The following is a 144,179-nucleotide window of genomic DNA, read 5'->3' on the forward strand; positions in this document are numbered from 1 at the left end:
ATACCGACCGAGTTATAGGCAAAACTTGGCGCAAAAATGAGGAAAATTTTACATTTTCTCAAACAGGGTATGGAACTTGGTTCCTCGAATAACTTCTGGCACAGACATCTGAGGGCATGGCCGTCCAAGAAGAAAATGTAGCCATTGATACCATCTATCGACCACAGTTTAAAGATTGGCGATCCGTTGGATACCGACCGAGTTATAGGCAAAATTTGAAGCAAAAATGAGCCTTATGAAATTTTCAAATTTTTATAATTGTGCAATTTTTTTTCTAATTTTTTTACCTTTTTTTAATTTAAAACATTATTTGAGCGAAAAGAAACTTATTGCAACCAATTGGCATTAAAATAAATCAATTTAAATTTTTTTGCAAAATTTCTCAAAAAAATGGCAAGGGGTACCCCTTATGAAATTTTCGAGTTGAAATTTTTTTAAATTTTTTTTTTCGATTTTTTATTATTTTTTTCATTTAAAGCGTTATTTGAGTGAAAAGAAACACATTGCAACAAATTTGCATGAAAATATATCACATTTATAAATTTTTCCAAATTGCTGAAAAATGAGGAAAATTTTACATTTTCTCAAACAGGGTAAGGAACTTGGTTCCTCGAATAACTTCTGCCACAGACATCTGAGGGCATGGCCGTCCAGGTAGAAAATGTAGCCATTGGTGCCGTCTATTGACCACAGGTTAAAGTTTGGCGATCCGTGGGATACCGACCGAGTTATAGGCAAAACTTGGCGCAAAAATGAGGAAAATTTTACATTTTCTCAAACAGGGTAAGGAACTTGGTTCCTCGAATAACTTCTGGCACAGACATCTGAGGGCATGGCCGTCCAAGAAGAAAATGTAGCCATTGATGCCATCTATCGACCACAGTTTAAAGATTGGCGATCCGTTGGATACCGACCGAGTTATATGCAAAATTTGAAGCCAAAATGAGCCTTATGAAATTTTCAAATTTTTATAATTGTGCAATTTTTTTCTAATTTTTTACCTTTTTTTAATTAAAAACATTATTCGAGTGAAAAGAAACTTATTGCAACCAATTGGCATTAAAATAAATCAATTTAAATTGTTTTGCAAAATTTCTCAAAAAAATGGCAAGGGGTACCCCTTATGAAATTTTCGAGTTGAAATTTTTTTAAATTTTTTTTTCGATTTTTTATTATTTTTTTCATTTAAAGCATTATTTGAGTGAAAAGAAACACATTGCAACAAATTTGCATGAAAATATATCACATTTATAAATTTTGCTAAATTGCTGAAAATGAGGAAAATTTTACATTTTCTCAAACAGGGTAAGGAACTTGGTTCCTCGAATAACTTCTGACACAGACATCTGAGGGCATGGCCGTCCAAGAAGAAAATGTAGCCATTGATGCCATCTATCGACCACAGTTTAAAGATTGGCGATCCGTTGGATACCGACCGAGTTATAGGCAAAATTTTATTGCAAAAATTAGCCTTATGAAATTTTCAAATTTTTATAATTGTGCAATTTTTTTCTAATTTTTTTACCTTTTTTTAATTTAAAACATTATTTGAGCGAAAAGAAACTTATTGCAACCAATTGGCATTAAAATAAATCAATTAAAATTTTTTTGCAAAATTTCTCAAAAAAATGGCAAGGGGTACCCCTTATGAAATTTTCGAGTTGAAATTTTTTTAAATTTTTTTTTTTCGATTTTTTATTATTTTTTTCATTTAAAGCATTATTTGAGTGAAAAGAAACACATTGCAACAAATTTGCATGAAAATATATCACATTTATAAATTTTGCTAAATTGCTGAAAATGAGGAAAATTTTACATTTTCTCAAACAGGGTAAGGAACTTGGTTCCTCGAATAACTTCTGACACAGACATCTGAGGGCATGGCCGTCCAAGAAGAAAATGTAGCCATTGATGCCATCTATCGACCACAGTTTAAAGATTGGCGATCCGTTGGATACCGACCGAGTTATAGGCAAAATTTGGTGCAAAAATTAGCCTTATGAAATTTTCAAATTTTTATAATTGTGCAATTTTTTTCTATTTTTTTTACCTTTTTTTAATTTAAAACATTATTTGAGCGAAAAGAAACTTATTGCAACCAATTGGCATTAAAATAAATCAATTTAAATTTTTTTGCAAAATTTCTCAAAAAAATGGCAAGGGGTACCCCTTATGAAATTTTCGAGTTGAAATTTTTTTAAAATTTTTTTTTCGATTTTTTATTATTTTTTTCATTTAAAGCGTTATTTGAGTGAAAAGTAACACATTGCAACAAATTTGCATGAAAATATATCACATTAATAAATTTTGCTAAATTGCTGAAAAATGAGGAAAATTTTACATTTTCTCAAACAGGGTAAGGAACTTGGTTCCTCGAATAACTTCTGCCACAGACATCTGAATTTTCAAATTTTTATAATTGTGCAATTTTTTTCTATTTTTTTTACCTTTTTTTAATTTAAAACATTATTTGAGCGAAAAGAAACTTATTGCAACCAATTGGCATTAAAATAAATCAATTTAAATTTTTTTGCAAAATTTCTCAAAAAAATGGCAAGGGGTACCCCTTATGAAATTTTCGAGTTGAAATTTTTTTAAAATTTTTTTTTCGATTTTTTATTATTTTTTTCATTTAAAGCGTTATTTGAGTGAAAAGTAACACATTGCAACAAATTTGCATGAAAATATATCACATTAATAAATTTTGCTAAATTGCTGAAAAATGAGGAAAATTTTACATTTTCTCAAACAGGGTAAGGAACTTGGTTCCTCGAATAACTTCTGCCACAGACATCTGAGGGCATGGCCGTCCAAGAAGAAAATGTAGCCATTGATGCCACCTATCGACCACAGGTTAAAGATTGGCGATCCGTGGGATACCGACCGAGTTATAGGCAAAACTTGGCGCAAATATGAGGAAAATTTTACATTTTACAAAAGGGTAAGGAACTTGGTTCCTCGAATAACTTCTGACACAGACATCTGAGGGCATGGCCGTCCAAGAAGAAAATGTAGCCATTGATGCCACCTATCGACCACAGGTTAAAGTTTGGCGATCCGTTGGATACCGACCGAGTTATAGGCAAAATTTTTTGCAAAAATGAGCCTTATGAAATTTTAAAATTTTTATAATTGTGCAATTTTTTTCTAATTTTTTACCTTCTTTTAATTTAAAACATTATTTGAGTGAAAAGAAACTTATTGCAACCAATTGGCATTAAAATAAATCAATTTAAATTTTTTTGCAAAATTTCTCAAAAAAATGGCAAGGGGTACCCCTTATGAAATTTTCGAGTTGAAATTTTTTTAATTTTTTTTTTCGATTTTTTATTATTTTTTTCATTTAAAGCGTTATTTGAGTGAAAAGAAACACATTGCAACAAATTTGCATGAAAATATATCACATTTATAAATTTTGCTAAATTGCTGAAAAATGAGGAAAATTTTACATTTTCTCAAACAGGGTAAGGAACTTGGTTCCTCGAATAACTTCTACCACAGACATCTGAGGGCATGGCCGTCCAGGTAGAAAATGTAGCCATTGATGCCGTCTATCGACCACAGGTTAAAGTTTGGCGATCCGTGGTATACCGACCGAGTTATAGGCAAAACTTGGCGCAAAAATGAGGAAAATTTTACATTTTCTCAAACAGGGTATGGAACTTGGTTCCTCGAATAACTTCTGGCACAGACATCTGAGGGCATGGCCGTCCAAGAAGAAAATGTAGCCATTGATGCCATCTATCGACCACAGTTTAAAGATTGGCGATCCGTTGGATACCGACCGAGTTATAGGCAAAATTTGGTGCAAAAATGAGCCTTATGAAATTTTCAAATTTTTATAATTGTGCAATTTTTTTCTAATTTTTTTACCTTTTTTTAATTTAAAACATTATTTGAGCAAAAAGAAACTTATTGCAACCAATTGGCATTAAAATAAATCAATTTAAATTTTTTTGCAAAATTTCTCAAAAAAATGGCAAGGGGTACCCCTTATGAAATTTTCGAGTTGAAATTTTTTTTAAATTTTTTTTTCGATTTTTTATTATTTTTTTCATTTAAAGCATTATTTGAGTGAAAAGAAACACATTGCAACAAATTTGCATGAAAATATATCACATTTATAAATTTTGCTAAATTGCTGAAAAATGAGGAAAATTTTACATTTTCTCAAACAGGGTAAGGAACTTGGTTCCTCGAATAACTTCTGCCACAGACATCTGAGGGCATGGCCGTCCAGGTAGAAAATGTAGCCATTGGTGCCGTCTATTGACCACAGGTTAAAGTTTGGCGATCCGTGGGATACCGACCGAGTTATAGGCAAAACTTGGCGCAAAAATGAGGAAAATTTTACATTTTCTCAAACAGGGTATGGAACTTGGTTCCTCGAATAACTTCTGGCACAGACATCTGAGGGCATGGCCGTCCAAGAAGAAAATGTAGCCATTGATGCCATCTATCGACCACAGTTTAAAGATTGGCGATCCGTTGGATACCGACCGAGTTATAGGCAAAATTTGGTGCAAAAATGAGCCTTATGAAATTTTCAAATTTTTATAATTGTGCAATTTTTTTCTAATTTTTTTACCTTTTTTTAATTTAAAACATTATTTGAGCGAAAAGAAACTTATTGCAACCAATTGGCATTAAAATAAATCAATTTAATTTTTTTTGCAAAATTTCTCAAAAAAATGGCAAGGGGTACCCCTTATGAAATTTTCGAGTTGAAATTTTTTTAATTTTTTTTTTCGATTTTTTATTATTTTTTTCATTTAAAGCGTTATTTGAGTGAAAAGAAACACATTGCAACAAATTTGCATGAAAATATATCACATTTATAAATTTTGCTAAATTGCTGAAAAATGAGGAAAATTTTACATTTTCTCAAACAGGGTAAGGAACTTGGTTCCTCGAATAACTTCTGCCACAGACATCTGAGGGCATGGCCGTCCAAGAAGAAAATGTAGCCATTGATGCCACCTATCGACCACAGGTTAAAGATTGGCGATCCGTGGGATACCGACCGAGTTATAGGCAAAACTTGGCGCAAATATGAGGAAAATTTTACATTTTCTCAAACAGGGTATGGAACTTGGTTCCTCGAATAACTTCTGGCACAGACATCTGAGGGCATGGCCGTCCAAGAAGAAAATGTAGCCATTGATGCCATCTATCGACCACAGTTTAAAGATTGGCGATCCGTTGGATACCGACCGAGTTATAGGCAAAATTTTTTGCAAAAATTAGCCTTATGAAATTTTCAAATTTTTATAATTGTGCAATTTTTTTCTAATTTTTTTACCTTTTTTTAATTTAAAACATTATTTGAGCGAAAAGAAACTTATTGCAACCAATTGGCATTAAAATAAATCAATTTAAATTTTTTTTGCAAAATTTCTCAAAAAAATGGCAAGGGGTACCCCTTATGAAATTTTCGAGTTGAAATTTTTTTAAATTTTTTTTTTCGATTTTTTATTATTTTTTTCATTTAAAGCATTATTTGAGTGAAAAGAAACACATTGCAACAAATTTGCATGAAAATATATCACATTTATAAATTTTGCTAAATTGCTGAAAAATGAGGAAAATTTTACATTTTCTCAAACAGGGTAAGGAACTTGGTTCCTCGAATAACTTCTGCCACAGACATCTGAGGGCATGGCCGTCCAAGAAGAAAATGTAGCCATTGATGCCACCTATCGACCACAGGTTAAAGATTGGCGATCCGTGGGATACCGACCGAGTTATAGGCAAAACTTGGTGCAAAAATGAGGAAAATTTTACATTTTCTCAAACAGGGTAAGGAACTTGGTTCCTCGAATAACTTCTGGCACAGACATCTGAGGGCATGGCCGTCCAAGAAGAAAATGTAGCCATTGATGCCACCTATCGACCACAGGTTAAAGTTTGGCGATCCGTGGGATACCGACCGAGTTATAGGCAAAACTTGGCGCAAAAATGAGGAAAATTTTACATTTTTTCAAACAGGGTATGGAACTTGGTTCCTCGAATAACTTCTGGCACAGACATCTGAGGGCATGGCCGTCCAAGAAGAAAATGTAGCCATTGATGCCATCTATCGACCACAGTTTAAAGATTGGCGATCCGTTGGATACCGACCGAGTTATAGGCAAAATTTGGTGCAAAAATGAGCCTTATGAAATTTTCAAATTTTTATAATTGTGCAATTTTTTTCTAATTTTTTTACCTTTTTTTAATTTAAAACATTATTTGAGCGAAAAGAAACTTATTGCAACCAATTGGCATTAAAATAAATCAATTAAAATTTTTTTGCAAAATTTCTCAAAAAAATGGCAAGGGGTACCCCTTATGAAATTTTCGAGTTGAAATTTTTTTTAAATTTTTTTTTCGATTTTTTATTATTTTTTTCATTTAAAGCATTATTTGAGTGAAAAGAAACACATTGCAACAAATTTGCATGAAAATATATCACATTTATAAATTTTGCTAAATTGCTGAAAATGAGGAAAATTTTACATTTTCTCAAACAGGGTAAGGAACTTGGTTCCTCGAATAACTTCTGGCACAGACATCTGAGGGCATGGCCGTCCAAGAAGAAAATGTAGCCATTGATGACACCTATCGACCACAGGTTAAAGTTTGGCGATCCGTTGGATACCGACCGAGTTATAGGCAAAATTTGGTGCAAAAATTAGCCTAATGAAATTTTCAAATTTTTATAATTGTGCAATTTTTTTCTAATTTTTTACCTTTTTTTAATTTAAAACATTATTTGAGTGAAAAGAAACTTATTGCAACCAATTGGCATTAAAATAAATCAATTTAAATTTTTTTTGCAAAATTTCTCAAAAAAATGGCAAGGGGTACCCCTTATGAAATTTTCGAGTTGAAATTTTTTTAAATTTTTTTTTTCGATTTTTTATTATTTTTTTCATTTAAAGCATTATTTGAGTGAAAAGAAACACATTGCAAAAAATTTGCATGAAAATATATCATATTTATAAATTTTGCTAAATTGCTGAAAAATGAGGAAAATTTTACATTTTCTCAAACAGGGTAAGGAACTTGGTTCCTCGAATAACTTCGGCCACAGACATCTGAGGGCATGGCCGTCCAAGAAGAAAATGTAGCCATTGATGCCACCTATTGACCACAGGTTAAAGTTTGGCGATCCGTGGGATACCGACCGAGTTATAGGCAAAACTTGGCGCAAAAATGAGGAAAATTTTACATTTTCTCAAACAGGGTATGGAACTTGGTTCCTCGAATAACTTCTGGCACAGACATCTGAGGGCATGGCCGTCCAAGAAGAAAATGTAGCCATTGATGCCATCTATCGACCACAGTTTAAAGATTGGCGATCCGTTGGATACCGACCGAGTTATATGCAAAATTTGGTGCAAAAATGAGCCTTATGAAATTTTAAAATTTTTATAATTGTGCAATTTTTTTCTAATTTTTTTACCTTTTTTTAATTTAAAACATTATTTGAGCAAAAAGAAACTTATTGCAACCAATTGGCATTAAAATAAATCAATTTAAATTTTTTTGCAAAATTTCTCAAAAAAATGGCAAGGGGTACCCCTTATGAAATTTTCGAGTTGAAATTTTTTTAAAATTTTTTTTTCGATTTTTTATTATTTTTTTCATTTAAAGCATTATTTGAGTGAAAAGAAACACATTGCAAAAAATTTGCATGAAAATATATCACATTTATAAATTTTGCTAAATTGCTGAAAAATGAGGAAAATTTTACATTTTCTCAAACAGGGTAAGGAACTTGGTTCCTCGAATAACTTCTGCCACAGACATCTGAGGGCATGGCCGTCCAGGTAGAAAATGTAGCCATTGGTGCCGTCTATTGACCACAGGTTAAAGTTTGGCGATCCGTGGGATACCGACCGAGTTATAGGCAAAACTTGGCGCAAAAATGAGGAAAATTTTACATTTTCTCAAACAGGGTAAGGAACTTGGTTCCTCGAATAACTTCTGGCACAGACATCTGAGGGCATGGCCGTCCAAGAAGAAAATGTAGCCATTGATGCCATCTATCGACCACAGTTTAAAGATTGGCGATCCGTTGGATACCGACCGAGTTATATGCAAAATTTGAAGCCAAAATGAGCCTTATGAAATTTTCAAATTTTTATAATTGTGCAATTTTTTTCTAATTTTTTACCTTTTTTTAATTAAAAACATTATTCGAGTGAAAAGAAACTTATTGCAACCAATTGGCATTAAAATAAATCAATTTAAATTGTTTTGCAAAATTTCTCAAAAAAATGGCAAGTGGTACCCCTTATGAAATTTTCGAGTTGAAATTTTTTTAAATTTTTTTTTCGATTTTTTATTATTTTTTTCATTTAAAGCATTATTTGAGTGAAAAGAAACACATTGCAACAAATTTGCATGAAAATATATCACATTTATAAATTTTGCTAAATTGCTGAAAATGAGGAAAATTTTACATTTTCTCAAACAGGGTAAGGAACTTGGTTCCTCGAATAACTTCTGACACAGACATCTGAGGGCATGGCCGTCCAAGAAGAAAATGTAGCCATTGATGCCATCTATCGACCACAGTTTAAAGATTGGCGATCCGTTGGATACCGACCGAGTTATAGGCAAAATTTGGTGCAAAAATTAGCCTTATGAAATTTTCAAATTTTTATAATTGTGCAATTTTTTTCTATTTTTTTTACCTTTTTTTAATTTAAAACATTATTTGAGCGAAAAGAAACTTATTGCAACCAATTGGCATTAAAATAAATCAATTTAAATTTTTTTGCAAAATTTCTCAAAAAAATGGCAAGGGGTACCCCTTATGAAATTTTCGAGTTGAATTTTTTTTAAATTTTTTTTTTCGATTTTTTATTATTTTTTTCATTTAAAGCGTTATTTGAGTGAAAAGAAACACATTGCAACAAATTTGCATGAAAATATATCACATTTATAAATTTTGCTAAATTGCTGAAAAATGAGGAAAATTTTACATTTTCTCAAACAGGGTAAGGAACTTGGTTCCTCGAATAACTTCTGACACAGACATCTGAGGGCATGGCCGTCCAAGAAGAAAATGTAGCCATTGATGCCATCTATCGACCACAGTTTAAAGATTGGCGATCCGTTGGATACCGACCGAGTTATAGGCAAAATTTGGTGCAAAAATTAGCCTTATGAAATTTTCAAATTTTTATAATTGTGCAATTTTTATCTAATTTATTTACCTTTTTTTAATTTAAAACATTATTTGAGCGAAAAGAAACTTATTGCAACCAATTGGCATTAAAATAAATCAATTAAAATTTTTTTGCAAAATTTCTCAAAAAAATGGCAAGGGGTACCCCTTATGAAATTTTCGAGTTGAAATTTTTTTAAATTTTTTTTTTTCGATTTTTTATTATTTTTTTTAATTTAAAGCATTATTTGAGTGAAAAGAAACACATTGCAACAAATTTGCATGAAAATATATCACATTTATAAATTTTGCTAAATTGCTGAAAATGAGGAAAATTTTACATTTTCTCAAACAGGGTAAGGAACTTGGTTCCTCGAATAACTTCTGACACAGACATCTGAGGGCATGGCCGTCCAAGAAGAAAATGTAGCCATTGATGCCACCTATCGACCACAGGTTAAAGTTTGGCGATCCGTTGGATACCGACCGAGTTATAGGCAAAATTTTTTGCAAAAATGAGCCTTATGAAATTTTAAAATTTTTATAATTGTGCAATTTTTTTCTAATTTTTTACCTTTTTTTAATTTAAAACATTATTTGAGTGAAAAGAAACTTATTGCAACCAATTGGCATTAAAATAAATCAATTTAAATTTTTTTGCAAAATTTCTCAAAAAAATGGCAAGGGGTACCCCTTATGAAATTTTCGAGTTGAAATTTTTTTAATTTTTTTTTTCGATTTTTTATTATTTTTTTCATTTAAAGCGTTATTTGAGTGAAAAGAAACACATTGCAACAAATTTGCATGAAAATATATCACATTTATAAATTTTGCTAAATTGCTGAAAAATGAGGAAAATTTTACATTTTCTCAAACAGGGTAAGGAACTTGGTTCCTCGAATAACTTCTACCACAGACATCTGAGGGCATGGCCGTCCAGGTAGAAAATGTAGCCATTGGTGCCGTCTATCGACCACAGGTTAAAGTTTGGCGATCCGTGGTATACCGACCGAGTTATAGGCAAAACTTGGCGCAAAAATGAGGAAAATTTTACATTTTCTCAAACAGGGTATGGAACTTGGTTCCTCGAATAACTTCTGGCACAGACATCTGAGGGCATGGCCGTCCAAGAAGAAAATGTAGCCATTGATGCCATCTATCGACCACAGTTTAAAGATTGGCGATCCGTTGGATACCGACCGAGTTATAGGCAAAATTTGGTGCAAAAATGAGCCTTATGAAATTTTCAAATTTTTATAATTGTGCAATTTTTTTCTAATTTTTTTACCTTTTTTTAATTTAAAACATTATTTGAGCAAAAAGAAACTTATTGCAACCAATTGGCATTAAAATAAATCAATTTAAATTTTTTTGCAAAATTTCTCAAAAAAATGGCAAGGGGTACCCCTTATGAAATTTTCGAGTTGAAATTTTTTTTAAATTTTTTTTTCGATTTTTTATTATTTTTTTCATTTAAAGCATTATTTGAGTGAAAAGAAACACATTGCAACAAATTTGCATGAAAATATATCACATTTATAAATTTTGCTAAATTGCTGAAAAATGAGGAAAATTTTACATTTTCTCAAACAGGGTAAGGAACTTGGTTCCTCGAATAACTTCTGCCACAGACATCTGAGGGCATGGCCGTCCAGGTAGAAAATGTAGCCATTGGTGCCGTCTATTGACCACAGGTTAAAGTTTGGCGATCCGTGGGATACCGACCGAGTTATAGGCAAAACTTGGCGCAAAAATGAGGAAAATTTTACATTTTCTCAAACAGGGTATGGAACTTGGTTCCTCGAATAACTTCTGGCACAGACATCTGAGGGCATGGCCGTCCAAGAAGAAAATGTAGCCATTGATGCCATCTATCGACCACAGTTTAAAGATTGGCGATCCGTTGGATACCGACCGAGTTATAGGCAAAATTTGGTGCAAAAATGAGCCTTATGAAATTTTCAAATTTTTATAATTGTGCAATTTTTTTTCTAATTTTTTTACCTTTTTTTAATTTAAAACATTATTTGAGCGAAAAGAAACTTATTGCAACCAATTGGCATTAAAATAAATCAATTTAATTTTTTTTGCAAAATTTCTCAAAAAAATGGCAAGGGGTACCCCTTATGAAATTTTCGAGTTGAAATTTTTTTAAATTTTTTTTTTCGATTTTTTATTATTTTTTTCATTTAAAGCGTTATTTGAGTGAAAAGAAACACATTGCAACAAATTTGCATGAAAATATATCACATTTATAAATTTTGCTAAATTGCTGAAAAATGAGGAAAATTTTACATTTTCTCAAACAGGGTAAGGAACTTGGTTCCTCGAATAACTTCTACCACAGACATCTGAGGGCATGGCCGTCCAGGTAGAAAATGTAGCCATTGGTGCCGTCTATCGACCACAGGTTAAAGTTTGGCGATCCGTGGTATACCGACCGAGTTATAGGCAAAACTTGGCGCAAAAATGAGGAAAATTTTACATTTTCTCAAACAGGGTATGGAACTTGGTTCCTCGAATAACTTCTGGCACAGACATCTGAGGGCATGGCCGTCCAAGAAGAAAATGTAGCCATTGATGCCATCTATCGACCACAGTTTAAAGATTGGCGATCCGTTGGATACCGACCGAGTTATAGGCAAAATTTGGTGCAAAAATGAGCCTTATGAAATTTTCAAATTTTTATAATTGTGCAATTTTTTTCTAATTTTTTTACCTTTTTTTAATTTAAAACATTATTTGAGCAAAAAGAAACTTATTGCAACCAATTGGCATTAAAATAAATCAATTTAAATTTTTTTGCAAAATTTCTCAAAAAAATGGCAAGGGGTACCCCTTATGAAATTTTCGAGTTGAAATTTTTTTTAAATTTTTTTTTCGATTTTTTATTATTTTTTTCATTTAAAGCATTATTTGAGTGAAAAGAAACACATTGCAACAAATTTGCATGAAAATATATCACATTTATAAATTTTGCTAAATTGCTGAAAAATGAGGAAAATTTTACATTTTCTCAAACAGGGTAAGGAACTTGGTTCCTCGAATAACTTCTGCCACAGACATCTGAGGGCATGGCCGTCCAGGTAGAAAATGTAGCCATTGGTGCCGTCTATTGACCACAGGTTAAAGTTTGGCGATCCGTGGGATACCGACCGAGTTATAGGCAAAACTTGGCGCAAAAATGAGGAAAATTTTACATTTTCTCAAACAGGGTATGGAACTTGGTTCCTCGAATAACTTCTGGCACAGACATCTGAGGGCATGGCCGTCCAAGAAGAAAATGTAGCCATTGATGCCATCTATCGACCACAGTTTAAAGATTGGCGATCCGTTGGATACCGACCGAGTTATAGGCAAAATTTGGTGCAAAAATGAGCCTTATGAAATTTTCAAATTTTTATAATTGTGCAATTTTTTTCTAATTTTTTTACCTTTTTTTAATTTAAAACATTATTTGAGCGAAAAGAAACTTATTGCAACCAATTGGCATTAAAATAAATCAATTTAATTTTTTTTGCAAAATTTCTCAAAAAAATGGCAAGGGGTACCCCTTATGAAATTTTCGAGTTGAAATTTTTTTAAATTTTTTTTTTCGATTTTTTATTATTTTTTTCATTTAAAGCGTTATTTGAGTGAAAAGAAACACATTGCAACAAATTTGCATGAAAATATATCACATTTATAAATTTTGCTAAATTGCTGAAAAATGAGGAAAATTTTACATTTTCTCAAACAGGGTAAGGAACTTGGTTCCTCGAATAACTTCTGCCACAGACATCTGAGGGCATGGCCGTCCAGGTAGAAAATGTAGCCATTGATGCCACCTATCGACCACAGGTTAAAGATTGGCGATCCGTGGGATACCGACCGAGTTATAGGCAAAACTTGGCGCAAATATGAGGAAAATTTTACATTTTCTCAAACAGGGTATGGAACTTGGTTCCTCGAATAACTTCTGGCACAGACATCTGAGGGCATGGCCGTCCAAGAAGAAAATGTAGCCATTGATGCCATCTATCGACCACAGTTTAAAGATTGGCGATCCGTTGGATACCGACCGAGTTATAGGCAAAATTTTTTGCAAAAATTAGCCTTATGAAATTTTCAAATTTTTATAATTGTGCAATTTTTTTCTAATTTTTTTACCTTTTTTTAATTTAAAACATTATTTGAGCGAAAAGAAACTTATTGCAACCAATTGGCATTAAAATAAATCAATTTAAATTTTTTTTGCAAAATTTCTCAAAAAAATGGCAAGGGGTACCCCTTATGAAATTTTCGAGTTGAAATTTTTTTAAATTTTTTTTTTCGATTTTTTATTATTTTTTTCATTTAAAGCATTATTTGAGTGAAAAGAAACACATTGCAAAAAATTTGCATGAAAATATATCACATTTATAAATTTTGCTAAATTGCTGAAAAATGAGGAAAATTTTACATTTTCTCAAACAGGGTAAGGAACTTGGTTCCTCGAATAACTTCTGCCACAGACATCTGAGGGCATGGCCGTCCAAGAAGAAAATGTAGCCATTGATGCCACCTATCGACCACAGGTTAAAGATTGGCGATCCGTGGGATACCGACCGAGTTATAGGCAAAACTTGGTGCAAAAATGAGGAAAATTTTACATTTTCTCAAACAGGGTAAGGAACTTGGTTCCTCGAATAACTTCTGGCACAGACATCTGAGGGCATGGCCGTCCAAGAAGAAAATGTAGCCATTGATGCCACCTATCGACCACAGGTTAAAGTTTGGCGATCCGTGGGATACCGACCGAGTTATAGGCAAAACTTGGCGCAAAAATGAGGAAAATTTTACATTTTTTCAAACAGGGTATGGAACTTGGTTCCTCGAATAACTTCTGGCACAGACATCTGAGGGCATGGCCGTCCAAGAAGAAAATGTAGCCATTGATGCCATCTATCGACCACAGTTTAAAGATTGGCGATCCGTTGGATACCGACCGAGTTATAGGCAAAATTTGGTGCAAAAATGAGCCTTATGAAATTTTCAAATTTTTATAATTGTGCAATTTTTTTCTAATTTTTTTACCTTTTTTTAATTTAAAACATTATTTGAGCGAAAAGAAACTTATTGCAACCAATTGGCATTAAAATAAATCAATTTAAATTTTTTTGCAAAATTTCTCAAAAAAATGGCAAGGGGTACCCCTTATGAAATTTTCGAGTTGAAATTTTTTTTAAATTTTTTTTTCGATTTTTTATTATTTTTTTCATTTAAAGCATTATTTGAGTGAAAAGAAACACATTGCAACAAATTTGCATGAAAATATATCACATTTATAAATTTTGCTAAATTGCTGAAAATGAGGAAAATTTTACATTTTCTCAAACAGGGTAAGGAACTTGGTTCCTCGAATAACTTCTGGCACAGACATCTGAGGGCATGGCCGTCCAAGAAGAAAATGTAGCCATTGATGACACCTATCGACCACAGGTTAAAGTTTGGCGATCCGTTGGATACCGACCGAGTTATAGGCAAAATTTGGTGCAAAAATGAGCCTTATGAAATTTTAAAATTTTTATAATTGTGCAATTTTTTTCTAATTTTTTACCTTTTTTTAATTTAAAACATTATTTGAGTGAAAAGAAACTTATTGCAACCAATTGGCATTAAAATAAATCAATTTAAATTTTTTTTGCAAAATTTCTCAAAAAAATGGCAAGGGGTACCCCTTATGAAATTTTCGAGTTGAAATTTTTTTAAATTTTTTTTTCGATTTTTTATTATTTTTTTCATTGAAAGCATTATTTGAGTGAAAAGAAACACATTGCAAAAAATTTGCATGAAAATATATCATATTTATAAATTTTGCTAAATTGCTGAAAAATGAGGAAAATTTTACATTTTCTCAAACAGGGTAAGGAACTTGGTTCCTCGAATAACTTCGGCCACAGACATCTGAGGGCATGGCCGTCCAAGAAGAAAATGTAGCCATTGATGCCACCTATCGACCACAGGTTAAAGTTTGGCGATCCGTGGGATACCGACCGAGTTATAGGCAAAACTTGGCGCAAAAATGAGGAAAATTTTACATTTTCTCAAACAGGGTATGGAACTTGGTTCCTCGAATAACTTCTGGCACAGACATCTGAGGGCATGGCCGTCCAAGAAGAAAATGTAGCCATTGATGCCATCTATCGACCACAGTTTAAAGATTGGCGATCCGTTGGATACCGACCGAGTTATATGCAAAATTTGGTGCAAAAATGAGCCTTATGAAATTTTCAAATTTTTATAATTGTGCAATTTTTTTCTAATTTTTTTACCTTTTTTTAATTTAAAACATTATTTGAGCGAAAAGAAGCTTATTGCAACCAATTGGCATTAAAATAAATCAATTTAATTTTTTTTGCAAAATTTCTCAAAAAAATGGCAAGGGGTACCCCTTATGAAATTTTCGAGTTGAAATTTTTTTAAATTTTTTTTTTCGATTTTTTATTATTTTTTTCATTTAAAGCATTATTTGAGTGAAAAGAAACACATTGCAAAAAATTTGCATGAAAATATATCACATTTATAAATTTTGCTAAATTGCTGAAAAATGAGGAAAATTTTACATTTTCTCAAACAGGGTAAGGAACTTGGTTCCTCGAATAACTTCTGCCACAGACATCTGAGGGCATGGCCGTCCAAGAAGAAATTGTAGCCATTGATGCCACCTATCGACCACAGGTTAAAGTTTGGCGATCCGTGGGATACCGACCGAGTTATAGGCAAAATTTGGTGCAAAAATGAGCCTTATGAAATTTTCAAATTTTTATAATTGTGCAATTTTTTTCTAATTTATTTACCTTTTTATAATTTAAAACATTATTTGAGTGAAAAGAAACTTATTGCAACCAATTGGCATTAAAATAAATCAATTTAAATTTTTTTGCAAAATTTCTCAAAAAATGGCAAGGGGTAAGCCTTATGAAACTTTCGAGTTGAAAATTTTTTTAAATTTTTTTTTGATTTTTTATTATTTTCTTCATTTAAAGCATTTTTTGAGTGAAAAGAAACATATTGCAACAATTTCGCTTGAAAATAAAACAATTTTTTAAATTTTGCTTATTTGCTCAGAAAAATTGTAAGGGGTAAGCCTTATGAAATTTTCGAGTTGAATTTTTTTTATTTTTTTTTTTGATTTTTTATTCTTTTTTTAATTTAAAGCATTATTTGAGCGAAAAGACGCTTTTCAACCAATTCGCATTAAAATAAATCAATTTATAAACTTTTGCTAAAATTCTCAAAAAATTAAAATAAATCAAATGGTTGGCTAACAATTTGAAGAAAAGATCAGATAATGTACTCGAACGATGTTTTAAGTAGTTACTGTACTTTATTTTATAAAAAAAATGGTCAACAATGTGTGCCTTTAACCATCGATAGCTATATTGACGATCGATATTGATATTGACAGGAATTGCAACACTCCTGGCTGTTTAAATGCTATCAGACAGGTCGTACACGATTGTGAAATTGGGAAAGCAAAAATAGACATCGAAAGAATAAGTGTTGGTCCTCTGCATAGAAGCACGAAAACTGGTTCCTCGAACAGCTTTGGTAGAGGATGGGTGTAAATTCCATTACGCAATAGCCACTTGAACACCGTTGCAATCCGCATCCGACCAAAACATGGTTGAGATGGTTGAAACGGTTCATCGATTTGCATACACGATGCGCAAGTTTAATTTGTTGTAAAACTGTACACTCGGCTTGCACAGAACCGAAGGATGTGCTGGCCCGCGTAAGTGCATCGGATGCGTCAGCAAAGAGCAGCAAAATGAAAACAAAATTCCCCCTGATCGTACAAATTCCTTGAATAGTTCATTAATGCGTTGATTAGCTCATGGAAGGCTTCAATCTGTGTTGTTTTGATGCAGCCATTTGAATCGCTGAGCACGGATACAATCGGCCGCTTCAGGGTGGGCCCGTTCGAGTGCACTGCGGTCGTCAAAGGGTGCGCGAACCAAACCGTGTGACATCGAACCGCTCGTGTTGCCTGATAAGCCTTTGCCGCGAAAGGAAGGCCAAGTTCGCGGAAGGTAAGCTGATTTGTTTACGCGAACTCGCCGGAGTGCACAATAGGGTCAGGCCATTTTGTTGACTTTGTGGCATCGGGTATGCGCGGGCTTGTCCTAGGCGGAAGGCGGAGGACGCAGGGAAAGGGGAAATGGTAAGCACTAGACAAAATGTCGCCGTAAAATTGCCTGATGTATTGCCGTCATCCCAACCAGGCTGTATTAAATCGCTTTCTCACTCGCACAACCAAACGCAAAATCGAGCGTGTGCGAAACAGACACAGGCTTTTAAAATAATCTTCGCTTTCGCATGCGCTCTTGTGCGCGCACGCGTGTGTGTGTGTTATGGCCGTTGTCGTCAGCATCATCGGCAATCAATTTATTTACCAATTAACAGCATTCGAACGGTTCTGCAGAATACACTTTGAATTCGAAATGAGCACCGACGACGGGAATCTTCCTTCACTGATCGATGTCACGCGGCGTGGATGATCGATCCACCAAGGCTGGTTTGTTGACGGGGAGTAATATTTTTTCCGTACTTACCGAATAAGCGGATTAATCGTTGAAGAAGAAATCTGAGCTTTTTGTCCATACTTGAGCGTATTGTTCAATCATTTTACTATACTGTCATTGGTTTAGTAAGTCATATGTCAAATCACCGTTGAAACTGTCATCCTTGTGCCCGGATAATCCGAAACAGGATTAAATGGCACTCGAATAATCGGTATTCCGAAACCCATTCTATTAAAATGTATTCAATTAAAAATTGAAGTTTTTATTCAAAACAATGATTATAAAACATTTCCCTCCAAACAAGGAAAAGACAAACAAGGCACAAGCTAGTACAAGCGATAAACGGCATGCAGAACAGGTTTAACATCGCAACCAGCATCCCGATAGGTGACTCCTCCCGGTCTGGTTCGTTCCCGCGCACGGGCACGGATGAGATTTGTCTCGAAATTCGCCAAACAAACGATTCAACCTGTCGCTCGATCAAGCAAGCGAACAGCGTGAGACGAGAGGAAGCATTTGAATTGTAAATAAAAACCGATATGTTTGTTTTCTAATTTAAACGACAACGTGAAAATCCGTTGCCTTCCGTACCGGACGGTTTGGAGACCGTTTCCGAGATGCCTTTCGCGCCAGTCACCATCGGTTCGGAAAGGAATGCGCAAAGCTAACGCTTGCTAGTCCATCGTCCGAAATGGGAAGGCGCGTTCGGGGTAGACAAAACTGCGCTATTTGCGTCCATTCCACGAGTGGTCGCACGATGAACGGCGATTTGCAAAGCGGTGCAAATGTGCCACGGATGATGATGATCACAACATAGAAATAAAATAAAAATACTTACAACACTTCCCTCTCTGACCCACTCCACCCCACCCCACGAGGGTGACTCCTTTTGGTCAAACGGAATGGTTAGAAGTTTACCCACGGTTCAACCAAACCGAACCAACTAACCAACCAAACACACAAACTCTGTAACGCAAATGTATCCAACATTTGAAGCACAAGAACACTTTTGCGCTAGGGTCGCACTGGTCGATCATGGCCAGCGGTAGGGAAGGAGGACGGTTTTGAAATGCGCGCCTGATTGAAGATTTATTGAAAATGCTAATTTTGCACTTAAAACTAACGATCGAGGGAGAAATGATTTGCTGTTGCTTGTTAAAATCTAACATTTTAATGGGTGATTGTATAAGATATGTAAATATTGTCTTGTTCATTTGCCGAACATAGCGGGCTGGACCAAGGGGTGTTTCGCACAGTTGTTGTTCGCTCGACGCATCGCCAGACAACGTGGAGACCCCGTGAGCGTGTGTGTGCGCGCGCGCTCGCGCTCGCTCGCCCTCGCACCGTGTGTTGGTAGGCGGCGCACAGTTAACCGTCCGCGGCGGGATTCCTTTCCTCGCGGGATTAGGCGGCTGGACGTTGAAGGTTTCGCGCATTCGTATGGTACAGGTGTGCAGATTTTGTGCGACTCAATTTTCACCCTGCTCCGTTTGGGTTCGCAACCGGAGTTTGATCGGAATCGGTGCGAGATATAGGGTGACGATAGAATCGCAAGTAGATAAATGTTCGATATTTGCCTTTCTGATGTAGCGCTAACATGATGCACCTTTTTCTCTGGCGTTGATCCAACACACAACCGACGTGATTGGAATTGGTTAGCGGTGGCCCGAATGAAATTGGATCTGCTACAGATGGACTTTAGATGGAATCAAACTGCCCTACAAAAAGTGTTTGGGAGCTATAAATCCGTAACAATATAATAACGGAACGGAAATGCAAGAAGAATTTAAACCCTGAATAAATATTAAAATTATTTCTCTTCCATTCCTGACCAGAGCAATCGTTTAGAAGGTTTTCTAAGTAGTACAAGAACTCTGCTTGGAAGTAATAACTTTGACGGTCTTTCACAAGCCAAGGGAAAAGTTAAATGTTAATAGCATGGAATGGTTAATGTAAACAAATTTATTTATTTATTTCAATTGTTTATAAGTAGATATTGGTATAAGAAAATTTCGCGTTAAGAGCGAAGGACATTTTATCCTGTTATAATTATGTTAGTTTATTTTTAAATATTTATATAATTGACAACACAAAACATAAATTACCAACGACCACCCCTGTTTGTAATGCAAATTGCATACTTCAGCATATTTCATATCGATTCCATAACTGCGAGTTGCAACGATGAAAAACATCGAATAGCATTGCAGTTACGCCGGATGGTATGCTATTTGTGCTACATCACTTTGAGAATTTATGGTTGCTCCTAAATGTATGCTTATTGGATGACACACTAAAAACATAGAAAACATAGAAATCATAGAAAGAACATGTTGAATCTTTGTGTTGCGCCTAAACAGTATGCAATTCATATACAAAACCAAAGCATGAAAGTATGCAATTTGCTGTTCGTATTACAAGTTGCTCTTGAATGTTCTATCTCCTTTTTGGGTAGTTTCTCTTTCTCTTTCGCACTTTTCGCCCCGACTTATGTTTTCGTCAAAATGATCGCACATAAAAAATTAAAATGTTTCGTTAAATTGAGGTTTACGTTCTTAAATTAAAAAAAACTCAAATAAATGGGTTAACAAAAGTGTAAATGAAATAAAGAAAAGAAATTTTACAATTTTGTTTTTTGTCTGGTTATGTCATTTTAATAAAATTACATGATATTCATAAATTATAAGTATGATATTACTACAAACATTTGCTTATCATTTACCGATTTAATGGCAAACGAATCTCTGTTACCCAGTCAAAGCATTCATACGATCAAAGTGCATCATAGCGCAGTCGCTCGTCGATCGTCGTATGCAAATTTCGCTTAATTTGATTTCATTGTAAATGGCTACTAAATCAACGGTCAGCCAACATTCCGGATGATACACCGGGCGACGCACTCAAAGTTCGTAAATTAATGAATTTTTAATAAGTTAATTTTTGCTTCCGATACACCCAAAAAGCAACCCCAACCCCGTTCGCGTACGAAAGCGCGTTGGCATGAAGCATCGTTTCTACTTACGCCTTACGATGACGCGCTCAACGCGAAAGCATCCCGTGCGCCGCCGAACGGATGGCAATAAATTAAAAATTAAATTACATTTTAATAAAAAATAAATTTACAAAATTCACAGCCCACTTGTCCCGGTCAGCCCAATCGGGAGCGAGTGCAAAGTGCTGGAATGTTTAACGGCTGATGACGGAGTGGAAAAGGCCTTTGCTTTGATTGATCGCTTGCGTAACTCGGTGCACATTTTACGCATGTGGTGTTTGTGTTGTAGATTGTTGTCCAAAGTTCAGCAAAGCTGTATTAAAATGCGATTATAATAAACAATTTTAAAATGAAATATACATCATGTGTTCCGTTTGGCATTATCTGTGTATTATTGTGGGGGGTTTTTTCCTACAAAACGTTTATTGGAACTAATGCGAAAATTACCAATCATAATCAGATACATTGTAGACACTGAAACTTGATAACGATCAACAAGCTTCCGATCGTATGTGCTTTTTGATTAGATACCGATTAGACCTTCTAATACACACGATAGCCTGTAATTAATCCTTGCGGCTGCCATCGGCAAGGATTAAAGCCAAAAACTTTCAGCATGATCGACGAATCAAGCAGGCGCACACGATGCCTTTTATCCTTCCGTTGCTTTCGGGCAGGATCGATCGAATGTGCGGCACCGTGAGCAGCAAGGAAGACACCAATTGGCGCGGTATCGAATAGCTTGTTATTATCCTAACTGTAACTAATGGCAAATGTCCTGTAACGGACGCGACCACTTGGCACGGGTGCAGTCAAACAAACGGTAATTTATGGCGCGTATTTCTTCGCTGCGTTTGCTCAGGTGCAATCGAACCGATCGCAGCAGGACAAACGAATCAACGAGCTGATAGGGTTCAGTTCAGTGATAGAAGCACCCTATTGTTTGTTTGCCGCTTTTTACGTGCGCTAACAATCGATAAATTGAGAAAATGTTTTATGTACGACCTTTAGACAAGAATAGCGATCTTTCGATGCACGTGAAAAAAGTTATGTCTTTTCGAACTTACATCTCGAAATATCATCTAATACGTTGTTTTTATAGTGCTCGCATTGTTCTACCATCTGGAAACCCTGCAACTTGTTAAATGAATTAAAATCAAGAGACTTAAATGATCGCACAGGACAGTAACGTAACAGAACTTTATTAAAATAAGTAAAAGATTTATACAAAAAAGTAATATTAAATAGAATCTTTATTTAAAAACAACATGAATTTGGACATGTATAGCAATGGAAAATATAAAAACCAAACTAACCATCTTACGGTGGCTGCCATCGACGCAACTAACGCACCATGTCGTTGCGCGTACATATAAAACTCAAAACAGTCGCTTCATCCGCCTGAGCGAACAGGGGCGTACGAAAGTATTAAAATAAAGGGTTCAATTTACCAATTTAATTCAACACCTTACACCGGTTTCGCACAATCCGCGATGTAACGTGCGCTTTTTCTGTGTAACAATTCTTTTGCGTTGCAGTGTTTTACGCAGCACCGACACGTGCCAGCTGCAGCCGGCGTACAGTGAACAACAGTTACGAAAGGTTGTTTTTTTCGGTGTGTGTTTGTATACTGTGGTAGTTTAATTTGAACAATGTAGAACATCTGTTTACCTTTAGTTTAAACGTTTTGCGACGTATCAAAAAGGACTTTATTCGTACCGAATCGTTCAGATGGAAATGGTGTAATTGAATTGAAGGGAGTGATCGTTTTATTTTTGTTGACTCCACGAGTGAACATAATTTACTACGAAACAAAAAATTTACTTCTTTCTTTACTAAAACAAAAATACAAAATAAAAAAAAAATTCCCCAATTCTGTAGATCGATGATACAGTAAGGTGACTAATTGTGTAGCATTATTTGACACATCAAAAATCACTTAACGCTTCACAAACGCTTCAAGCAATTCGAGACGACGGTGCGAGCATGCATCCTCATTCTTCTCGCCGCATTCGAGGAGGGTTACAAAAATCAATCATTATCATTATGCTGCATCAGCAAGAACCTTATGGCTGTGGGGCATATTGTGACAAACTTCCGAACATCGGTTCGGTGCGCATGTTGTTTGAGGTTCCAAACAACCGTACCTTTACCTTTTTTTTGCGGAGTACTGATGTAGTATGCAAATTGCGGCACATTCGTTTCTGTATCGTGTGTTATTTTGATAGCGTTTTTTTTCTTCTCCTTTTCCATGTTGTAATGGTATGTAAATCTATAGTATGTTTTCTGCTTTTCTCGCTTAGTTGACAAGCTGCTCGAGTCTGTTACGGTGTGAAGCATTAAGTGTATGCAATTTATTACGTGCTTATGATAGGTTGTGAGATTATTATAATTTTATTTTTGAATGTGTGAGCTCTTACAAACAATACATGTAAAAGAAAAATTCTTATCTGTGTTACAAAAAAAAAACAGGAACAAAATTTCCCATAAGAAATGTATTTAATTTGTTAAGCAATAAAAAAAATACTGAAACCCACAATTACATACCGCTTTGCAGTTTAAATTGATACGCAAAAGTACAGGATGTATTAGGCTGTTTGATCGAACCCACCTCTTCCGTACGATCGTACCATGAGCAACGGAAATAATTTAAGATTATTTAATTTGTTTACTTTGTATCCTGACGCCATACAGCCCGAGGGCGCTGTATGTCCCGTGCATACCAAGCATAAAACCACGTTTAACTTCAGCGTCCTACCGAATCAACGTTTGGAATGGTTATCCGTGTGTGTATGTGTTTTTTTTTATCTTTTGTTCGCTTCCATCGTATGTGATTCAAAAAACCGATTCACAACCGTACAGACTGTTCTTACAGGCTCCGCACATTTATATATGTAGTCCGCGGGAGTCATTGTGAGCAGTAAAAATGGCCAAATCGTAACCTCAAGCCTAACGAGCCGAGAACGAGAAGGAAAGGGAATAACTCTCAATCCCATTTTCACTGCCCCATTCTATCCCCATTCGGTTCGACCATCGTTCATCGAAACGAAATGTACCTTAAAAAACCTCCGAGGACGGAATGTGCGTCCTCGTTTTACTACCGACAATTGCCCGTTGACGATCCATAACGATAACATATTGAACATGAATAAATTTGAAAAACAAACAAAAATCATTCGCGGTTGGCTGATTATTTACTGCCAGCACACACAGCGCTCCCATCGTCCCGTCATCCGCCGACCAGAATTGGTCAATTGTATGCACATTGCACCCGCACTTCGCCCATATCCCATGTTGTATGGGCGTTGTGGCGTTCAAGGCGTCGTAAAATCGCTGCTTCCCTACTACCACTACAACAAAGCTGCAGCTGCCGGTGTACGATCGTGCGCATGAGGTGAGCATTTTCCAAGCCCGGATCGTTCTCCTTGCAGCGAAGCAGACGGCTGACGCCTTCGGGATGCTGTCCGGGCTTGTGTTGCACGAGCGAAACGAGGCATCGGAACCGAAGGCCTTTTGACTGCGAAACCATTGCAGCCCCCGGAGGGAATGCTGCGCCACCCTTCAGGGACACCCTTTTCCCCTTTCCAGTAGAGAGCCCGAAGAGACGCGCGCAGTGTGTGAATAATAAATGATCGTAAAAGTGAAATATGCGTTATTGCAAATTGGATTTTCTGTTCCTCTTTGTAAACAAATTAATGAATATTTTTTTTATTGATTATATTTTGCATATTTTCGTGCAAAAACCAATATGCAGACCGGGTGCGCTATGGCTAAGAAGGGGGTTGGAGGCAGGTGTAGTAATCGTACAGTGGAGCGAAGTGAATTAGTGGTAAAATGAACGCACGCGGACAGACAAATTTCGGTGCGTGGAAATGGGCAATTTGAATTGAAATGAAATCGTTTCTGTGTTTTGAGGTGATCGGAAATGCGTAAACCTACAATTGATGGTTCATGTGTTTGGTGAACCGGAATGTTTATATCCGAGAGCAAAAGCATATGTTTAAAGTACTTTTTAAATAAACTGTCTTATGTAGAATACTAATCAGAAGATTTGAAGATAAAGGATCTATTTATTATTTTAACCACCACCCAGAATAGGTAAGACCGAAAAAAAAGTTTAATACAAGTCTTAATACCCAAAGATAAAGCCAGCAGAAAATGAAAATAAACTGTAAAGTGTTAAGCATTTTGATTTAATTTCCGTTGTAGTAAATTCTATTGCATTGTGTACTATCAGCTGTCAAATAAACGTCATTGTGTGATACTAACTGTCACTTTTTCACTATGTAACTGTCATTTTATTTTTGCACAACTAGAAGTTTGTCGAATTTTGACTTAGATTGACGAATAAACTTTAAACATTCCGATACATCTAAGGTAAGCAAAACAGGGCTCTGTGTTGTAAAAGTGTTCTTAAATCGAGCTCTTTTATTTTATTATTACGGCCGAAATGTATACGATCATTCGTTACGCTGATACTAACAAGAGCAGACATTACAACTTCGTTCAAAAAGGGTAACATTTTGTTTTTTTTTTTTGGAAACCACAACTACAGTGTGTGCAAAAACGCAATTTCACTCTCAATCAATCATTCGTCATCAGGCCGTGGCGCGTTTTGGGACGTGTTTTATTATTTTTTCCCTCCCGTCCGTGTGTTGAGTAGTCCTTACCTTTTTTTTCTTCTTCTCAACGTATTGATGCACTTTCGAGCAGACATTGGCAGCATAACGAAACAAATAAAATTAAGCAAACTTAAAAAAAACACTTACACACCGGACCGGATTCCATCGCTGCAATTGCAACGTTTCGTCATGCTTCAAGGTGCACCATTTCGAAACGAAACCTCCACAACCGTTGCACCGTGCTGATGAATATTGCTATTTCATTCCGCGCTGCGGTAGGCAATTTAGAATGTAATAAATTGAAGTTCATTTATAACCGCGTCCGATAAATGCCATTGCCGTGCCGTAAGCCACCATCGACCGCCGCCGTACACGCATCCGATCGCATCCAATGCACCGTGGAGATGGACGGGACGAAATTCGTCAAACAGTCGACTTCCTTATCTCGCAACACGGGTGTCTGTCACGGGTGGAAAGATGGCTCCCCGGGCGTGGGGTCGGGATGGGAAGCCCAGGGAGCCACAGGACACCGATAACTCTCCCCAAAATGGGGATTAGCCGCGAATCCCCTCGCGCCCAAGGCTCGAACAGATCACGCTTCCTTTCTCACAAAGCTTCAATCATTATCGGCTGCTAAATTCAATTTGTTAGCATTGCAGTTGATGGGTCGTTTGGACCGTGCGCGTACGAGTGCAGAATGCATTCGTTTGCAACCCCAATTCCGCTCCACTGACCTTCCTTTCCAGACGATCGTACGAAAACCGTAGGAATTCCCATATTTCTTAGGGTCCAGCCGAGCCGTTTTAGCTTGATTGCCGGTAATGGATTTCTGTACCTGGTGCAGCAGTTGAGACAGTGTCCGCGTGTGTGTGTGTGTGTGGATCGTGAAATTAAGCGAACGAAATAAAACACACAACATCGGGCCACGGATCAGGATCGGGTGCAATCGTGACGATTCATGTGGCGCATGCCGGGAACACGCAGGGTACGCGAGAAACGAAACAAAAAGTACCGACACACTAACATGGCCGAAAGGATGCCAACTTTTACGAGGATTGCATCGATAAATTTCCATACCAAATGAAACATGTTTGCTTTGTGTGGAAGGCATATTTTCTCGGTTTTATAGTTTTAGTGTGGTCCGTTTGTCATATTTTGAGCACCCCTCTTCGGGAATTTTCCAACTGCAGGCAGGGAAAAATGTACTTTTTTTACGATTCCCCCCATAATGGATGTTTAACGATGACGAGCGTTCGCTGGAGTGTTTTCGGGACGTCCCATTAAACAGCCATAAGGAACACGGGCTGCATCGGCGAGAGGAGAGCGATATGCGAGCGTTAATTACTGAAGCATCTTAGGGGTCAGACACTGTGATGAGTGGCTAACGTGGTTCCCTATATGTGTTTTTGATGTGTTTCTTGTTCCTGTTAACATTCATGCATTCAAACATTCGAATGGCAGGTGATCTATCGGTTGCACGAATCGACCAAAACGAACCATTTCCAAGTTGCTCACTGTGGAAATAGTACTCTCCAGTAAATCTAGTAGATGTGAGCCTTAAAAAAGGCATTCATGCATTCATCATATAGTTTATTATTTATGTAGTAAATAGTGGTGAGTTTCGCGGTAAATTAAAAAAAGCATATTCTTGATACTTCGAGCTCTAGTAATGAATATTTTTCTGCGCTAATGCAATTCAATGTTTACTCACATAGCGATCAAAAAATTTGCAAAATAAAATTTAAACCATTAAAAAACAAAAATTACTCCCAGTAATTCCTCACACAGGGTGGTGAATCAGGACGGACACAGGAAATGCATTTGTTCAATATTTTACAAAAATGAAAAGATTTGTTCAGCTTTCAAAATAAGTTCTCAACCCCTGTAAACATTAACATGGATATGAAATGGAAAAAAGGATTTGCTTCAGGTTGAAACTAAACACCCATCAATAGAAAAACATAAATTAGCAAATTAAAAAAGGCTAAGTATAGTGAAGTAAGGTGTATGAATTATAACAATTCTTTTTTATGTCAAATATTAGATTTTGCCTGCCGATGTTGGTTCTTTTACTAATTAAATATATTTTTATTGCAAAAATATTGTACAATAAATTTAAAAAAATTCCTCACCATGCCATCCGGTTGCGCTAATTAATGATGATCACATATCTCACCGTTTCGCTCGACTCGTACCGCCCAAGAATTAATTCGTTTAAATTTCGTGAACAAACACCCGGAAATAATACCGATCATAAATCGTACCACAAAACGATAGATCTGCGTTTCGTTGTTTGTTTTTGGCCGTATATGGGCTGATCGATAAAATTTACATCACTATGGTTAAAAACTTAGAGCACAGCAAAACCGACCGTTCGTTACCGTTTTCTGCTCGCGGACCGAACTAAACCATCCCCAAAAATGCCATAAATCCTTACAATTGTGATCGGAAAGGTGATCGATCGTACGGTCCGTGCTAACCGAACATGGTCGAATGCTCCATTTGCTCCGAACAACATGGAAATCGAGCTAAGCATCCCGCTGTGATAAGTGCGTGTCATCTTGCCAGTACGGATGATATTATGGCATATCCAGCACCACCGGCGAGCTAGTTCCTTATGCGCTTCCAATAAAAACAAAACTCTTCCCAAAAGTTGTAACACGGTCTGAGTCAGTCCGTATTACCGAAATGTCGCTTTTTCGGTAACACCGTCGGATGACATTCCACACCTCATTTAACACCCAACTAGAGTCTATTAAAAGTCATCGGTAAGACGATTTACTATTATTGATGGCTTTCTGTGATCTTCTTCCAGATTAGGTAGGTGACGGAAAGGAGCATCACCCTTCCGACCCTTACTACCCTCTCCCTGCTTTGTGCTTCATCATAATCTGCAGCCGGTGTTCGTCGCTTGCTCGAGCATCGATGTCACCCGGGGTTCGCGCGTTTAGAATGGGACAGTTTTTTTGATTGTATAATTTTATGAACTTTGTAGGATAATCTCGACTCGTTTCACCCCCCCACTTTCTAGCCGCTGAAGTGGATCCACTGAAGCGCGGTTGAAATAAATCCTGTCCATACCGCGAACCGACCATATCGGAAGGAATAACTAACGAAAGGCAGGCAGCAGTCACTCTCGATTAATAAGCTTTTTGTGTGAACGGACGAGTTTGGCTCATGGTTCGTTCGCCTTGTGTAAAACCCCACGCTATGATTGAATTAAATACCGCTGTTGACGAATAAAATGTGTCCTGGCGGGGTTTTCGCTTCTCGCGCTCCTTTGCTTGCTTTACATCTTCGGTGTTTCCTAGCTCTCCCCCGTCACAACAATAGGAGAGCGGCACCCTGGTCAACTCACCTTAACCCACGGTCGGTCCCATACGCCCATAACGACTCCATCTCGTCTCGTCATTATTCGTATAATAATTTTTGTGTCTATCTAATTTCCTAAAATACCATAAATTATACTTTTATTATTTAATTTTATGTTCCGTTTCATAAAAAGTAAATAAATTTTTATTTTATTAGCTCTCACGGCTACAAATGATCGGGCTCGGGGGCTGCGGCCGCCCTGACCGTAGTCGTCAGGAAGGGATCCTGATCGGCGATGACTTCGGCGACGGGTTTTTTTTGGAACGAGATTTGTTTTTTCTCTCCTGTTTCTGGTATACTTGTTCTTCGAAGTTCGAACCACAACCATGCTCTAGTGTTACGGGATCGTCTTGCCGCGTCGTTTGAACCTTTCTCCGACGCACCGCACGGGGTCCACCATTTAATCGCGCAATCTAATTTGATCCCAACGAACGGCCGAACGGCTTTATGATTGTTCGTTTCCGTCCTTCTCTATCGCTCTGGGTTTTGCGCTATGGACACAATTCGGTGCTGCTCCGTTCGGTGACGCGCGCGCCTAGAGGTTGAGTTTGTCAAAACACGTGAAAACAAATGTGTAGCATGGGCATGGGTACGGCGGGATGCGCCCCCGGGGGCCGAGTGTGTGGCGTTTTATTAAAACATAAATTTTCATTAGATTGTTTCTAAGCGAAAGGTGAAAAATGGTTAATATGAAATTAGTGCGCACTGTTAATTTTAATGTTCGCTACGTGCAAGCGGTCTCGAGGGGGGCCTTCGGGAAAGGATGTTGGACTGATTGCAAGGACTGTAATAAAATTAAATTATTTTTTGAAACCTTTTTTTTAAGCGAATCGTGGACGAAAAGATGTATTGTGAGGGCCGTTTGCTAATTTCATCCGCACCGATCAATGTGATCGTAAATTATGATCATTCTTGTGAAGCAGTTCAGTTCGAAGAATTGTCTGAAAACAAATTAAAATATAGTTTAAATATAATTTCTCAATGAGTCGTTTTTCGCTCGAAAGTCATTTATCAATGGTTCGGGAAAAACACAAAGATCAATCATCGTAGCGTCCTAATTGTTCAAATTTATTATTTCAACAAATATTTTGAACCTCATTTTCCCATGATGGATGGTTTTTGTTTTTGGGGGGGTGCAAGAATTTCGAAGCGCCAGCAACCCGAAAGGTACCCGAAACTTAGTACACACTTCAGCTCATCAACCGATCAACCACGCGAAAGGAATGAAGCGCATGAATGTTGGAAAACTAAGATAACGATTAATGCCTAAAGTATGCTAGTGAACGAACGCTTCTCACGTGTAGATACGTGACGTGTGAACAGCTTTTTGGTGGTCCGAATGCTATCCAGCATCAGCATACGGATGTAGTTCAATTCATTAGCGATGATTATGGTGACTGTCCATAGGAAAGGGAAGATCATTAATTACGGTTCTAGGTGGAGCTGAGACATTCCAAAGTCGCTAACTCACCTCAGTCAAACTTCTACATTGAAACACTTTGTAAGAGACCTCAACGTCCAACTCAACTTCTTCATGTGCGATTGCGCGAAATGAGTTTGTTAAAAGTACATTAACCATTATCAGGGAATAATCAAATTGGATTGAAACTGGTTTTTCGATAGCGTAACGACCCCATTCGGTATCCTTTCATCCAGCAGCATTAGCTTCGAAGATGGCAGAGCTCAGTGTGGAGGCAATTTAATAACTTTAATGAAATTAAATCCACCGCCTGCCGGGCGTACGAGCTAAGCACCATTCTTGCAGTTAAAAATCGATAATAACTCGCAAACAAATCCACATCCACTTTCCGGCATCCGAAACGAAAAAACTTTTATCGACAGCACAATAACGACTTTGTAAGCTTTTTGATTGTTTGTGTGGTTTGATGCGCGCAGCTAGTTTTCCCTTAGTCGCGTCGAAAAGTTTGCCCGCATGCGTTTGCGCTCGTAAAAATCGTCCAATTCAGTCCCGTCCATGCCGTTCCAGCCCTGTTCTAAATCTTTTCCATTTGGATGCTGTTATTTTTTTTTCTTTTAATCATATTTCCATATTTTCCCGCTCGATCGAAACGGGTAAGTTTTAATATGTGCTTTTATGAAGCATTAAAGCAAATCCTTCGCGTTGGGTGTGCGCGGTGATTTAAGGAGGGAATAAAAGATCCAAGAGTTGTTTACTCTCCACGATTTTTTTTCTTCCTTTTCCTCACCGGTTTTCTGTTTCCCCTTTGCCCCTGTTCCCGGTGCGTGAGAGAGTCGAATGCGTGAATTCCAAGGACAAACCACTCGGCAACGTTTGACGGTTTGATGATCGGTCCGACGAATGGGTATGGTCGTATGCTAAGTATGGCCGAATCATCCCAAATGCTTCCATCACCGGTGCGGTAAAGTGGGAAACGCAGTGAAAGAAATTAAAACAAAATTAAACGTATTTTTCTTAATATGCTTGCCATAAACCCGTATTTAAAGAGTGTGATTTACGGCAACGCTCAGCAGGAACACTTCCGTCGTTGCGGTTGAGCTGGATTTCGCTTGGAAATTGGTCCTGATGGGGGTTTGTTGCTGGCATGACGCAAACAAGAGCGAAGTGCCACGGTGTTGCCACGAAAACGTTCTCGGCGATCTGTGGTTGCCGTCCAAATCAAAGTTTTTTTTTTCAATTCTTGTAACTCAAAGTGTTTAGGAAGATCTGGAATCTTTCCCATTTTCAGGAGTTTTTGCAATGTGAAAACTATTCTCCTGAAAGACTTCTCGATCAACAATCCGAAAGCTCTGCACCACATAACATAACTTGAAATAAGCTCAGAATTTATCACTGAAACTCGAAAACCCTCTCATTTAATGCAAGTTGCAAAAAAGTGAATTTAAGTGTTTTGAGTTCAAGTAACCATTTTACAGTGGTTAAGGGATCAATGAAATCCATTCAGAACGCTTTAAGGAATTTTCCATATAAATAAAATGCTAGATTAAAATAAAAATAACAAAATAGTTACTTCATTTATGGAAAGAATGCGTTTAAAATAGAAAATAATATTCCCCAATAGACCATCGTTATCGTCCAATCCTACCTGACCTACATCGAAACACTTTTAAAACACATTCGCCACCATCACCGAGTGGGAAAACTGAAAACCAACTGAATGGAAGTGTTACGGCCAGCATCGGTTCAACATGCCAAAGCTAATGTGCACCACCGTCCCCTAACGAAGTATGCTGGAACATTTGTTTATAATTAATTTTTTGACAGCTCCATGAGCTCCAATGTTTCGGAACACCACCACGACCCTGGGAGGGGGAGGAGGAGGAAAGCAACATTCTTCGGACCAACCGTTGTGCTTGTTATGCTTCTTGAAACATGGCCGCACGGTCGTACTTCCCCCCGTCCCCCTTCCCATCTGAAGCTCGTTGAAAGTTCAGCACAGCTTCTGCTGGCTTCCGCTACGCCTTGTTAAAGAAAACATATAAATCCTCAAGAAACGCCTCAATCTTTGCGTCTCCTTTCGGGCCATGTTTCTCTCGTTCGGTCTTTACTTACCGAAGGCATGTTGCGGTCAGGCGTGAGCAAAAAAAGTCGTGAGGTAGATGTCGACGGTTTTTAATTGATTTTAATGATAATTGTCTGAAATCTCAACAGTAAAGCTTTACCCTTTCGTTCGTTGCTTCTCCTCTTCTCGATCTGCCTTTTACAGTGGCCACTTTATGCTACGCTCTATACCTTACCCGTTGTGCCACGAGTGTCAAGAAGGGGTTGTGTTGTGTGTGTTTATGATTTATGAATCGAAAATGATTCCATCAGTTTCATTCGATTCATCACTCCCAAACAGACTGGTGGTGCTATGCTAGCTGAGCGTTGTTTTTTCTGTAAATCAATGACACAATGTTGCACACCATTCAGCGCCTAGTCGGTCGGTTAGGTGAGGTCCTAAGGTCAAGACACCTCAGTTTGCCATAAACCGGGGAAAAATGTTTCATGTACGAAATGTTTAATACAGCGATTCAGTAAACTGCACACAACTAAAAAACTAGCTCGAAAACCCCCGATCCGACCCAACCAACATAAAGGGGCGGGCAGCATTAATTATGACGGTGGAAAATGGCAATCATGCATTATTGTTTTTGAAAAGTCACCCACCCACCGAACTAACGAAAACGGTGAAGGAAGCGCGATAGGACGTCATCAAGAAAAGCTTCCTTGCGTTTGAGGAATGGATCGTGAAAAAATTCAATTACGGCTCACCCTTTACGAACCGGCCAAATTTCGGGAAGCTGAACATCGGGCGGGTCCGGTGCCTCACCGGCGGGCTAGCCGATGGGTTTCTTAACGTATACAGCGCAATATTTCTTTTTAATTGAATAACGTCCCCATTTTTCTTGAAATCCCTCACCAACGAGCACACCCGTTGGATTGGTTGTAGTTCCGTTTTTTTTGTTCTTCCTTCAACGCGCAAATGTAATATTATGGACAAGCGGGCACGAAAGTGTCAGCACCTCATCGACGCACTCAAATTTGACACGAACTCAAAAGCGTACAGAAATTCAATTAAAATCCTGCCCCTCGTGGCGATGGCCGCCGGAGCCGTTTTGCTTGTTTAATTTACTGTTAATGGTCAGCATTAATCAACATGTGGATTGTGGAGCCAGCAGAACGACCATCAGCGGAGTGCAATGGTCATCGCCATCACTATATTTAGAAAACTGATTTTAACTAGTTTAAAATTAATCAAAACACATTGTCATCATTGTCCAAAGGGAAATGCAAGATCGTTGTACATTTGTGGTCATTAAATAGTTTATTTTTTTCAGCAATCAAAAACAACTTACTGTCCTACTACTGTCAACCAGGCGCGTGACATTTCACTCTATGTACATTTTTTTTTAAACGAAAGTAGTATAATAATCATTGCATTATTGTGCGTTTTTTGCGCACGCATTTCAAACCGGCTACAATAACGGCTATTATGATATTAATTCTAAAACTGGTACAAGTTTCTATGTTCTCTGTGTTGCTATTCTATTGCTTCTGTTTTTGCTAATGTGATACATTTGCTGTATGCATTATTTACAAGACCTCAATATAAGACGTTTTATACAGGGAAGGGCAGCACCTGCTTTAAATTTATATCTATTTTCTTAAATTAACCTTCTTTTAGTTAAGTACAAAAAAAAATTAAGCATTGCCACTTACAGGGTTTGTCGCACCTTTAAGGGGTTTTTGTTCAATTCGATAAGGAAGGAAGTAAAGTTTCTTTAAACCAATTTTATGTTAAGGCCAATTTGTTTTGCATAATTTTCTTCGCAACAATTTCAAACCTTCCTGAAACGAATTCACGGTGATTTATGCGATTCTTTCGAAAACAATAATTTATATCGTAACTTATCATCATTCTGTGTGCGTGTGTTTTTTTCTGGATCCTCATTTGAGCGCTTTTCTCCATTCATTAATCCTTTTGATTCTTAAGAAACTCAACACTAATCTCCCAATCCTCCCAAAAATTTGGTTGTTTAGAATGAAATGAAAATTAACTCAACATCACTATCACCTTCCCGGTACGGCTTCGCTTGATCGTTTTCTCTCTCCCTTTCTTTTTCGCTCCGATCGTAGCGTGTGCAGCTTGCTTCCGGGACGTGCATCAATGCGGAAAACCAGAAGCTACATTTCCCGAGGGGAGGTTGAATTTATTTTTGCTCCGGTTTTGCACACACACAAAAAAGAACCCCGCTGCCGCTGGCCACACAGTCTCGCATGGTGATAATGGTTATAATCACCACGTTGCGAATGAAAAATACGTCGCCATCACCAAAGCGCCCGAGTTCCGAGGATGTATAATGATGATTTTGCATCAAGGTAACTCGTTTCGGCACAAGGTGACGATCGGTGTGTAGAGATGGAGCCGGCAATGGGGGCAGAGTTTAGAATTTCATTCATTCACATTTTGATACGTGACGTGTCTGGATGACGTTTCATCGAAATCAAACGTTTGAGGGGGGAATTTCTGGTTGTTTTTTTGTTTTCGTCGAAGATTATTTTCGTGTGTCCTACGTGTGTTGAAGGGGACCCAGGCAGCATCGTGTTTTTTGTTGTGTAATTTGTGGCAATTTGCGGGTTTCGACGGATCAAAAAGTGACCACTGCTTGACGTTTGTCACGCTAGCCACGATGGCACGCACACAGTTGGAAACAGAAGCCCGAATATATCCCCCGGCGGCTACCACAGTGTCGGGTACAAGGAAGGAATGTGGCGAGTAATTATAGGAGTGTCTTACGAGAAATCTTGCCTTTGAACGGGACAATTCGTCAGACATGAGACGCGGGATCGAATCGGGATTGTTTGATTGCCGGATCGGTGTTACGGGTGTTTGTGGCGAAGACTTAATTTATCATGCTGACCGATGTGCGTGTTGCTCGAAACAGACTAATTTGATTAATTGAGTGTCCTAATGAACCAGAATGAACTCCAAAGCTTTGGAGATTAAGAATGGAGATGAATCTCTTGCTTATTCTATCGCGTACAATGTCTCTTTGTTCGCTTCCAATTCGTTTTGGCAATACCGTCGCATAAATACAAAATAATTAGTTGATCTTTGTGCACAACGATCTCGAACGATCATCATTGGAGCGGAAGGTAGAGGCCGGATGGTACTGCTTCGTCTAAAGAGTATATGAGCTATCTGGCTGGCTTCGTGGTGGGATATGTGGCCTTGGTTCCTTAGCTTAAGATATCACTATGCCCGTTCTGGCGTAACATTTCCAATCGCAGCTCATGCTCACGTGCCTTCAGCCTCAGTGCAGCGATGGACGAGCTGCGGCGATCGGCCTGCGGTGGAGACGCGGAACCCGATGGTGGTGGATGCTGTGGCGGCGGTTGTAATGCGGCCTGAGGAACTGGCATAACGGGTGGCAACGCGGTCGGCGAGATGGGTGGCGATGCCGGCGAGGTTGGAACGGGACCGGATGGAATGTTCGGTGGCCCAGGCGCCATATAATCCACCCCGGACGGCGGTGGCTTCGATGACGGTGGCATCGAAGGTGGTGCACGCTGGGCTGCCGAAATGTTTGCCAACAGCGTCTGGAAGGAGGCGGTCGGTGTATAGAGCGTACCGACACCCGGCGGTAACAACGGTGGCGGTGGCGCTCTGCAAAATTCGTCAACGAAGGAAGAGAACGGTGAGACACTTATTAGGGGCGAGAGAAAAATAGAATCAACATTCGGCAGTCATAATGGTCGGTGACGGACGGGACGTAGCCCGGCCGGGAGATACTTACCGGTGGAACTGGTTGAAGTAAGCCGAGGGTAACACGTGGCTAGCGCCAAGCGATGGATAACGGAACGCGGCTAAGCTGGCCGCATCGAACGGTTTGCGCAGGTTGAATCCAAGATGGCTGAACGGGTTGGGTGGTAGGGATGGTGAGACGACCGTTGCCGACGGGACTTGGGCCGCACCGGACAGGTACGGATTGTACGGATGTCCCTGCGGTCCGACCTTTTCCTGTTTGCGCCATTTCGCCCTTCGGTTCTGGAACCAAACCTGCCGTGGAGAAGCGATAAAAGAAAAACAAGCGAAGGGAAGCGGAAGCGGTTAAAACATGAGGCAAAATTGAATTACGGAAAATTACTACTCTTCCACGGTGCACGTTCTGGGCATGCAGTGAAAAGAGCGTACGCAATTTAAGTAGGAAATCGTGCGAAACAATCGCGCTCATACACAAAACCCGAATGCGGATGCGTCCGCCATGGTTGCGGACGGTCTCTTGCTCCAAAATCCCACAACTCCGGGCCGCCATTATAGAATTATCGTACAAACACTCGACAATCGCGCACCGGCGCAGAGACACGAATTCGATGTACGGCGTAACCGAAAAAATGCCCCTCGCCGAACGACAGACAACATTTAGCGTGATGATAATTTAATAAAACTTCAGCAATACCCGTAGATACCCGATGAAATGGGGGATGATGTCTCAGCCAATGGCCTCGAACGCAAACGTGCCCGTCCGTACTTTTCAATTACTTTAATGTCGTTCTCGGAATCGAAATTGGGATTCTCGACCCATTCTCTTCCCATGGGTCGTCGATGTATGGTGCGTCAAATTTTGGATTCGTTCGCCGTTGAGGGAATTCATAATTTTGCGTCCGGAAAGTCATTTCGGGCTGGCGTTCGAGGATGCAGCGAAGGAACAGAGCAATGATCATATGCTTCGTCTTACGTGCACGCGATGATTATTTGATGATGGATATGAAGGGAGGAAGAGGGCCAACTAACAAGTGGTAGGAGGTATTCGTGATATTAAAAATGTCCTTCAGATTTGGACAGGAAATAAGAGTTTAAGAATGGATTTAAGTTTCAAAACATAAAGCTCCTAAAATGGCTCATATCTTTTTTATGATAATTAATTCGGGAGGTCCTCAAAACCAATCTCCAATTTCCAGTGGAACTCTAACAATCTATAGTTGCTTCTTTAGGTTCTCCCAACTTTGGGGGATGTTGTATATTAAACTCTCTCAATTAAGGTGAAACTATGCAGTCCTTTAAAGTAGCAGAGAGATTGATGGAGATCACTATCGCCGGTGTGCTTCGAAGATCTTTCACTATCCTTCGTTTAGCATAAACTCAACTAACGGCAACCATGAACGAAACGTTCCATCATCTTCCCGTACCGAGTGACTAGCATTTACTACTTTGTTGAGACCCTCTTTAAGAATCATTAAACAGCGATAAAACCCTTAGCATAAGTGTCTCCCACCATCGGGAGCGCGACCGGCTCGTTACCAGCAAATGACTCAAGGCGATGGCTCTTCTCGGTAAGAGGTCATATCTTGCCGCTCGTTGCACGGGTAATTGACGTACCTTAGCACCAGTGCCTTCGGGGCTGGCAGCTGATTGGTGCAATTAACACTGCTGCCCACCCTCCAGAAGGAGTCCCGCCTTCACCTCCAACCGAAGGGCCACTCCAACCATTCCCAAAGTCTGAGAAAACCAATCGTCAGCGCGTGTCCGAACACCGTACGAAGTTCGGAACGATGCAGATTTCAATTCCCAACTTTTGCCCAAACACTTCAATCTGGGTTCCCCGCTCGGACAACCAACGCTTTAGGCTTTGGGCGAGGGAGTATCCAATTTACCACATCCTGATTTATGGTCCGTAAACACTTAAAACCAATATTATCATTATTGAATTCGCATTCAAAGAGTGTGCTGCGAAACCATTCCACAGCGCAGGAAGTGGAAAAATATATGCTCAGTTTTATGTAAACACTCTCGCAGCGGGCGATTGCCTCGCTTGTTGCACTGTGAGTTGCAAGTGGCAATGGTGATGATGGCGTTGGTTTTCTCACCGCGCTGTTTGCGAGTACCCGCAGAACAATGGCGACCGTTGGACGATGTCGATGAAGTTTTATTGTTATGCACGCAAGCGTGGGCAGTCGAGAACTCCGAAACTGACCATCGTTACAATTTGCAAACGAACGATCGAAAGAAATCGCTTGTTTATGACTTCTTTTTGATGCACTTGGGTTGCGAGTACTGTGCGTTAACAGCTACGAGATAATTTGCCTCATGAAACAACTGCAAACTGTAATGAGAAGGTGACACAAGTGCGTACACAAGCTCATTTGCACGGGAAATGAATGGTTTCTTCCTTTGGGAGTGTCATTACCTGGAGAAACAACCTTTTGGCAGCGGTGGTGTGAAGAGAATGTTCCAGCAGCTGTTGCATCTGGTCCGATGTCATTGGCGATTTACAAATCAATTAATATTGCATATGCGAGCCTGCGCATTACTTCGGTTTCACAGCTTTTCGGACGGTTCCCTAGATAAGCATCTAAACGTGCATTCGGGCCGGCTGATTAGCGGGTGATACTGGGAATTTCGAAAACCCGACTTCGAACCATGCCGCTTCCCAAAAGCGCTGACTCGTTAGCAATAATTTTGTGTCTCGTTTTCGGAGGTCCCGGCGGTTTCGGGTCTCCGCAAACGTGACCTGCATCAGCGGCATACAAACACACACGCACACAGAGACACTCAAAATGAACGCCAAGACGAGAACGGCGATGGTAGTGCAACAGGTGATTAGCGGATCCGTGGACATCGTTAGCCCGGTCTGTACGTCCACACGGAAAGGAAACGAAACGGACCCAAAACCATCCTGTGGGCAACGGCCTCCCGGGGTGAATTAGATTAACAAAAGCACCATGCTGCGCTCAAAACACATAATTTTTATCTTCCCGTTTTTAACCGATCTCCCCTACCCTCGTACCGATCGTACCCAACGCCGGACGATTTCGATTTCATCCTTCGCTTGGTGTTGCGTACCGCAGTCATACATACAAAAACGCATGGATCGATTCCTTGTTTTTGCGCCTGTGACGAAGATTCGGATCAATCGATATTACTCCATGATACGGGGATGTGTGAAGTGACATGGGAAAAAGGAGGAGGGTAAACGAAGAGAACCAACAACAAAACCAAACCAAGAAACTCGCTTCTCATAAATACATAATCGAAACTAATTCTCGCTCTATTCTTCCCCATTGTTTATGACGCGCGGCGCATCCGCCACGGGAATGATATTCGGCATCCTTTTGTCTTTGGCCAGGCTGCTGCCCACGGCGGGATCGGTTTACATAAAGCGACCGTCCTTTCTCGCGGAGAAAGAAAAACCAATTACACCCCGGGAACGCACTGGAACGCAAAAGACCCGCCGGAGCAAGAATGTTAAGACGCTTTTGGGTAATATATATTTTTTTTTGTTTGGTTTTCGCTACGCATGCTTAAAGTAATTCGCTGGATTGAATTTAAATTATTGATCATCTTAGAGCGTTACGTTTGCTGCCGCTGGAGCCACACTAATCGGGTTGTAAAGTGCGCCATTTTAGAGGGCAAGGGCGCCTATTAGCGATGGTTTTGTTTGCTCTCGGGTGGACGTTCGATCCGGTTGGTAGAGGTAATTTGTCATCGAAATTGAATTTTGATCAACGTTTCAATGAAGCAAAGATGAGAATTTGATTATCTAAAGAAATTAGTGCTTGATGCCATTCGTTAAAAAAACAACTACAGTTTGAAAAGTTTCGGGAAAAAACATCATCCCAAGAGTGATATCTTGAGTCAAGAATGACAAAGAACAACACGGTAACTGTATGTTATTTTTATCAGCATTTCATCAAGCGTCAGCCTCAATCCATCAATCATTCAACCAACCAGAAGTGACTTTCCTCCCAAGCCACAGATTGGTATAGAAAAGGGATAAGATCTTACTTCCAATCAAAAGCTGCACTGGGCAGTATTTGGTTGATTCGTTTATTTAACTAAATACGTATCTGTCAGCGCCACTCACCATTGAGTCGTTTGCAGCACGAAGTTCGAACGGTCAAATGTTTACGACGAGTAAATGATATAAATTTGATTAGAACCTCCATCCGGGTGGTCTACGTATGGGAACAGGCTGGTCCATAGGGAACGAATACTTCGCACACACTCCTACACACCTTCTACCCGCTGATTAGCAACGCTTTTCACGATGGTTTTTGTTTTCTTTCCTTTCCCCGATTACGATCGTGATCGCGAGTCCGCTGAAGCGATGTTTTGTACGAGCGATATCTTCCAATCCGGCGTCTGCCTGCGTGAATTGATAGACCAACTGAGCTGTGAGGGTTCAGTTTCAGTAACTCGTTTATGTCACTGTCTATCGCACCCATGTGCATCGTGGAGAGTGTTTCCACGAGCGTGTATTCCAAAAAGGGTCAAGGGAAAGATCTCAAATCTCACCACCAACTCCTGCTGCGAACACTTCCACATACGTACGAAAAACTCCACGCTCAACATTTCCCTGTTCCCGAGGATCGTGGCTTTCGCTGTCAGGTCGAGGCCTTCCGTCCGACAAGAGACGATTAATATCATGAGCAAACATTAAGCGCTTGTAATGGAACCATTAACGCGATCTCGTTCGAACGTTTGCCAACCCGTCCCGGGGTCGTGAGAAGTCGTCCAACAAAAAAACCCGCGAAACAGCTAATGAAGGCTGAATGCAAAAACGGGCACGATGTGTGGTTCTGCACGTGCTGTCAAAACGTTTTCCCAATCTAAAGTGCGAAGCTGTCACGTTTGGCAATTGAACGACTTCGGGATATACATCGCAGAAGAGATTAAGGCTTTGCTTGATCAGAAGAACGAACTAGTTCGAAGTGGATTGTTTAATATTTCAAAATCTAAACATGTTTCAACCAAAATTGGACGAACTTTATTCCAAGCTTTACCAAAAAACGAATTCCACCTCAATACCAGGGATCACTTCACATATCATTTTCCGCGTGAAGAGATCCCAATCGGGGAAGACAAATATAGCTTTACGCCATCAAGAAGATCGCCCCCTCTGCCAGACATATAATTTAGTATTATTAGATTAGACCGTAATTAATGAGTGATAATGTTACCACCTACGTGATTTCCGGTCGGGCGTGGAGGAGTTTCGTCTGCACTCGAGTTCGAACCCGCGGGCGATGGGTTATAGTGAGCAGTAATTAGCAGGAAGCTGATGCTGTGGGATTTGGCTATGGGGAGAGGTTAACCGTCTCGTCTCAATATGATGTTGAGCTTGAGGAAAGGAATACGAAGTTATAGAAACAACTTAACCAAACACCATCATCAACAAGGTTTGCAGAAGTAGGTCTACTTTGTTCGATAGCAAGCAAGCTCAAATTGTGTTGTAATTTGTTTAAATCTTATTTGAATGATTTTAAGTAATTAATATAAAGTTCTTTATACGAAGACACTTGATCCTTGCACATTCAACTTAATCTAGATGATTGAAGCATAATCTCATACGATCAGACAGGATACTGTCCTGCAGATCAAAACAAATTGTTTCACCCATAAAAACCCCGCACCAATACCGACCGTGTCGACATTTACCGTGGTAGCGGCAAAGTGGCTCGTGTCACCGATAAACGTGTTTAGTGTCATCTTATCGAACATCCAAATCTTGTCGTGTGGTTCGTAGAATCTCGGCAAAGCCCAGTGCTGCTGCCGGCTGGCGCCTTTTGAAAGAAATCCGTCCTTCTTTTGCCCGAAAAGCAAAACACCACCGGCCGCGATCTGTTCGGATTCTGTCCGTTTCCGTTTTGATTCCATCTTTACCGCTCGATCGTCTGTGTCTGACTGTTCGTCTGACACCGCTATCCACCTGTCCCTAGTGGCATTGGTTGGTGCGTTCTGTTTCTGACATTGCCGACGATGTTCCGGAACTTGTAACGCTCGATCTGATTGCTTTCGTGCCCGGCTCGACCTGCGTTGCCGACGGTATGCGCGGCGACCATGTCAGAACCGTGGGATTTTATGTCGCAACTTGTGACGATCGTGTCGGGTGCAGTGTCGTAATGAGCCGATGGAACGAGTGGATATTTGTTCATTGTGACCATCGTCGACAGATTCATCTCTGATCGAGGGTCAACTGGAATTGGATGATGATTATGTTTGTAAGGGATGATTGTTTAGTTTTGAGCTGTGGATGATCTGGCGCATCCTAACAATCGTTGGAACTCTACATTTTATGGGATCTTCTTGCAACTTGAAGAACCTTTCTTTTTCATATCTTCCTTTAATTATAATGAATTTCACTGTGGAAACTAATGTGTAAACAGTTCCATGTAAACAACATCAAATAGCATCATTTCTAGTTAAAAGAAACAATCCTTATCCAAACAACGAATTCGCAAAATCAAACTCGCTAAAGAGGCCTCACATTCCAGAGCTATCTTAAATACTCTGACGCCGTGCTCTGTCTGTCTGGGGCCCAAAAACATCGATGGAACAGAAGTAGTTACGAAAAACCGAAGAATTTTTATCTACTCGCTATAAATCCCTACAGCCAGAAGCTTCCTCATTCACCGTTCGTTCGTTGCCGCTTTGCTGGAGAAATAATTAAATTTTCAGTTTTGATAAATGTTTCTTCCCAAATCGCAGCTCCCAGACTTGCGGATTACTTACTACGAGGGGTTTTTGGTTTTGTTTTGTCGCGATCGAATACTTTTAAGGTGAATGCGGAACGCACTGGAGCATCCTGAAGTGTTCAAATTGTCCAACCAACCAAAAGTCCAATTCTTATTCTACATGCAATTGGAACATGCAAAGCAAAGAGTAAAGAAAAAAAAAACATCCTCCATTGGAAAGCTTCACTGGTGGGTTCTGACAGCTGATATGCAGTTGATATGGCGTCGGAAGGCGTCGATAGAAGCGTCCACCAAAAACGTTGAAGAATCGCAGGCTCGGCGCGGCGCGAGGGTCGTCAGGCGACGGTTTGCGCCGAGGGAACAGATTATCGTTAATTAAATATGCAAATATTTGACCCTCGCAAGATTAAATTAAGAGCATCGTTTGCTCTTCACCGTCCCCGCACGCTGTTCGCTTTTTTTTTTGGGTAGTGGCCGGTGCCGACCGAGCGAAAGGAAGAACGACACGCCACAAACGAGACGAGACGAGACAAAACAGAAATAAACCGAAAGCAGAAAAAAAAACAGGCTAAAACCACAATGCCGCCGCCAATTTTGATTGTGCGCGCTCTCGCAGTGGACCACACCACCATCATCATCATCACCCTCGGTCCAATCGATTAGGACGGAAATTTATATGAACGACGGTAATTAAACTGTCAAAATAATTTAGAAAATTAATCAAAAAAACTGAAACGAAAAATTAGGTCTTGGACAATGCCGCCGCCCGGCAGCAGCTGAGTGGTGGTATGGTAGGTACGGTACAGGCCTTGTTATACTCCTGGTGAGACCCCCAAAAATGAAGGAATGTGGACCAGCAGCAGCAACAACGACAAAAAATGGTCACAATAATTTGCTCACGCCATAGTAGTTCGCTAACCAGCGTACAAACACACTCAAGGTATTTTTGTTTTTTTGGTTGTTTTTTATACCAAAGTGAGAGTAGAAAAACTGAGAAAACATAAAATATAAATTATATTTTTCACGAGCAAAATCAAGAACGGGCGGGCAAAGGTAATGGAAATGGTCGGGAACGGATCATTTATATTCTGCCGGGGTGTTAACCGGCCGAATATGGAGCTATATTATGGTCCAGGGCGCTTGGCAGGAATTTTCATTTAAATCGAAACAAACCAAAACAACAAAAATAAGCACACACATATCGAGCTACACTCAATAAAAAAGAAAGAAATGAACGTCATTCAGCTGGTTAGTATCGATACAGCAAAAAAGACACATCTAAACGAATAGCCTTAAATCCTATTACGTGCTAAGAGGAACCTTTATGAAAACCCGATGCCGGCTGGGCGAATGAATTACAGTGACAAATGAGAGATTAACGAGTGGTTTCCTGTGTCACGTTGAAAGGTTACGTTAGCCGCTGCGGCCACATGATGTGATGCGTTTTGCCGTTTGGTATTTGCTCATCAGATGGCTTAAAAAAAGGTGATGAAGTGAGAAGCTTTCTACTGCCCTTTTTGCTAGCTATTAAGAAGGTATTGCTGAGGTATTATACGAAACGGGAGATTTTAAGACAAAAAAATTGAGCTATTAATTAAGACTAGCTGGTTTGCGGCTTAGCCGAGGCATGTAATTCTTAAAAAACGAAACACCGACAACAGATGAGTTTCAGAAACTAATACCAGTGACCAGTTTTCGCGATCTTCGCACTTCTAGTAGGAAACCCTTTGTGTGCCAACGCACAAATTCTGCACATGTGGCACATGCCCAGGTAGGAAGGGACAATACTAAAGGGTCACAACTTCCGGTCCCCTTTCGTGAAACACAAAGAAAGTCAAAGGTGCTGCACATTCCGTTATCTTGCATGTTTGACTGTTTCTGCTACAAAAGAACGAATGCGCAAAGCGCAACAGAAACGCTATTATTAACAGCAGCCCCGAGTTTGGAGGAAATTTGCATCCAGAAATCGAATCAATCAAATGTTCTGCATCATTTATTGGCTTAATGTGATATGATCATTGCTGCGCCCATGCGTAGCCAAACCGTTTCTCGCTCTCTGTCTCATTCTCGTTCTCGTCCCCAAATCGATCGCTGGACGAATGCAGAGTTACACAATTTGCTTACTGGCCCCCAAAAAGTAGTTCCATTGTGAACGTGCGTTTCGCACGATGGAATTGTTACTTTCGCGCAGGACTGTTTTTTTTTGTTTTGCGTGAGCAAAAAAGGAAAAGAAAGATGCGGTTTGTGTTGTTGGGAGAAAATCAAAATTTAATTAAACTCTCCTAAAGCTTGTACATGCTGGTGTCCTTCAATTAAACTCATTAGCAGAATACAAGAGTGAATGGTGAATGGTACATTTGGTATGGAACGAGAAAAGCCCCCATTTCTGTTGGATGGTTTTGAAAAATAAACCCAACATTTATGTTTCGATGTGTAAAACAACGAAATAAAAAACAACAACGAATTGGAAGCGAGTGCATGAATTACAGATTGTTTTGCGGGATTGTGTTCCCATATTGTGTGATGGGCAGTTATGGGCAGCCATTTATGATGAAACTGTTTGATTTCTTGCAAAGTTATCATTTCCAATTCGATCAATAATTGAACGATTCCCCATTCCGAGGTTTTGTGATTTTTTTTTCTTCTCTCTCTCTCTCACTGCACTAGAGATGGCCGATGGCCCCTATGTTATTTCTGCCGGATAAATGAAACGTTTAGATGCGGTCCGAACGCATTCTAAGGGCCACTCAATGGATGCACACGTTGGATCAGACGCTCGTTTTTTGGCCCGAAAGCAAACGTATCCAAATTAAAGATAAACATTAACATATCGGCCCAATCACACTCTCTAGCCCAATTTAGCGTTTCCCTGATCTTCACCTAAACCGGTGTACGCAACGATCGTTAAATGATTGTGTATGATTATATGCAATAAAATTAATTAGCAAACTACGATGAATCAAACGGGGTGGCGATAAAGGTGCGGAATTGCAGGAAAACCCTTAAATGTAAGGGTTGGACTCAGCTCTCTCTCTTTCTCTTAAGATATCGGTAGGTATTTTATGCAAATATCCTGAGCGTACAGGATGTTTGGACCAGGATGGGAACAGTGGGAAAATGCAGGAGGAAAACATCCCTCCACCCCTTCCGGTCCGGTTTTCCATCGCGTCCTCATTCGTGTTCTGCGAAACCGACGATTGCAATGATATGCCTTCGGGATAAATTCGTGAGACCCGCTAATAACGATCTCGCAACGATCGCTCACTTTTGCTCTCTTTTAGCATTTGTTTTGTTTTTTTTTTGCTATGATTCTTTTCTTCTTCCACTGTTTTCCTGACCAAGAAATAAGGATAAGCGGAAGGACAAGTAGCAACTACTGCTTTTCGGAGATTCGCAACCAGAAACACCTCATCTAAGCGCAACCTCATCCATGCCACCAGCAATGAATTGCATCCCATGTCCGCCCAATAACAGAGATTTGTCTAATAGAAAAATCGTGATTATCCACGTAACGGGCTGTAAATTATGCTCCGGTATTAATGCCGCCGGGTCGGAGGTGGCCGCGTAATGGATAAATCGTGAAATTGATAGCCCGCGAGCAGGTGATGAGTGGGTAGAAGAAGCGATTGTGAAAATTTCACAGCACACCTAATGGATAACAATAAAATGGACCCATTTCGCTCACCGTTTGGCACGAAAACAATCATCAAAATGTCGGAAAATTTGCAGTTTGCAAGTGTGGATAAGAGTGGACCAACCAAAATGGTAGTTTAGTGGGGGGTTTTTCTTTCCTTCTTTGTTTGTTTGCCCACTGTACTAATGTCCTGGTTGGGAGTGAGCTCACGAACTGCTGGAACCCCGTTTGGATGCCTCCCCTCAATTGTATTATGTGTTTATCTTCCAAAATGGCCCATTGGATGGTTTTTATGTTTCGTTTTTTGTTACTAAATGAACCTTAATTTGAGTTTCACGTCAAGCACCTCAAGCACTACACCAAGGGTCATAAACTGCGCCCGTAGGATCTCAAAGGGGTTTTTTTTCTTTTTGTTCTTCTGTTCAGAGCATTTCCTTTTATCCTGTATCCCTTTTAGAATGACCGCTCAATAACCCTGGTAGATTAGCTAATTATCCTTAATTTCGAATGGCCTCGTTTAGGTGACTACGCATGCACCTTAATGTGACGTTACCTCATTCGCAGAAGGGCCCCGTTTGTACGCACATATATCTATTTGCATAAATTAGAGGGCTGCGGCGATAAAAAAAGGAAACTAAAATTCAATTATGCCATTTACGCGCACTAGGATATCGTGGCCGGTCGGTGAAGCTTTTTGGATCGCCACCCATGGTGGTGTAAGGTGTAAAATCATCGTCATAAAAAACAACTAATTAAAGCAATAAATTTCCGGCCCGCTCTGACCGTTTGCTTGTAGCCATTGCTTATCCTCCTCTCTGTCTCTTTCCCTTCCCACTTCCCTTTTTCTCTCGCTCGCTCACCTGTGTTGAGTGAATAGAGTTCAAACAAAAATATCACTCACCGGTCCGGACTTACCCGATAGACCATTTAGACGACAGTAGATCCATTAAACATTCTTCCCCAATGCATGCGATCCGTAGGCAAAATGGTTGCCCAAGCCTTGGTGCAGCACACTCACACTAAGGCCAAACAAATCGTCCACCAAGCAGAGTAACGGGCTAGTAAGGGCTAGCCGTAATCGTAGGTGACATTGCTTCAATTTAGTTCGTAATTAAATCTATCTAAATTTATCGCCTACCCAACCGGGGCACTCCCACCCCCCCGGGGGGCAGGTTGGCGTAGTCCGGTTTTTGTTCCGGCACCACACAGACACAGAGGGCTAACAATTATGGAGCTTGCTTTTTCTTGGGCCTTCTTTGCCCCTAGCTCATTTACTTGGCTTCCCTTATTCCTTGGGCATGTTTAAGATTCATTTCCTTCACTTTATATACAAACACACAGCGAGTACATACCCAACCTAACAGTGTTGTTGGCCAACATACGACAAATTAGCTTGCTCACGAACACTACGACCCCGCACGAGCACGAGGTGCTGCATGTATTCATTTTTATGCGTGATTCAACATCGTGTCTTATACCTATTGCTCCCATTCTGGTGCCCCATAACATGGTTGTGTATGCATAAAAGATAAACGATTTCGCCAACCACTCCTTCCCCCCTCAAAATCCCATTCCTTGGAAACCGGAATAAAGCCACACCAGACTAGACTGCTCTCCAATCCAATGGTGCGGCTGTGTTGTGGTTGTGGTGTATGAAATTTGTGTCGATGTTTTCTTGGGCCCGTTTATGTAGCGTACCCGCTGTGTCCTACTGAATTCCCATGTTCACTCCACCCATCGCACGACGCCGGCACTCGGGAGGGGAAAATTCATCGCCCAGTACATGCATCCACTTCCATCGTACGGTATGGGTTTTGTATGGTTGGCTTTCTGGTTCCCTTCGGTCCTACGATCATCAGGTGGGGATTTCAACGGATCTCTCTATGTATGTGGCAAAACACGATCGAACGCAAACATGCATACCGCATGCATGCCAAGCACCAACCAGCAGCATAATAAATATGCTAATGAACGTGTTTATGCGCCGAAGCATGTGGGATGCACCGTGGGAGAAGGGATGTGAATACGTGATCGACGATAATCTGTTTGTTTAACTAACCGGCCATTGGATTTTTCCATCGTGTCGTACTGAGCGAATCAATAGCATTTCAACATGAACGGGACAGCAAGGAGCGCGATTACTTGCTTTCCTTGTCGTCGTCAGCGTGAGGTTTCCGTTGTTCCTTGAGGTAAGAGTATTTGTATTATGTTGAAAAAAAACAGCTCCTTTTCTTCGTATATTAGCTCTGAATATAACCTTCTCTGATCCTTGGTTTCACTTTTAAAGTTTAAGAAATATCAGGATAAAATATTAAACATTCTTAAGCTTTTAATAAATTAGTTCTAATATATAGTCAACCCCAAGCAGTCAACCCCACTATCATATTTTTTATTATATTTATTTATTTTTTTTTTTTTTTGCTCGGTTAGAACGGCCTGGCCGTATCAAGACTTATTTCACCACGTAGCAGGATAGTCAGTCCATGCTACGGGGAGACGGTCCGGATGGGATTTGAACCCGGTCCCTGCCGTGTGGACGGGCGCCGTTTTTCACATGCACCACCGGGCCGCCCCAAAAGTGTGTCTAGGTAATATCAAAGGGGCTTTTGACGGCCTCTAGGACATAACTTCTATTTTATTATATTTATATTTCAATATTATTTTACGAGACACCATTGGCTACCGCAAAGTCGGTAGTATTCAATTTAATAGCTTGTTGTTAGTTTGTCTGTGATAGTTCAGACAATTTTTCAAACAAACCCTAAAATCACAACTTCTTGTGGAAAGCGCTCCGCTAATCACTGAAGCTAATTACTTCATCACACCGTATCGGATATAACTAAATTGAATTTCCAAACTACATACGCTCCAATTTCGCACACATACAATCCCACAAAACTCTTCCCTTAAAAAAAGAAAACAAAAAGTTACGGAGAGTGTGCAAACGTTCCCGAACGCGAACTAATTTAATTTGCTTCCCTTTTAACAACCAATTGGTAGAAAAGTTGTACTAATGACGTTGCGTGATATGTTTGCCGTGCTGCCTTCCAGAGCAGCCAACGAATGTCATTGGCGAATAAGATGCCAGGAGGCAAACAGCGAGTAAAATATATCGCCCACTTCCTCCTAGATTTAGTTTGTTTTAAGTTTGTTTTGCATCAACACAACAACTGAACGAAAAAAAAGCGCACGAACTGTTAGGAAAGCTGCCACATCGAAAGGGTTGGAACCGTAAATGAGGGTAGAGTGATGTTCCCAAGTTTTTCGCTGGACGCTTGCGTTCGTGCGCCGTTTCCTGTTTTCCAGTGCGCTAGCCAACTTCCTAGAACGTGCGCAGTCAAACGCGATGGTAGACATCATTATGACTCACCTGTATTCGGGCCTCGGTCAGTCCTATTTTCATCGCTAGCTCTTCTCTGGAAGAATGGAAGAAAAGAAGAAAAAAACGGAATTAAAAATAATATAAAACTTTTCAAGTAAATAAACGTTTCTAAAAAGGGCGTTCAGATGCAAGAAACATATGAAGTAATTTTTAAACGCTTTTGACGATATAGAGAAGTCACTCCCCTTAGTGTTGCTACAAACTATCGTTATCATTTCTTGCAATTAAAAAAAAACATTTATGTCCTTTTTTTCTTACCGCAACTATTGAGAATGCGTGAGCATGGTTTGAGCACTCATTTAGCTGCAGTGCAAAACAGAACAACGAACGCAGGCCAACGAAAAAAAAACACTGCGATCTCGGAAGTCCCCACAAATGGGTGCAAAAATTGCCGCGATGATCGATAAGCGATGTGAGTAATTAAATTTTAATCAATATGCAAATTGTATTATGTTTTATGCTAATGCATCTCCCCCCCCGGTCACACTGTATCCTTTAGCGTTCTTGCGCCATCGCTGGTAACTGCAGTTTTATTTGTCGTGTGGTGTTCATTCCTTTCGTGGTCGTAGATGTGGTGGCACGAACCAAATAAAGCGACAAATAACGTTTAACCTCCTTCTCGATCCGTTTTCCCTCTGGAGGGATCTGTTAAGGGATTCCCGGGGCGTTTCCCGGTGACATTGTGATGCCGGACCTGAGGCGGATGATTATCGATAAGCCCATGTTTATTTATTGTGTTAGCGACCTTTTACGACAGAACTGATGGTGGAAAAGCTCGGCAAATGGAAACACACAGCTCAAAATGCCCGTCCGTCAGCCGTGTCGTCAAGCGTTATGATTAATTATGAATACAACTGCCACGAGGTCGGCTAATGAGTGTGCGTTTGCAAAACAAACACAAACTCAATTCCAGCACGCAAAAGTACCGGTGAACGTTTCTACTGTGATGCAATTTGTATTTCTCTTTTGTAAAAGTAGCATTTCAAAATATTGGTACGTTGTTTTATAGCAAAATAATATTGCGAGATCAATTGAAGCGCATTCATTTAAAATGCCTTCAGTGAATGCAATGAATTGTGATGACTTGGCATCATCAGAATAAACGTCATTATTGCATCAAACTGATAATTGATGTCAAAATGTCAAACCCCTTGTTTATGATAGTGGTCAATTAGTTCGTTCCTTTTTACCGCACCGTAAGTACTGTTGGTTCGACATTGGTGGAAAACATGTTATCAGTGAATATTTTAAAACTCTCGGCACGCACAAATAATTGCAACGTTCAGCGGAATGGAAGAGATATGATTTTATAATTCATATTAATTAAATGTATGTACATTTTAATCTTGCGTGTCAGTATATATGTGTGTTAGTAGAAGACGAACATGCTCAACAATATACCCCTCTTCGGTAGAGTAACGATCACGTTGAACAGTAAAAATGCTACAGTTTTGATCGGCTTAGCCGGTTTTTGTTTTTTGCTTTAGGCAGATGCACAACCGTCGGCTGTGTCGTTGTGACAACACAGGATCGGAACAGCGTGTTTGCACTTTCCCAAAAAACCAGACAGAACTACCAGAGGAGTCACAAGCGGCTAGAGGCTAGAGTAATGGGTGTGTGGAAATAAGGGTAGGAAGAAAAGGGAGTCATGTTTAAGAGGTGGTGGTGCATAATTTGGTGCATTTCGCACCCGAGCATGAAATTATAATGCCACGCAAAAACTTTTAAAGCACACTAGATGGGTCGGCCTGTGTGTTAAGACGGCGGGCGACCGGGTGTAGAGGAAATGGTACAGTGTGGCACTGTTATTATTGTTAGTGAATTACTACTATGCAATGCCGCCCGAGCACGAAAGTACGGTAGAGTGATACACCGTCACAGCACCAAAAGGGTGGACACATAAGGTGCATTTGACTAAGGACACACAGACACACACTCTATCAACGGGTGTGCTTGTGCAACTGTGACCAAAGTGTTGGTGGTTTTGTGCTGTGGGTAATGAAATGTTGATTAAATAATTGTCGTGGTCAAGCAGGGGTATCCCGGTGTTTCCCACAGTGCTTGCTCCCTGGTGCACGGTCGCTACCCGGTGATGCTATTTGTTTTGTACAACGACAATAATTGGAATCCATTACATTGTCACTCACCGAAACGTTTGCAACGATTGCAGTGATTGAGAGTGGAGGCGAAATAATGATGGTGGCTATTGCACCAACTAATTTACATCCCTTTTGCCGCGCGGCATTGTGATGAATTGTGAATTGTGTTCATATACGGTTTTAATAATATTAACAATATTATGTTTGGTAGAAGTATTGCCCAGTATTGATTTGCATTCGTGTCGCATTTTACAATAACATATTCATTATTTTTAAAATATTTTTGAGAACAAAAACTCTTAAAAAAATCATTGTGATGGCCCGACATAAAGTGCGACGATTATGCAAATGGTATTGGTAGACCTACTGAAATAATGGGAGGACACAAAGAGTTGAGAGCTACATTAACACCCTTTAAATCTTTTCAGCTGATTTCGAAGTTAAATAACATTCATAACCATGTGTGCAACAAAAATGTACTTTAGATAAAGCTGTCGCAATGTGATCAGGTCAATATGGATTATTCATGTGTTTCTGCCTTGTTCGGTCGTAGCAGTCTTCTAAACCGTTCGCAATCTTGCGACATAGTCATGTAATATCCGGTCTTTCTGTACGGTCGCGTCTTCTTCCGTTTATTTTCCGAGAATGGATGTAGCAGAGTCTTACTTTCTCTATTAATAATACGATTATTAAGAGTTATAAGGTAACGAACGTGTCAACATTTGCACTCCTTCTGTATCCGAAATTGTTGGCGCTTGTAGGGTTCAATATGTATGTCTTACAATATTGCACTACATTACTTATTTCCTTTCGTCGGTTGTGGGGACACCAAACAAAAATAATAAAAAAAATGTATAAATTTGTCAATCACTTACAGATGTAGCAAGAATGGGAAATTTAGATAAATTTATAAATTGTTGTATTTTAATGCGAATTTGTTGCAATAAGTTTCTTTTCACTCAAATAATGCTTTAAATTAAAAAAATAATAAGAAATGAGTAAAAAAAATTTAAAAAATTTTCAACTCGAAAATTTCATAAGGCTTACCCCTTACGTTTTTTTTGGGAAATTTTGCAAAAAAATGAAATTGATTTATTTTAATGCCAATCGGTTGCAATGTGTTTCTTTTCACTCAAGAAATACTTTAAATAAACAAAAGAGTGAAAAATAATAAAAAAATCAAAAAAATCAAAAAAATGAAAATTTACTAAGGCTCATTTTTGCACCAAGTTTTGCCTATAACTCGGTCGATATCCAACGGATCGCCAATCTTTAACCTGTGGTCGATAGATGGCACCAATGACTACATTTTCTTCTTGGACGGCCATGCTCTCAGATGTCTGTGTCAGAAGTTATTCGAGGAACCAAGTTCCTTACCCTGTTGAAGAAAATGTAAAATTTTTTTCATTTTTGCACCAAGTTTTGCCTATAACTCGGTCGGTATCCAACGGATCGCCAATCTTTAACCTGTGGTCGATAGATGGTATCAATGGCTACATTTTCTTCCTGGACAGCCATGCTCTCAGGTGTCCGTGCCGGATGAATGAATGAGAAAATGTAAAATTTTCCTCATTTTTGAGCAATGTAGCAAAATTTTTAAATGTGATATATTTTAATGGGAATTTGTTGCAATGTGTTTCTTTTCACTCAAATAATGCTTTAAATTAAAAAAAGAATAAAAAATCAGAAATTTTTTTTTTTAAATTTTCAACTCGAAAATTTCATAAGGCTTACCCCTTGCCATTTTTTTGAGTAATTTTGAAAAAAAAAATAAAATTGATTTATTTTAATGCCAATTGGTTGCAATAAGGTTCTTTTCACTCAAATAATGCTTTAAATAAAATAAATAATAAAAAAATTAAAAAAAATCTTAAAAAATTGCCAACATCCTAAGCAGAGGCGGATCCCGTTTCATGTCCTTGCCGATCAGACTAGCCCGCTTGTTCGCTTATACAGGTTTTATAGTCAGGCAAATCGAGAAGTATATTCATTTGGCTAGTTTTGGGTATAGTACACATCTATTCCGTTTCAACTCATGTCTACCAAACGTTTCGTTTCAACTCATTTATTTACCCATTTTGCAACTCGACTTTTGCAATGGCATGACCAGCATACCTGTCTGTAATCTGTTGCCCAATATTTCATTAATTCTTCAATTCATAGGACTCGTTATAGAAGTAAGTCCTCCATTGTCCTTCTAGATATACGTCAGGATCTAGATTGTGTTATAGAAATTGGGCATCAAAGTCATCGCACTAGCGCTAGGTTGAACAGTAATCCAATATCAAATTCCCTAAATTTGAATAATTCTAAATTTCTTTTTAATATAATAATTTCCATTTAGTCTTAAGTAAACATCTACTAGAACCTTCCATAGAAAAAAAGTACAACTTACCTAGTAAACACATCCGGATAGTGCGTGCGCGAGAAAGCTTTCTCCAGCTCCTCTAGCTGAAAGCTCGTAAAGGTCGTCCGGTACCGTCGCTGTTTCCTCTTTGGCGTAAAATCATCCCCACCGTCGTCACTGTGTGGATCCGACAGTGGACTGTTCGGATCACCGCCACTGCTACCCATCAGTTGTCCCGTGCTTGCACTGCGCTCCAGTGGACTGCCCTGCGGTGGCCGTGCCTCATGGGGTCCGATATCCTCCAGCCGGTTACCCTCGTCCGATATGCCCATTGGTCGACTGGGCTGATCTAGGTTCGCAAGCCGTGCGATGTTGTAAATTTTGAACCGGTATTACGCGCTCGCACTTGTGCGCGAGCGTCTCTCCTGTTGTGTGTCTCGAACAGGGGCACTCGGTGGGCGCTCCCGTTGTCTTTGCCCAAACAAAAAAATGCGTTCCCAGTGATCCTGCTTACTCGCACAATCCTAAGGATGGGTTACGGTGCAGAACTGTAACCTGGAACCTGTGTGGAAGAAGGAAAAAAAGGAAACGAAACACACATAAGAAACCATCTCACATACATACGAGCGAAAAAGTGAAAATCCTTTCGGCCAACCACCGTTCAACGGCGGCGCAAAACAGGGAAGCTATGGATAATGAGCATTAATTTTACTAAATTTAATCAAATGATCGAAAACTTCATTTACAAGATAAACGATTTTTTCGTTTGCTGTTGCCTTCATAATTTTGCGGTACGCTTAAAAGATAACACTCGCCGGGAGCCATTACCTGTCCCGGGCTGTTATGCGTATTAAATGGATAAAATTGCTGCTTGTACCCGGAAACGGGTCATCCCGCTGATTGAAGTAGTTTCGTGCTGATATGAGTTTAAAAGCTACCTTCAATCTTGCCGTATCGTTTTCTTTTTTGCCTTACTTTAATCGGAAGCAGGATCATTTATCACACCTTGGAAAGCTACAAAGCAGTAGAAGTAATTGAATGGTTTAAGGATATTAATTTTTTGTACTTCTTCCATTGTATCGAGAATAATTGGAGAAGAGAGAAGAAATCCCTGATTGTATCTGATCGATACAGCACAAATTTTCCCATTAACAGAGATAATTTTAAATATTATAACACTAGACACGAGATTACATGTCAACGTACCAAATATAACCCTAAAAGCGAAGGCACACCTCAAGCACACAATGGAACAAGGTAACAGAACAAGTTAATTTTCTCGCCTGACCATAAGCTGTTTGCTCATTGCGGTGAGCCACTTACTTCGATGCGGTTTGTTACGCGGTACTCCGTAGCCCTTCCGAGACATTCCATCATTCATCCATCAGCCCCGAAAACCCCATCGCGAAGAAGGTGTCCGCGAGATGATGGTGGAAAATGGATGAGAAGAAAGAATTCCATGAGCGCATTACAATTGGCATGCAACACGAGATGAATCTTTAAACAGTCGGGCACAGGGTTGCATCCCGCAAAACCCTGTATGGAGCAAACACAAGAGACAGCAACGCAACCACAGGACGGAAACCCACGTAAAGTGCGCTGAAGGGCAATGAAGGGGCGGCAAAAAAAGCCAACGTCTCAGCTAACGATAGCCGTTGAACTGTATGGAGTGTGTGTGTGTGTGTTTTTTTTTTGCTTCGGTTACAACTCTATTTACCAATCATCCTTTATTGGATAGTCACAATCGAAACGCTGATCGATCGATGCGGCGCGAAATAGCGAGAGAGAAAAAAACACACACACAGCAAAGGAAATGTACGGAAACGAGGCAAAAACATGTTGCCCGTGCGCGATGATCGCGTTGTGTTAAATGAGAAAAACGGCGATTGCGAGATGGAGAAGACTAGCAAAAACGAAAAAAAGCCAACCTGTAGCCAACAAGCGAACAAAAACTATAACTTCGCACAAACCGGGCCCAACCTGACAAAACGGAACGCGTGTGGAGGCAGGTTGGTCCAGGTGGTGAGCAGTTAGCCCTAGAAGCGCCCTGAACTTGTCAGCACTGTGTACGAGAAAGGATGCAATTGCGATTGAAATTACCGTGAAGATCGTTCTACTGCCGCTCGCAACAACGAATCTCGAGCGCCCGCGTTTTTGAGTTCATTTACAGACTTAATTATTTATGGAGTGTAGCAGTAATTGATGCTACCTACTGTAGCGGGAGCTAGTTTTTCATCTTGCGCTACTGTTGGGAGAGTTTTTTATGGTTTCCACTCACTTTGTGCGTTTCAACGCGATGTACTTTTCTGTACGAGTTTTTCCCCAAGGGATAGCTGCAGATGTTGTGCTAGAATTGTAGAGGAAGGAAGTTCCTATATATGGGTAAAGAACCTATCAATTCTTTCGATGATCAAGAGCTTGGAAAAACGCATTAATTGCTTCACCAGCACGAGAAGTCCTTTCCAAACTCCGCACAAGGTCACAGCACACCGTACCTTACGGACGTTCATTTCACTTAGGAACAAGTTTTCCCTTAAACTTACAACCTCACATTCAACACGTTTCAATAAACCCTAAAAAAACAGTTCAAGCGCCAAAATTCATGTCAGTTTTCTACCACTTCTCGCCGCTTCAAAGCATCGCTTCGCGCTGCTAACGCTGCATGCGAATAAGTGTGAAACCAAATGATTATCATAATTGCGTTGATAATAATGATTACATTTATTAATATTGTGATTATTTTTGCTTCCTTCGTTCATGGGGTTGAAATCTTATCACGGCACTCATCATGTTCAAGATGAATCCGACAGCGCCCGGTACATTCAAAATGGAAAGCTCGAAGAAACATGTACCAAACTTGCCTCTTTCTAGCAGCGGCAGGAAGCCGATTTTGAATCGATTTTATTTAATAAGGAAAATTAAATACTAATAATTGTAATTTTCTGTAACGAACATCATTAAAATGGATATTGAATTTTCGTACCAGCTATTCCAAAAAGCGGGGAAATCGCTTTCGAGTTCGATGGTGCATGGTAGATTCGCTTTAATCTTTTACCTTCAAGCAAATTGCTCGCTCTTTTTGATGCGTAAATTAAATTATATTCTGTGTGTACTTTGAACGAAACGCATATTGTTGTAAAAAGTGTTTTAAAAAAGTTCTGTTTGAGGAATTAATAAAACGATCACGTTTTGATCTGCACAAACATTGTCTAGGGCAAGCAATCGTTTTTCAGTTTTATTTCTTAATTAATTCATACCCCTTGAACAAGCGATTCATATTGACACCACTAGACACTTCCAAGCCGACCGAAGTCTTGGTGTCGGCCCGACCAAGTGTTCCGTTCATTAGCTGTACATAAAATCAGACCGTGCCAATCCGTCTTACAGCTTCATCGGCAACCTTGACCAGATTGTTTTATCGATCGACATAACCGAACAACCGGCGAGACTTGCCGCAGCAATTCGTCTTGGCTGGTAGCTGAAATACCGGATGCCTCCAGATGCTGGGCAAGTCCAGATTCCGGTTGCAGCACTTTTTTTAATCATGCTATTCGATTGGATAAGATAAAACCATGTCCAGGAGTACATGTTCGGTCAGCAAAAGGTCACAAAAATGGTACTAGAATCGTAACGGAATCGACTGAATCGGTGAAAGTGGATTTTTTTAGCTAGAAACCTAACAACCAGAAAATAGTATCATGTTTTCACTAATAGCAAGAAGGAGTTTTTTTCTCTTCTGCAAGCAAAATAGCATCACATTGACAGCTAACACTCAGCCCGGTACGAGGAGTGATAATTTTGGCAGACGCACCTTTTTTCCATTAACATCACAATGCCTGTTTAACAAGCACTTCACGATACCTGCGGCAAAAAAGTTGGACCGTTTTTTTTTGTTGTCGTTACGAAATTAAAGTTAAGTTATCGAATAAATCGATCAGTGCATCAGTTGCACCTTATATTCCCATCGCGAAACGATGACTCTTTTCCACGTCGCTTCCAGAGCGTCGGCAAAGATGTGAGCGCGTGCGATCACCAAACGAAACGGTGAGCAGGAAGCGGATCGTACGAACAAGGATCGGCGCGGAACTACATCTTGTTTATGAATTTTTAATTAAAATAAATTAACAAGATCACCGTTTGTCCTGCTGACGCTGCAAGCTGCTCCGGCACGATGTCGGTCGGTGCACGACTACCACCGTTTTTGTCTTCGATCGATCGTTTTTCATTCATTTTCACAGGATTTGCGTACGCAATCGGAATGCCGCAGTTCACAGCGAATCGGGCGGATGAGCAGTGCTAACGTAACGAAGAAATTTAAGGGGTGTGGAAAAAGTTTAATAACATTTAACTAGAACCGATAAGATCAGGGCTCTGCTGCAGTTGGGCTCGAAAACGAGGAACCAACGGAGCAACAAGACACGGCGCTGATTTCCAACGTGAATACACTCTGCTTTGCTCTGGTCCCCTTTGCTGAAGATGTTTCTTTTTGGTTTTCTTATTTTCACCAGTTGCTGTTACCAGTTCAGTGATGTTGTTGTTCATGCAGAACCGTTTCGCTGTTATCGATAATTAAAAATTGAAGTATCATTATTGGTGTGCGCACTTCTGCACAACGCATCGCCCAGGACGCACGAAGGAAAACGGAAGGCTTCGGAAAGGATTGTTATGTCTGATTCAATGCGATAAGTTACTCGGTTCAACAACAAAAAAGGAAGAGAATACCAAACTGTGGTCGAATTCTTCCTCGATCGGTAGCAACTCCCTTCGTTTATTGGCATTCTTGCTTTCTTCGTAACGGCAGCTACCTTAGCCTGCGCTACACACACGGTAGGAGGTAATGAAATTAGTAATACCGGACATTTCATATTACTTTGCTGATAATCTGCACACAGCAGGTTAAATTCAAAGTATGCCATTTGCCACAGAAACCTGGTCAGATTGTTCACTTATCAGACAAAGCAGAATTCAGTTTCCTTTAAATGAACGTATAATAACTCATTGTAAGCCTTTCGATGGGTAAAATGAAACAAGGGCTTAATGTAATTATTTTACACAGTTTTCTCGATTTTCTTGTTAAGATCCGTATGGTAAAGATAAAGATGCTGCCAAAGAAAATAAGCCCTTCAATAACGCAACTCGAGTCAAGTACCGCCCGTCAATTACCACAACACACACGTCCACTTGCATATACACGTAATGAAAGATACAAAGTTAAACATTTTATTCATTTACTAAGTGTATACAATTACCGGGTACTGTCAATTTGATTATTTTCCTGATTGCTTATAATGTTTGTAAGTGCAAAAAAAGTGTAAAAAAGATAGTTAAGAAAAATCTAAATGTATTGCAAAATGAAGTTGGCATTAACAAGCAAGTGAAAACAGAAAGAAAGATAAATTTCCTCATCTCAAAAGCCGCTTGATGGCTAACGAGAAACAACTTCAAACTGTAAAGCTCAATTAGACAGCAAGCGACGAACCTTCCTTGTGCGCAAAATTCATCTCAATATCATTCGACTAACAATAATAACATTTAAAAACGATTTTTTTTTTCGTGATTGTTACTGTTGACGCTTCACATTCAACTCAATGAACGCTAATAAAGTAAAGGAAAAACACATATCGATCGCAAGTATCATTATTTCATTGCTAGCATTGTTGAACGTCCCAATGCCTAAGTCAAGTAAAACAGCACACGCAGAAGGATGCGTTCGGTGATGGTATGTGGCTGTCACAGTATATACGCTATTTATTTCATTGCTGCCACATTTCCACAGTGCATTATTTTTCTCGCTAAATCTGCCAGAGAGTACGCGACATGTGGAATGTGAACGAGTCTCACCGAAGTCCATCAGCATCCGAATCCAACCCGGGGGCTATTTTAAGCCAACAACGTTGCATTCGGAGCGTTTTTTTGTTATTTTCTACGCATGTATTGGTTGTGCACACGGTATGCGCATGTACAGTCCCGGGACCAGTATCGATACAGTCGCGAACGTCATCAGCACGAATCAACGTTGGCATCACTTATTGCCCGTTTTGCAATGATACTGTCCGAAGGGTGGACGGAGCAAGATTCCGATGCGTACCACACCGGATCGTACTGCTACATTTGGCCAGCAGTCCCGTGGGGCCAATCTTGTCAGTTTGTGAAATAGTTGCACCCCAAATCCGTACGCTCAGCGTTCAGCGTTCGAAACCAGCGCTGGTGACTGCTGGTCCGGACTGTTTGAATCTCTGGAGAACTGTCGATATGGTTCGTTTGATTTGTGAAGTCACCAGCACACTTGTAAGCGCGTTTATTTACACTTTACTTTAATCACTCAAGGTTGCATAGTTTCAGCAAAATAAAAACCTTACAGTGACAGGGAAACCAATCATTTGACCATTTATGCTCGTATAACTTCATCCCGAGGTTGAACCTTTTTTTTTTTACTTTTTGCACCCCAGAATGTGTTCCATTTCGGAGCCGTGTTGCATCAGTAAATGGCTTCCGCAAAAATTAACCCTACACCCAAGTGCAAAATGTGAATGAACGCATTCATGACACCTCGCAAATGAGGTCTACCGGTGACAATGCACTTCCCATTGTGATCGACACTTGAATCGACGAGTCACGCTCCCGTCCAGCAGCAGCCATTCATTATCGTTTTCCGTTCTTCATGTGTGTCTGTAAAATTGTGATCCTTTTTTTTCGATCTGTAAAGCACTGCCCTTTGCCAATTCAGTCTGTCGTTGCCGGCTACTGGCTGAGGATGTTCCTTTTCCTTTGATCATCGATCCTGCCTAAAGCTACCTAGATGATGAGCGGCATATTGCGTAGGATCAAACACTCGCAGCCACACTTCTACTCACTTCGCATGAATTTCCATCTCAATAAATCTAAATTCAAATTAACAATTATTTGCAGCTCGCTCGCTCGACTTCTCTGCAAAGCTTCAACACAGATGCAGGTGCAACAAACCGTACACAGGTTTGCCACAATGAGTTGCGCTTTTGCGAAACGATAAGTGAGATTCTCGCAACCAGCAAATCTGCCACTACCATTAGCCTCCTCAAGCCACACATTGATTCGCTACCAAAGCATACAACTGTGTTTGTGTGCCGATGTGAGAGAGTTTGAGCAAAAAAAAAAGCCTTGTGTCATGTAATTTAATTAATTGTGATTTAATTTTTCTCTTCACAGATTGTTGATCAACTCCGAAAGGTGAATCATCACGGTCCCCCCGGGGGGGTTGGGGATTAATCGTGCTGCGATGACGAGCGGAACAAGCGGCACCAATTGCAACGAAGTGCAGCACAATGCAATCCGCTCATCCGGTGGGACAGACACGGGAAAAATGTACCTGTTAAAGTGCAGCACTGCGACCGGTTCGGGCTGATGAATGTCATAAATTCCGCTCATAACGTGAAATTGGAATTCCAACGTATGTCGTCGGCTCAGCACAATTGTTGCATGGGAGCGTTCCGATGCACCGTACCTTGATTACATTAAGCGACACAATACGTATGTATGATTTGATTGAACGAATGACACTTCACTTCCACTTTTGGTTCAATTTTAATCTGATCGAAATACGTGCAAAAAAAATTCTGTGTTTCTCCTAGGAAGACCTATGACTCGATGATAAATTATCACCATAACGAGAACAACTTTAAACTTTTTGGCACGCAATTAGGCACCTTACACTCACTTGTTTCTATTTTAAAAGAATCGTTCTTCACATTTAACTAATTACACATCTTTTAATTTCCCCAAAGCGCACTCGACAGAACGGAGCTTATTTGATTGAAAGTAATTGTTTGCAGCTGAGCATCGAGACACGGAGTAACATTCTGCGATGTAGTTTAGCCTGTCAAACTGTCACTAGCACACACCATTTACACGCATCTTGTCTCCAGCACCGGCAAGCGGAAGAAACACTTCATCGCAAATGACATTATTGCAATCCATCCACTACGAAGCCCGATCGTTCTGTGCCTTTACCGCTGACTGTAAGCATTCAGCACACTTTGGTCCTTGTTCTCTTCCAGCACTTGGCAACTTTTACGCCTCGAACTGTCTCAACTATTGACGCTCAGTGACGCTCAGTAATGCGACAAGTCATCGCGCACCAATCGACGACGAGTACGACGAATCGATGATTTAAAAAAAACAACAACCATCGCTAATGATGGTCACAGGCAGTAAAAGTTGATTGAATTTTCCATTCCAGAAATGCGCGCGCACGCCTAGACACACGCCACACCAAAAACGGCAAACCGTCGTACGCGAAACGTCCTCACCAGCATCATCGTCATCAGCATCATCATCATCAACAGCAACGGTGTGCAGCGGCGCAAAGTTGCAACCGACGGCGACCAAGTCCACCGAGTCGTGACAGATGACGCACCAGCTCATGATGATCGAGTTGAGCACAAATTAATTAATTTAATCATAGCATACACGAAATAGTGTGCCTTTTCCGATCATTACGAAGGCAGTTTAATCGTTTGCAATAAGTTTCGCTCGTATGGAAAAGGACCCTGATTAGATTACTGTTGCGCTACACAACAGACGCACGGTGGGGTGTGATCGGTACTGACCTTTCCTGCCGGTAATTAGTACGGCAAACATTGTATCCGCTACACCACAACCGGGCAAGATCAAGATCGTGCGAAGCTCACCTTCGTCCGGTTTGGTGAAGGTGGGTTGAATAATTCAATTTTCAGCCAATTGATCCGTACGTCGTAAATCATTCGATTTGCATCGACGTCGATCGGAATGGACGATGTCAACCGTACCCTTAACTCCCGGAGCTCGAAGGAGAACCGAATAACGCGTGGAACGCTATTAGTAATCACGAGCTAATCTTGATGGAAAATTTATGATTGCTAATCAAGCAATAGTGTGAGCCGTTCTTTTATGTGTTTGTTTAGCGTCAAGCAGTTATCCCAGTTATCAACCCATGTCCGGCCGATGTTCGACCACGGTCACGGTGATAATGGAAGTTCTTGATTAGTGTTCCAGGCTGGGCGGGAAGGAAAGCGCTCACCGCTCCAGTGGGTGCGACGGGGAGTCGTCGACGTCGAATGGAATGTCCGTCACCTTCGTGCGATCATATTCTTCATGCCAAAGCTCTACCCCCGGGGGAAGAGCTCGTAAATTGGCTTGATTTATGCTGATGAAAATTGAATTTGTCCCTCGTTCGAACCATAATTCAACGCGCCCGATCGGGGCGTGGGAGAATGGCCAGTATTGATGGATGGAATGATGGCAGGAATGGATGGATGGATCGGCATAAATAAGCCGTTAGGTTAATTTAGTGGATCGTTGCCTTCTTTTTTTAATTAGACGTAGTACGTAGAAGATCGAACGATTCGTGCTTATCTTGCGTCTCGTTAAGCTCGAACATGTGCAACAAGTCGGTCAACGGTCGTTGATTTGTAATGCAGGAGATGATTATGATTAAAATATTGCGTACGCTTAACCTTCGCAAAAGAACATTGTTTAGTGCAAAACACGTACATATACGTCATATTCTTTAGGTGCTAATTTTGTGTAATTTTATTCGCTTTTTTTCATTCGTAAGAAACTATTAACCAAGCAAAAACATTCCACATAAGTGAATTAAGGTACCATTCCAGTTGTAAAGTAAAGAATCCATCGGCAACTGCAACGTTACAACCATTACGGTACGTTACGTAGTCCAACCACGTACAGTTCGCAAAGGAAATAAAACACAGCGAATAGTTTACCATTTTTTACGATTCCTAATTATAGCGTTTAACTTATCGCACAACCGCAATGAGGTTGTCATGAGTTCAAGAGTTCAGTAGTTCATGCTCAGCACGCCCCATTCGTGTGCAAATGGCGCTCGCTCGTAGCCGCGAATGAACGTGCGGCGGATGTTACGCTGCGCTGCACAAATAGTGTGTTTTGTGTAGGTAAATTATTCCCTAAAATGTAATCAAACAAATTTGCAACACCGATCGTATCGGTGTTCCGTCCGTCCGAGTAGTTAAAGCTCAAATAAAAACCTTCGTTTTATTGCATTTATTTGACACATGGTACCGAACATGTGCATCATGCCGCATGCGAAGTAGATTCGTCATCCGGATAGATTCTTCTTTACCTAGTACGAAACGGAAGACAACAAAAAACCCACAAAAACGATAAGAAAGCTGCTCGCGAAAGATAAATATCATATCCCGTGCAACATGACAGCAACACAATGTACAAAACCCCAAAACCCATCCCGCTATTCTCCTCGTGGTGAAGGCATTATTATCGCACTCTTCCCTTTTATGCTACTGATCCGTTCTGATGCGTTCCTCCCCGTGCCCGGGAGCAGTCCGCCACAAACCCGATAATAACTCGGGTTTGCCGGTTACTCCTTCGGGTGGTGGATTTCGCGACCTAGCAGCAGACCCGGAGCAGGCACAAACACAAAAAAAAAACAAAACCCCCGTCACGCACGGTACGGCCACTCGGCCAACTATTTTGCGAAGGCATTTGCGCTTGATGGATCGATTGCGATCCCAGATGCAACGGACGTTGAACACCAACTCTGCCGGCACCGGTGCGGTTAATGTTGAATGTTAATTTAATTAGTTTTCAATATTCGTTGCACCGGCGACGGGGTGGATGGTTCCCGAGGGAACACGGGAAAGCTGTAACAAATATCATCGATGTGTTACAATGCGATTCCGTTTGCATTTCCTGCAGCAACAGCAGACAACAGGCACGTACACGTACCAAGGCTAAGGAAAAACCTTAATTACCACTGATTACAGGCTTAAGCCGTAGCCGATGGTTGGGGCCAATGTCGAGCAGGGCGCATCACGCTCACATATCCCGTAGGATAACGATGCGATTCCGAAGGATGTAGCGAGCAATTGAAACGTTTCCTGTACTGCTTTCCGGCAAATCCTATCCAACTTGTGCGAACGGAGCAGTTGTTACAGAAACAGCAACGAAAATAACGCTTTTCGGCCGATAGAAAGTACTCGACAAGACGCACCCAAAGCCAACACATTCCAGTCAGTTGCAAATGCAAAACCAAATCGTGCCACTAATTGATAACGAACCAGAATTGATCGCTAAGGATAGCACACGAAACGGGTTGCTCAAATATTTTGACGACTACCAAACAGTATTTGCGTCGGCAGCCATAATCCACTGCAGCACCACTATGAAGCACTCGGACGAGAGAAAGTGCTACAATGTTGTGGAGGACACGTACGAACAACTACACCTGTACAAGTTGGCAATTGCAGGCGATCGTAAATTAAAATGAATAGCTGTCACATTCAATTACACCTAACCGGGCATGCGATTCCCGGTTGTCTTGTCTTCTCGGATGGCAGAAACCGGGCGGGGGGAAAAACCGTTTCCCCCCATCTCAATCATCTTATGCAGAAATTGTTTCTTCACCTTTCAAACACCAAAAGCGGTTGCTCGGTTGTTTTGTGGCCCAACCAACTGCTCTTTTCCCGGTTGCAAGACCGGCGAGCGACTTATCCCGGGCAGGTCGTGCATGTGTATCGTCCATTTCTCGAGAACTCTGGGATATTCACCTGTCCAACGGGAGACCTGTCGGTCAATTTGTGAATCTTCTCATTCCTGCCTCGTTACGGACACGTTACTTCAGCACGCAATGCGACCCGTTTTTTTTTTCTCTTGCATTACCTGCTACGGTTGGTATGAAGAGATGCTTTGGTTTTGGTTTGTTTTTTTTCTTAGTCAATCATCTTAGTCAATCACACATCTTGCAAATAGACAGTTGTGTCTAGAATGATTGTACTTCAGGGGTTTTAAATTTGCATATTTTGCACCTATTTAATTCATTACCATATCTGGGTGGATTCGTATCATCAAATCTTACCGAAGGGCAACTTACCCTTTAGCGCTACCGATTGGACAGAACGATTCAAAACATACATTAACCTGCCGTACTGCATTTCTAGCCCTATAGGCTCATAGCACTTTATTCAGAAGAAGAAAAAAAATGGCATTACCTTCAATCATTATTGCGGTAGGCTGTCTCGTGCTATAACGAACAGCGCAAAACAATGCACAGTGGTAACAGGGCGGGATATAAAAGTGTTCAATCTTGTGGATTTCCGGCTTTGGATGATGTTACCGTTTTCACTTCTGGAGTGCATAGTAAGTAGTGTTAGGTCAAGTAGCTCTTTTGCAAGAGCGGAGCGAACCGCTCTTGCTCTCTAAAGTGTGCGGTGCGCTTCAGGTAGCTCCACACGGAGCGCTGCACACAGGAGCGATTGTGCGATGCGCTCCCAGGAGCGAAGTTTCGCACCACAAGGAGCGCGCACAATAAGATGACCGGAGCGATAGAAATACTTCTTTCGCTCTTGACCCACTAGCTATAGACTTATAAAATTTTCAAATTTTTATAATTTTTTTAATTTTTTTCTAATTTTTTATTCTTTTTTTCATTTAAAGCATTATTTGAGTGAAAAGAAACTTATTGCAACAAATTGGCATTAAAATAAGTCAATTTCATTTTTTTTTGCAAAATTTCTCAAAAAAATGGCAAGGGGTACCCCTTATGAAATTTTCGAGTTGAAATTTTTTTTTAATTTTTTTCCGATTTTTTATTCTTTTTATAATTTAAAGTATTATTTGAGTGAATTCGCTTTCAAATATATCAGGTTTAAAAATTTTGCTGCATTGCTCAAAAATGAGGAAAATTTTACATTTTCTCAAACAGGGTAAGGAACTTGGTTCCTCGAATAACTTCTGGCACAGACATCTGAGGGCATGTCCGTCCAAGAAGAAAATGTAGCCATTGGTATCATCTATCGACCACAGGTTAATGATTGGCGATCCGTTGGATACCGACCGAGTTATAGGCAAAACTTGGTGCAAAAATGAGGAAAATTTTACATTTTCTCAAACAGGGTAAGGAACTTGGTTCCTCGAATAACTTCTGGCACAGACATCTGAGGGCATGACCGTCCAAGAAGAAAATGTAGCCATTGGTGCCATCTATCGACCACAGGTGAAAGATTGGCGATCCGTTGGATACCAACCGAGTTATAGGCAAAACTTGGTGCAAAAATGAGGAAAATTTTACATTTTCTCAAACAGGGTATATAACTTGGTTCCTCGAATAACTTCTGGCTCAGACATCGGAGGGCATGGCTGTATAAGAAGAAAATGTAGCCATTAGTGCCATCTACCGACCACATTTTAAAGATTGGTGATCCGTTGGATACCGACCGAGTTATACGCAAAACTTGGAGCAAAACTGAGCCTTAGTAGGATGACAAATTTATAGATTTTTTCTATTTTTTATAATTATTTAACTCGTTTTTTTATTTAAAGCATTATTTGAGTGAAAAGAAACTTATTGTAACAATTTCGCATGAAAATAAAACATTTTTTTAAATTTTGCTAATTTGCTCAAAAAAATGGCAAGGGGTAAGCCTTATGAAATTTTCGAGTTGAAAATTTTTTTAAATTTTTTTTTTTGATTTTTTATTCTTTTTATAATTTAAAGCATTATTTGCGTGAAAAGAAACTTATTGCAACAAATTTGCATTAAAATATATCACATTTATAAATTTTGCTAAATTTCCCAAAAAAACAACTAAGGCTATAGCCTTAGGAAATTTTCAAATGGGAGCGCATCGCACAATCGCTCCTGTCTGTAGCGCTCCGTACGGAGCTACCTCTTTTTCGCGAGGGCTGTGCGGGAGCGCGCACAATGTGACGAGCGGAGCGATTGAGGTACCTCTTTCGCTCTTGACCCAACACTAATAGTAAGGAGTAGGAGGAGCAGTAAGAAGATATTTGATTTCCATATCCTTTATTTATAAGTTCTTCTGAATCTCCTCATAGAATACATTTTTGAAAAGATTTATTTTCAAATAATTTCTATCGCTATAGTATCCAATATGAGACACATATGTGATTACCACACTAATGTATTCGACTCATCCTAAACTAATTGTTTTGTTATTTATTTTTATTCCAAGCTTAGCATGAATTTCACACACAGTGCAGTGCTCCTCACCGTGATCATGCCATCACGCGGGATGCGCTTCTGCCCAACAAAACCCCTGTTTTTGCTGTTATAATTACCTTTATTAGACCATCCTCAAAATGTGCGTGGACGGGAGGAGTACTAACAGTACCCTTTCCTAGCCCCATAGGCATTCACTCATTCGTCCGAAGAAAAAACGCGTAACGTCCGGAGGGCAAACGATTCGTACCATTTCTAAAGGAATGCAACGAAATTGTGCTACTTAGTTGCAAACGCACGAGTAGAAAGGGTTCAGTTCGTGCTAATGACAGAATGAAATCCGTTTTACCAAAGATAGAGAGAGAGAGAAAGAGCGAATGTTCATACAAACAACAGAAACAGCGGTTAGTATGAAAGAATTTCATACAAACATTTCTCGCCTAACTCGGCCACCAACTCGGCTTGTGCATCAAGCTGTGGCGAAAGGCAGTAAATATTCGCACCGAAGATCGCCATGCGAACACCGTAACGATCACACATTTTGGGCTGCATAATTTCGCACAGCATGAACCACTCGCCCACCTGGACCTTGGGGCAGTTTTACACCGGCAGCCGCATAGGGATTGTTTGCTTGTACAATTTGCTCTTTGTGATTGAAGTTGGGGGTAAATGTTTGTATTTCTTTTTATGCTGTTTTTCAACAGTGCGTTGATCAGTTTAACTAGACAAGTGATTTATGATGATTCTACAAAAGGCAAAAAGGTGTTTTATTCATTTGCTTCTCTTTCTCTCTATCGCCAAGTACTAGTGTGTGCACATAATAATGTTTCCGCTGCGTATGATTAAGGACTACATTGCCGACCAGAGCTGGTAAGAAAACATCATTCTCGCTTTTTATCACCAACCTATTTCACTGACACTTGCAAACATGAGAACTGGCGTGCACCCACTGACTGTGAGATGTGAGCTTTCATTAAATATTTCTCTTTACATTTCATATGCAACCAACACACAACAGCAGCAGCAACAATAAAAACAACCGGAGCAAAATATCAAACGGAAATTGTAAATTACCGTTTACACAATTACGTATGCGGGTCATGGTTACAAGACCACGGTAATTCTGCACCACTACACCCTTTACCTACGGCCTTTCGTTTTATTTTTTTTGAGGGATTTCCCTTCGGAACGACAGCTTAAGATCGGCACACTCGGTTACATCCATGTTCCCTGGAACACCAGGAAGGACTCATTACATCCCACTCGGGGCCGCCGGTGGGCAATCTCACTTTCAATCAACACTTGCCGCCGTGTGCGCAAAAATTCTCATTAACGAGTGTAATAAAACAAAACAGAAAGAAATGGTGCAGTGAGTTGGCTTGGCGGGTACCTCGGCCGGCTCTAGTCTAATCTGTGGCGGTGCTCACGGTGTGCGATCCGTAAAAGTGTCTTCCAATTCCAACCATCCGTTGCCGGTATGCAATTTTCTTGCATAAACACATTGAATTAGTAATTAAAACCGGCAGCAAGAATAACTACAACAAAAAAACTCTACATCCACTGAACCACTTTTACAACCGTTGATTATATTGCGGTTAAAGTTTTTTTTCTCTCGTTTCTTTGTGTTTTTCTTGCCAGCCAATATTCGGCGCCACTGACGATGGATCGCATAAAAGGCGGTAACAGAGCAGCTTGTACGATAGTTGGGGTACGCGATTGATGTTGCCAATTAAACGATTCCAGCTAGTATCACTTCCTATCCTATCTCAACGTGTGTTGCATTTATAAGAACAACCGAAACATTGCGCTCAGTACCTTCGATCCTTTTGCCCAGCATTAGTTGTACGTCGGTCCTAATGTCTCAATCTCGATTCCAACAAATGTGATTAAAATTCAGCTAAAACCATTTCAACAATGCACTCGACAAAACAACCAGGCTAAATTACAAACAAATTGCACGAATTCTTGCGTTAGACTCGTTCGCTAGAAGGTGACTTCAACGCGCAGTGAAGGAACGAACCGCACACTCAGGGTAGGTATTTTTCATGAATTAATCGTGGTTCAAATTTTCCAGACGCTAGCATATACGCGGTCCAGACGTGAGAACGTAAGTGGTTTGGGCACGGTCAGTTGACATACCGGCCTTTTCCCGATGCGCCAGACAAGTTTATCTGAACACCGAAAGAAAAACAACACCAAAAAAAAAGAGAAGACGACCACAAAAATGTACAATCACCGAATGAATCCATCAGCAACAGCGGCGACGAGTGTGATGAGAGATGAACCCGTAAGACATGTGTTCCATTTTGGTGCTGATTCGATTTTAACTGTTTGTTTGTTTGTTCCGAATTTTACGGCTTGCGCAAAAGGGGCCTCGGCCGGGCCAGGTTTACGTCGTCCGTCGTCGACAACGGTTTTGCCCGGGACAAAATGTTCAATTTTTAATCACTCAATTTAGATGCTTGTGGGCGATACATTAATGCCACCCTGCGGGATACGTAACATACGTCGATTGATTGACGCTTACGTGGATGGTACAGACTTCAATGCTCGATAAGAGAGCGAGAGAGAATAAAAAGTGAAACAAAACTGATCCTGAAAACTACTTTTCCTTCCTTCTGGCTTTGGGCTCACTTTATTGATTTCCGATCGCGTCCAGGTCGATTGAAACAAAACTCAATGAACCTGTGTGCTGGGTGACTGGAACGCAATACAAAACATAAAACCAATAAACAACATCATCAGCAGCATGATGCTGAACCAAGGTAAGGGACAGAACAACAACAAAAAAAAAAAACAGTTAACTACCGCTCGATAACTGACTCGATCGGGAAGATTAATCATCGCCCAGAAGATATCCACCACGGGGGAACGGATGGTGAACGCGCGACTCCACGTATCAGTTTGATCGTTATTTTTACGCATTCGTTACGCGCGATCGTGATCGATACGCACGGGCATGGTTTTGCAAATACCGTGTCTCTTAGCGCTTGTTTTATTCGTCTCTCGTTGTTTTTTTGTTGTTGTTGTTCCTGCTTAATGATCTACATGTTACTCACCCATCCAGACCCGGGTAAAACTAATTAAACTTTTATCGCCAACCGTTACCATCCCGTTTTGCCCACAGGAGAGCGCAAGCCGCACTCGGTCCATTTTCCATTTGTGAGTAGAAATAAAATGTTACGGTTTGCCTAAGGCACTCGGCGCCTTGTCAAATTATCGCCACATTTATGTCACTCGTTTCGCGGGGACGCGAAATCGGCGGATCGGCGAAGATCGGCATGTTGCACCACTCGATCGTACCTTGTCAAACCCAATCGTTGTAATTTGGTTAATCATATTTGTCCACTCTCTGCCTCGCTGCCGTGCCCGGTTGATCGTGCATTATGTTCGAACAAGTTCCTGCCATTTGTTTGTTACGTATGCATCTGCTGCATTCTGCTGTACTGTCACGCCAATTCCGTTCCGGCGCTCATGAAGTTACAAATTAATCACACTAATACTAAGCGACACGACGTTCGTTCGTCCATTACGCTGTTGTTGGTGGCTTTGCCGCAAGTCAAACTTTATTGCGCACGTTACGCCGCGATAGATCGGCAGACAGGAACGCGTCGGCGTGTTTGCGTTTCATTTCACATATGACGTCCATTACCGTTACCATTAATGTGTGGCAGCTTGCGCACCAGATCGATGACTATTTGTACCTGCACATTCGGTCCTCGGTGGCATTAATTGCACACACACAGACAGTTCTCGTGTGCAGCTCACTTTCCGGTGTGGCAGCGTTGTCTTATTCTTCGCTTAGACACCCTTCTCCCTCCTCCCACCCTCACCCGATGTCTCTTCTCCGCCCAAGTTCTCCACAAGTGGCTGGGGGCATACATTTATTATTACACAAGTTTGTAAAGCATAAAGAACTACATTCCCAGCCCTGACGCCAGCAAATAGTGTGCTAAATTGTAGTTAAATTGTTACAATCGCACCCTAATTACTGTGCCCTTGGCAAACGACGCCTCTTCCTCAATTATCTGTATCCATGCACACACACACAACACAACTTACACATGCACATTGAAGGCTCAATGCTTTTTAACAAAACAATCGATTTAAAAGACGGACGACCCTACCAACGTGAAACAAAAACCCGACACGATGTCGCTTATGTCGATGTTTGGGAAGCGATCGTTTCAGATGCGCTGTATCTAAACGGTACAGAAACCCGAAAGGGCTGACATCGGGCAAAGGTAATTAATTACAAGCCCCGTCGCTTTTCTGTTCTACCCCCTCCCCCCCCGGACCACCCCTCTCCCTCTGCTCAGTTGAAGTGCACGGCAAACACTGCATCGCAGTTTCCTGTAACATTCCATAACGCTAGTATTTGCTTCTTCCTGGGCGCCCGACCTGCGTTAATTCAATTTTAATAATCTAATAATAATTAGCCCGCGCAAAAGGGCAACCAAAGGGGGGCGTAGGAGATGACGAGGGGGAGTGAACCTACCCGCACCCAACGCACACAATACTTGCGCAATTATAGTGAGCGTTTAATTTGCCCACCTTCAGGAACGGTTCGCTTACCGGCGCGTCACCCCTCCCCAAGCAAGGTGGAGGGAAAATTTTATTCATTTTTTGTTTTGTTTTTTTTCTGTTGTTGTTGCTCCATTCATCTATGATAACGATACGCATTTGGTGCGTGTGCAAGATTTCCTTCATTCCATCACGAAACAAAAGACCCGCATCGTCGTAGTGGCGCGGCATAACAGCCCGCAAAACGAAACACACGCGAAACGAACGACTTCTATGCCGTGCAGCGAGAAACCCTTGTTTTCAATCTTGCAGACAGGATGTTATCGGGATAAGGTAAATAATTACTAAATAAATGGTTTATTTTCTTTTTTTTGTATGTTAAATAATACTCAATAAAAGACATAATTAACACTTCCTGTCTGTTGCGTAATGTATTTTTTTTTTCAAACGTAAAATATTCCTTTGCTGGCGTCGCATTTTATTTGACGGAGCGAAAAAAAAACCAAATCCCTTTTACTCCCAACGGTTCCTGCGGCATTTCCATAAGCACAAATCTAATCACGTGAACAAGAGCACAACTTGTCCCGCACACTATCGCAAACATGGACAACTGAAACACCACCTTTTCCACTGTTCCGAGAATAGCGCCGAGAAACAGATGGAGCCGCGACCTGTTTCAATGAAAGCCTCCGGCAATGGTTTTGCAAAAAAAAGAGGTGCCTTTCGCACCATAGCACTTGACAGCTCGAAGCCGATAATTATTTTGTCGCTAAAATGAGCCAATTCAAATGATAATTAATAAAATGCAACGCAACTGTTTGGTGGGGGTGGTTAGGGGTGAGTGGTGGTGACTAGGACAGGCACTCTCAAGCCATGATCTCGTGCAACGCTGGGTTGAGGGCCTGTAGCGATCTATCGGCCATTCGTTGAAAGATTGTATCATTATTGCAATGGTTAACAGATTGAGCTCTCATCGAGAATTCCTCGCGATGAGAAATTCATGATGGCTTCACGCGTAACATATCAATGTGACCCCTTCGGTTAGATGTTGGAGATGGAACAGCCTCTGTCTGTGTGTGTGTATGTTAGTCAATATTTATTCAATTTCGTCTCGTACCGCTGATGGTGGACTGATGTAATTATATAATGAGCTAATTGATCGGGGCTCAATTATAGCCCTAGTCATACGGCCACCAGCTGACAAGTGACCTGACCGCGCAGTGTAGCAGACTGCTTAAAGTGTTGCTCATATTTGTCAGCTCTGCTGCGACCGGCTTCGAGTGTTGCCGTGATTTGTTTCCCTCCGAGCATCTTGCGATCGTTCTACGGGCATTCCTTGCACGGGGAGACAAGGCATTCCCAGACAGTTGTCAGGCTTTTCAAGTTTTTTTTACCAGAAAATCTATCCCGCCTTTCCCGGGGTCTCATTAGTTTTTCATTCCTTTTCTTTCGTTAGTAGGCAAATGGGATTTCCACTGTTAAGCAGACAAAATCGCATTGTTGACTTAAATACCGCACAAAACAACAAAAACCCCGCTCTAAGTGTTTGTTACTTTCTCGTCCATACTCTAATGAGAAGCGCTTTCCTTGGAGTGGGAAAGCTGTGTTCCAATTTTTGCACTTTCCCACACTTTGGCAAACAGATTGCGCAACGGAGTGCAAAAAAGCTGGTCCCATGCGTATGGAAGATGGTAAATAGTACAGTTTTGCTTAAACATTGCCACTACGTGTACGTGATGAAAATTGCAATTTTTACCAATATCCTAACGCACTCTCTAGCTCTATCGCTCGAGCACTCGGCTCGGCACGCCAAGAGGTTGTCAAAGAAAATTAATGACAAAATCGGTACGCTTTTACGGCAACTGTGCTCAACTATTGCTCATCGATTGACAGCGACAATAATTGATGTTAAGGTGCCCTTCTATAGGCCACCGTTTGCCGACGGTTGGTATCCCACGTGAACGCTACGTGATGGCACTAGCGAATGAGCAAACAAACATGAGACTTAAATCATACCAATCGGATCATTCTTAAATTAGCTAGCGCTCGGCTTCGTTTTAATGAAAATTAAAACCAATTTAATTGTAATTTCTTCATCAATCCAAACCACTCGAACTATTTGCTTGCCGCCGCGGCCTTCCTTTACCACCGATGCACCGGGCGCGATCATGCGATCCGTACGCGCATACAAAGTTTCGTTTCGGTTTCCCTATCCCCGTGACCAAAAACGGACGACCGGGGTACATTCCGCCCGTGCACTGTCCCCAAAAATGTCTACCCAAGCATCGCCAGCCTGTTTACGGAAGCAGTTGGAAGCGGACACTGTCTCCGATTACGGCAAAGTGTGTACCATTAATTTATACCATCACTAATTGAGATAAAAACATTTGTCGATCGATAAATAAGTATTTCTCCGTTCTCGTTCTATCTCGGTTTCTTTCCTTTTCGCCGTCTTCCGTTTCAACGCTTGTGTTTCATTCTTGTTTCGGTTTCCTTTTCGCCTTATCTTATACTCTGGTTCGTGTTACATTTTTCCGTAGGTTTTTTTGTTTTGTTTGTTCGTTGTTGCTTTTTCACTGCACTCTCTACTCCATTTAACTGCACGTTCCTTTCTTCCAGGCCGGCTCGTCTCTGCCAGCCAGCAAATGGTCGGTTGGTAGCGTCGATCGTTCTACCAGCCGTTCTCAATCGTCCGGAGACGCGAGCCTTCGCATCTCCTACTGTGTTTGGTCCTACAACCGAGAAAGAGCTCAACGCGCGCATACACACAAACCCCCACCATGTTCCGATTATAACATTTTAATGCAATTTAATGTATGATTATTTCATTTCCACCGATCACCGGGAGCTGCAGTGCGTCTGGACAAAACAGTCTTCCTCAACAACAAAAAAAAGAGTGATCGGTCCCGTGTGCCCGAGTGTCAGCGTCGTGTTTGATTGCGAAACCACCACCGTGGAATGTGGTCGTCGCATTTGTGTTCTTCATTTTTGGTAATTGCCAACCGCTACGGACTGCACATGCCGGCCACGATGGACGGCTATCAAGTTACACGGTGCGCTGGTGCGATTCTGTGCCCATCCGTCGAAGTGCCCCCGGGGTGTTGATTATGGCTCGATTTAAACGCACCGGAGGCAAGTTTTTCGCTGCGACCGTACAGCCACCAGGGGCAGTGTAGACGTCGGTCCATATGCGCGCGAACAAGGGCCTGTACGGGTGGACATCCTGGCACGTCCCGGGGTGTGCCAGTTCGGATGCGGGATGTGAAACGATTCGCTTCGTACCAAATTAGGGGATGACATTTTTCCGCAGCGCTTTCAATGCCGGGAAAGCCGGGTTGTATCAAGGAAACATGCGGCCAAAGACAGAAGACGACCAAAAAAAAAAAATGACTGAAAAATGCACCCCAGCAAACTGACAGCACGGTTTGCTCCTGTGTTCTGTATTTTGAGCCCGGCCTAATGAGTGGTAAAAGGACGGAAAAGGACTTCTCCAGCATCGGGTTCAGTTATTGGGAGCAAAACCCTACCCGCGCAGTGTGCACAAGGAGATGTTTTGTTCGCAATCGTGAATCATTTAATTTAATTAAACGCACTCCAAGAACTGTTGCAAACTTCCTTCGAGCGCGATCATAAGGAATGACCGGTGTACCGAACCAATTGGATGAAAATATAATTTAATATTAGTCCCCCACTTAACCGGCCAGCATCCGAGTTCGTCATTTTTTTTGTTTCTCGCTCCAAACAGGACCGGGAATGTGGTGCGCAAGATTTTTCTGCAAAGTATTTTGCAGCTATTTCGCTTTCGTTTCGCGCTTCTGGCCCAAAAAAGATGAAGCGTAACGTGATCCAATAACGGCTAGCTTGTAATTAAGTAATTGTACAAAAGGTACATTTCAACAACGGGTACAGAAATATGAAGCGGAAACAAAAAAAGTCAGCCCACGCACGCAACAGTGTTTGTGTGATTGGAAACGTGCTTTTATAGTACTTTGTAACCTTCCTGTGTAACAGTTACGCGTTGACAAGATTAATACTAACTGTAACCTACTCTACATACTAATAAAGTAACGCTCCCACACGATATTGCACAAAGCCACACACCACCGTACCGCACTAACGCTGCTCATTAAAAATATACTCAGCGACCGGAGCAATATTTTGCATATTATCTCCGTGTCCGATCGGGTGCACAAGTACACTACCGCAACTTCATCAATCGCGCTCCCGATCGATCAAGATCGACTATACACCGATAACGCCACATCTAATTAGCCCGACAGGCGTCGTTACGTTGCGTCGTACGCGATTGTTTTGCATTCATAATCTTTATTCAATTAACCGCACATCGGGCTGATGTAGCAGGTGCCGTACGTGAACAGAACTGACCGCGCTAACAGCTATTGTTGGTTCTAGTAACCATTCGTCAAACAGGGTTAGCACTGGCTAACGCTTTCACGCTTCCACACGATCAACAACGCCGTCACATTCAATTCACCCGCAGTACCCGCTGAGTGCAATTTTCAAAACGGAAAGTACCGGGTGTTGTGCGTGGAGTTGGGAAAATTGCTTTGCCATTAGTCGGTGTTGTAGATACAATCCAATCCATGCATCTGCCTGATGCATTTGTTTTGCTAATGATTTCATTGAATTTCTCGCAGTTTTAATTTGATTGTTAATTTTCTTGGTTTTTTTTGTCTGTTTTTCACCCGACGGCGCCTCGTCATGGTGTTAAAGTGTTTGCTAACAATGCTTACAAATGAAAACGTCCGAATCAAATATTTGCATTTCGTTGTCGTAAAATTAGTAAACGGAAGAAATGTATAATTTCTTTTATCATCGACAAATAAAACTTTACACACTTTACCTTCACCCCCTTTTCTCCCTGTTTTTGCCCTGGTCGAACTGTAAAATGAGTAATTTGCATTCCTTTTTTTCCCCCTTCGCTTAATTTTCATTAATTATGTTCACCTTAATTGCGAGCGTACCAAATGCGCTCGCAATGCACTGACAACAAATCGCTCACAGCACCGGCATATTCCCGTGCTGTGCAGGTGTACAGATAGGTCCGTAACGGAGGGAGAACTCTTCAACCACCGATGATGGCGAGATCAACCGGTCGGCATGTTTCAGCGTACGGGACGGAACTTTGCCTTCATTATTCTGTGCGAACACGATTGCGATCGTAACAAAGTCAGATGAACGTTCGAGCATCGAAGATATGAATGTTGGGGTTGCAAATCGTATTAAAGCACTCAATGAAACTTGCGTCCCTTTTTAGTTATTGGATTGGTAGGAGGGGGATGAGTTTTCCAAGCGAGTAAATAAACTGATTGCATTCGCGATCGCGATTGTACAGAGAAAATGGCCGCAGAGTGTCAATAATTGATATTAACATGGGCAGCTAACAAATGGCAAAGTCGGGCAGTCGGTGTCGATTCTATAGTGAGCATAGTGAGCAGCCGAGCCTACCGCATACTAATTACCACTGCCAATTACACCGGGCCCGGCTGATTAGCGCTAGCACTGCCCGATGGCTCTAAGTTCATTTAATCCCAGGATTTACATTCGATCGCCGTATTGCTAGAGCGTTGTGAGTGAGTGTCTTTTTTCGTTTCTTCGTTTTTTTTTTTGTTTTTTCTGTACCCATACCTGAATGTAGGTTGCAAATGCAAATGAAAATGTAACGCAACCGAAGAACAAAAACCCGCTAGCATGCACTTCATGAGCGAAATTAGCAATCGTTAAAAACACAAATATTAATATTTATGAAGGAAGCGAGCAGTGGACCTTTTAGCAGTGGGTGCCGATGAAGCCGTTGATGATGATGGTGATTCGCAGAAACTACTGTCTAATAAAACTAACAAGCGCGCTCCCAGCAAACGAGACACACAAGGCGCAACTGCTGCACGGACGCAGCACCAAACGGAGAAATCCCAACACGCATTCAATTAAAACACTACAAATTGTTGCTCGTCAGCGTTTTCGTACATGTCGGTACATCCGTTCCCCACATTCCCCACCCGATCTTCAACCAGGAAGATTGTAAAATCGGCGTGAAATTATTTTGCGCCTAATTGCACCAATGACTGCAAAAGCTACTTTGTTGCAGCGGTTTGCTTTGATCGGGAGTCGGTTTGTTCCATTTTTTGCTAGAAGAAGCGATCATTTCTCAGGATCATTATTGATCTATTCTACTAAAGCTAACGACACGATCAGCCATCAATTCGATAATCTAATTAAAAACGATCGAGTCTTTGACGCATGGTAATATAGGGGACTTTAAGCGAGACATCCTCATACATTGTGCTTCGCATCTCACTCACCTTTAGTGACCATAACTTTACACCGAGTGTGACAACCGAAACCGAACAAATGAATCTAATTACAAACCTCGTCGTGTATGAGCATCGGTGCAACGGTTTCACAGCCATATACCGACTATCTGATAGTTCCCTATCATCAGTACACATTTGTTCCGCTAGAGTGCGCTTCGCGCGCCTGTTTTTGCTGACGGAACTACACGAGGATGCACTTATCGCACCCATTTCCCGTTGTCTCCACATGTTGTATGAAACCACGCTTGTTTTGTGTGTTTTTTTTTATTTCTTTCATAAGCATTTTGAACAACACCACTGCCCCTAAAATTTGCCAGCAATAAAGATAAATTTTCGGCTTTTTGACCGAACTTCTCGTGCTCTTCGCTTCCAATGGTTTCGTCGTCTACGGTTGTCCACGGAAAGTATGTCAAGAATGTGCTTCCTCTGTGAAACACCTCTCTGTGGAGGAGGAAAGCCAGACGGTCATCGACGTCCCGGTCTCTATTCAGATACGGTGCCGTTTCTGTTCGATGCCCACGGGTACCACAGGCCTTTTGGATGTATTAATTCCATCGCTTTATTTTCCCTCCCTTTTTAATGACGTGTTAGCATTAATTCGTTCTGATGCAGTTTCCGACATACGGATGCATTCCTGTGTCGTCGGTCATCAACGCGGTACACCGGGATGGCGATCTCTTCAACGTGACACCTTTACAAGCGATCATTGCTCGTTTCTCTTTCGCGTATAAATATGATTAATTTGGTCTTTGTCTTTTGTTCACTCAACTTATACGTTATGGAATGATTGAGGAAATCGTTGTTCATTTTTCGCGAATCTTAGTCTCAATGTTTCCAAAAGCGACATTGTTTCTAAATCGGCTTTGATTTGATTGAACTCGTTCCGTAATTTATTACCTTTTTGCAGCGTATTGATTCGCACATTGCAAAGGTTGATACGATGAAAAATGAAGGAAAAAATCCTTCACCGGTGCCGGACTACTGCCATCAGGTTGTCCAGCTCAAGCTGGACTACTGAGCTAGTAGGTAGGCGCAGCCCGTTCCTAACAAGAGCATCATTACCTACCTTAATCACACTTCGTTTGACGCGAATGACTAATTTCTGATGTAAAATAATGCATCTATGAGAGCAGTAGCGACCACTGCCAACTATCGACGCCTTGGCGAATGGAGAATTGCCGTACCTTCGGTGGCGGTATGCTCGTTAGCCTAACACTCACCAGTGCTTTTGCGACCATAAAACTTAAACTGGGCACCATTCTGTTAGAAACATCAGCGGTGCACTTTAGAGTGATAGATGACTTAATTGCAATTTATTTTTTCCTCCGCACGGTCCGCAAGTCCCCAATCGCCCTCTGCCAGCATGCTTCCAACATGGAAGAAGAGGCCGAAAGCCGTTTTTTTTTGCTTTCCTACGTTCCAGTACGAACGTTTGAAGAGTTGTAATTAATGACGACTTAATTATAAATTCAGATTCTGACCGCTAACCGGCTGATCATGATCGTTGGGGGTGATTTTTTAATGAGCGCAAAAAATGGAGGGGGAAAACAGATATTCCATGACTGCTAACTTCCCTATTTTGATGCGCATTGCCTTTGGGTTGCTTACCATTTCAATCTTACCGCAGTGACACCTAAATCAAATTATTATACAGACGCAACACAACAGTCTAATGGGACATTTATATTTAAAACACCATGTTTTGGCCGAGAGCCGCACAAAGAATAACACAACGAAATGATTTACATTGTCATTGTTTATGGCACACGTTTGTATGGTGACGGTGGTGATGTACGGACAAATTTCATGGATCATAAAATTTACGAAATATTTGAAGTTTTTTCAATTTTTACATTCGCAACAACGATTAATAATGTTTATCTTGATTGCGCTATTTTATCACGGTGTTTTGCGGACTAAATATTCTTCCATTTCAATATAAAAATATTTTTCTCAATAAAATGGTTGGTTTGCAAACGAATTTCTTACTTACAATGAACCAAATTGAATATCTGCTCTTTACAAACGAAAAGACATAAATTCATTCTGTTTAACACCAATTTCACTTCCAGTTCGGTGTAGCTTCTTGTTCAGTTGACGCACACCCTGACGTATGATACATAAGTGTCGAGGGTCGAAGTTCACAATGGCAATGTTGAACCATAAATCATTTCGCCGACATATTTATTGTACCAGCAAAAAAAATACCCCCAAACCTACCAAAGAAGCAAAGATTCAAGCATAATCACAACCACCCTTTGTCCTGGCCTAACGAAAAGCGCGGCAATAGCGTGAAGAACGCACCGCTCACTGTGCGCAACCGAAGTAGGCGCGCGCGTTTCCACCGAAACAGCTCGCAAGATATGCGCGGTTGCGGTTGTGAACAATATCGCAAAAGGCTTCTCCGTTACTCTTTACTTTGCTTCCCATCCGTTTTGTTCATGTATTTGCTTGTCGAGTTGTCTTGTTCGACATCAGCGCAATATCAGGCTCGCGCGTCGTCATCGTACAGGACGGACGGATTCCGTCCCAGCGGGTGGGCATCGTTTCATTTGTTTGCTAATAAATTTTCACTTTTCCTAAAAGCACTGTCCATCCGTTCGGGGTGGGAGTGTTTGTAAGAAGCTACTTATTTGTCAGAAAGCATAAAGTATGAACACAAATTATGAGCTTGCGCCCGTGGTGGATGTCGTTGGATGTCCTTGGACGAATGATTTTTCTCCAATGTTTGCCGACAAAACTCCAACCGTAGTGCAGATATTCAAACATGGTTCTGCACTGTTTCTGATTCATGTAAATCTTTATTATTCCACTACACAAGCCACTAGCTGGACAGCCGGAAAGTCTAGGATCCTAGTGAGAAAAAAACGAAAGACTCAAAGACACGAACCTCGTGATAAGAGCTTCGAAATTAAAAGCCTCCATTTTTCATCGTCTTTCTTCATCGTGTTTAGTTTGTGTCTAACATTCTAGCGGCAGTATCACCACAATGCTTGTGACTCATCATTCTACTCTCGTGCCCGAGCGTTTGAAACGGAACGGAAACCTCCTTTGCAGTACGTTCAAGATAAAGCTTCGCCTCAAAGCTGCTTTGCGGTTCAAAAAGTGTTTCGTTGGCGCTAGCCCTTGGGCCATAATGATAGCGATGTAAGTAATTCGATGCTCAGGGCACTAGAATAATCGTAATGAACTTTGTCGTTTATCTTAATGCTATTTTTGATGAAAGTCACGATGACTAAGAGATGGATGAGTAACGACTCCAATCCAAATAGACCATTAGACCATTGCGTGGAGTGCTATTTCCCAAAAGAAAGAAAACATACAGATTATTTGTGCTTTCTTCACGTTTTCCCCTTTGTTAGGTTTGTTTATCGGTCGTATGAACTTAATATTAAAACATCATTAACACTAACCCAGCGTTGACTGATATGGAGCATCCTCACACACACACACTCAAAAAATGTCTTACTAGACTAGTTTTATTTATATAACCTAACAGGCTTTCAGTTTAAAGTAACACTCACATTGCCTTCGATATGCTCGATACTTTGTATTAATCAGAGACACAAAAAACTTTACCTCATTACTAGGATCGTGTAGGTCAAGACCCCTGTCATCGTTAGTTAATCTACGCTTTTTGCTCCACTAGTGTAGCTTTGACCTTCCAAACTACCTGACATCTCGTCTGGCTAGTATGCTGCATGGGCACACAACATAAACCATCGTTACCATTAACAAGATTCATCAAGGGATCGTCTGGATGAACGTATATCCGTAACACCTCAACCGATCGTCCCAAGATGCCATCATTAGAAACCTTCAAAACAAAGAGAAATCACTCAGGCATTGCATCTGCTTTCTCATACTTTTTTCTCTCTCTCTTTTTGTTCAACAAATTTTCGACAAACCACGGCGATCGGTAATTAATCATCTTCCAAATGGTGCTTTCTTGGTTCCACCCGCTATACACTCCTCCATGCTCGCCAGGCTCGAGCTGTGTCCTCCTCCAAACACCAAACGATCCAAATTGGTCGGTTTATGCTATTTGCCAACATGACACACCGTTAAAGCATCTTCGCGAACTTCACTACCTGCTCATGCCTTCAAACCGGTTCGGAACAAAAGATTGGCTCACTATTTGAAATATTTCGCACAAGCAACGAACCCTTCGCAAAACAAAAACCCAAACAAAACAAAACCGAAACCCACATGAGATGAAATGGATCACGTTCTCAATTGGGCAAAATAAATCATAGCTGTGAACTATCAACTCATCGCCCATTTTTCGCAGATTCAGCAATCCTCCGATGGTTCCCCCGAAAACTGATCAACGGTTCGGTGCGCGCGTACAGAAAACATTAGCCGAAAATTAATAGGATAATTGATTCTGTGGTTTAGACAATCGTCAAAATAATAACTGAATGATAAATGATCCTGTTTGGCGTCAGTATGAGCAGGGGTATGAAGCACAAAAACTTGCTGAGCTGTGCTGTAAATTGTAAAATCGAACCGAGAACTGCCAAACTTTGTAGAAGGAAGTTTTGAGCGGTGCGACATGCCTGGGACTTCCCTGTGGGAAGACAGACGAGCACGATCAATGTTTCCAAGCTGCCACGGATGAGTTTACCTTTTCATCTTTCTCATGATCATCTCATTGGCACGGTACAGTGTGGTGCAATCCTTCGTTTAATCTATCTCGCCACTTCTCATGGATACCTTCATCCGGTGTAGATAAATTAGTTTGCCTAATTGAATTTAGTGTTCTACCCTGCTCAACCCTGCCGCGATCACTTCGCTCCCGTACTGGGATCAGATGAAAACTGAGACCCCTTGTGGGGTAGCTTAATATTGAGCTGAAGTTACAAAGTTTCCCTCACCGTGTTTGGGTTGCTTCTATGATCACCAGCAATCGATCGTAATGTCTATGGCATTTGCTTTCCGATGATCCCTGCCGTTTGCGATAATCAGAATTAATGAGCAATTTATATTTTGTTAGCTCGTATTTTCTACGTTTTCGTGGATGTATTTTCAACCACATGAACTTGCAGTTAACAGTGAACTTCTCCCCGTTGTTACATTCATACTGGTCGTTTGCGTTTAGAAAAAAGCACACCATTGATTGATTAAATTTACTGCTCCTTAAATCAACCGAATGGCGCCATTTCACGATGGTCACTCATCTCGGCTGCGGCCGTTCATAATGGTGACCCCTTGCTGAGAAACTATTTGAGGTCCGGATTGAATGGTTCTTTAACGAAGTGTTAACGAAGTTTAGCGGCCACCCTTTAACTGTCGCTTTACACCGACCCACCTGTTTTTGTTGCTTCGTGATGACAGATTCAACCCTGCCACACTACAAAACAAACGAAGAAAGATGAACAATAAACCCATCGTTTCCAGTTGGTAATAAATCCCGAAATTGAACATTCTTCGTTTTATTTCATTCTATCAGCATAAACACTCAATTGAAAGTCTTAATTTTTCCCCCTTTTTTAAAGATTGAGCGTGAGAAATCTAACCAGTTGAAGGTGGAAAATATTGTATTCGTTACTCACTTCATACTCACAGACGACTAATTTCTAATCGAAGGTTTGTAATATACTCGTGCGTGGTTTATTTCTTTACATACCTATAAGGAAAAAAGATAGAAAAAACAAACATTAGAAATTTACAAAAGAATATAATACAAAATTACATCAAAAAGGTAGGTCAGCTCCTCTCCTTAAGACTCCCATTTATTGCACGATCTTTACCTTCTCTTGCTTAAACATCAATCATAATCCACCTTTTGTGCATCATCACGGTAAAGGTTATTAAAATCTCAGGTATTGCTTCTGCAATGCTTCTACAAAATTTGAAAACACCGACTTTTAACGAACAAAATTTAAAAAAAAACATCGATAAGAAAAAACGATCGAATTCAAGCGTAAAATCTTTATTCTCACATTCTTTGCTCAATATGTTTTTTTTTACTTAATTTATGATGGAATCTTTTTTTTCTCTGTGTATTCCTAAACATTCTCCTAACATCGGTAAGATATTAAGACGCGATTTAATCTCTGTTTACTTTCACTTTCTTTACAACAATCGACAATTTTTTTTAATTCATCCAGCAATGGATATGTTTGCAGTTGTAGTTGTAGATAGGGGAATTAACAAATTACCTCCCAAATCTAGATGTAACCTCCACAAATAAAATATGCTTGATAAATATGTTTCATTACACAGAAAAACGCAGTAACCACCATACTTAGGCGCGTATTTAAAACCCTTCGCGATCGCGATAGATGTACGAACCGTTCCGGTCATTAGCTTGAGCCAGACCCAACAGCGATACATCATTTATCAATCCCCCTGTATTGACAGCTGCAATTGCATCTGTTTTCTTCAGCGTATTGTGTGCCTATATCGACCTGGGTCAAAGCACACAGCTACACGTCTTCACGAGCTTAACTATTTTTTATGTGTTCAGTGGGATCAACGTGCAAAAAAAACAACCAAGAAAGATACGCCAGAAGCAGTTAAAACAGACAGACATGATGAAGAAACTGTTGCGAAGTGGCGTCGAAATGGAACGAATAGTGAAACACAATAAACAAACACTTCCGACGAGAGTAGCGAACAGTGAGCGAGCTATAATAGCTACCAAACCCCTCGACTTTGCTGATTGTGTCCATGAAACTGGATAGAGTGTTTTTTTTTATTTAGCACAAACCGTAGCATAAATGGATTTTTTTTTGTTGTTGTATATGCAGAATTGCAACTAGCGCTGCACAATTTATGCCACCCCGTAGCCAATGTGCATGTTTAACTTTAATGGACAAATTATTGACCCAAAATAAGAGAGAAAAAAAAACAGCATACAAAAGCTGCAATTGCAAACAACTCGCTCCCCCATTTGCAGTGTCTTTTCAACAGTTCAATGAGATGTTTATTTTTTTCTCCTCTCGCTCTTTTTATCGTCTAAGGTTTGTTAAGGCGGAATGCAGTTTGACCTGTCAATTATCGATATTTTGGAGAACCACCGTTTTGGAAGACAGCTCAGACGAAAAGCTATTCCGAGGCCGTAGATTGCAGCGGCAACAGCAAAACTAAAGCAGAGCAGGACAAGGCTGTGGCATTTGTATCGAGCTGTTGTGGAAAATGTGAAGAAAAAACAATAAATAAACACCAACCAAATGCAATCAGGGATGCATCGCCGAATTGTCACGGATCGTAATAAGACCTTCGAGTTGGAGTTCCTTTTGAGTTTTGGAAGAAGTCCTGCACAGCAAGACGATACTGCAAAGCCTTCCAGCAAAGCGTTATGTATATCGATCGAGCCAAATGCATACAGAATTGCCCGATTGTCAAACTGTCCGGTACATCGGTACGGAACAGCTTCGAAGGAGCACTTGAATTTAAACTCATTATTTTCAGCAACACAATTGACGTGTTGGAACCTGACTCTTAATGCAATAGTGGAATCTTGGCTGGATGAAAAATGCATTCTAATGCTTGTTTTCCTTCTGTCCCCACCGAAAACTGAAGACAATCTGCGCGTGCTAAATTATTGACCTTTGACGCTTCTTTTTTCCTATCCCGAAAGGTTAAACGCGTTCACAAATTGGGCTTCATGCATAAATAACAAATCATTATTGGGCACATTAAAAATTAACAAACAAATTGCAAACAGTGCACTACAATCAAGAAGGAATGAAATGTTACGATGTTTATGCATTTCTTCACTCCTTCAGTTTAGGTGTATCACAATTTTCGCACCTTTCTCTATACCTCTACACAGCTCGACATTGTATAACGCACTAAATGGAACGATTTATCAATTAATATAATCTAATAACTGTTCCAGGAAGCTTGTTTCGAGCAGTGCAGCAATTCCCATTTACCCTCAACGGACATACCATTCGTCCATTCCCGGTTGATAACGCACCGCGCGAACAACCAGTTTTGTGCGACCAGAATATGCGCACGGACACGCGCTAATCCTAAACGATTGCGTTTTGTCGGAGCCCACCAGGTCCACGGTGGTGTATCAGGTATTGTCCGTATTTGCATCCACCCTATCAGCACTGTCATGCGTGTAGTTACTCCAATTGGACGCGTTAAAACACTCTCTTGTGCAGCGACATTATGCGTTACCACCCGTTACCAGCAGCTCCTCCGGGGTGCGATCGTAGCTCAGTGTGGCTCAAACTAGTTTCGCGCTCTAGCACTAGCTTTTTATTCCAACTCGCAAACTACCACTCAACCCGGGAGGGGTGACGCGTTGAAGAAAACGCGTTGGCATTTAGTTAATCCTGCCGTCGAAGTCGAACGAAACACCTAATCTTACCACTCGGTTTGTGTATAATTAGATTCCCAATTGCATGCTACCAATCGGAGGCTGAGTGGAAAAACCGGGCCAAAAAGTGGTCCAGCTGACAAAAAAAAAAACGCTGACGGGCGGATTTTTCCTCCGGTAGTGCCGATGCGCGCATCCATCCCGTGTCCGATGCATTGTTTCAAGTTTGTCGCCGTCACGACTTAACGTCAGCAAGGCGGACGTCAGTTTGCTGGTCGGGCAATAAATAAAACAGTGCTACTTCATTATCAAACTTTATAATGCCTCTTAAAACGCATTTAAATTAATTTACGTTATCTTTGCGACCATATTAACTACATTATGTGTATTCTACCCTGTTCTGCTTTCATCTGGAACGATTTTTGCTTTTGTTTTTTGCTATGTTCTTAACGCACGAAAAAAAACAGTTCCCCGCATCAAATCCCCTCACTTCGATTACCCTTTGTCGGGCATCTACAATGCGCTACTGCGTGAATCGTGCTTTTTTCTTGTTGTTGTTTTGGATTTTGGACACTACAAATTCCAAAATACAGCACGACGCTTGTGTCCTACATTTCGACAGGTCGGCAAACTTATCGAAAGTGTTTTGTCGTCGAATGAAAATCAATTTCATCGAATTGCCACTACACCCAATCCCCACCGGCAGATGAGAGCGACAAAAACACCAACCCCACCCCGGGGTAAGTTTGTTTGAAGAAGAAACAAGTCTTAATCCTAAAATGCACCGTAACTACTCACACATCGTCTTGGGTAGCCGCAAGGGTTTGTGCAATGTGCGCCAGCACTTTGCACAGCCTGACGCACACGGCTGCCAACAATCTAAATTTCACGCTCCTACCTTTTGGACGATCGGCATACATTAAGGGATATATTCAAGGCGCTCGGCTTTAATTGACGATTACTTTTTAACTACTCTTTTTAAGTCTCACGCAGCCCGAAGTAGTCGATTGCATTGAAATGCTTAAGAGATCACCTCTTCGGGACCGGGGAGGACCATTAAAAAGATATTGCTACGCATAAGTGATTAGTCGGGTGGTTTGGGTCAAGCGAGAAGGTTTTTTTTTCACAGTGTGTCCTGAGGTCCTGTAGGTGCGAAAGGTCGTAATATTTATGTATCCACAAAGTGTACGGTCGACTAATTGATGCCATGCACAACGTGCAAATAACTCCCGACATTTGAGGTTTAATTTTATTCAACTACAATTTATTTCTTGAAAGTTTATTTAGTTTTTGAACGTATTTTGAAGAGCAGTTCAGCATCCTTAATAGACGCGAACAAAAAAAAAGCATCCTTCCGCGCACTGGTCTGGTGATCATTTCATTTCATTTACATGCCCAGACCCGATACGACCGCGTATCGGTCGCCTTAAGTCAATAATGCGGGCAATAACAATATTTGGCGCCATTCGTATTATCGGAAGCGAAGAATGCTTCATCCCGTCGCAAACGGGACACTAGCTCCGATTCTGATCCGCTTTCAAAAGCGCCACTCAGCACTGGTCACTTTCCGACGGCGAAGGAACCAACGAACGGACACCTTTAAAAATCGAAACTGCTAAAGCATTCCTCAATACACCACGCTTAAGCTATGGTAAATGTGGTGTTTCCTTTTTCTGTTCTTCGTTTGCAATGCTTCAAATGCTTTCGTCTTCTGGCGTCGGCTTCGAAACACGCCACAGATGCGCGCCTGGTTAGTGCTCGTCGTGTCTGAAAAGGTCATCGGTGGCATTTAATTGGAAGGTGTTTTTTTTAAAGAGATTTCCCTTGTCTTCAGGGCCGCGCCTCGTAGCAGACGTTCGCTCGATCGCACAACAAATTCCGATGTTGTTTTACGACAACTGAACATCTTGTAAATAGTTCCGAAAACGTTCCGAAACCCGACAGATAAGCCACGTACCGCGGGACTGTAGACACCGGGTCCGGTTTTGGTTTGGAGCATAGGGATACGTTGACGGTGAAACGGATGACTCACCCTCTAAACGTGTCGAGCTGCATTTGATCGTCAAGCGTCTCGATGAAATGCAGAGCGCGTAAGGTAATGTTTCACTTCCGTTTGCAGCGAAACGTTAGCAATCGGTGGCCACCTGGTTTGCAACCCGATGGATAGTTTTTGGTGGAAATCGTCGTCTGGCATGTATCGAAAGTGCAAAAGGTTCGCAACATTTTTTTTTGTTTCCTGTTTACTTTGCCACATATTGGTAAGAGACCATTCAATTAAATGCTAGTGTATTTATCCAATTAAGGGTAGTTAGTTACTCTTTCGATTAAAGTTTAAATAATAATATAATATTTAAGGATATATTATAGCATGTATTCAAGATATTGGAACCATTTAAAATTATTTATTAGGCAATTTTTGGAAATTCAAGATTCCAGGATTAAAATTTGATAAAAGTATCAAAAAAGTAAATTAAAAAAAGATAATTTACTCAAAATTTCAGATCCAATTTTTTGCACTAAACTTTTCACAAGAACATTTATTTTTGGCAAAACTCATTTGAACCTGCCTTCTTCCTTTTTGGCAGTTAAATTTATTTAATTTTAAACTACACAGCTTACCCTGTCACAACCTAATCGACCATTTTAGAGGGCCAACAACAAAAAAAAAACGCGCACACACAACATAAAGTTCATTTTCTTTGTCTGAATAGAAACGGTTTGTACCGGGCGGTGGTAGGGATCATTTCATTAACAAATCGATAAATCATGCGCCCGAGCAGCAAAACAATCCGCACGCACACAATCAACCACCAAAAAGTTTGTTGTTGTTTTTTTACTAATAGTTTGGCCCGTAACGTTTGACTAACCGATGGAAGAAACAAAAACGGACGCACTCACGCTATCGCGCCCACTACGGAACAAGCACCCACAGAACCACAGAACTACACAAAGAAGTACAAAGTTCCAAATCTAATTATAGCGGAGCACTCGTTCTGTCCGTCGTAATTCGCTAGCCTGTACAAGGAGCCATGCGCCCCTGTACGGTGTGCCATTAAACGCATCAAATTGTTACCGATCAGCCACCAGCGACGGGCCGTACCACGTCGCTTCAACACCTGGAACACCTGGAAGCGCCACGATTCCACCCAGCACGGAACACGGAGCAGGTGGTACCGCTCGAAAATTCTCCGCCAAAGCTGCCAAGTGCGAATGTGACGACGGAAGATACAAACAACATTTCCGACACCTTCCAGTGCCGGCCAGTTTCTCCCTTTCGCTTCATTTGCGATTCGATTCGCGATTTCATGGCTTTTGCTGTTGGCTGAAAATGGACTCTTCCAGTTTTTTCCCCCCCGAAAAGCGACCGCTTTGCTTTCGTCCTACCGAAAATGCCAAAGTACCCGCATTGTTAGAGGGCACCGTGGCAGCAACACACTGTAAACGGTTTTTGGGTAAACAAAACCGATTAAATGAGCCGATGGTTGGTGGTTTCGGTGGCCCGCGATTGCGTACGTATTGAAAGCTTTAGCGGGGGAAGCAATTATTTGGTCGTTCTATTAATTTTATATCAAACTAAATTGGATGCTTTCGGTGAAAGTTATCCTGCCGCTATGTGCTGCTGACGAGTCCAAATCCGTCACTCTGCTGTTCCGTGGGGCGAAGCGTGCAGAATTCAGGTTAAAAACATGTGCGACTAGGATCGATTCGGTATGCCGCGGTTGTGACCTCGCGTCGCGCCGGCTATTCAGGTGATACAGTGTCTATTAAAATTTAATTCACATGTTCGCAACGTAACAAAGGAACCCCACAGTTCGTGTTCCTTTTCGACGGTTCCGTGCAACTGTGTACCGTTCGCGTTTTGCCGAGAGCACCGTTTCAAAAACGGGATTTTTCGTGCAACTCATCGTTTGCGGTTTTGCGATGCGATGTTTTTATTCTATTGTGGCTGTGAAAATCAACATACTTTTCATATGTATATGTACACAAAACAGGCGAATGTGGACGAAACCGAGCACCACAGCATAACTCGCACTGATGTGAAGCTTTCGCATTTTATCAATAAAACGGTTTGTCATTCAAATACACTGTCCAATAGCTGATGGGCTCGTTTCGTACCAATTGCCTTCGGGTTGAAGCAGCACGTCAGGAATAAGTATCCGCTCAAAACTACTTCCGCTGCGAAGCGGACAATGGAGTGCCGAAGCCGTGTCAAAACCCCCGTTTGACGCTCCGGCACTGGTGAGGGTGTGAAAATTGATTAAACAATATTACCAACCGCCGTGCAGCACTTCGTCCAGGCAACCGAAACTCGGCACTCGAGTCTCAATTTTGCATAACCTCCCACCTTCCACCCCTTGCATATCGTTAACAGTTGAGCCTCCCCTCGCCGTTTGGAAAATGCCTCACTTCCGTTCTTTGGTTCACAGGACACTTGGGGTCACACTCATTCACTCAAGTATTGGGCAAGAAAAGGGGTTTATTGCTAAATTCGATTTGATTTTAAATTTTATTATATTCATTAGGGGCATTTTGTTGTTGGAGCACACACTTTTACCAGCACGAACGATCGCATGGAACCCGGTGAGTGGCCGATGACATGCTGGTGGAGTTTGGAGTATGAAACATTTCAGCGTACGATAAACTATTGACAGCATTGTGACGACAAGTGATGTTTCGGTTGATAGGATTGAATTCACGTTTTGATCCTTTGCCATACATTATTCATTTTCAATTAGAAACTTGAATATTTCAAAATCTCACCAACTTACAACCAATCACATTATTCAATTAAAAATTATGTTTCAAATTGTTTTGTTTCACTTTTAGTTTTTATTTAAATTATTTACTTACATTCCAAGCTTTCACAATAGTTTTGGTTAAATTATTTATAACTCCTTTTGTAACTGATTATTATGTTGACATGATATTCTTTCGTTTTTCCCATAAGCGCTCCAACATATTCTAATATCACTCTATAAAAGTAACATATAACGATCCCTAACGATCGCATTTGTATTTGCCGTAAATGTCAACAGCGCGTACGGAAACAAAGATGGCGAAGGGTGGACACTGAACGGCGTTGCTACGTGTGGGAAGTGCAGCGAACTAAATGATCAAACCATTCATTCGTTCCATCCGATCGGAGCCGTAATCAATGATGTGTGTAATTGTATTTCGGGGTTCGTGGAAATCGGCCCCGGAAGGCACATGGCACAGTGGCAGTGTGTGCGGTTCACAGCATGTATAACGTGCGTTGACGATTTGTCAAACAAAACAATGAGACATCGATTCCGAATCGTTTCCGAATGTGAACTGGAAGTGTATTTAACTCCAATTCTATACTGAAGGTTGGCAAACAACGTTCCATTTGGAAGTATTTTCATACACAAAGCCCAGTGCATTGTATTAAGTTTTAAAATAAGTTTCCATATCTTTTATCTTTCATACAACGGGTGATCAAATTAGCGTTGTCTAAATACCTGCGCTACTTGCAGTTGAATAAACATTTAAATTTAATTAACGCACACGCACGCATCCATGGTTGAATATGCAAAAGTTTTTTTTATTAATGTAATTACAGTAACACAACCATAATTTAGCCAGAATCTAAGAATGCAACTTAACACTCGCGTTTGAACCGGGCACGAAACACCAACCCCCGACCCCTAAATAGGGGCATAACTTTATCAAGCCAGCTGCGGTGGTTCGTGGTACTTCGGAGTAATCCACACGTCGAACAAAAAAGTTAAGGGTAAATTGCACTTGACCCGCAACCAGACCAGGTTAGGTGTCGTTGAGTGGGTACAACCCCCATCCTCCTCCTCCAAAAACCCCCTTCCTGGAGTTGCGCCACCTCGGTAAAAGGCTGTTGGGGAAGCACAACAGATGCCTTGTACAGGATGCGTGCAATTGCAACGTCTGCAAACAAACTGATTTTCTAACCCTTTCCGGCACTTCTTACACTTAGGGGTCGGAGTTCAGTGTGTGTGTGTGTGTGTGTGTGTGTACAGCGAGTATTCCTTGCAATTACCCCACCAGAAGTGGAAAACTGAATTTACCTGTACCATGTAAACGCCCAAAAAACGCGGCATGGAACGGTCGGATAGGGTTCCGTTTTTTTCAGCTTCGCTTTTCACACTTTCCACAGGAGTTACATGGTGCACAAGGTGAGGAAAATTTAAATTATCCAATTGTTAGCGTTATTGTTACTGTTTGCGAAACAAAAACCCTTGACTGGTGCAAAACATGGATCAACTTTTTTTTTGTTTTGGGGTGTATCGTTGAGCATGAAAGGTGTTTTTGTTTTTAATTTAATTTTCGTTTTTCCCCAAGAACGAGACATTTGACTATTGATTTAGGGCGATCAATGTGATGGAAAATGTAAATAAAGGAAGAATATTTTAGGAAAAAAGTATTTTTATGTATAACTAATAAAGCCTTTAAAGAAATAAAATCGTGAAACAAATCTTTCGCTTAAAAAGCGAACCTTCCGCAAGGTATCAGGAGGACGGTTATACATACTGCACTAAAGCCCGTTTGAATTAGTGAGTCTTTGTCTATGTTGCGAAACAGTTAGATAAGATAATTACTTCAAACACTCATCGTATTTGTTCGCTATCGAGCTGCAAAGTGGACGATAACATCAGCCAGTTCTAAAGCAAAGATATGACGTCACTTGCAGTGGTTATGACTTTCCCTATCATAAGCCTATTGCGGGTTTTCTGTGATCCTTATCGTGTTAATGAAATAATCTGATTGGATAAATGTTTACACCTTCGTGTGATAAGTAATGTTCGATTAAATTAGAAACACTGCAGTGCTTTGCATCTGGATGATAAAACGTCATCCGGCGGGAAATGGAGTTTTTTCTTCACTCCCTTGAGTTCCGAATATCTTCAATCAAATATCAGATAGCGGTTTAATTTTTGGAGAACTTATTTAATTCTTTAACACAGCTAAAAGCATCATGTTAACAACCAGTCGGTGCAGTTGCAGCTGCGCGTAACATAAAAGCTTGCGAATATAATCCGCTTACCTGCCAGGGTCTGGTTTATTGCACAAATCCAATCAATAGCTCGGCGTACATGGTTCGCGAGAATTCGATCAAAAATCATAATTTTTATACACGCTCATGTACGATTCTTTCAACGCGATCTCTTTACCCATAACGTGAGGAATTAATACTGTTTTGGTCGCTAAGTTGCATCGACCGGTTCATCTTCCGTCGTGCCAAGAACATGCAACGTCTCTAGCCTACAAGCGTGTGGAAATAACGATTCAATTTATTGGCACATTTGGGATGGTAAATCTTAATTGACGGTATAAAAAACGGTTCTTTACTGCTTGGATTGTGCCGCTCTTCACTTAAGCTTTTATACTCGTCCCAAAAATTGGCTTAATATTTACTAATAATCGGTAAATATATGGCGATGCATCTCATCCACCGCCAATATGGAAGTAGAGAAGGTGAAACTTTTTTTATTATATTTAAGCTGATTACATTTGTATCTCTCTCTCTCTCTTTCTCTCTCTATTTCTTTCAAACACACACATACAGTTGTCCGCATTGGAGATGTTTCCGTTTCCATTCCTACAAAGGAAACAAACATTAATTGTTTAGTACGGCGCAAAAAAAAAACATCAACTTCAAACTGAACTTTTCCATTCTACACACTCGTCACCGATGCAATGTCAATCAATTCAACTCGTACAGCGATCGATGGAGCGAGATCAATTAAATCGGTCAGCATTCCTGTTCCTAACTTAATTACCTATCGCAGGTACACACTCGCACACAATTATACACGCGCGCAACAAGATAATGGAATCTCTCTTTCTGAAGTGCAGTTTGTTGTAATATTTTTTTTCTTCTTTTGATTTTTTTTTCGTTGTTGTTGTTACCTTTATAAATTGAATCCCTTTTTATGTAGTTGCTTTATTTCGATTGACATTTTTCGATCAAAGTTGTACTTCTTTTTTTACCAACAACTTCAACCAACCATTGCACCAATCGCACACAAACATTCGTCAGGAAATGTTGCACAAAACAATTAAACTAATTGTCAAACGTTTCCTGTAATTAACCAAGGTGGAATGGAACGTTTAATTTGAGTAGTTTTGTTTGTACGCCAAATCGCGCATTGGCATTACGATCAATGTCGCACTTGAACTTACACGAGCAACAAGCGACAAACCCTAACAAGCAGTGAATATTGGCTATTTAAGTCGCAGCAAGTAAGGTAATGAATTAATTGCATTTTGGGAAAATAAGTTAATTTATAGGAGTTTTTTTTCCTTTTCGTCCTATTGAAATGTGTTTATGCGTCGCTTAAAGGTATCTAAATTACTCATTGTTATAATATAATATACAACCTTCTATCTGTTATCTTGCATACCTTTGCTTGAGGCACAATGTGGCGCTTACACATGTTAATCGCTTTTCCCCTAATGTTTGTTTATACAGAGCAAACATTGACGATCGCAAACAGAATTAACATTAACAAACAAAAAAAACACCACAATCACGACACTAAGAAGCGAAAGCGATTCATATGCGATTCGATGATCGCTTATCGCACTGAAAGACGGGATTTTCTATTATAATTGACATTATCTTCAATTAGTGCATCGCGATAAGACACCCGGACAGTGCGCACGTTCCCTTCCCAATTGAGCTCGCGCGCACGTTGCGTCCCTTCGATTGCAATGCTTTGCGTGACGCGCTTGTCATCGTTATGTGTATATGTGTCAACACGGGCGGTGATTGATACATTCCTCCCGCTCGCTTGATCGGTACGCGTAGTCGATGATTAACCTCCATTAGCTGCGCAAGCCGATCGGTACGGACATATGTCGTAGATTTATTTATCAGCCCCATCATCGTTTAGCTTAATCCATCATGACAACTTTGGGTCGCGCCAACCGTCAATTGCCGTCTTTTGCTGCCCTACCCTGTATCGAGAGCACTGACCCACTAGCGCAAAAAAAAAAATAAAATAAAACCCCCATTATGCTTTTGATCGATGAGTTCACATGGTGTGACAATTTTTTGGTGGTAGATTTGAGAATCGCTTCCAACGCTAAGCTTAATCACAAATCGGTGCTCCAGACGCACTCGATTGGGCAACGGATCAGACAACGACAAAACAATGAGACACCATCGGTCATTTAAAACCCAAAAGATCCCGGGTGCAACCTATACCAAATGGGGACGATATTTGTTATCGATAAATCGGGATTTAATCGATCTAAGCAACATACAATTAAGCTTCGTCACCGGTAAAAACGATGGGAAATTACAACGATTAGCAATTGAATGAACAAATTGACGAAACAGCATTGCGTTTGATTAAACATAAATTGGCCTCTTTATTTTCCGCTTATTGAATAGTGCTTTTATTTGTGCAAAATATTGCGTTACACACTGCTCAAAGTTTGGAAGATTATGCCATCCGCAAGAAATGATTGATCGAGGATCATTATAATTCTTGTCTGATGAAAATCCATTGTTTGCTGCTTTTTTCATTTATTTACTATTAAATCAATTGTCAAGAAACATTTTTGAGCTCATTCCATTACTGAATGTTTCGTGTACAGGAATAAACATTCCCAAAACACAAACGAAATATAAAACACCTGTGATAAAAAAAAATAATAATTCCACTTTACACAATCGCTTCTGTGGAGTTTTTTCTGTTTTCCCACTGTTTCGTCCAATATCAATTGCTTTACAGTTTGTCGCTTCAGAACAAGACAAGACAAAAAAACGATTTTGAACCACAGAACAGGAAAGGGCTTTTAATTTAATTACAAACTCGAAGGGTACATCCTCACATCCTGGCCGGGTGCGTTACAGCGTACATCCCTCTCGTGTCGTATTTCCCAGCCGATGGCAATCGAAACCCGTCCCGTGTTCACCGATCGCTTGTTAACGGTTCAAATTAGGCCGCTGTTTCGATTGCGTGATAACCGGGCACCCGATTTGGAAAGCACACCCGCGGCGCCCGCTGTACACACCTCTTCCCAAAACCCGTCCTCCCTTCTCCTATCAACGCCGGACAAGCTTTTTGCTCTCACTCTCTCGTGCGCTTATCGGACGCGGCCTGTTGTAGCACCCGCAACCGATGCTCCCGAAGTTAACGTTAATTTGATTAAGCGATACCGCATGTTTTCTGCCCCCAAATGCGCGGTGTCTGCGACATGCAACGCAAAACCGCAAACAACCGTCGACGCTCCCGTTTTTGGGGGCCAACCGGGCCCGGCGCAAATCGGCAAACTGATCAGTTGTAAGCTGTCAAATAACCGATGCTCGTACAATACTTTCCACTTTTGCCGAAACCGAATTTCGTCCACCCCGGCCCGGTATCTATTGGTTCGTATGTAATTCAGCGGGCGTAAAGTTGTTGGGTGAGGGAGAGGATGATATGTGTGTGTGGCGAGGCTTCAATCAACCTGAACAACCGCACCGAAGATGCTCGGCAGTGAAGAAGCACTTCTCATTACTGAGTGGGTGTTGTAAATTAAGCAAACAAACTGCGATCCGCGATACCAGCAGTTCGCTACTGCGCTGCCATGCTTGAACGCCCCAACGCAGAGTTGTTGAATTTATTGCTAATTGAGTTAGGAGTAGCCGTTAGTAGTGCTATTTACGGGTTTGGGGGCTATAAAGCGTACACTGTGTTCAGGTGCATTAGTTGGCTAGGCGTTGCAAATCGTTGTTTAAGAGCTTATATAGATGTGTACTGTACGCTAGATAAGGTGATGGTGTGGCCCAACTTTAAGCTTGGAGTAATATATTATCCCATCACTTCGCACTTCTCCGTGAGGTTGGATTTTAATTGCATTGTTATAGATTACTCGCATCCTGGAATCGATAACATATGTTTAGATGGTTTTATTATTTTGATGATGTAGATCTTTTTCTTTAATTTCGTAAGATAAAGTGTCTTGAAGATCCTACAGGGTCTTCTACCCAACTCCTATTCCATCATGGCAAAACAGGATGAAGATGGATATTCCAGCTATGTTAACCACAAGGTCAACTAGAAGCTAAAATCAATTAACACAAAGTAATTACGTGGTATGGAAAGCTGAGAGAATTGTCGAAAAGGTTGGGTGAAGAAAAGGCGGGTTGGTCATGTCATTCGAATGACACCGAACGATACAGTCCGTAAAGTCCCTTACGATCGTCTATTTGGACGTACGAGGAGGATCTCTGGAAACTAAGATGGCGTTGATCGGTAAGCCAGAAAGGCCGGAACAATGAATTGAAAGACATATGTATTCTACTGTGAACAAGTTAGAGGACTCCTGCAGTAGACAAAGACTGCGAAACAGTTGTAACGCCTGATAAATAAGTGAGGAAGGAAGTAGGTTAAAGATCGAACAGTTTTTGTACAAAATGTATAAGACTTCTTAGAATTGAGGTTCGTGGGCGAACATTGAGGAATGGCTTTAATTTAAGGGCAACAAAGAATTAATATAAGTTGAACTGTGCGAGTGGACATTCTATGGCTTTTGAATTATTTTAACAAGTCATTATTAGTTAATTTGTGTATCATTTCAATATAATTTAATACTTGCGAACCTGTTCAAATTCCTTTCCTGGATAATCCCTTTCTTCAATGTAAGCTTGTTGATCATCAGTAACTGGTAAATCTATCCTCTCACACGGTTCTGCACTGCACACGGTACATCATGCCACGAAGTTCGTTGTCTACCCGGCCTCCGGGGCCGTTTGTTGGGGTAACTGTGGTAATTAATTAGTCGACCCCGTGTTTACAAGCTCATTAAGGGCAAAACTTTATGGCCCTTGCTGACGCGATACTGTTGCGCTTCTGTCTTACGCCCCCGAACCGGTTGCGCCCACCACCGACGTCTTCGGCGTCCACAGCACCCGTGTGGAAGGTATCTTAATGCTGGCTCGCGCAAACAAAATGGCCCCCAATCCATACAGCTACGGAGCATGCCATGGTGGAGAGGGAAAGCGAATCTAACAGGCAAGTGGTTCGCACTGGATCCACGGAATCCCAACGTTTAGCGATTAGTGACGGTAGTAGTGAACTGTTTGTGTATGCAAATATAGCAATGCTACTTAATTTTTTTGAAGCTTAATTAGATTTTACTATTGTACTTAGTATTATTTTTTCTAACGCAAATAATGAACATGCAATAGAAACGGAACAAAAGCTTACTTCATAAATGGTTGGTAAAGTTACATTTTCATCACAACAATAAACTACACTTTATATCACCGCCAGACATCACACTCTCAAGCGAGTGGTGGACATGGACTCGTGACAGGTCATTCAAATATGTTCATTTTCTAGGACGGACTTTCAACACGCAATAAGAACCCGGTGTATGGCGGATATTTTTTTTTTTGCTCTCTTCACAAATTAAAAGCTGCTTACTGGAAAACGGAGCTTTAGCACGAACAAACAAATGTTGAGAAAAAAAAGCGCAGAAACTGATTCGGATTATATTTTTTTAGTAAAGTGGTAACTACTGCCAGCATGGTTTCTTTGAAACGTTTCAAATTTTGCCGACCGCGTGAGACAAACCAAACAGCTTTATTATGCAAACCAAGTCCTGTCTCAGTATCACAATTCCATTAGCAAAATCCTTCATTAATGAGTACGTCATTTGAATACGAATTTCTACTCAAATCTGTGGTTCTCAAAGCGTTTAGAAACAGCTAATGGTAGTGTTATATATAAAACGTTTTCTTGTAGCAAAACATAAAAAAAACATCTTTACCATGCTTCATGGTTTAGGTAAGATTCAAAAGCAAATAAAATGTCTTCATTGTTAAAACCCGACGCTGATTGAATGTTTTATATTAACAAACGCCCCAAAATGCTCCACTTTATAGATAGTGTGTAGCGGGTAGAAACAAACACTAAAACTCAAATTTACATCAAAACGTTATGTTCCACCATATTGGTAACGCAAACAAAGAGCTGATGATGGTTCGCTGAGTTTACGCTACCGTTTGCCCATTATAACGCCCCACGAACTGTACAGCCATCAATCAAGCACCGTCCCAAAAATAGCCAACGGCCGGCCATTTTATGATCGTCATTAGGCTAATTCCTTGTTTTTCCGGCCAGCAACACATCCTGCCCAGGTTGTGCAAGTCGTCGGAAAAGCGTTACAGCGAATAGTTTCTTTCACTGCAAGGGGTCTCGACGAAATTGAAATGTGATCATTAACCGTTTTGCCTACTCTGTGCGTAGCATTCAACTGTTTTGGATTTGTGTGTTTCTTTAAGCTGCTAGATTAATGTATGCAATAAGGTGGGATGAGTATTACGATCATTATAAGACGATATGATACACATTTGCTTTCTATGTTGTGTAGAAAATATGTTAGTATTAAAGCAAAACTTGAAAGATCCATAAAGAGATATTAAATTCCTAACGCATTTTGCATTTCCAAATCTACCGTCAAGCGATTGAGCTAATGTAGTTGCAATACGACTAAGCGACTTAATTATAAAACGTTATCCATTTAAAGTTGATTGATAAAGCTTCTCCCTCTAAAAAGGATCTCTGTCTGACTGGGAATGCTAAAATAGCACCCATTTCTCTCTCTCTCTCTAGTTTGTAATTGATTTCAACTAAATATGTTTTACCTAACGTTTAGCCAAACAAAAAATAGAAACATATGCAAATAGTTTGCCTGCTGGCAGCATTTAATCTGCTACAATTTAATTTTCAAAACCGGCAAAAACCCTTTGCTGCATCGCGTGCTGTGGATGTCTGTCAAAATGTTTAAATGCGCTTATTTGCATGCACCACACGTGCAATTTAATCATCAAATACAAGTACAAGTGCACACTATCTGCAATGCATTTTCGATAACACATTTCAATTGCAAAACTACTTTATTGCCAATGGACGCGAGTGACGCGCTACGTTAGATGCGTATTATTTTAAGGTTTATTTTGAAGCCTGCTTTAAAAGCGATTCACAGTTCCAGTAAATTCAGAAACTTGCATCCAAACAAAAAAAAAATAAAAACATGCTTCTTTTTTTAAAAAGTGCCTGCTTTGGAGCAGATCTGTATGCAGTCGGCAAACATTGGCTAATCGGACCATCAAGCAACCAATTGCCAGCAGCATCGCTTTTGGGGATATGCAGTTCTTGAGAACGGCTCCATAACTGGTTTGCGGTTGGCCGAACCGAACCACTTGTGATTAAGGAAATTGCGTAATTGGAAGGATTTCCTGGGCTGATTAACTCGTTTCGTATCCGGACGTAGCCTAACCGCAAACCGGTCAACATGGCACTGCTAAAACTCACCGAGCAACAACGAATGGTGAGAATGGTTTTCATAGCAAAAGAAGATCAAATTGGCCTGGTTCTTACCTGGTGCGCTAGGAAGAATTGGACTCGTTTTCCACTTCAAAGCTGGTGCTGCTGCTGCTGCTGATGGGGCCTCTGCAAAAAACAAAACCCTCGGCCGATAATTGTGCACAATTGCTATCAAATGGCGTAGTTTTGCTTGCGGTGCCACACCGTTTCTCGTTAGCGATAAGACTCGAAGAGGCTTCCTCTGGCTGGCCCGGCTAATTGTGGCTAATTGAAAAAACGGAGCACCGAAGTGAAGTGCATTGGACAATATTTGCTCACAATATGTATATTTCTAGCACACAGCACAGTTGCATAACTCACTCGTCACTCGCCCAATCCATACTTCGCACATCTAAAGACACACACACACACACGGACCAAACTCACCGGTCACACATACACCAGTGCAGAAAAAAAGGGATTGTTAATTGACGGTGAACGAGAGTGGCGTTAATTTTAACACTTCACACTATCAGCTTCTTCGGGTGCGTCGGTCCTGAACCTGTACACCGCCGTTCGTGCACAGTAGGAACTCGTCCAAAACGCGGTGGATGACGGATGCTTGCTGTTAAAACACTACTATCACCCAGTTGCATCAATACCCATTTCCCGATAATGCACACCGGTGCAGCCCGCCCCGGGTTGGAATGCACTTCACACTGGCAAAGTCTGCGCGTGGTGGTGCCAATTCAATTATTATCTATCAGTTTGCGTTATTTCCCTCGTTTGGTTTCTTGTTTGCACTAATCCGGCTAACAAACCGTTGCAGCACGGCTGCTACCTTTTGATCTTGTTGACGTTGCTGCTGGCGAGGTGATAATCCAGCAGAAGATGTTTTTTTTCCTAGCACAACCGAATGAGTTGGTCTCCCACAGCAGACCTATTTCAGTAGTTTCGATTGATGTGATGGAACGATTTTGTTTGCTTCCGGTTATCACATTCGCACTATTTGTATACGACCGATTAAATTAAACACAACTGCCCGACTGGTTCATGTTGCGAAAGCATGTTTCAACCCGACGGGTATGTTGTGTCGAGGTTTTGCCCGCTGCTAACGTACGTACGAAACCACAACGCGAACGATCGATGCGAGCGTAAACAAACGAATGAGCACGCGAGCGGTCGAACAAACTACGCAAAGCGAACGTGCAACTAAAACTGACGCTACGTGGAGCAGAAAACTGGAATGAAATGCTGAATCGAATGCAAGATAACTGTCGACCAGAACCTTGCTACAGGGGTTTACTGTGTGGTAGATGGAAATGTTTGTTTTTCCTGTCATAATCAACTTTTCCATTATTAAAGCAAATTGAATCAGAATGATAAAAAACACTTTATTAAAGTGTAATGATTTAAAATATTATTTTTATTTTTTAAAAATATTTATCCAACATAACACCCCTATCCCAGGGGACGACAACCCCTGCAACTAGCACGCAACCGTCTAGCTCCGCCTTACCTTCCACCATTGCGCATCGTACAACACTGCGGCAAAACGAACGCCATACTACACGCACACTGCTGCACCGCTCATCCGGCTAGGGGTGGAGCCGTCCATTATCCAATCAGATCGCTTACCGTGTGGGGGGATGCAAAAGTTTCCCCTGTTTACTACACCCTCCCCACCCCTAAAATGTAAGGAGCAATTAATTTTTGCTGACATCGCACATTTCGATCGATTCGGGGCCAAATACTGAAGCCAACAATACAGAACAAAAAAATTGTGTGACAAAATGTGGTTTTAAAAATGGCTTCTTTTGCAACACGGTCCGGTGCCAACAAATCATGCGTCAATCATACATTTTGCGAGCTGATGTTTAGTGTTTGCTTGTGCTAATATACGAGCGAAATAATATGGTAAATTTAGTTGGTTTGTTGGAATTGCATCCTTTGATTTACATGTTTATTTTTGCTTTGATTTAATGCTTTATTCTATTGTTACGTCAATGATAGACTTCAATGCAACATTATAAACGTTGAAAAAGGATTTAACACAGACGATAAAAACAAAGTTATGATGTTTTGTGAAACTTAATCACAATAAACACACAACACTTTTAGCGCTAAAACAATGCTATTCGTTTAAGTATTTGCTTGATATTTCACTATCAGAAAACCTAATACAGAAATCTTAATGCCAAAACAATCATTAATGAGCTTTTGATTAGGGTTTCTCTCCCCTGCCTTCCTATTCAAACAATTTTATTCGCACTCGCGCTCGTTTTCCCTAAATCACGCAGTTAAATCATTTGATAAAAATTCACTGTTTTCATCTTGTTTTATTGCCCTGTCCGATTAATTACCCCACATCATATCGTTAATGTCAACTGCATGCTTACGCGTTATTGCGTGCTTTAGATTGTTTGCCACATTATAATTACTATCCTAGTCGCGTTTTATGGCGATCGTAAAGCCTAACCAGCACCGATGTCAACCATGGCGATTTTCAAACTTCATCAAAAAATATTTTCCCCATTTTTTTTAATGTCACTTTACAACGACAAAAACGCAAACGCCCCCTCCTAAACGAGGTCCATAATCTGATGGACGTATAGGTTCAGCTGGATGATTAATAGTGTTTAGACTTTAATAAAGCAGAAGCGTTGATGTTTGACCACTTCACCTGATCGCCTTTACGATGTAACGATTCCACTTCCCATTACCACGCAATGACCTTTCCTTTTTTCTAATCATGATCTAAGATCGCGATCCGCAACTAGCGTACGGATTTTGCCGGCCAACTCAAGGGGTCATTGCTGGATGTCAAAGATATTAATGAGCAGATAATGAAATTTGTATTACAAGCAGAATGTTTGATTGGTACGTGGCAAGGTCTACCGACTGTGGGCAACCGGAATTTGAGGACTCTGCTTATCATACAAAAGAATCTTAATATACTTTTAATTGAATGAAAACTAATAAGCAATCATTATAAAAGAAAAAAAAAACAGTCACGAGCGAAGGTCATTGAAAATGGTTAAAACAATTGAATTCATTTTCATTCTCTCTCGTTTGGTTGAAAAAAAAATATATTTAATTGTTTTGAACGAAGTATAGATTTGTGTCGTTAGTGAGTAATGTAACAAACAGTTTGTAAGCCGCATATTCCTCGGAAATAAAACTACAAAAAACACTGAAGCTTTTACACCTCCTTTCGGACAACTGTGAGCCACAACTTTTGCGTGGGTAATTTATTCGTGTATACAAGCATTTAATGTCAATCTCGGAACTAAATTTCGTCCCCACACCAGAAAGACAAACGACCACACGAAAGCAATCGTTAAAAACATTGAGATGACGTGTCGTAAAACATGCTAACCAAACAATGTGTTTTATACGTTCGTTGACCGAAAGACAATGCTTAATTATACGCAAGGAATAATTTTATCATTTTTAAGAAAAACATTTTCTTTCTCCAAAATAACCACCTGATATTTGTACATCAAAAATCAAAAACATCTTACTGTTGAATACTTTTTAACCAAGGTTAAGGCAGCGAACTGGCGCCGTCTTAACAGCGGGATGCATCCCAAAAGAGCCAACACTCTTAAGCACCCGTGAACCGTATCGAATCGCATTCGGTTAAAACACCGGCCTCCCGACCAAGTACAAGAAGCGCTGGAACAGGTCTTAATGTAATTTAGATTAAAATTAGATTCGCTTTCCTTTCAAACGTACCAATCAAATCATCATTCTAAACATCGATACGATTTCTCACCATCCGGAGCGTCTCGGATATTGCTGTTACTACTTCTGCTTTATCTGATCGAGAACACGGCCCCGTAGATCCCATCTTTATGCACCCTGCTTAGCAATCATTAGCACAATGACGCAGCGTCTGCCAGATTTTCGGGAGCTATGTCAGCGTTTATACTACCTATCTCTCTACCTTTTTAAAAGGAACGATTTGTAAGCGAATCGGACGCTTTAACCACCAGGCAATGGTGAGCAGCGAAAATTTAACTTACATCCGTCCTACTTCTTGCCAACCGATCACGGTCAACGATCTTTCCTACAGCCAACCGAACCTTTACGGGGCTCGAGCCAAAACCTTCTAATAATCCAATAAATTAACGATCAATCTGCGCCAAGTCATGCAAACAATGGTGTCCGATTGAGGTCGGAGTTTTTGAAAACGAAATAAAATAAAATTAACTTTTGTAAAGGTAAAGCTAATTCAACCGTTCAAGCGTTGGGAGTTACTGCGATACATTACGAAACAGGCTCCTTTTGGGGTGGATTGTAATGGAACTACAGAAAAAAAAGAATAAAAGTACACAACTTTAACAGCATCAGGAGGAATTTATTTGCAGTTTTCTCCAGTTTTTTTTATGTAGTAAGAAAATTAAATACCGAAATAAAACCAACAAATTTAATGCTCGTTAAAAACAGGGCCTCACTATACCAACTCCTACCAATCCAAGGCTTTATGATCGTCTCGTTTCGATTACTTTGTACAAATGCGTTCCACACGGTCGGACATTCAAATTTTCTCTTTTAATTACCCTCAAATACTACTCCGGAATCGATTATGTCGGAGTTCCCGGTCCCGTTTCGTCTCGTCTCCAACCAACAGACACAATCTAATTCCCCAACATGAGATGCAAAAAATCTCGTTCGATCCGCTCCAAGGTTTTGTTTGCTTTACGTATACAGTTCATCTCGCTAGTAGCAATGGCAGGAGTGCGACGAGTGCTGCGAGTCGTTGAGGGGAAGTAAATCCAATTAACATTATCTTATAATCTAATCAAAACAATGCCGGAGCTTTCGTCCCAAAACTCCAATCGACGAGTCATTCGAAAGAGCAAAACAGTGTGTCCGGCATTCCTTTTTTGGGCCAGAAGCCAAAAGCGAAAGAAAATCGTTTCGGAAAACAAACTCTACTAACTCCTCCCAATTGTTTTCGGCAGCCAGAAAAGCTGGCAGCCCACAGTTTGCCGAATTGATTAGACGCACAGTACAAGGAGTCGTCCGAACGGCTGATCGAGTAGTGATCGAGAGAGAACAGCCGATAAACACACAGAAACGCTAACAGGCGGAATACAATCTCCGAAACGATTAAGCGTAGGAAAAATCTAATAAAACCGAAATCTAATGTCTATCAAATCGCTTTAATGCGGTTTCGCTTTTTGCTTTGTGGTACGTGCAAGATTAAAGCAGCATTGAACGATCGACCGAAGAGCGGATCAATCGATCGTGGAGCCGATCCGAACGATGGCTACTGTTTGGATTTTGGTACCGTTTTCGAAAGCCCCATTTGGCCACGAGTTGGAACGGCCGAACAAAAGGCTTCCAATCCTGACATTCTAGGACGGTGGCAAAGAGCGAAACGTTGGAGTAACCGCGGGACGCCCCCAGGACAGTGACGTGAATAAATAATAGAGCGGATTGATAAATTAAAAAATTCCACCGCCAAATTAATTGCTTCGGCGTACGGTGGCCAGACGAACAATTGTTTGGTTCGGGCAAGAAAGAGCCTCGCCTGCATTGGCGAAATATTGGTTAGGCGTAGCGAGGTAGCCGTTTACTATCATTTGTCTTCTTTTTTTCCTGTCTGTTGTTGTTGCTTTGAACCTTGGCTACGACATATCTTTGCTTTGATTAGCTTGTAATTTTATTCGCCTTAATTTAACGGACATTGCTTTAATCGGCTACTGAGGAGAAATCGGTTTCAAAAAACCAAAAGCGAGTTCTTTCCGTCACAATATAAATTTGTCGAATGGTTTCATGTATAAGGAAGTCATTTTTTGCACCAAGTTTTGCCTATAACTCGGTCGGTATCCAACGAATCGCCAATCTTTAACCTGTGGTCGATAGATGGTACCAATGGCTACATTTTCTTCTTGGACGGCCATGCCTTCAGATGTTTGTGCCAGCAGTTATTCGAGGAACCAAGTTCCATACCCTGTTTGAGAAAATGTAAAATTTTCCTCATTCTTGACCAATGTAGCAAATTTTTTAATTGTGATATATTTTAATGCGAATTTGTTGCAATAAGTTTCTTTTCACTCAAATAATGCTTTAAACACAAAAAAGAATAAAAAATCAAAAAAAAAATTAAAAAAAAATTTCAACTCGAAAATTTCATAAGGGGTACCCCTTGCCATTTTTTTGAGAAATTTTGCAAAAAAAATGAAATTGATTTATTTTAATGCCAATTGGTTGCAATAAGTTTCTTTTCACTCAAATAATGTTTTAAATTAAAAAAAGAATAAAAAATCAGAAAAAAATTGCACAATTATAAAAATTTGAAAATTTCATAAGGCTTATTTTTGCACCAAGTTTTGGCTATAACTCGGTCGGTATCCAACGAATCGCCAATCTTTAACCTGTGATCGATAGATGACACCAATGGCTACATTTTCTTCTTGGACGGCAATGCCCGCAAATGTCTATGCCGGAAGTTATTCGAGGAACCATGTTCCTTACCCTGTTTGAGAAAATGTAAAATTTTCCTCATTTTTGCACCAAGTTTTGCCTATAACTCGGTCGGTATCCAACAAATCGCCAATCTTTAACTTGTGGTCGATAGATGGCACCAATGGCTACATTTTCTTCTTGGGCGGACATGCCTTCAGATGTATGTGGCAGAAGTTATTCGAGGAACCAAGTTCCTTACCCTGTTTGAGAAAATGTCAAATTTTCCTCATTTTTGAGCAATGTAGCAAAATTTTTAATTGTGATATATTTTAATGCGAATTTGTTGCAATAAGTTTCTTTTCACTCAAATAATGCTTTAAACACAAAAAAGAATAAAAAAGCAGATAAAAATTTTTAAAAAATTTTCAACTCGAAAATTTCATAAGGCTTACCCCTTACGTTTTTTTTGGGAAATTTTGCAAAAAAATAAAATTGATTTATTTTAATGGCAATTGGTTGCAATGTGTTTCTTTTCACTCAAGTAATGCTTTAAATAAATAAAAGAGTGAAAAATAATAATAAAATCAAAAAATTCAAAAAAATGAACATTTACTAAGGCTCATTTTTGCACCAAGTTTTGCCTATAACTCGGTCGGTATCCAACGGATCGCCAATCTTTAACCTGTGGTCGATAGATGGCATCAATGGCTACATTTTCTTCCTGGACAGACATGCTCTCAGGTGTCCGTGCCGGAAGTTATTCGAGGAACCATGTTCCTTACCCTGTTTGAGAAAATGTAAAATTTTCCTCATTTTTGCACCAAGTTTTGCCTATAACTCGGTCGGTATCCAACGGATCGCCAATCTTTAACCTGTGGTCGATAGATGGCGTCAATGGCTACATTTTCTTCCTGGGCAACCATGCTCTCAGGTGTCCGTGCCGGAAGTTATTCGAGGAACCAAGTTCCTTACCCTGTTTGAGAAAATGTCAAATTTTCCTCATTTTTGAGCAATTCAGCAAAATTAAAAAAAATGATTTATTTTCATGCGAATTTGTTGCAATGTGTTTCTTTTCACTCAAATAATGCTTTAAATTAAAAAAATAATAAAAAATCAGAAAAAATTTTTAAAAAAATTTTCAACTCAAAAATTTCATAAGGGGTACCCCTTGCCATTTTTTTGAGAAATTTTGCAAAAAAAAATAAAATTGATTTATTTTAATGCCAATCGGTTGAAATAAGTTTCTTTTCACTCAAATAATGTTTTAAATGAAAAAAAGAATAAAAAATAATAAAAAAAATAAAAAAAAATTTAAAATTTCCTAAGGCTATATATAGCCATAGCTCATTGCTCATTTAGCAAAATTTTAATAATTGATGTATTTTTATGCGAATTTGTTGAAATAAGTTTCTTTTTACTCAAATATTTGCTGCATTGTTAATGAATTTATCACTGGTATGTTGGACTTGCTTCAACAATTTAGGTATAAACAATGCGTTTGACCATCTTGCTAGATAAACATAGAACACTACATACAGGTGTTCGATCTGTTTCGGATCTTATGTAAGGTGACAGTCATGAAATGAGAAAAAAAAGCCGGACAAGTTTGATTAGCCGGAATACAAATACAAATAACAATGGTCATCAAAATGATGTACCACGGACTTGTTAAGTTTTCCTCGCACTTCACGAAGGTTTCATCCAGCTGGCGTAAGGATGACCGGTCGGGCGTCGATGTATTTCTCACACATCTTTTTAAACTAAGGTTTCATGCAAAATTTGTTCCACAAGTCTTGGTTTATCAATATTCGACATCAGTTCATATCTCTCGTACAAAGTGTGCCAGTTGGAAACATGTTAGTGAAAATATAAAACAAATATTAGTAACTGCCTTTCAGCTTATACAAAATCAATAAATCATACAAAACTTCTTACGTATTGCAATAACCCACGCACGCTGCACGATGTTCAGCCAAACGAAAGGAAAAAAACGCATAAAACAACATATCATCGTGTTCGTGTGTCAATCAACAAATTAGATACTCACGCGAAAAATGTAAAAACAAAACCAAAAAACTCACGTTCCGCTAATGAGTTTAATGCACTTGATTATGATGATTAGGTCGTCCACCCGTCCAATCCAGTCCGGCTAATAAATATTGGTCCACAATTGGACTTTTGTGTTCAAATTAAGCCGTCCTTTGTTCGCTGCGGTGCGGGAAAAATGTGGCATTTCCCGGTGCCTTTGGCCTGATCGTTTCCAGGGATCGGAAGTAAATGAACTGGTTACGAGCGTGTTAACAGCGTGTTATGGGGCATCTTTTTTTCCTGCCACTGACCCATGGGAGAATCGTTCTGTTGACGGGGTAGAAAAAAGGCATGAACAGAAAAAACACGGTCATATCCCATCCATCGCAGCAGGATTTGGTGGATTAGCTGCACTACGGATGCTGCCAACATGGTTCGTTAGTTGAGAAAGAGTGAAGTAGTTTTTTTTGTGGTACAGCAATTTAACTTCACCCTAGAAGAGAACGATTTCTTTACTGCCAATTTGTGGCGAGATAAGAACAATTTAAAAGATTATGTTTTTTTATTGTTGTTCTCATTTACCTGCAATGGTTTACAAGTATTAGTATTTTTTTTGGTAAGTAATAAAACCGTGCGGCAAATCCATAAACGAAACACAAAATTAAAATGGCAAACGGAACATGAAACAAATTATTCTCGCTTTGAAAATAATGCAACAATCACCAATTCGATCTAAATGTAAATTGTTACTTCCACACAGTACACACACACCTCATGCGTGTGAAGGATGTAGGAAAAAGGACTTGAATGTAAATTAAATTTGCCTTTTTTGTGGTTGTTAATAAATAATGAACACGTGTTTAAAAGTAAAGGTATGAAATGGTAAAGGTCGGACCATTTATCGATACTTTGCAAGTTAAAGTGGAATATGTACAGGTAGATATGGAATTTTTAATATTTTTTTTACTTTTTACAAGTTTAATGACTTTCTAATTTTAATGTTTTAATCCAAGTTACAGAGAGTGCAATTAATTACCAACCTCAAAAAAAATTTCATTAACTTGAAAAATAATCTTGAAATCCACAGAAAACAACTTCAAATCTCTGCAAGCATTGTAACAGGAAAAATATATAATTTGTTTTATCATCTCGCTCATAATTGAATCCCTTCAATCAAATCCATCAAAGGAAATAGTTTTAACACTCATGTACTCATGATTGTATTATGATGGTATCTCGTCTCGAGCGTCTGTTTTGTATTTCTTTTTATTGAGATCAACTAGCAATAAAAGGCATGTTAACGCCAACCGATCGGATACGGATCTTTCATCACGCCGTTCCAAACGATCGCGTTTCACCCCTTTGACCGTACATTCTTTTCAAATTGCTACCACCGTGTGATAATTGTGAACAAACGAAATTCAAGTCCGTTTACAAACACAAAACGAACCAAACGATTGAGAAGCGTTAAATGGGTTCGCTAGCTTTATGCAGTAAACGAATCATGTATGCATGCAATTCCATGCCCAAAATCGTGTCGATGTGGGGTTTAATGTAGAAAGATGGTAGAATGTGTGAACGTTACGATATGATGCAAATGGGTAGTGAAAAGTGAGCCACACCTTTTTGATAAGAGATCGTGCAGAAACCGATACGAATCGTTCAAATGAGGCGCGTTTTTAATATGTGTGGATTTGTGTTTTGAACGTTATTATTTCACGGATTTTTTTCTTTTTTCAAAGTGATTGATTTCATACATTCCTGATCTACTTATCGCTTTTCATAACGTAATTGATGAATGTTATTATTCGTTGAAATCCATGGTAAATTTGAGATCTATTTATGCTACTCCGTAACAGGATTTTGGAAGCAAAGAAAAAAAACTTCATTATTTTAGAAATAAAATAAATTAAGCTTTCTTTTGCATAAGAAAACTAAAAACACAACACAAAAGAGAAAAAACCCATCTGATGGTTGCATAAGTTAAGTGACCTTGCGAAACACAACACGATCCCGTTAATATTAAAGATCCTTCTGCTTATCGTTCGCAATCTCCCACACTACCGCATAAAAGGATCGCCATTCGCTCACACCATCTGTCCTGCAAAAAGCCGAAAGTCCTTGCATCGAAAGTCAATAAACTTTTGGGAAACAAACAAACCAGATGTTGCTGCAACTCACTCCCGCCGTGTGGAGGTTGTGCCCGTCATAATTGGAAGCCCTTACCGGAAGCGTAGCCGAAAAAAAGATGAAAGGAATCAACCGTGTTGGTTTTTGTTTTCTTTCGATCCCGACCGACGCGCGTTCCTTCACGATCGGCGCTTTCCGTTCGTTTAGATTTCCCGATCGCTTTATCCGGCACCTCGGCAATTATGGTGCACTTCCTCTTTTCCGCACACGACGCAACAGGGCAAAACCCGGCGCTAAAGGCTGCCGACTTTCTTTTGATATATTCTGATACGGTCAACCGAAATGTCTTGCGGGCGAGCTACACGTAACGCACGCCGCCGAAGGTTGTGCTCGATTCCGGGTGGCCAAATTAAATCATTACGGAAATGAGTAATGCCCGGTGGTCGGTTTTTGGAAATGATATCAAAGAACGGTGCGCCATGGTTTAATGTTGGATTGGACGTGTTTGTTTAAGCCACATCCTAAGCGATCAAAGTGGTCTCTGAGCGGTGTTTGTGTGTTGCGGCAGTGGTTGATTAGAGTCATGCGTATGGTGCAAGGAGCGAAGCAACTAACCAGTAATTATAAACAGTCAGTTGTACAATCCCCAAACATAGTAGAATGAACGCGTTTACCGGGTGGCCTACGTAAAACGTTCCGTTTTTTTCCTGACTCCCTCTTCACGATCCAATCCAGCTCCATTAGGATGGTGATCGTGTTTAGCTGTAAAACAAACAATAACTACTTTATTGGGGTTGAATTTCACACATTCCTTACGCGGAAAAGGAAGCACCGTGGAGCACGAGTTTCGATTGTCCTGCAAGAAAGAAAGCCTCAGCGACCGTCAAATCGCCAACAATCTCTACACACGTCCTATATTAAAAAAAACGAAAAACAAATAGAGAGAGAGAGTGGAGCATGACTTTCGAATTTAAAGAAGAAAATAAACCTTCATCCACTGATGGCCATGCTTCTAGTTACCCTTTGCTTAATGCTTTATCTCGTCAGCATGACGTGCTCTTTAACAACGGCAGCCATCATCACCGACCGAGCGCCATTCGACTCGCGCACTGGACATGCTCCGGGTCCGTTAACACGTGTTTGATTAGGAATTCACCGTTTTTCGTACACCGTCTGTTAACGAGGCTCCCCCGATCCTAAGGCTGTTGGAAATGAAATCGAGCTCGAAAGCCCGAGTCCGAGTCGCCTGGACGGATCCGTAAGCGATATGGAAATTATCTTCACCCGAGATCGCTGAACCACAAAAAAAAAACCGATAAATAACGTAGCATTCGGTTTTGTGAGGAGTCTCCTTCGCCCTGAAGCTTCCACTGAGAGGGAGGAGCGGGGTGGAAATGGGACCCATTCGCTGACAGGAGTGTCTCCGCGCATGATCCACCCGCTTCGGAAGGAGAGTTTGACATTTATTAATCCTAATGGGGCGCATTCATCATTTATCATGCACGACCCCGGACCTCGGGACCCCGAAATGGGTAGAACATGAAATCGTCCCGAAACCGAAAAATCGATTATACTTTCACACCGTAGGGGGGCCGTACGTGTGTATACGGTATGGACCACATTAATGGGATTCTGTGCTGATGAAGCTGATCACAATATTTTCATATTTGCATTTCGGATCGGCCGGCTGGAGACTTCAATGCTGGTCCGAGTGATTCATAGGCAAAGCGTACGATTTCATCGATTCGTGTTCGGGAAGAGAGCCCGTATGTGTGTTTGAAGTTACTGCTTCCACCCTCCCGTCATCCCCCTTTCTACCTCCCCCTTCCCATCTCACCCCCCAAAATCCGTCATGATCGTGCGCTTGTCATAACTCACGTAATTGATTTTTCTTTTCAGCTCGATCAGTCGTTCGCTTTTCTTCGCTTGCAAAATCGATACAATCGTACCGGTGGAAATGAACTCGAAGCAGTGGTGGTGGTATGCAGATTCTTGCGTGCTTTCCGCTTGTATGTACATCAGGCGTACACCTCAGGCGTCATCGGAATCAATAAGAGTTGCTGCGCTCGTACTGCAAAAAAAGGCGCACGAATGCTTAGCACGATTGCGATCGAGCGCACCGTTTTCTCACCTGGCCCGCCGCAATCGATTTGGCCAAAACGAGATCCACGTACGACGTGGTCAATCATGGAAAAGAGCAAGTTCCAGTAATAAGCGATAATTCCGTCATTTGTTTTGATAAATAATCAAATTTCCTTCCCAGAAAGGGGGGGGAGGAGGTTTTCCACGCCCTTCCCGGGACCCGTTTCGATCGCATCGTTCTGGTCAACGAGCAGCAAATGGAAACGTTCGCAATAAAACATCGATAAGTGATTTTCATCTTGTTTGCGGCAGGTACGTGATACGTCGTTGTCTCGAACAGCACCTATTACCATATCGAACTGGGCACGGTTGTGTTTGTCGTTCGTATCGGGTATGCTCCGTATTTGTTCGAAATGATCTCGTTCGTACGATCGACCTCAAATGGGTTAAGTGCTTGGAGTGGTTTGGCAAAAAACTCCGACCACATCCATCTGTCATCGTTAATGGAGCAGGGTATACGGGGATGTATTTTCGGTGGATTGGAAGCGATGGGGTTTGCAAGAACAATTGTAGTGGAAAGGTAAATTCATAAATTATTGTACCATAATTTAACCTTCCAGATGGAGCAGACATTGTTTCACGGGAAGGTAGAAGGTGTTATACGAATTGGGTTATGTGCGTTTAGTTGGTTAGATGATTAACCTTAGATTGTAGCATTGAAATGGAGCACGACATATTCATCCCTGCGGGATGTGTTGGTTTTAGCAACATCTCGCATTAAGAGTAGATGAACCTGAAGTCAGCTGTAGTAATTTTTCTACAGTGTTTACAGAGAGTTTTAGACAAAACAAGGGAAAAGTTAAAATAGAGAATAACACTGGAAAATGAAAAAAATTACAAAGAGTAAACTGAAAGCCGTAGACTTCTCTTAAGTGATATATAATTTATAACATTGTTTGCTGTCCTTGACGTTATTCATCCATGACGGATTTATTTTTTCCCCATGTTTTCTGCCATCTTAAATTGTCAAACTTTACAGCATGTTATAAATTATCCTAATTGATACAATTTAACTACACATAACAGGACATGCATCCAAAGGCAAAATGTGCCTGAAGCAACCGCAATGTTTGTTTTACTAATCCACTTATGGCTCGGGACAGCTGTTTGAGTGGTTAATTGTTTTGCGGTATATTTTAGACCTTTCCGAATGTTCCTTACCATAACCACAAATCAACCGTGCTGTGATTGAGCTCGAAATTAGTGATTTTGTTTTGTGAATTGCATATAAATTGCACCAGATGGTTCGATTATGAATGAGGATCGTTTTGCTGGCACAAGATCATATCAGCGATGCTTCAAGGATACACCATATTCAATTGCAAAGCTCAATTTAAGCAGATTCAATGTTTTTTTTGAGTGTATTTCCTACTGAAAACCCTTCGAACCATGAAATACTTTTACGTAAAAGCTTACCTACCGTTTAGCGCTTTCGGAACCGAGCGGATGGCCGTGCTTCAAATACGGCGAAACTCGCGAACAACGTGAAATTATGCACGTAAATGCATAAGCCGGTAATGGAGCCGATACGATCCGGTGGATTGTTGGGGCAAAACTAATTGAAAACCCCCTGCCGGGTTTGCTCGCGTAAAATGTGACGGTGTGGCTAAGGGTAAGGGTAGGAAGCATGGTCGAACAAAAGAAAAAACCATTTAACGAAGGAAACGATTGAACTGGGCTAAATGATAATGTTGTATGCGAACGTGAAAAGGATATCGTTAGCCATTGTTCAGTAGTAATTGCGCGAATGTTCAGATTTCTCATACGAGCCTCAATTGACTAGTTAATTGTCCTGTGGTTCCACCATTCTTGCTAGTGTTTGTGTGTGTGTGTGTGAGTGGGTTTTGTTAGTGGAAAAGGTTTATTGTGCAAAATGTTTTATGAGATTAAACGTGGCTATGCATAATGCGGAGTGCCTCATTGGTATGATGAAATAAACGTATTTCCAACATCGTATCTTTGAATTTCCTGCTGACGAATTGATTAATTTTATTACCCACTGTAGTACTGTGTTTATACAAAGAAAATCTATTTTTGGACGTGCAGCCAGCGTCAGATTTTGGGATTGGTATATGGCCAGAATTGAAAAAAACGCGTAATAAACTTAAACGAATATTCACACCAACGGGGAGGCCCTGTCCAGTACGATGACATCGGCGATGGCATATATTTGATGGCATTTTAATCGTTTTAATCGTACCCGCTGCCCACGCGAAGACGTTCTTCCATCATCAATGCAACATTCGTGATGAGGACATACATAAACGAGTGAAGAAATAAATGTGCCACAAGAGTGCTGAGGTGCATTTTATGGTGGACAATGAATCGCTCAAAATAATGCGTTTTATTAACGGGGTTTGCCTTTAAAGGGAAGGAACCAAAAAAACCCTTGAAGCGTCTTTAAAAGTTTTGGAAAGGACAACAAATTGGTCAAATGTTTCGAATGCCGACCGTAACATAACTTCACGTGTAAAGTCTAAATTCGTCTAAAATATTTTTAGATTTCGGTGACGGTATATTATTAAATATATATTTTTTGGGAACAATCTTTATTTTTACAAATTTGACGCTGTACAACATGTACATGTGCATCTTACTAGGTCTTCGCGCGATACTTCCAGATGAAGACGTCTACTCCTGGAAAGCATTTGGTGACTGTATAACAGAACTCCAGAAGTTCTTGGAAAAATAACATACGATTTTCACTCACCGTCAACTACAGAAGGACCATTTTCGGGAACATCGTGACAATGGCTGTGACGTATGGCTTTCTCAAAAATAATTGTTAGCCTTATATGTTAGCCTTAATACGTAATATGTAAATTGGCTATTTCATTGTACCGTCAGTTGCTACTACCTCGCAGCAATAAGATAAGCTCACTTTGCAGAGATCATTTAAGTTATTGAGCGGTCGCACTTAAACTCCGAATTACAGTGGATTAGACTGTTAATCAGTTATATCCTTTATACACTAGGTGCCGGGGGCGGCCCGATGGTGCATGTGATAAACGGCGCCAGTCCACACGGCCGGACCGGGTTCAAATCCCATCCGGACCGTCCCCCCGTAGCAAGGACTGATTATCCGGCTACGTGGTAAAATAAGTCTAGTAAGCCAAAAATGGCAGGCGTGACCTGTAAGGTCGTTAAAAGCCAAGAAGAGAGAGAGACACTAGGTGCCTTCTTTGCTACGGGATTTGAAGACCCTAATTGAAGCGAATCTTCGAACGCGATCGTCTGAATCCTATCGAAGTGACTGTTACAAATTGTCAAATAATATTGTAAAATATTGTTGATACGCAATAAAAGAGCTGCCAAAAATTGTAGTATAGCTGGGGTCATCAGTGAGATAGCAGGGAACTCCTATGAAGAGTCACTAAAATTACTTCGGAATTTTTGTAGGTGCATGCTTAAGTTCAATCTTGTTATTACCTTGCGAAATTGCATAAACTCCTCAACAGAAGAATCAACAGCACTTCTCAATCTCATGTTTACCGCGCATCGTAGAAGAAATGCACCATTTTGCAGCCTGCGGCAAAACCTGTGCCAATGCCTGCTCATCCACTAGCAGGCATACTACCACTTTAGCGTCACGATCCTAACCACGTTCGATCATTAATCTTTCCAACACCTTGACAGCAAACTTTCGAAACAATGTCGACAGCCGATCGATGCATCGTGGAGGGCAAGCCGAATGGGTGGAACACGCGTTCGCGAAGCTCAGCCGCTTTTCCGATCGTTAATTCAACCCGATACAACCCGATCAATTTTCTAATTAAACCAGCTTCTGTTCATCCGTGCCGGGGCAAGTGCCATGGTGCAGAGATAGCGCGTTCGCTAACGATGGTTCAACAGGGATGGAGACCGGTGAGTCACCACCATCACCGTACCAGCCCGATCACTATCCACTGGTAAACCTTTTTTTCTAATTCATCTTTTAATTAGATCCATCCAGGCTCCTTTTTGGTTTGATCTCATTAACTTCGGGTCCGGGCGGTAAGACCGGCAGCACCATCCGAGTACAAGTCGGCCGCAAGCGTGTGTAATCGAAAGCCCAAATATTTAAATTAGAAACATCGGCCCTCCCGCAACCCATTCTTTTCTCTCCCTTGTTTTGCTACTGCTGAAATGGCGATTGAGATGAAATACCACTTTTTAATTGCTTTAATGATCGTTCGATTCGATTGATCTGGCGTTACGAATGGACAACCAAATATGACGTGCCCCGGCCGAGAGCCGAGATGTTGCTTTGTTGCTTTGGAGCATGATTTTCTTGTTTTATTTATCGCACATTTTCTTTCGAGACGATGCAATGGGTTTTCCTTTCTTTTCCTCTCTCTTTATTTTTGCCCCGTGTTTCCTTGTTCATTTTGCACGTTTAGTTCGCTTTGTGGGCTTCATGAATCTTTCCCTATCGCGGGCAGTGAAGGATTGAATCAAGAATATGATTAACGAATAGCTAATTATTGAACAAATAGCTAACAGAAGCAGCAGACTATTAGCCCGTTTGCGTGCGTTTCCTTTGCGGGAAGCGATACAAATTGTGTATGGAAGAATGGAATAGACAAAAATTACCACAAAACTTCGCCGATAAGCTTTGATGCTGCTTTGTTTGCTTCACTTATCCTCTTGCCATTCTTACACATTTTCTCATAATTAAAAACACATTCGTTGGTTGTTTTATAAGAAGTAGTACATCTGCCACCATTTGTCACAACAATCTCAGCCCCGTGTCCCATGTAGATGATTCCTTCACTCTCTCTCACCGCCGCACGGATCGGTTAGTGACGAAAATAGAGCTGAAAGTGATTATTTTGAAATTAGCCCTAAAACCATTGAACGTTTCATTTTTGCATAGCTCAAATTAAGTCACCCCACCGAGCACAAAATCACATCACAAGTGCCGTTCGGTGGAGATCCTATTTGACACCAACCGACCGTATTCCTTCGGGTACTGCTGGCAACCTTTGCGAGTGGTTATTGGGTTACAAAAAGGTGCCATTTGTCAACTTATCAGTGATCAGAAAGCAACCGAAAGCTCACGACCAAGACCGGCGATGATCAGCGAGGAGGACGCTTACTGACACCACGCAGTTTTTGGGAAACAAAGAAAAACCCCCCGAACCTTTCCATTGTTTTCCCTGGAACGGAATATACGGTGACTGTGCCGCCTGTCTAATTATATTACAAACGAACGATTAAATAATAATTTGTTTCCTGTTGACATTTCGGTTTGCTCACGCACACTTGGCGACCGGCCCGCTGGTGTGTGTTTGTGTTTGAGCACGCTGAACGCAATTAGGCGACCTCATTATTTTCGATGGCCCCGGATCAATTTCGGCTGTAACCATGGCTAATGACTTTTGATTACGATAGTTCGTAGAAACAACCCTCGGACCAGGCAATAGGAAGGAAAAAAAAGCTGAGGATCTGATGCAAAAGTTTCCCGTTCGTGGGTGAATACACTGTGGGCAAAGGCCCTTTGGTACAGGAATGAGGGACCGCATAATTAATGGAGCTCTCGTGAAAAACCAAACATGCCGCCACGATGAGACATTTGACGCCGCGTGGAGCTTAATTACAAAACGATCCAGATTGGTTTTCGCATCGGTACGGTGACGTGCAGTACTGATCGAAACCTCTCTCTCTCTCTCTCTCTCTCTCTCTCTCTCTCTCGGGTCAGTTCCATCAACCATTCACATTCACGTACCCGTCATCCTGCCCCGGATGGAGTCCGGATGGACATATGATTAAAATATCAATTTCCGATATTAGAACATACGGCCCTTATGTGGCATCGACATCAATACCGGCATCGGTTTCATCGCGCAAAGCTGCCCAGATGCCGCCTTCCGTACCCAGCAATTACATGCTTCCACCTCATTTAATCGAAGCAATTACCCAGCCGGACCGGCCCACCACACCACAGGCCACACACTCGCCTTTCGGTGGCATCGTTCGGGTGCTGATGGAATGAAACTTGGGAAAACTATTACTAGCGCCGAAGCGGTAACAAAGCAAATGTGGGCACGATGGGTTGGGTGGGAAAATTGTGCCGGTTCTCACATTCTACTTTGTCAAATCTCATCTCAGGGTTGGCGGGCTTTGGCAAGCGGGCCTGTGTCTATTGGTCTTCATGTGATTGGTCACTTTCTAGTGAGCAAACAAACAAAAACAAAAAAAAGGTAGCAATTTTTCTGCGCTATTGTTGGCCAGGATGCTTTACATTTTCTTTTTTCTGTATTACAATTATGCTTAATTGATTGGGCAAAATTTAGACCAAGTGTGTTACAAGACCTAGAGCATACGAGCAGAAGTTTATTATAAACATAATAAGAGTTCTCGTAGGGGCTTTAGATGCCTTCTAATGAAGATGTAGAACAGGGATGATCCACATGTTGACGTAGAGTTCTTCAGCTACACCATTAGGAACTCAACATTTTCTTATTTTCCTTCTTCCTTATAACATTACCTCCTTATTCGCTGGACTTTTAGCTACATTGATGAGATTTTGTAATCCGCAATAGGATGGTAGCTGACTTGGCCATGTCAGCGCAAAGGCCCATATCTTGTTCCATCCTATAGCCCCATCAGACCGTCCAGAAGTGACCTTCCAATAGTCCAATAGATCTTCAAAATTATATCAGCATATACAAGAGAAAAGTATAACAAAGCCATGAAAGGCAGGCCAAGAACATCGCAGTTATAGTGTCACAAAGATGTTCTAATAAGAACCCCAGAAGATCATGTAATTTCGTATTACAATCTCACGCCACAAATTTTCAGTATAGAAAGGAGTTACGTAAGAAACCAGAAAAGCTCCATTCCTACTAAACAGTATGTATGAGTATGTATGTATGAGATTGTAGACGGAGATCCTCAAAGTTCTCGGAGATTATAATTGATTATAGCTATCAACTCATTGAAGTGTTATGTGACCATACGCACATTATGAAGGTGTTCCACAATAAAAATTCTGGGAGTGATCCACTAGAGCCAAATGTTCTGAATGTTCGTTCAAGATCGTTTCGTCACGATAATGCACCGCTCTTATTGACATTTAACAAATTGGCTAGTGTTCCTACAGTTCTTTTAGGTCTCCCGAATTAGTCGCCGACTGTGTGTTTATTGTGTACGGAAATGTCTTCATTAGGTTGAGAGGGACAATAGTGTTACGATCTTACGGATGGGTAGTTTCTGATGCTTTTATAGTGAGCAGAAGAACCAGTTGAGCCATCAAAAAATTCAATTTAAAAACCACAGAAATGGAGCTAGCTAGTTACTTTTATGTACTCCATAACCTCTAACACACTTTACTAGAGCATTTTACTAACTTACTTATTTAATGCTCATTAGAATTAAGTTCAATTCAAATGCTACTCTGCTCGCAACAATGTACGATCGCTTTTCATCAACAAAACTTGGAGAAAACTTTCCATCAGCGCTATTTCTTTCCTTCACCAATTCCAAAGTGACTACGGCTATGTGTTGTACACCGTATCAGCTCATCTCTGATCTTTGCCGCTTAGACGCGTACAGGGCAGATAAACTGCCGAAAACAAATTGATTTAGGTGTCGATTCAATTTAGCAGCACAGCGCGCGCTTACGGAGAGCAGCAGACGAATTAATCTGCTGTTTAACACTTTAGCCTGCCGAAAATGCTGTACCATCATTAGCAACAGGGCTTTACCCGACAGCTTTACCCACGAGCCGAATTCGATCATCGGTTAGAATCGTTTCCGTTGCGCAGATGAGCGTTACAGTAAGTAACGATCGTCAATTATGGTAAACTACGTGTACCGACTGGGATCGATTGTTTCCCCTCCCCGTGTAATGGATGGGTGAAATCCGAAGAGGGTTGATGTATTTCCGACTCTCTATGTGTGTGTGTTTGTTTGTTGGAAAAGAAAAACGCTCCACACACCTTCGATTGTTAGGAAAGTTAATTTTCTCCGGTTCTGGGTGGATGAAACGGAAATTGACTTATCTTTGGTCAATTTGGTGGTTAAATCGTAAACGTAAGGGCTCGCACCTACAGCCGCGGTAAAGACTGGAAGCAGGTAAAGACCTGGTGGAGCTCGTAATCAAACAGTGTATTATAAGAATGAAACCAAACAACAGCAAAAATGGTAGCTTCTGCCACGCCACGGTTGGATGCGTTTCATCAACGCACAGCCCAGTCGCCAAGTGTGTTTCCCGGCAAAGAAAAAAAACCCCATCCAAATTGAAGCGTTTATTTTATGACCTCTAAGTGCAACTGCACCACCATTCAAAGGTGCTGACGTTGCGGTTTGAAGCTTTCGTCACCATCGAACGACAAAATGAGATTGTGTTCGTTGTGCCAACAGCAAAGGACGGGTTGATGTTTGGTGAATGCATCCAACCACGGTTCACCACCATCCACTGTCTAATTGGCTAACGAAATTGAATTCAATTTTCAGCAAGTGCACCGGATGCACTTCCACACTGGACCGTGGTGTTGTCGTTATTTCTTCACACTTTGCCCTTTTTTTGTGTCGCTTCAATGATGAGATGGATTGCGTACGGTTCTGGCCAAGCCAATCCGTACGCCGGGAAAGGGGAACAAATGGCTAATGAAAATGGATCACCAGCAACGGCTTCTAGTGTGCTTGGACGGATGCAATTCTTTGTGGACAGGAAAAATAAAAAAAAAATACCCCACACACTCACACACACACACAGGGAGTCAAGGTACCCATCCGTGCTTAGCCGAGAGTTAATTGAAAAGTGAACGGACCAACATTCAACGTCGATCGTCATCGGTGTGTTTCGCATTCGGATAAAATTATTATTAGCGTTAATAAACCGCTTCCACCGAACCGCGGCAATCGAACGGCAATCGCACCGTGCCCGGTTCGGAACATTCGACCCGCCAAGCACCGTGTGACCGCACCGACGATAACCTGTCGTAGTGTTCGTAATCGTGAAACATAATTGATAATAAACGCTTATAATACGCCGTCTACTCTTGCTCGCGAGTTCGTGAGACGGAATGCGAATGTTTTGGGGACAGGCAGTGTGGGACTATAATTTTCAGCAATTTAAATAATTCTAAATAATATAATTTTAAGCGCCGCCCGTGATAAAGCTAATGGTAATGAAGATCATTTTACCGTTCCGTATTTACCGTGCAGGGGAGAAATTAGGTTGGCAAGAGTGGGAATTTTTTTAAAAGTTCCTTCATTTAAAATTTGTGATTTTAAGCACGAATAATTAAAAATGGGGAAGCACATGGCTACAATATATTTTTACGTACTAACAGATGTAAAAATCGTTTTACTCTTGCTAATTTTAAGTCTGTTAATAGGAAAAAGTATCAAGTTTGGTATAAGCTAAGTTTTAAATATATTTCCTTTTAATTTATTTAAGTTTAAATGTTTAAGAGTTTTAGAGTATAAGTAAGGTAATGGGGTCCTCTTAGGATACAGTGCAAATTAAATTTGAGATATCTGGTAGGCAAGTCAGTTAAGAAAGCTTTATACATAATCGACTTCAACTTGCAAAAGCATGACAAAGGTGGAGAAATTCTAGATCCACCTCTACTTAGACAAATTCCATCATAGAAATGTTAAAATATTATAAGACAGTATTAAAAATTGTGTAAAATTTAAATATTTTAAGTACTTTACAACTAAACGAACCTTTTTTAAAAATTTGGTTTCAAGATAATTTACCTTGTAGACTCTGCTTTGATTTTCGGTCTGTAACTTTGTAACGAAGTTCCTTACGAACTTCTAGTAATTGAGCATTTAAGTTCGCAATTCTGGTTTCACAGAGTATTTAAGTTCCTGGACATTGCCAAACAGAATAATACATGGTGAGTTCTAGCTAAACTTGAAAAAAAAACAAGAAATCTTTATAAAATTCCTCTCAACAATTCTTGTATCCATTTCTTACCCAGAAAGGTTGATGTTTTATGCATTTATAATTCCACCACCACTCGTCAATCAATTGTCTTACGATCCATCATTCCATAAACAGTTCTATCTGGATTCCTTTCTTGAAAACTTCATCAAAAATTACAATTACTTGTGTGCACCACCACCACCGTTGAAATGGTACGTACTAAACAACAATGGAAGTAAATTTCTCCGAACGCGTAAAAATTCACCCTCGCGGCAGGGTAAGGTTTTCCGGTGCGCAACCTAATCAAAAACCCAGCGCCACGCATCCATTCTAGATATCGGTTTTACGATCCTCGACAGCGGTCGAGTTGAGCGTGTCCCGGGCTGGTTTAATTCGCCGGTGCCAAGACACACCGTTTCAGTTATGGCACTTTCTGACGCCATTTTATTTGCACTTGGCTGTTGCGCCGGTCCGGTGTTGGGGTCCCTTCGGTTACCATTAACGCAAGCGAAGAAACAAACGATAAGCATTAATTTAATTTTTCCATACTTTAAAACGGCATAAAGATAAACAACGCTATTACGATGTTGTGTGTGTTGTTTTTTATCCATTCGTTCATTCGTTTTCTTTCCGCCAAACAGCCTCGTTTGCTCTTTGCCGATCGCTGGTCGCTGTTGTGCACTATTTCTTTAATTTCTTCGTGGAATTACATAAAACGCACGAAACCCTTTCGGGCCCGCAAGAAATCAGCTTCAGCACACCGTCAACCCCCGTTGCACGGCTGTCCAAGCAAATGTCGGCGTAATTACGTTAATGGTCAAGCGAACCTTCATAACATCGCCATTTGCATCAAAAAACCGTCCTGTGCTGTAGCACAAGGCCACAGTGCTAAAGGGTCCATGAGAGAACGACTAAATTGAATCCCGCTTTTGCTTGGGAACCTTTGCTTGGGGATTTGCTTTTTTTTTGCCTTCATTGGTTCCTTTTAGCGTAACTTTGCCCTCGACCATGTGACATTTATCGTTCAGCTGTATGAAAATGGCAATGTCATTCACTCCGAGCGATAGCTTAGTAAACGTTGCGTACAAAACTACAGCAAAAAAGCTTCCACTCTCGAGATGGAAATAAAAAATAGGTACACATTTGTCACAAGAGGGGAAAAAAAGGGTTGAATTCGAGAAAATTTAATAACGTATCGCAATTTCCATTACATACCAACCACTAATGAATGATAAATTTAAATTAATTACTTCCAATCTCGACCATCAGCACCAGGCGTGTCATTGCGATTTTGCCTTTGGCTGAGCCGCTGCTATCCGGTTTTTACCCCACACGGTTGTGTCCTGTGCCCCCGCCCGGGCTTCTTCTTTTTGCCCTGTTTTCGTTTGTAAACTCAAACCCCCCATGATTAACCGGTTCCGGAACGATTTAACTTGCGATGTATTTGCCATTATTATAAACCATACTTTCCTACCGTGTACCCGCACACGGCTAGCACGTCGAGTAATGTAGTCTTTTTTTAATGTTTTATGAATCGGCCCTTCCCCAACTAGGTACGCACAATAAGGGCATTACACTAACACCACTACTGGTGCTGTGCTTTGCGTACACTTACACAAAGTAGGCGGTGCTTGCTGCTGTACTGCGGTGGGGCTAAAAATTTTTCTTCCCCTTCTCAGCGTAAAGAGCTTTTACTTTATCGTTGTTTGCTGTTGTTTTCTAACAATTATAAAAAAATATAATAAAATACTTTAAGCGTTTCTTTCTATTTGCTTCAACATACAAAACATGTTATAAGCTTTAACTAACAGTTAATCATGAGTTTTGCTTGTTGCACGTAAAAGATTTTATTAGCCATTTCTTTGGCCTCATTTACCCCGGTTCACACTGTAAAATATAACCCCCTTTTTGCAAATAAAACAATATTAAACGATCCTCTTTGAGAGGAAGTACGACAAATAAAAATACATTCAACGAACACAAACAAAAAACGAACACCGAATCCACTTCTCGCAAGGAACAAGGATGCGTTCAACCCTTACCACTGACATGCTTCAATGGGAACACCAACGGTGGAGGAGCGCGATTTTGGCCCTCCCTAAAACAACGTGGACAACTGGTGTCAGGAAACGCTATCCTTATCACGGGGAAACTGTGGCATCGGCAAATCTTTGGCGAAGCATTTGCAATTGCAGGACGTCACCGGACATTCGGTGTTCTGGTTGAACCACTCCGTCAGATGCTCGGTATGGCCACCGTGCCGGCATGTTTGACACCAGCTGAACCATTTCGAGAATGGTTTCGATTGCCACCCGATCTGACCGTGTATCGCTTGGCTCTGCGATATGGCACCCATCGTTGTGCCCATGTGCAGCAAACACAAAGCACACCGGGGCAACGGTTTGCGGCAATGCGGACAGGAGGACAGTTTGTGCATGGTGGTAGCGTTTCCCCGCAACCGAGCGTCCTCCTGCAGGGCGATCGATACATTCTTGCCACAAAAGTTGCACAGCAAAAACACGGACCTGGAGCTGCGCGGTGGTGACCGAATGCTGCCAAGCGTTATGTCCAGCTGGGACCGTTGCTCCCACAAGCCCCACACGTCCAGCATGTCCCGGTACGTTGCAATCCAGTACTGTACGCGATAGTTTGCCAGCAGCTCCGAGGTAAGAAAGCGGGCCGCAATCAGCGCTACCGTTTGGACGTCTTCCGTCCGATCGAGATGGCTCTGAAGCAGACTGATCCCATCGTTCGATGCACCGGTCAGTAGCAAACCGTTCAAATCGCCCGTCTCGATACAGTTCGCCACCATACCCTTGGTGTATTCGGCAAGCTTCACATCGGACAGAAAGTTACAGGCGAATGCCATACGATCGCTGAGCGAAATTTGCGTTTCGTTCGTGACCGTTTCGAAGCCATCTTTTTCGTACGCCAAAAAGGAAAACATGCAGCGCAGGTATGGATCATCGATCTGTGTACGTGCTGCGCCGCACTGCTTCCGCCACAGCTCGGAACGCTCGGCGGAAAACCCGGACAGTGCGATGGCAGCCACACGCAACAGTGAACTGGGATCCGATGCCTGGTCGGCTCCACGGCCCAAAATATCGATCGCTAAGCGTACACGAAAGTGAAAGCACGCTAACAGGGCCGCCCTAGTATACTCACGCTTGGTGCACAGTTCGTCCAGAAAGGTAGTGAAGGAGGATTCTTTCTCACGCTCAAACGTCCATCCACAAAGCAGCTGAGCGACATCGCGCTGCTCGCTACGATAAACCACCAACCCGCTGCACATACTGAAATCAACCCATTTCGTGTTGACCGGTTCCGACTGTGACATTGGTGGACCGTCCAGGGCATTGTTTACGCCGAGAATTTCCTTCAGACCCTGCTTGTTGTCCTCCTTCACCATGTGGCCGAGCATTCGCCAGACGAATTGTAAACCGTCGTTCTTTTCCACCAGATCGCCATTGCGCTGCAGGTCCGCCATTAGGCCATAGTTCTTCAGTGCCCGGTGCTGCATCGTTTCCGCAATATCCTCCTCGCTGCTATCGATATTCCACTGGTTGAGCGAATCGGTTGGCGTTGACGAACGGGTTGGGGTTGCGAACTGGCGCAGATCGTTACCATTGTTACCGAACAGATTGTTGTTGTTATCCCACGATACGGCCACCCGCTGCGGTATGCGGTAATCGCAAATATTGCCAACGCTCGACAATGCCAGCATACGCTCGAGATCGTACGGATGCCAGGAAAGGTACGCCATCGATGGTACCCGGCTCGTCATCAGCATGCTACAGGCCGTGGTTTGAAACGGAGACACAAAGCGTTTCACCGAATGCGGTTCACCACCATCCATCTCCGAGCCGGGCCAATGTAAATCGATCAAATTTATCAACGGTGAGTCACGCTGAAGCGTGGACAATACGGACGAACGTGTCGGGCACCAGGAAAGTTGGCTTATACTTTTCTGCATCTGTATTTGGCTGATCGGTTTCTCCAGCGAACGGAGATCCCAAAGGTTTATAATGTTTTCCACGTAGCTTGCCAAGTAACGACCATTTGGTGCAACACAAACGCCATTTACTGTGCGCGTGTTCGCCACCGTTGTAGTTACTGGGTTCTCTAGAGAGGAAAAATAAATATTGGAGCATCAGCAAACGATTCGATGTACGATTGTTGCAATACTTACGCCTAAAGTCCATCATTTTAATGTACTTGTGACTCATGCCCGCTATCAGAACCTGAGGGAATGTCTTGTCCCAACATACGGAATGAGCGGTTTCTGACAGTCCGATCATGCTTACGATCGCTGTAATCAAAGTAGTCAATGAGATTAGCACATAGTTTGATTTTAAAGCGAATATTGTTGCCTTACATGATTGGTTTGGTACACCACGCTCGGTGTCCCAGATTGTGATGCAATTATCGGACCTGTTGCGATCGTGACCCATCGCAAGGAAATTGGGTTCCAGCTCGCTCCAAGCGATACATGTGCAAGCTCTTGATATTCTCGGTGCTGTGAGGGATAAGCAGATTAGAACGTGTCAGAAATGCACTGGAACATGAGCATAGTGGTACCTACTGAATTCGACATTGTTTTCGGTCACAAAGTTACATAATGCAACCTTTCCGTTCGGCAGTCCAGCTGCGAAATTAATTTCGCCTCCACCATGGTACGATGGTGCTACGGTACGCACAAACTGATAACGCGTTTCGAAAGCAATCAATGTGGCAGTGGTTGATTTTGAGATGTCCAAGTTGATGTCTACAAGAGCAACGTGCAACGATAAGAAATGTTTAATTGGCATTTACGCTACGCCAAAATTAATGGTACTTACTCGACTTCTCTCCATGATCGATAAGGTCGTTTTTCACCTGGTACAAATTGATTTCGGAACTGGCTGCGGTCAAAAATCGATCCGAGTACTTCGGAAACCAATGCAACTCCACGACCGTTTGGGACATTTTGTTACTTGTTTTCTAATGCATTTACGTCCCTATCTCGATGCAACTTACACAGCGATGCCTGAATGTTGGAAATTTATTACACTTTCACTTGGTGCGGAACACAAATTTGAGCTTAATTGTTATCAGTGCAGGAGTTGTTTTGGTAAGTTTGTTTATGTTTCATTTCCTCCGACATATCGCGCCCGCAATATTTTTGACAGCGCAACAGCAGGACACGGTCACGACTATTGACAGCGAAAATATCGTAATTGGAAATCGTAATAAATTTCCAGTTTTCTTCCTTTCAATCAGATTTACTGAAAAATTAAAAAAAAATGCATTTCATATTTTTGTCGAATATCTGTACTAAACACAACATTTTTGAATAATTTTCCCTTTTTGTTTGCATTCATCAAACGGACGCGGAATTATCTTGAAACTAAAGCTCGCAATGAAGTTTGCTTGAGCATAACTGACTTTGCGTCTTCTTGAAAAAAATCAAAACATCTTCGACGAGCGAAAATAGTTTGAGCCACGTTAAAACGCGTAAACTACACTGTTGAATCGGTAATACTCCACGTTAACGTAAAGTTGTACCATTGATAGAGGGAGTGAATGTAGCAGTGAATAAGGTAGCTTTACGGTAAAATTGGAAGACGAGCTGCATTGCCTTCCGAAGCGGTTTGTCATTGATGTAAGAAAGTTCAGTGACGCGTTGGTGATGAAGGACTTTTAATTGAGATCATTTGCGTACGGTGCCGAGCACCGGCAGTGTTTTCTGTTTTCATCCTCATCCTTGTGGCGCCTATCTGTTGCACAAAGAGCAAGAGTCCAAGCGTGATGTACAAGTGGTGAACATTCAATCTATTTTTGGCAGAGTTTCTAGTAGCTTGGTAGGAAAAGAAAGAATCGGTAAAACCGCTTGAACATTTCATGGATTTTAAATTTAGCATTACCGCCGATGCGCTTGAAGGCATTTCACGACGATCTATGAATGTAACTGTTTTCCTTGTGAACTTAGTTTAACTTGAGTTTTGGAATCTTTCCATCCTTACAGAGTACGGCAAACGGAGCGAATTTGCATCAGCCAAGCGGTCAAGCATCGTTCATTCCGGCTCCACTTTCCCTAGCAATTATACGATGGGGGTCATTATATCCAGATTTCGGGTAAGTACTTCTTACTAATGACCTTTGATAGCGCTAGAAAACTGCAAATGTTTCAGTTACTTTTCGGGAAAGTAATGACGCACGCTTTTGGGCGGTATCAGTGAAAAGGGCTTGCGATAAGAAGCGATCGCACGCCGTAGTTAATCTGATATAGCGATTATAATACTTTCGGAAATACAGGGTTTATCAGGCCATACAACAAGCTTTAGAATGACATAAACAACACAGAATTCTTTATGAACAACCTTTTCAGACTTTAAAACACATTACATCGTTTTAGCTACACTGTTTCAATAGATAAAACAACTTGAACATTTGTTTTGAAACATGTCAGATTTGCCAAGGTTTCTATACCTATATGATGCACATCGAAGTTTGAACTGTGAACCGAAGAATTGTGCGGGCAATAACCAAATTACTTTTCGATTTTTTTCGATTAATTATTTATCGGGAGATAAAAGAAATAAACTTGTACGACTCTGTTTATTTTGCATCATATATTTATGTGCATCGTATAGGTATAGAAACCTTGGCAAATCTGACATGTTTCAAAACAAATGTTCAAGTTGTTTTATCTATTGAAACAGTGTAGCTAAAACGATGTAATGTGTTTTAAAGTCTGAAAAGGTTGTTTATAAAGAATTCTGTGTTGTTTATGTCATTCTAAAGCTTGTTGTATGGGCTGATAAACCCTGTAATTGATGGCAAGAACAGGAAAGATCCATCTGCCGTCTGTGTGGTGGTTGTAGGCGTTTATCAAGCGTTTGTTTATTGATGCCAATTAGAGTTTCACTTTTATTTACTAGTTGTTTACAACGATCGGTGACCATGTTTCGGAGTGTAGTTTGATTTACCATTTAACGGTAAGGGAACGTTACGTAAAATGTAATGGCAAAGGTCACTTTACTTAGCTAATCAAATTCCGATGATAAAGCAACACCGTAGCACAATGGGTAAAGGGAATTGGACTTTTCGACGCTGCATTAATTGATTTGCAACACTAGGAAAACAAAACCACCTGCCGACGATTATTTCCAGTCCACGATTTACGTACACAAAACAACCTCCGAAAGCAAAAGTGTACAGAAAAACGAATAAATCATCATTTTAGAGAACGTAAACCCGAGTGGGTTTAAACGTTTTGGATCGTTATAAATATTCAATACGTCGAAGCGTTCACGCGACGCTAACCGAGCGCCAAAGTGGATGAAACAAAATGGAAAAAAAGGAAGTAAACCGCGGCAAGATTGGAACTGCAATATTTTACGCCCGTCCCGATGGGTGCACTAATGATTGTCCAGCCCGTCTACCCATTCATGTTCAGCGAAGCATGTGCAGTGTTTAAGCCACCACAATGCGTGTGTGTTTGTATGAATAGAAAAATAACTTTTACCTTTTTTTTGCCTATCTTTATGGTGCTTTTACAGAAAGAGAAAAGCACTTTCCAGAAATTGGAAGAATTGGAGGAAAAAATCAAAAGTCTCGAAGCATACACAATCAGCACCCAGGAGCGGCGGAAACGTTTCGTGGGTCGATTTTTAGTTACATCGATCGTGCTGTACGTGGTGGCATCGTTGATTTTTTATTTCGTCTTCTTCCCGCCAACGTGGAGTGAACGGATCGTCCATTCCGTGCCCTTACTCATTTGTCCTATACTGTAAGTATGGTTCTCCCTTACACCGATAAGATCGATGACACTATACTCTAATCCTTTGCGTTTTGTTTTGTAGCATTTTCATCCTTAAACGGGTTCTAGCATGGCATTACGAACGAAAGTTACGATTAAATGCGAACAAGCTGAAGGATCTTCGGGCGGACAAAAAGAAGATCCTGGAAAATGTGATGGAAAAGGAAACGTACAAGGTGGCTGTAGAAATATTGGACAAATTCGGTGAAAAATCACACCGAATCCAAACGCAAGCATTCAACGCTTCATTAACGCCTTTGCGCGCTCCAAAACCGATGCCCGTTGGCCAACCGGTGCCGCGTATGCAGTCTCCAAACCTGCCACAAAGACAGGTGTCTCCTCCGTCGATGACAGTACGCTCTGCTACACCGATGACACCGCAAATGCGACCAAGCGGTCCAATTCACACACCTCAAACAGCTCCCAGTTTGATGGTGAGACCGCCACCCCATCTGCAGCAAAGTCCGATGTACGGTGCGCGAAATAACGCCGTCTACCGAAGAACTCCGTTCCCCATTATCAACCAAAACGAAAAGGGAGTTCTGGAAAAGATGGTCGATTACTTAGTGGGTGATGGACCGACCAATCGGTTTGCCATGATTTGCTCCGAATGCTGCATGCACAACGGTACACGATCAAACGATCGATTTCATACCAATTCGTTCGAAGAGTAACGTTTTAAACTACTGCTCTTTACAGGTATGGTTCTGAAGGAAGAATACGAGTACACTGCTTTCCGGTGTGCTTTTTGTAATGCATTGAATCCGGCGAAAAAGCAGCGCCCCGTTGCTCCCCGCCTTCCTTACGAGCAGCAACAGCTTGACCGGCTTTCGCAAAAGCCTGACACAAGCTCTGGCTCGGAAGCGGAAGACGGGGAAGAACTCTCCTCCGGATCGTCTCAATCAGGCGAACCTCGTAGCCCCGGCGTAGGAGAGGAAGAACCATGTGAGTAAAGTTTGATGGGCGTTAGTATACAAACATGTTTGTAAATAATGTTCTTTTTTATCATAATTTCTACAGTTGAACCAGAACAGCAGGAGGTTAAGGAAGAGGATGTGCGAAATGTGGCGCGAAGTGAAACGGAAAACGCATCCGATGTTGTCGCTAGTACCGGCGACGATGAAGGATCCGCCCAAAACGATGATGTCGAACCAACAGCCGATAACCCCGACAGTACCGAAGTGCCAAGTAGACCGGAAACCGTGGGCTCGAAAAAAGTGGACTGAACTTGTTTTACTCTAATCAAACTTGTTGGTTTGTTGGTTGTTTCCTTATACCGATCTAAATGTTATGCTCCTCTGAAAATTTTATCCGACTATTCTTCATTTTACGGCCTATTGCTACTAACGCACCACAACACCTCGTTGACCAGTTGACAATTGATTGTATGCGCGTGCAGTCCGCAAACGCGAGCGATCTCGAATGATTGTACTCATTAGATTTCACACCTTTTCTGCAAAAGCTTTTCATCGAACGGTTTGAGCGCCGTGTAAATATCTTGCATTTAGGAGTACTGAGCACCGAGCACGGAATAGTTTCACTAGTCAAATAATACATGGGAAAGACAAATCTTTTGGAGAATATTTGTGAAAATCGCTGCTGGCAAAAAAAAACAAAACACACACACGCACGGTGATCATTCAAGAGTGAAAGTAGTGTTCTTTAACAATTTAAGTGAAACTCTTTGCCAACGCTATAGAACGTGCCTAACTCGAACGTGGAGTGAAAGTAGCGTAGTAATGTGACATTAATCAATATTTAAAGCATTTTCTTCTGTTTCCTTTTTTTCTGTACAAGCGTACAATGTGTTAGCGCACGTGTGGGATCTATAGTTAAAAATGCTAGCAAAAGTAATAGGAAAAAGACTCGTTTGTTGATCTTGTACGCTCTTGTTGTAATTATAGTACTTATAGTAAGGCCTTGCAATAAAAAACAAACATTAAATTTTGTCTAAAACATGTTCGATTAATGCAGCCCTATTGAAATGGGTGAAATTCACTATCACTTGCTTGACTGTAAGGACTCTTAAATAGAGCGTGATTTGCTTCGAAAATCTCGGAAGAAAAGTACAATGCGCCTGCGTAAAATTATTTACAATTTATTCTACAATGAATCATAATAGTGCAACGCTTTTTACGTTATCGTACTAGTATGTAAAACAAATCCCCACACCGTAACACTTAACACGATCATTAATTTGAAGTTTATAGCTTTTGCAGCCTGTCCGTTCCTTCCCAGCAACGGCTGAAACAGTGCAACATCTTCCATCGTCGAGCTCCAGCCAATGATCTACAATCAAGAACGGTAGTACGTTATTAGCGTAGAACATCGGTAGTCCTACCTGTGTCTTACCTGTTCGTCACGATTTTGCGCCTCAAGCCATGCTTCCAGTGGTCGGAAAAACTCCAACAGTGGTTCAACGGACAGGCGGGATGATTTGCCACGTGTTAGCAACTTGATCAGTTGTGCGGAAGATAGAGAAGCTCCCTGCTGCATGACATCACTGCACGTAACGGTCCAAAAGAAACAGTGTGTGAATGATAAAATGGTCACGGTGTATTGATAACTCACCTTAAAATTCGACCAGCTTCGCGCGACCGATAGATATCGCACGTATGTAGAGGACCGTAATGTTGCGCCGCCTGACACAGTTCGGAATAGATCTGGAACTGAAGCACTGTTGCGACGAAATATTTGATGTAATCCTGATCCGATATCACGTGATACTTGGCCCCAGCATCAAAATGTTCGAATCCACGTCCGGTTGGAGGTATCACTCCCTGGTAGCGTAACCGTAACTCCCACCAGCGTGCATTCATCCCGACTGGACCCTTCTCGAAGACGTACCAACGCCACTGGAAGAAAATAAAACAAACCCGCTTTCTTGTAAATATCTCCACCAAACTAGGATTAGATGCTTCTTTCCCACCTTTTCTAGCGCCAAACTGAATGCCATGAAGGGAAGTTTGTCCAGTGCCAAATTTAGCAGATATTCAATGTTAACCATTGTGTTTCCATTCGACACTGTAACCGGGCTGTTTAGTAATCCGATCTTCTGTAAATGAGCTGGACCACCGACACTCAATGTTATCGCATTGGCCAGAGCTTCGTGAAATGCAGGATTCGGACCTTCCCGATACAGGAATGGTTGACTCGCGTACTGCATGTAGTACTGGATGTGCGTCATCTCGTGATGCGTACCGATGAAATCGTCCAATGTCACTTGCGTGCACTGTTTGATGCGAAAATCCACCTTATTGCAAAAGTCCCAAGCAGACGCACTGCACTGCTGGCCGGTACCGTCGGTTGGCTTCTGTAGCACGGAGTTACGCCAGAATTCCGGTGCCATTGGGGATAGCCCAATCGAGGTGAAGAATTCTTCGGCGGTTTGAAATATTTTCATCGGCGTGTAACCTTGCCGGACCATCTCACCGGAAACGTCGGGCGTTTCGAGTGGACCCGGTTTGATGATGTCGATAATGTGGCGCCAATTTTGTGCCCACATATTGCCGAGCAGATGGGCCGGCAGTGGACCATCACGTCGGATCACGTGTTCTCCATACTGACGAATTAGTCCTCTTCGTACGAACGTGAAAAGCTGCTTGTAAAGTGGTTGCAATTCACTCCAAAGATCGTTGACGGTGAAGAAAAAGTTGCCATCCTCGTACACGGAACGCATCTGTTCGCCTGCATCGTGGAAACCGTGCTGTTCGGCTGCCTGGTTCGCCAGATTCAGGTAGCGCATGAAGGTATTTTTCACCGGAGGTCCTGTCTTTTCTCGCCACGCTACCCAATAGTAATGAAGCTCGGGTTCCAATCGACTCGTCTCCATGATGCGCGTCAAATCTGGGTTGATCTTCAGATCGCAATATCCCGTGTAGGTGGACACGTAGTTCGAACTCGGATAGCTACCACCGGCAGAAGAGAAGGTCCCCAAATCGCGAATTTCTGTTCCAACACGTCGAAAGGGACACACTTGCGCACCGTTGTAGTTGTCCTTGAGCAGCATCAGTACATGCTGCAGTTCAGCATATTTTCCATCGCCCAAACCACATCGGCCCTGCTGTACGATCCTACCAAGCTGTCGCCGTATGCTGGTATCGATGATGCGTGACGAATCGAAAGACACTGCCCTGCGCCAACTGATACATTCGAGCTTCGATGCTAGGTTTTGCTGTTCGCGCATACGGCGCTTATTATATTCTGTCCCATTGGTAGAGTAACGCCATTCTGCATTTGCTACCCGATTACACATTTCGGCCGCTTCGCGATCAAACTCGCGCAAAAACTGGATCGCTTCCGCCACATTATCATTGCTTGTCTGCAAGCAAAAAATGGTAAATTTAAGGCTAAAAACTCGTTCCAAAGCAGGTTGCAGATGCAGACCTGTTGGCTATTTTTATAACAGAGCGCAACACAGCACCGCGAAGAAAACACATATAAAAACACACATTTTTTACCTCTGTATAACGAAGATCACTGATCTGACCACTGACGAGCACTCCCAGGAGAGTCCAGCAGAACAACACACGCACCATAATTCTTACGGAACTCCACAAACACGCATCACTGACTATTCGCTCTGCCCCGTAGGAATCCACACCCCAAAAATGCACCAAATGATTTTGTGTTTTCTTTATTTATTTAAGCTGCACTACACTCCCGAAGATGGGATGACTTCCGAACCTAAACCGTCTCGAGCGAATTGCAGACACCAGTGTGCACGCTACCACGATCGACCAAATCCGTCGCACTACTGGTGGCCACAGAATTACGTCGTCAAGCGGTAAGTCATAAGCTTTAACTAGTAGAAGTGATTCTCTAGTGATTACCCCCGCAAACCACCGACCGAGGCCACTTCCTGGATTGGATGTAAGGGCAAAACTTCTTACGATGAGGCACATTTGATTACAACGTAGATGATTGTTTCGAAAGTTACTCACCGTGACGGTACCGTACGCTGCGAAGAAATGATCGGCCACAGAGAAAAGCCAGCTGATGCGTACGAGCTGCGATGGAACTGTTTTTCTTTACCCCCAAAAAATAGCTTTTTTCTATCTTATAAAACATTAGTCATTTCTACATCCGTTTGGGAGTTGCAACGTTTTTCACTAACATTCAAAATTGTATTTGTCTTATGAACAAAAAGAGATGAAAAATAGGCGTTTAGACAAGAATCGCTATTTGATTTGTACTTTCTTTCGCTCTATAACTGTGTCTCTAACCACCTGAACTATTGCATTAGAATGGAATGAGCTTTTCGCGTGGTTCCACACCAGAAAGCGTCATTCTGACTTCTAAAACGGTACCACCAACCGTTTTGCTTAGTGTAGAACTTTAAAGTGTTTAAAAAAATTTGCATACGGCACACATTTTCCACTTAAACAACCGAGATACTCAAGTCTCTCAAACGCACAATGTTTGTGACACATATTTCCTGTGTTCCTGTGAACATTTTGAATAACAGTTTGAAGAGAACTTTCAGACGTTCTACCATTAGTTATACGATTGTTTCCCGGTGCAAATTAATCCCGGTAATATTTCGCGTTATTCTTCGCCACACACATTAGGGAAGAACAATAAAGCTGAAATAATTTTAATAAAAACAGACATTGTACTGCGATATGACATTGCAGCAGTAAAGCGCACTTACACCTAAAGAGGGAGACTAATCGGACTTCCTGCACATATCCGCATAGCCATGTTTCTTCCGCCCCGATAATCTGTACGCGAACAATGGATCAATTAGGTGGGGTCGGGCATTACATTGCATTACATTCCACCTTGTCAGCTATCTGCTAGTGACATCTTACGCTATTGACCTCATAAGTTATCATTTTTGTGTCATTCGGAACGCTTCACCGCGTCAGCCATTAGAAAATGGTGGTGGATTACGCTTTACGCTTTTGTGACCTAAAGGTAACGCAACGTGTTGCCCTAAAGGGAAACCATGCCACATACTGTATTATTCACACGTTTGAGACGTTACTAGTGCTAGTAGTAGTGGTAGTGGTGATGAGTAAATGAGTAAGTAAATGAGTCCTTTTGAACTGTGTCTGCGGAACTGTACTTCTAATATCACTTATTGTTTCAAGGTTGAGGAAAAAATATTTTCTTTCTTAACATTCAATTCGTCATGCCTTCGTGGCGTTGATGACGGCCCCAGGTAGCAGAAGAAAAGGGATGATATTAAGTACGATCGTTTACGCAATATTGAAGCACATGTCTAGAGAAAAAATGAAATTGCTTTGGACTCCAATACTTTTAAGAGAGTTAGGAAATTAATAACAACGCATTGCACCTATAAATTGCGTTTCGCTTTATGCAATAAAAACTTTCTCAGATAGCGTACTTTATAGCATAATCGATGTTATGATTTAATTGTTTTACTATTTTTTTTAGCTTAGCGGGAAAGTTTATTTGCAATTCGTGCAGTGTTTGCAACGGAGCAAAAATAGAGCTAATAAAAAAAAAAACAATTACACATCCACCGGGGGTAGGGAAAATATTTGGTCAATTACTTATGTTTATTTTTGACGCCCAATAATGCGTTGTCTAGGTAAACAAGCGATTACGGGGACGGGGAACGAGAACAGACATGGAGACAACTACAGTAAAAAAACGCAACCTATAGCACATAATTTTAGGTTGATGATCGAACGAGAATTCCCCGACTGATCAACCCCGGTGACTGTGAACTTCAACTTCAACAGCAAACAAACAAAAAATCAGACAAAATGCTTAACAAATAGTGACACTACCCACTTGCCCAAATCTGTAACGGATGTAGAGACACGGATGAAGTGTGGTGCGAATGTACGTCACAGAGTTAAGTGGAAGCGGTTCAAGTGGTAACGTCCCATAATGCTGACCCAATGCTAGCCAGCCGAATCTTATTTTGTATTTTCGAATTATATCAATATTGATTTTTGCTCGCTGAAAATCATATTTAGTACATTGATTTTTTTTGTATCATTGATTCGTATTTTTTTTTATCCCATTTTGTACACAACGAAAACTAAACAAACACATGCTTAATCCGTTCCGCCAGTTGATCAAGTCTACACGTACGTCTGAGTACGTAGATACGCGAACTATAAACTATTGAAAACTCATGTAAGATGCTAGCTCATTATCAAAGGCAATGATTGGTGCTAATTTCATACCTTTTTCCACGTTGCCCGTTGTATGGGCAGCAGTTAGACTTGCGCGATGGTGAAGCGAGGGTATGACATGTCAACAAGACAACGAACCAACCTGCTGCTAATCTACGATCCTGCGCCAGAACCGTAACCAATAATTCAAGATACTCATTATCTCGCGAGAGAACTAAAGGCAGCAGCAACAAAAAAAATGGGAAACAAAACCAAACCGGCTACATACGTGCTGAATGTTTGCACAATTTGCCGTACTGTCCCGTACGTCATCGGCGCGGATCACTTGGCCCATGGGGGAAAAAGATGAAACAAGGTGAAAAGCCGCGTGGTGGTCACACACAAAAGGAAGTGATTTGGAGATGATGAGTCTGCCCTAACGCACTATGGGATTTGTTGCTACGCGTAGCAGAAATTAATTTCTTCCCATAAATATTACGCACACGATCGAGTGTACAGTTTAGCAATAAATTATTGTGCAAAATTTAAAACTTGCATTTTTAAGCCCTTAACGCCCTGATAAGCAAATAATGTGTAGCAGACCGTTTCCAGTGCCCGTTCACTACACTGGCTCATAGTGCATCGATCAGACAAGAGACGATTCTCCCCTCCGCGATGATCGGTGCCGCTGCGGACAGCCTCTTGACGCGGACAGGGCAACCTGAAATCCGTTAACGCACATCGGACGGGTTGCGCTGTTCGACCGTAGCAGCGACGTCAGCCAGTCTTTCCCTGGAACCCGTAGCAAACGCGTCGCGCGCAACATGCAGTCGTCGATCAACGGTGAACAAAGCGATCCTTCACCCGCTGATCCAAACCGTCTCGAGATCGACGGATCGCTGGATCGCGGGATCACCGGTCCGTCTCATGTACGCTTCGCAATTGCACTCGAACCATTGCTGACGGTACTCTCGATTGTGGTCGACCTGGTGAAAGTGGTCCTGCTCGGTGTGCCAATAGTTTGCCGTGAAATCTATTCCATGTTTGTACCGCGACGACAGAAAGATGTGCGGGGCCAGGTTGTGCTCATAACGGGCGGTGGCAATGGGTTGGGACGCGCGATGGCCCAACTGTTTGCCGCACGTGGTTGCCATCTAGTGCTGGTGGACATCGATTTGAACGCAGCGGAACGAACGGCCGACGAGCTCAAGCAGCAGTACGGTGTGCCGGCGCGTGCGTACCGGGTCGATGTGTCCCGGTACGACCAGTGCCGCCAGCTGGCCGACAGCATCGAGCGTGATGGTGCCGGTCCGGTGGACATTCTTATCAACAATGCCGGGCTGATCATGTTTGCCTTCGCGAACGATTCGGACGTCGAGCGCGCGAACACTGTGATGGATGTGAACATGAAATCGCACGTATGGGTAAGCTCATCCGCCTGTTCCAAGGTCAACGCGTTGCTCCCGTTCATGCTGCCGCATCCTACTGCTGTGGAGTAGTTGCGCCGAACACTACCGGTGTTCGGTGCAACTCATCTTCAAACTAGATACGAGCACGCTTGTGTAGTACGTGAGTGTGTATAACCCTCGAAACTCGCGTCCGTCCATCTTCGTCACGCTGAGCGGAAGCTGTGTGTGGCTCGGCGTTACATTGACCGTTAGAGATACACCAAACGGCTGAAGGTGTGTCGTGTGTCTGTGTACACGTGCAAAGAGCGTTGAAATTAAATGACCATATATTTAGCATATTGGCCATGTGTTGCGTGTATGTATGTTTGTTAACCGTGAATCCCGTAAAAGAAACGAAAAAAAACAAACGAGGAACTGCATACGCTTAAGTGTCCGATCAGCTGTGATGGACGTCGTTTTTGAATTGATTTCCATTTTACTTACCTTGGCTCGAATCAAATTGGCGGCCATTTAGTGGTGGATTTGAAGCTATTATGACGTGGATCGCAAATCACAAAATAATAGTCAAACTAGTTAGTGATCGTAAAACAAACCAGATCCACTTTCTTCCGTTGATTCTCTGGAATTTAGTTGATTCGAAGCCGGGTCGGGACTGGATTTTATTGAGGAAATAAAACTTCGATCAACATGTTTCAGTTAGCCCACACATAATCTTATCCGGTGACACACGATCATGCTCTTTCGTATCATTTCCGTATACCAAACACCCTACGATAGTGAGAGTTGCGTTTGACAAAATCGTTATGTTTCGATCAAGAAATGGTAGTTTTGGATGATTTCAATATTTAATGTTCGAACGGTGATTGTGTAATCTTACGACACGAAATAGAAGGAAATAAAGGTGGACATTTGCGTGTGTAACGAAGCTGTCGTGTGGTGGACACCGCAAGCATCCATTTTCGCCCATTCACGTTGTTTGATTGAAATGAGCGTCCGTTGTGCCCTTTTCTTCTGGGGACTGAAATTAGCCAAGCTTTTGCGAAGGGTAGCGCGGTTTAGCGGTCAAGTGATCGAGCGAAAAAAAAACTCCATATTCGAATGTTGTCCAATCATGCGGTCGTGAACGTATCGCTATCAAGGCTAGTGGGTTGGTAGAAATTCTCCAACACACTCTTTGCAGTCAGGAAGTCAATGAAGCGAATAGTAGATGCAGAGGAATATGTAAACGAATTGGTAATTTATTTATTTTCCAAGCGTTATGCTTTACGCTTATGCTGGAAGAGGGAAGTGTGCACTTAAGTAGAACGTCGAATAACACTCACGGCCGTTACAGATATGTTTTGCCTTTGAAGACGCTACAGCTTAAAATAACTCATCACGTATCTTCGCACTATTCTCAAATTTTCAAGAGTATATGTTTGTTTCGCTGTGTGTATTTGCACAAAAAATGTGGCCAAAATAACGTCAAAGGTAATTGTGAGCAATTTTATGGAATCGAGACAAAGTTTTTTTTTGTTTAGCTTTGTTCGTACTGAAAGCGGAACCCAAAAACATGTTTTCATTTTCGGCTTCGTTAATTTTCTGGCATAAGCCATTAGAGCGGGTGGATTTTGGTTTTTCGTTTTGTTTTGTCATTTTTGCTAATAAGTATTTTTTTAAAATAGGATGAGTTGAAAATCCGTCAATCACTTGTGAAGTGGAAGTAGAATCGTTCCTCACTACTTTGACAGGGAGTATTGCTCTCCCGATATCAATATCGTAACTGATCGTTACGTTACAATATTAAAAGCATTTTTTTCGTCGTTCAAGTGAACGATGCGAAGATCGCTCTAATTGCCATAGCGACCTTCTGCGGCTGTTACTAGCTAACGATTAACAAAATTTGAAGTTAGACCAAAGCCAAATAGTCAATTCTTGCTGGCTTTTAGAGGCCTTTTTAGACGAGATTCGATGCACGACCTTCAATCTTTTCAACCGTGTTATAAGGCCAAATTTATTGTGAAAAGAAGTCATCGTTCTTTGCTCGTTCATCTAATAATCTTAAATGCTTAGTCAGTTGAGGGACAAATAAAATGTTTCCACGAGTTTCAAAGCTGTGCTAAAAAACTAATAGGTATCATTCGTATCCCCAAACCGTCAAAGTACAATATAAGATAATCAATCATATTTTGCGAGTTATTCATGTTCGCAATTTCGTTAGATCCATCCAGAAATCCACTAGCTACGAAGTGAGTTGTGCAAAATGCTTCATGATAAAATGGCATAACGAACTTAGCTATATTTTGCAATCTATGCAAATGACAGTTTGACAAATGTGTCGAAATTCGAAGCTGATGGTTTACGTGACAAACATTTTAAATCAATTTAATTTATTTTTGGTATATGATGTTGGTTGAACTAATGATAAATATTATGATTTTTTCCCTCATACAGATGACGAAAGTGTTTTTGGACGGGATGATTCAACGCAAACGCGGTCACATCGTCGGAATATCATCAATGTCCGGCATGTACGCCTTCCCGTGGGGTGTCGTATATTCGGCAACGAAATTCGCTGTGTCCGGTTTCATGGCTTCGCTCACAGAGCAGCTGCGTATCCAGGGTATTTCCAAAAGCGTGCGAACCACCTGCGTCAATCCATATTATGTGACGACGCGTAAGGATGTGATTGAGTTCCTGCAGAAACCACGGTACGGTAATGGGTGCAAGATGAAGAACGAACGCTCAGTACAATGTTGCAATTATGTTCACCCTTCTCTTCTCAATTTCAGGTTTGCACCACTGACGGTAGATCAAGCAGCTCGTGAAATTGTTATAGGAATTTTGCGGCAAGACATCGTGGTAACAGTACCGAGGCTATTTGGCGTTTTTACTCGGTTCATGTTGTAAGTGCCGACAGCCACTATTCAATTACGTCAAAATGTGACTGATTAATTGTGATTTTTCTCATTCTAGATTCTTCCCAGTGCCAGTTCAACAGCTCGTTCGGGATTATTTAATCCGCGAATATGAGCTAAACAATAATCTACACACGTAGAGTGGATTGTACAACCACAAACGTTTAAGATGCAATGAAACGACGGTGTTACTGCACAAAGTACCGATACTCATTGAGAAGAATGACATTGAGGTTCATACCTGACTAGTATTGCTAATAACTTCATCCTTAATTTGCTAAGTTACTGGTTTGTGTATCGATTCTGTGGATACTTGCATACCAAGTAAGTGCAAAACTACGTTAAAGACTATGGAATGATAGATTATAACTGATATAGCTAATAAAACAAACAATTGGGGATTGTGTCAAACAAAGTACGTCTGTAACAACATTCTTAATTGACTAATCAAAGGTGACCCATATTGTTCCATAAATATCTTTGAAATTCTAGGGAAGCGCAATCTTTGGTCAGTGATCAATATCAGCGTTCTAAAGCTCGGTCAGTCTGTCGTCGTCTGGAAACGCGTATGGGTAAAACTTGATTGTCAGCATATGGAGTGCATGGCGAACAGTTTGCAGGACGTCTTACAGACCAATGTCCCCTTTTCTATCTCATCTTGGTATGCATAATGGTTTAATACACTTCCCTCGCTATAACACAGCGTTCCGTACATTTGACACCCCTGATCAAGATCATAATTTGAGCCGTGTAAAAATGAAACCGATATTTCACAAAATCATGAGACTGACTATTGGTAATGTATACTGTACTCTTCTACGAGCTTCTAAGTACTCTTTCGTAATAAATTTAGTGATAGTAAATTTAATTTTATATACTTTATCGCCATGGATG

At 41.1% G+C, this 144,179-nt stretch overlaps 5 protein-coding genes across 10 annotated transcripts; 2 read left to right on the top strand and 3 right to left on the bottom strand.

Moving 5' to 3' along the window:
- Positions 1-33,453: 33,453 nt before the first annotated feature.
- Positions 33,454-102,806, bottom strand: LOC125766260 (homeobox protein aristaless). 2 transcript variants are annotated; one of them, XM_049432056.1, is made up of 5 exons: positions 101,575-102,806; positions 54,142-54,655; positions 49,636-49,681; positions 35,953-36,215; positions 33,454-35,822 (listed from the first exon to the last, which is right to left on the bottom strand). In XM_049432056.1, exons 2-5 carry the CDS (start codon positions 54,423-54,425, stop codon positions 35,396-35,398), a joined length of 1,020 nt encoding a protein of 339 aa, XP_049288013.1. In that variant the 5' UTR covers positions 54,426-54,655; positions 101,575-102,806; the 3' UTR covers positions 33,454-35,395. The 2 variants fall into 2 exon arrangements, with proteins under 2 accessions (XP_049288013.1, XP_049288012.1); XM_049432055.1 differs by having other exon boundaries at positions 33,454-35,861; positions 101,575-102,805.
- A 23,100-nt stretch (positions 102,807-125,906) lies between these two features.
- Positions 125,907-129,257, bottom strand: LOC125766227 (GATOR complex protein MIOS). The gene is made up of 5 exons (XM_049431988.1): positions 128,923-129,257; positions 128,667-128,849; positions 128,460-128,600; positions 128,274-128,393; positions 125,907-128,206 (listed from the first exon to the last, which is right to left on the bottom strand). The coding sequence occupies exons 1-5, from the start codon at positions 129,047-129,049 to the stop codon at positions 126,207-126,209; spliced, it is 2,571 nt and encodes an 856-aa protein (XP_049287945.1). The 5' UTR covers positions 129,050-129,257; the 3' UTR covers positions 125,907-126,206.
- Positions 129,258-129,453: 196 nt separating this feature from the next.
- LOC125766248 (endoplasmic reticulum junction formation protein lunapark-B) lies at positions 129,454-133,841 on the top strand. 5 transcript variants are annotated; one of them, XM_049432037.1, is made up of 6 exons: positions 129,454-129,725; positions 130,089-130,198; positions 131,626-131,855; positions 131,929-132,512; positions 132,585-132,830; positions 132,906-133,841. In XM_049432037.1, exons 2-6 carry the CDS (start codon positions 130,172-130,174, stop codon positions 133,109-133,111), a joined length of 1,293 nt encoding a protein of 430 aa, XP_049287994.1. In that variant the 5' UTR covers positions 129,454-129,725; positions 130,089-130,171; the 3' UTR covers positions 133,112-133,841. The 5 variants fall into 5 exon arrangements, with proteins under 5 accessions (XP_049287994.1, XP_049287993.1, XP_049287992.1 ...); XM_049432036.1 differs by having other exon boundaries at positions 129,454-129,598; XM_049432035.1 differs by having other exon boundaries at positions 129,455-129,663.
- A 126-nt stretch (positions 133,842-133,967) lies between these two features.
- LOC125766232 (angiotensin-converting enzyme-like) lies at positions 133,968-137,122 on the bottom strand. Its single transcript, XM_049432000.1, has 5 exons — positions 136,346-137,122; positions 134,815-136,206; positions 134,457-134,740; positions 134,238-134,388; positions 133,968-134,174 (listed from the first exon to the last, which is right to left on the bottom strand). Exons 1-5 carry the CDS (start codon positions 136,421-136,423, stop codon positions 134,019-134,021), a joined length of 2,061 nt encoding a protein of 686 aa, XP_049287957.1. The 5' UTR covers positions 136,424-137,122; the 3' UTR covers positions 133,968-134,018.
- A 2,597-nt stretch (positions 137,123-139,719) lies between these two features.
- Positions 139,720-143,703, top strand: LOC125766262 (17-beta-hydroxysteroid dehydrogenase 13-like). The gene is made up of 4 exons (XM_049432059.1): positions 139,720-140,403; positions 142,822-143,078; positions 143,160-143,273; positions 143,344-143,703. Exons 1-4 carry the CDS (start codon positions 139,804-139,806, stop codon positions 143,423-143,425), a joined length of 1,053 nt encoding a protein of 350 aa, XP_049288016.1. The 5' UTR covers positions 139,720-139,803; the 3' UTR covers positions 143,426-143,703.
- Positions 143,704-144,179: the final 476 nt, after the last annotated feature.

The sequence above is a fragment of the Anopheles funestus genome, chromosome 2RL, assembly GCF_943734845.2.
Source record: "Anopheles funestus chromosome 2RL, idAnoFuneDA-416_04, whole genome shotgun sequence".
NCBI lineage: Eukaryota > Metazoa > Arthropoda > Insecta > Diptera > Culicidae > Anopheles > Anopheles funestus.

What these genes read in the sequence shown, in the direction of transcription:
- LOC125766260 (XM_049432055.1), bottom strand. Translation starts at nt 54,425, where the DNA reads ATGGGCATATCGGACGAGGGTAACCGGCTGGAGGATATCGGACCCCAT. An exon ending in TATCCGGATGTGTTTACTAG is followed by an intron (nt 49,682 to 54,141) that starts GTAAGTTGTACT and finishes CCATTCTTCCAG; the next exon opens with AGAAGAGCTAGCGATGAAAA. An exon ending in TGACCGAGGCCCGAATACAG is followed by an intron (nt 36,216 to 49,635) that starts GTGAGTCATAAT and finishes TCTCCACGGCAG; the next exon opens with GTTTGGTTCCAGAACCGAAG.
- LOC125766227 (XM_049431988.1), bottom strand. Translation starts at nt 129,049, where the DNA reads ATGTCCCAAACGGTCGTGGAGTTGCATTGGTTTCCGAAGTACTCGGAT. An exon ending in CGAAAACAATGTCGAATTCA is followed by an intron (nt 128,601 to 128,666) that starts GTAGGTACCACT and finishes TATCCCTCACAG; the next exon opens with CACCGAGAATATCAAGAGCT. An exon ending in TAAAATGATGGACTTTAGGC is followed by an intron (nt 128,207 to 128,273) that starts GTAAGTATTGCA and finishes TTTCCTCTCTAG; the next exon opens with AGAACCCAGTAACTACAACG.
- LOC125766248 (XM_049432037.1), top strand. Translation starts at nt 130,172, where the DNA reads ATGGGGGTCATTATATCCAGATTTCGG. An exon ending in TCATTATATCCAGATTTCGG is followed by an intron (nt 130,199 to 131,625) that starts GTAAGTACTTCT and finishes GTGCTTTTACAG; the next exon opens with AAAGAGAAAAGCACTTTCCA. An exon ending in CGAATGCTGCATGCACAACG is followed by an intron (nt 132,513 to 132,584) that starts GTACACGATCAA and finishes TGCTCTTTACAG; the next exon opens with GTATGGTTCTGAAGGAAGAA.
- LOC125766232 (XM_049432000.1), bottom strand. Translation starts at nt 136,423, where the DNA reads ATGGTGCGTGTGTTGTTCTGCTGGACTCTCCTGGGAGTGCTCGTCAGT. An exon ending in GAAGCTGGTCGAATTTTAAG is followed by an intron (nt 134,389 to 134,456) that starts GTGAGTTATCAA and finishes CGTTACGTGCAG; the next exon opens with TGATGTCATGCAGCAGGGAG. An exon ending in CGCAAAATCGTGACGAACAG is followed by an intron (nt 134,175 to 134,237) that starts GTAAGACACAGG and finishes TCTTGATTGTAG; the next exon opens with ATCATTGGCTGGAGCTCGAC.
- LOC125766262 (XM_049432059.1), top strand. Translation starts at nt 139,804, where the DNA reads ATGCAGTCGTCGATCAACGGTGAACAAAGCGATCCTTCACCCGCTGAT. An exon ending in ACATGAAATCGCACGTATGG is followed by an intron (nt 140,404 to 142,821) that starts GTAAGCTCATCC and finishes TCCCTCATACAG; the next exon opens with ATGACGAAAGTGTTTTTGGA. An exon ending in GTTTTTACTCGGTTCATGTT is followed by an intron (nt 143,274 to 143,343) that starts GTAAGTGCCGAC and finishes TTCTCATTCTAG; the next exon opens with ATTCTTCCCAGTGCCAGTTC.